Consider the following 144,179-nt stretch of genomic DNA (forward strand, 5'->3'; position numbering starts at 1 on the left):
TGGGGGAGTTTTCAAACTGAAAATGGTCACTAAGTAAACTGTCTGTTTATCAATACAATGGAGCCTTCAAGTAGTAGAACTCCAACTAAAATTTATGTCCCCTTAATTTTGAAGCGCACAATACATCTAGTTAGCTTAAAGTTAGCATTCAAAGATCTTAGCATTGCATTCTTAATTAATGGCATGAATGCCTAATGTCATGGCTTATCACTGAAAAGAATGGAGAAAGTGTGTTAAGAAAAATTTAAATATATGAGTAGAGTAGGGGAGGACGAATTTGGAAAGAATGGGGAGAACACTTTAATCAGTTGCCTAATTTAACCTCTCTATTTCGCTTGGATTCTCTTTGAATTTTGGGGCATTTTAGAATTTACATTTCTTAGATTTAATCCAAACAATTGGGGTTAAATTGATTTTAACTTCAAACCACAAAAGTTTGTCCTTTGTCTTCTCTAATCCATTTGCAATCTTGAGTTTATATTTCATAATATTTTTAATATGAAATGATTTTATGAATGATGGTCTTCAAGATGTAAATCCGCTGCCAGACCTGGTATGATATTCCAGCAGCTTCTTCCCAAAATCAAAAATTGAGTTTTTGAGAATCTGTACAAGTTTCTATAAGTATGAAATCGAGTAGAGTTAAGAACTGGGAGGTTTAGCGATCTTATCATCTCACCTAACATTTAGATTGTATTTTTGGTAGGCATTGGCCAACCAACTACCTTGTTAATTAGGTTTTAGTTTTTCCTCCAATTCTATTTTTAGTAAATAAGCCTCTTTGGAAAAGATCCAATGGATAATTCTGATTAAGCTAATGCTAAATAAGGAAATTATTTGTAATCAAATCCCTCAGAAATCATTGATTCTTATGATTGGCTAAAGATGCCATAGATCTTCAATATATAGCAAAGGATCAAGATTTATAACCATCGATTTTACTTTTATATGAATCCTTGAATGATTGTCTTTTGAAAATTCGTTTTAATGTCTTATGCAAATGAACATTAAGAATTTCAATTTTTTGTATCACATCAATTGCTTTAGTTTCTCCTCAACTAGGTAGGTTGTAAATTAGCCATATTAATTATTTTAGATTTTTTATAGACTTTTAGATGCAATAGGAAAAATTCCAACAAAGAAATGCTTTGGGCCTTGAATGCTACTTTCTTAGTCCTTCTTCCGAAGAAGGAAGAGGCTAATCAGCTGGACTTTTTTAGGCCCATTGCTCTTTGTAATGTGGTTTATAAAATCATTACTAAGATCCTAACAGAGAGGCTTAAAGTTTTCCTTCCTATGGTTATCTCTGAGGAACAAGGGGGTTTTGTGGCAGGAAATTTTTTTTTGGATGGGGTGGTTATTGCTTCTAAAACTATTCACTCTATGTGTACTTCCAGGGACTGTGCTATGTTTATTAAGCTTGATATGGCTAAGGCTTATGAAAGAGTCAATTGGGATTTCTTGTGGAAAGTTCTTCTAGCTTTTGGCTTCAGTCAATAATGGGTTAGATGGGTTCTTAGCGGTGTTACTACTCCTTCCTTCTCGGTCCTTCTTAATGGTGAACCGACAGAGCTTTTTGGGGCTTCTAGAGGTCTTCATCAGGGAGATCGGGCCATCTCTCCTTATTTGTTTATCATTATGGCTAAGGGACTTGGTAGACTTCTCAAGTTTCATGTTTCCCAAAATTTGATTCAAGGATGGCAATGGGGAAATGGTTTGCCCACTCTTTCTCACCTCCAGTTTGTTGATGATACTACCCTTGCTAGGAGAGCTCGAATTCCGGAAGCTAAAGCCTTTGGCTCACCTTGGATACTTATTTGGCTGTCTTTGGGCAGAAAATTAATGACCACTACTCCTGTATTTTTTTCTTCAACACTCCTGAGCTGATCCAACGGAGTATTGCTAATATCTTGAGATTTCAGATTGTGTCTCTCCCTCTGACTTACTTGGGGGTCCCTATTGTGGTGGGTAGACAACCTAGGCTTTTCTAGCAAAGCTTTCTTGACAAACTTCAACAAAGGGTCAATCATTGGACTCACAGGAGGCTCTCTACTGTTGGTAGGCTGACACTCCTTCAATCTATAATTCAGGCTCTTCCCATATACAGAAGCATGGTTCAGCTTGCTCCAGTGTATTTTTTTAAGGAATTTGATGCCCTCTCTCACCAATTTCTTTGGAGTGGTAATTTGCAACATACCAAATGGAGCCTCATCAATTGGGATACTGTTTGTAGGCCAAAAAAGGAAGGAGGCCTTGGCCTTCAGTCTGCTATCTTGTGCAGTCAAGCTTTTGTTGTCAAGCTCTATTGGCGTTGGTGTACTAGTTAGTCTCAGCTTTGGGCCCATATCCTGTCCCACAAGTATTTACCTAGTGTTGAACCTTCAGATATTTCTAGATTTTCTCATGAGGGAAGAGGCTCTATGGTGTGGAATACCCTCAAGATTGGTGTTCACTTGGTGAAGAGAAGTTTATTTTGGATCTGCAACATAGGCACTGAGGCTCTATTTTGGAGTGATCTTGGAATGGGCATCCTCCAATCCTATCCTCTCATCCTCACTTGCAGGCTCTTTCTGATTCTTTCCTTTCTACTGGATGGAATAATGTGGCTCATTATAAGGGGGCTTTTAACCTGGGCCTTGTTGTGGGTTATAGATGGAAGAATTCTTCTAATTGGTCACTGGGTGGCTCACTGGGAGATCTGTTTGAACTATCTCAGATATTGGCTTCTAGGGAGTGCAACTCGTTGCAGAAACTTGATGTTTTTGCTTGGGGAGGTGCTTCTTCTAGCAAGTATTATGTGTCTTCTAGGTACCTTGCGCTGACAAAGAAACTTTTTGGTGAGGTGGAGATCTCTTGGTGGAAGAAAGTTTGGAATAGTTTTTCTTGGCCTAAGTGTAACTTTTTCCTCTGGATTCTAGTTTACAATCATTGTCTTACTTGGGATAATCTCTACAAGCGAGGCTTCCAAGGGCCTTCCATCTATGTTCTCTACCGCAATAGTGAAGAGACTATATCTCACCTTTTTTTCTAGTGCCCCTTTGCCAAACAGATTTGGCACTTCTGGTGGAGTGTGTGGGGATGCACGTGCTAACATGTTTCCTCTTTGTCTGAATTCTGGGACTGTTTGGGCCATTCCCCTTCCAAGACTTCATTTCTTCAGGTTGCTTGGACTATCGGCCCTTCCCTTATTTTATGGCATGTTTGGCTTGAGAGGAATAGGAGGATCTTTCATGATTTGCAGCTTGAGATCAGGCATCTGTGGGGGAAAATTGTTAATTCTCTTCAGGAAAAACTCTTAGCTAAATGTGACATCGGTGGGGGTTTGGATCCTACTGATGTTGGTATTTACTCTCACCTATCCTTTCCTCTTTAGGGTTGCACTCCCTCAGTCCCCCACACCTTCTCTGGGAATAGAGCTAAGCAACACTCTCAATGTGTTAATCGTCAGGGACATTGGTCTCCTCCTGAGGCAGGCACTCTTAAAATCAACACTGATGGTTCTTCTCGGGGAAATCCTGGTCCATCTAGTATTGGGGGAGTTGGGCGTGATAGTTCTGGTGATATTCAATTTATGTTTTCTGTATACAAGGGTTACCATACTAATAACCTCATGGAAGCCCTAACTATCTTAGTTGCAGTGGAATAGTTTTTTCAATGTGGCTGGAAAAGAATCATCTGTGAGATTGACTCGCAGGTGGTTGTGAACTTATTGCATAATAGGAACCTTGTGCAAGTGGATTGGCATTTGGCTCTGGTTATTCAACAGATCATCCAGTTATGCAATTCTCTGGATTCTGTGTCTTTTATGCATATCCCTCGTGAGTGGAACGGTGTGGCTGATTGTCTAGCTAAATGGGCCTCTGAGCAGGGGCTGTCTTGGAATATTCTTGATCATAGGATGCTTCCCCTTGATTTATCTCAGATGTTGGTTCACCTTGTGGACCAAGATAAAGCTATGTAGTTCTCTCTGTTTCTTGTGTTGTTCAACTCTCTTTGATATTCAATAAAATTTTTACCCCTCTTTTAGAGTTGATGCAATATGAAATGCTTTGTCATTTATAGGTAACATATGGATTTGTTCAGTGCTATATATTTTTATATAAGAAGTTAATTTGGGGCAGGTTTCTTGAATACATTTTTTTCTTGAAAATAAGATACTTAATGCTGAAATATATTATGTTATTCTATAAGAAGGGTTTTTTTTTTTTTTTTGAAAATGTTTTATGGGGAAGTTATGTTTCCACATTTTGTTCTTGAATTCCATTTATTTTGTTTTTTAAATAGAGGAAAATAATGATTTAGAAATGGTTGTGTAATGTGGAGGATAGAGAAGGTTAAATTAGCTGGTTATTAAAAAGATGCTTTGACCAGAGCTTAGATAGCATATGTTGTTTCAATATTCTTGGTTTGATGTTTGTATTCTCTATGCTACCTTGTGTTTATGATTTATGTTTAGACTAAAGAGTGTTTATTAGATAGGTGACATAGTTTTGCCATATTCTTCCGACTCATAAATGTTGAGTTGCCATAGTTGTTGGGTCGGTGTGCTTTTCATTTTAGGAAGAGCCCTAGGGGAGCTAACAATTCCATGGTAGGGTGGTAAAAGCGCCTGTCCCACTCTCTCGTCTCAGGACTTGTAGGTGGGCATGATGTCTAGAGGCTTAGAAGATAGGGTTGAAGTTCCAGTGTGGTGCCGACCAAGATGGTCTTATTTGGATGTATTTTGATCATACATGAAATATTGAGTTCTTATTTATATATCATTGGATGTATCATATATTGGAGAAATAGTTGACAATTTTTTATTTTTAGATTTATCATTGTGAAAATTATGTTATTTGATTCATAGTCGCTTGTATATTTTGGCAAACTTGAAATGCAATATTGAAATGTTCTTTTCTACAATCTAAGGTCAAACTTTTGTACTTGACAGATTTTATGTGAAAATTTAATTTTGACTAGTCTTGGATCTTTCGACTATGTTTACATCTCTTTGACTTGCAATATTTTTGATATCTTGATGACACCGCAAGGGTTTTAGGAAAATCGACCTTTACACTTCTCCTCCAAATGCCAAAAAGATTATTGTCAGATTGATAATTAGACTATTTTGTGATTTCCACAATTTTTTTGGAATGTTGAATATTTCATCACTTCACAGGTTCATAACCCACCAGTTAGCACTACTCAACTATGGGTTAAATATTTAAGCCAACCTATTGTGACCCACTACCTCCTTGCTCAGTTCCAAGTGCATCTAGCATAGCCGATGACATCAATAATATGCCTGACTAGTAGTGTAGTAGTTGTAGTTGCCATAATCCATCTTGGACTAGTTGGATAATGCTCAGGCTCAAATCATGGACTGCTTCCTGCACAAAGCAAATGCAATAGCCACTAGACGTCTCTCATTAGGCCAGTCTTAAACATCACACACTAAAGAAGAAATTAAGCCTCGAAAAATAAGTCAACTTTGACTATTTAACACTTTTAGCCTAACGTTTCCATTATCATTGGTGACTCTAATAGAACTAATAATAAAAAATATGAGATATCAACACCAAGTTTATCACAAAATGGATAACCTTCTCCAAATTTTTATCTAACTCATATAGTGCCACCATGAAAAGAGCGATTTCATTTTAATCCTCCAATTATATACTTTCAAATTTATAAAATATCTTTCAATAACCAAATAGGATTGCTTATTTTCTTTGTGAAACTAATGTTTATATTCAATATATTGAAATAGAGGACAACAATGTTAAAAGCAATGTTTTATAAATAAAATTTCTATTTTTTAATAGTCATCATTAACAACTAACATTCAATATCCTTAAATTGTAATCTTTGAAAAGTTTATTAAGATAAGAGTTGGACCACGTAAAAATATAAATTAACTTTCAACTTTTACTTATATTTGAATTCCAACTCTTGAAGGAGTTAGTTTCAATTGAATGGTCTACTTAAACTTTTTTTTTTATGAGTATTAGACTAGGCCTCTTAGATAATAGGTTCATAATTTGTTGTTATGTTGTACACTTGATGATAAAAGAGGGGTTATTATTTATTCAAATCAATTGCATCAAACAATCATATTAAGATTCACCAAATGATCAATGATGAGAAAATCTTAAAGACAAATATCTCTTATCCACAATTATTCCAATTTTGCATGTGAAACACTTTATTTAATTGGTTAATTTTTTTGATTTGTTGTCTTACATTTGAATTTGAATTTATGTTTTGAATAAAATAATTTTAGAAATAAAATGTGTCAAGTTCCATGTTTTTTGGCCTTTTTCTCTGCGGGTATACTTATTTGAAAATTTATTTTGAAATAAATTCTGAAAAAGAGATGTGTTTCCAACGGCTCTTATCAGTGATCAGATTCACCGAGGTTCAAGATTCAGGGAAGTGGAGTTTTTTTTCAACGACCGTTGAAAGACCAAAGTTACCGTTCACAAATTTCTTCCATGACCGTTGAAAAAAAACAGCAAAGTAACCTTTACGTTTATCCTTCAGGACCAATGTCTAGAAATAACTCTAGCGCCTCTCAGATAATAAGGTAAAGGCTTTATGTTTTCTGCAAACCCCCTCCTTTCCCTAGAATGATAACGAACAGGTCTGTATAAATTTATGGGGATTATGAAACGGTCGAAGGATTGAAGCGCATTCTGGGTGCGGTGTTTATTCTATCTGTTCTGCTGTCTCTGTTCATATCTAGCTGTCTGCGGAATAATAATGTGACAGGGATACATGGAAGCAGCAGGAGAAATGTTATCCGTTCTGCTAACTCTTTACACTTAATTGCTTGGAGGGATTGAAGCTCATTGAAGGATCGCATTTGGAAGGGCAGATGGGAAAGTGGGATGACCAGGTATGCATTCCCTCATCAGATGACTCTTATCTTATCATTTCTATCTCTTGATATGACTAAAATTGGCTAAAATTTATATAGAATTTGTTAGGGCTTATTTCTTGAAGTAAATCCCCTGGATTTTTGTTTTGCTCTCATCTAAAATTAGTCAAGATAGATTCGAAAGTTATTTTTATTTGCTTCTCTCCCCAGTAGTTCAAGTGGATTCTCAACAACCAGCTTGATGGTATGAAAGGCCACTCTGATGAGATGGGACATTAATCCAGAAGCTCCCAAATCATTACTCTCATTACTAATACCCATCAAGGTAGGTGTGGAACTGGTTGTTATGTTTCGTGTTCCCTGCTATGCCTGCCTAGTGCAAGCCATCTCACATAGAGTGGCAGCAATAATATTGATTAAGAAAGATATGAAATTGGTTGTTCCTCCCTCCGTGCAATGCCTGTCTAACTCAAGCTGCCTCATCTCAACAGCCGACCGTTGTCATTGGTTCATTGTCAACTGCTGCTAGTGGTTTTGTTTCCACTGAAGTTGAAATTAGGATGTAACAACTGTAATTTCTTTCTGATCAAGTTACACTCTCTACTTAATATGTTGACATTGGGAGGAGAGTTTGGTTTGGGGTGGGGTGCTTGTGTTGATCCAGGGATAATAATTTCCTTTTCATATATTATTTACATTCATTGTTTTTCAGGGCAGCCAATTTTTGTTTCTGATATAGATTGCCTACAATCTACTCATTATCTTAGATAATTAAAGATCAGTAGAATATTCCCTATGAGTGATTGTTAGTTGTAATCCAGCATTAGGACTATCAAAGTACCTAAATGAATATGACATTAGGGAATCCTTGAATAGTACAGAATTTTATCTAAACCAGATTAAAAAATGGCATGTCATACTTTACTATGTGTATTCTATACCACTGATGTGTTCACTGTTGCCAGCTTATCCTTTTACGGCATGTAGTTGATGTCTTTTTCCTCCTTTAGCATTTTGGCAAGTTCTAGTAATTTGGAAAGATCTGAATTTTTATTTTTTTTTTGTTGTTGTCTCTCAGCAGTTATGTCTATTCAATTTTGCAAAGTTATTCTTGTCAATCTTCAAAAGGAATTGTGAGTTTTGTAAGTAGTGCACTGCCATTAATTATCATCATCTCCATCAGGTCATATACAACTCAATGGCCTAAGAGAAGCTTGAGGAACAGTGAAGATGTCTGTAGGATGACATATCATATTGAATCACATCATTATGGCTTCAAAATCCATAAGAATCTGTCAAGGATAATGAGCATTAATTCTGTACTTAGTTGTATACTTCAGGTATGTTCTCAACTCTATATACAGTAGTGTGTTCTCAACTTCTCGGAATGTTATGAAAAATAGTGTACCAAAAATTATTGAGTCAATAATTATAATGTATCTAAAATTATTGAATCAACAATTATCAAAGCCCACTCTGCTTGTACATGTGGTTGCAAGCAGAGTGGGTTTTACTATGGAGGAAACTCTATAGTTAAGTGTGTTTCAGGTGGAGTAGTGTACTACTGGGATGGGTGACCTACTGGGAAGTCTTGGTGCTTGACCTTTGTGAGCATCACCTAGATCCAATGAGTGCTAAGTGTTCCATTTGTTCTCACGAGAGATAGATTCATATGTAAATCACTACTCATGATACATGGGTCAATGAGTCTGACCCAAAAAACTACACAGTTAAATCCTGATAGCAATATCACAATTATTATTAGTTTTTAGTCCGGACTTCTCTCCCATTTCTTTATACACTTTATTTGTGCAACCACCATCAATGATTAACTTACAATATTTATCTCCACATTTGCTAATTGTCCTAAAGAGATTCTTTCTTTCCAATGCTTCATTTGTCTCCTTTGCTGGAAACCACCCTTCTCATCGAAAGGGCTTCTCTATGCTGGAAACAAAACTACTTACGTCTCCATCATTGATTTCTGTCCTCTACCACCAAAGTTTTGTTGGAATTTAATGTTCCAACATTTTAGAGGGTTAGAAAGGGAATCAAATAATATTGTAGATGTGTTTGAGTTAGTTGTCAATAAGCTCGAGGTAGTTGTCAGTCACATCTAGTTTGTTGTCACATGTATTAGCATAATTATAGGATCTTGGTGAAGTGATATGACTCTATATATTTGTAATTAGTATTACCAATGATGAATAACAATCTCCAAGATTAGTTTCTTTGTTTTTGAATCTGTTGTTTTATCTTTCTAATAAGTTTTGTCCCCTTCCTCTGGAAAACTCCCTCTCCCTCTTCCTCTAGAGTTCTTTTGTTGTTTATGCCTTCAATGCACAATGATAGGCTTCTTATGCAGTTTTTAAAGTTCAACAAAATATAAAACAAATGGTTGTGCCTTCCAATATGTAACCTACCACTTAATTATATTAAAAAAAATCTTCTATGCAAATCACACGCCAAAAAGAGAATTCAGAAAACTACTATTTCACTCATTTTTCTCTTAAAAAAGACAACACTAAAATTATAGTTGTCTTTTTTCTAGTATTGGTGTTTTACCCAGACTTGCTACTTTCTCTGTCTCTAGCAGTTTAGTTTCCCACTTCCAAATAGCAAGCTCTTAATTAAAACCAAAATGCTAGAACTGCCTAATAGGTAGTGGTAACAAAGTTTCCAAAATAAAAGAAAACAACTAAATTTGCTCATAACAAAAGAAAACAAATTCCTAAATTTGCTCAACTTGACAGCTGTGCACTACCTCAAACCTCCACATCTCTCATAAGTGTAATGTAGGCTTGAATTTGACAGTCAATTTATGAATAATTTAATATAATTTTTTAAAAAAAAATTATCAATATGTTTTTGTACTATATATAAAAAATATAAAAAATCAAGTCTTAATAAAGTGTTTTGATTATGTAAAAATAGGTTTTAAAGGACCTGAAACCTTACATCAGCAGAGTATTAAAAAAGTATCATGAAAAGAGAACAAACAAACAACATTAAACAAACCTCAAAAAATAAAAGAGGTCATAGACAACATTGCTGGAAAAGACAACAAAAGACCAGTAAAGGAACAACAACCGACCAGCTAAGGAGTATTAACCAGATGCACAACTTGGTCCACCAGAGAATGCATAGTCTCAGTAGTAGCATTCACCTCGTCCTTCTTAGTGGTTTCTTCCATCTTCTTTGAATTGGCCCAAGTATGCTTGCTAGGACCTTGAGAGTCTGCCCCCGAGGGAGAAACCTGACTTTTATCTGCCTCATTCTTTTTCAGGAAGCTGGTCATGTTATCCCCCAATTGTCTGAGTTGTTTATCCATGTTACCTAGCCTGGTTTCAAATTTAGACACCTTCCCCTGGATACTGCTAATGTCCTTGTCCATCAACTTCTACTTGGCTTCCAACGCAGGGATCTTATGCATGAGATTTTTCACTTCTTTCACATTACCTATGACCTTCGAGAGCTTGTCAATATGTTGAACTAATGTTCTTTCCCCTCTGGCCGTCTTGCTAAGATGCTCCATTTCTTTGTTCAACGACACCATTTTATGTTTAAGAATGTCAATGTCCTTCATTATAGAACCAGGGTTACCAAATAAGCCTTTAGAGGGCCCGATTCCACCACCAACACAATCACCTCTGTCAAATTTGGACCCCTGTTCACCATCATCAAAAAAGTTGGAAGCTTCAATCCTTGTTTTCACATTTTTGTTTTCTTGTCACCATAAAGACTTTCTTTTTCTTTCCAAATGTTTAGCAAGGGGCTCATCATTCGACAGAGGAGAAACCCTCTCGTCAATATGACCTTTGCCCTTCCCTTTGCTACATCCCCTATTTTTTGCATGTTCTCTAACAATTTCATCAACAAAATCACTTTCCCTTTCCTGATCAGAATCATCCTTCTCAACACTCTATTTTTTCTTTTTAGTGCTACCACCCGAACCTCTTTTAGGACTAACCAGACCCCCTTCCGCCTCATCCTATGTCTTAGAGTCATAGCCCTTTTCTTGAATACTTCCTTTAGTATCTTGATCTTCCCCTTTAAAATTTCTAGGTTTTGAGATTTTTTTAGATTTCAACACATTCATAATCAAAACCATTAATCCTTCATGACAAACATGTTCACCAGTTGGGTCACCTTGAATAGCTAGGGTAGAATTGGAGAGAGATTGCAACAGGTATGAAGGAAAATTTACCCTAATGTCATGATGAAAATGATTTGCCAACACAAAATGGTAACCATACAGTTTTGTATATCTTCCATCCAAAGTCAGATATTCCATAATAACATAGAACACAAACCGCCACGGATGAGACACAGAAGCCGGGTTAAAATAAGAAGTACCTATTTTAACCAGTCGATTTCTTTCCTGTTCGATCTCAGAAAAGTCATCAAATGGCTTATCCAAGATCTTCCTTTCCCTTTAGAAATTCATCCCATCCAACTCCAAACCCGTAGCCTCCACAATGATTTCTTCCGTAACCTCCAGCCTCTGGTTCCTGACCATGACAGAACCATCCTTCCAAGGTTTCACAAACTGGTGCGTAATAGTTGGGTTGTTGCCTTTGAGTCTCTCCATGTAACTAGTAAAATTGCGCTACTAAGGATATCCCACACCTCAGTTTTCTTCTTCCAATCCATGCAGCTAGGTGGTTCAAACCATTTCCTCTTACCTCCCATGATCTTTGCAACAAAAGCACCGGTTTGCATGCACTGAAAGCCCCCAAAAACTCTGTGAATACCACTACCTGAGCACGGATAGAAAGAGGCAACCCATAAACCGTGTGTTCTGCCCACATTTCTAAAAATAATTGCCCACCTCACTCCAAAGGAGTTAAAATCATAATTCTCTGACAACATCATAATTAAAGGATTTTTGCTGGGATTTCCATTTGTCCTGCTTAACATGCTCGTGACCATCAATAGGTAAAGTGTCATATGAATCCCATATGATTTTTGTTCATTACAACACACCACATTCGAAGCCCAATCAGCTTAACCATTAGCTTCCCTATAATTATGGGATATAATGCAATTTTGAAAGGAGTTAATAATATAACCAGCCTTAGACATAATATTACTAATGGTCCATGAAGGTGGATGAATTTTTTTTAAGCAATTTATAATATTGAGGGAATCAAATTCAATCCAAATGTTCTTCAAGTTTAGATCTTTAGCATAAATAAGACCATAAAGTCCGCAGAGGCTTCAGCAACATGATTGGTTTGACGACCCAAAGGTATTGTTGTACCACCAACGAAGTCCTCGTTAGAATTTCTAATCATCACTCCACAACTAGCAATGCCCGGGTTCCCTTTCGAGGCCCCATCAAAGTTAATTTTGAACCAATTAGTCAGAGGGCAATCCCATCTAGCACTTTCCCTAGGGTTGGGATCTTTAGTATTCAAAATCATATTCCAGTTATTCATCACCCCAGCATCCCATTCATTAAAAGGTTGTTGTCCCTTACCACAAATTTTGATATTTTCATGCAAAAGGACCTTAATTTTATGGAAAATCTGAGTAGGATTGGATTCCACCCCTCTAAAGATTCTGTCATTTCATTCCTTCCATATACCCCAGCAAAGATAAGGAAGACTAAGTTCCCACAATTTGATAATTAAAGTATTCTTGGAAGGAGCTCTCCAAGAAGAAAAGAACAACTAGATGGTAGCATGGGACACATCGATTGACAATGAAAAACCCCCTCTTCTTAAGATTGTCAAGAGTTAAAATTTTGTTTTGCAAAAGAATCCAAAAAAAAATATTAACTTTAGGGGTCATACCTTTCACCCAAGCCATAGCCCAACAAGGTACATCATGATCCTCAAAAGAATTTGTATAGGCAGATAAAATGGAGTATTCTCCACTAGGATCATCTTTATAAATCAGAACATCCTCTTCATGATTCAAACAACAAGCATTCAGGCATTTAGCAAGCTCCACTAGATTTAGGTCCACCCTAAGAAGATTGAGCCACATATCATTATTCTAGTAATCACTAACCAAAGTACCAAACTGATTCTTGCACTGCACCATAAACCCATTCCATCTAGGGTCATCACAAAGGGGGTGATCCAAATTTTCAATCCAAATGTCTTCCCAAAAAAGGACTTTCAATCCGTTACCAACCTTCCATTTAACTCCTTTCCTTAATATATGTTTAAATTTTTTAGCATTCTTCCATATTTGAGATCCCCCTTGATCAGCATCAGAGAAAAGAAAATGTTGAAAATCAAAGTTATCCGAATTGTATTTATCCGCCCAAATGTTCCTCCATTCCCCCTCTTCCTTAGGCCATCTCCAAAGAAGTTTAGCCAATAAAAGTTCATTCATAATAGAAATCCTTCGTAGCCCAAGCCCACCTTTCCCCTTAGGAATACAAACATTCTCCCAAGCAATAAGAGGGAGTCTCTTTTTAGACTCCATACCAGTCCACAAAAAGGTCTTTTGAATTTTCTCAATAGCAAGAGAAAACTTTCTTGGAATCTTAAAGACACTCAAGGCATAGAGTGGAGCACTTTGAAGAATAGATTTCAAAACAATCACCTTCCCAGCCTGACTGAGGAGAGAACCCTTCCAGCCAGCAAGTTTGACATGAATCTTATCAATCAAAGAATTCCACAAGCTGTTAGGAGGGGATTAACCCCATAGGTAACCCCAGATAAGTGCTTGGCAAAGAACCACTCTCACACCCAATAATCCTTTTAATCTTTAATTGTCTAACTTCACTAACATTGATAAAGTAAATCACACTATTGTTCCAATTAATGATCTGGCCAGTTGCATCTCCATAGTCAGTCAAAGCCCTCTTAATATTCTTTGCATTATGCATTGAGGCCTCCCCCATGACAATAGAATCATCCGCAAATTGCTGATGCGAGCAAACTAGAGGTGAGGAAGATGGACTAAGACCCACAAAGTCTCCTTTGACAACCATATTATTAACATATCTTCCCAAGCACTCAGCCAAGATAATAAAAAGAATAGGAGAAATAGGGTCTCCCTGTCAAAGGACCCTAGAAGCCTTAAAAAAGGGGGAAGGGGAGCCATTAACAAGCACAGAGAAGGAAGCCGAAGAAATTAACATAAAAATAAGATCCTTGAATCTCTTATTAAAGCCAAAAGCTTCCAACCCTCTTAGAAGGAAGTTCCAGTCAACTCTATCATACGCTTTAGAAAGGTCAAGCTTAAGAAGAAACCCTTCCTTCTTAGAAACCACAAGAGAATGAATGTTTTCATGAATGGATATAATGGAATCCAAAATCTATCTACCTGGAACAAAACCATTTTGTTGTCTAGAAATAATAACCGGAAGAATAGAGAGAATTCTAAGAGTCAAAACTTTGGAGATGATCTTATAAAAAGAATTACATAAACTGATAGGCCTAAACTGATCCATACAATCAGCACCCGGCTTCTTAGGAATAAGAGCAATAAAAGTGCCATTAAGCTCTCTAAGGAGGTTTCTTTAGCCAAAAAATTCCTTAACCCCATTACAAACATCAAAACCAATAATATGCCAAAATTTATGAAAAAATAGGAGAGGAAACCCATCAGGACCCGGGGCCTTATCACCTTCAAAAGAGAAAACAGCTTTAGAAATCTCTTCTATAGAAGGTATGGACGAAAGAAAAGAATTATGGGCTTCAGAGATGCATGAAGGAATATAGTCCAAGAACAAATTCTGCTTCTCAGCATTGAGGACAGGGTCACATTGTAGCAAGCTAGAAAAGAACAACATGGCCTCCCTTTTAATAACATCTTCATTATTAGTCATTCCATCATTTGTCTTAATTTTGGAAATTCTATTAGCCATCCTATGCTTGAGGGTAGTCATATGAAAAAACTTGGTATTCCTGTCACCTTCTTTAAGAAAAACCTTTCGGGATCGCTGTCTCCAGAACATTTCCTCCTTAGTAATAATATCATGAAGTTCAACCAACTTATCACTCTCCTCTTCCCTAGATACCAACTCATAACCATCAGCTTGAATCTTGTCTTGAATGTCTTTGAGTTCCTCCACAATCTTGTTTTTGTTCTCAAAAATGTTACCAAAGGTGGGTTTATTCCAGATTTTGATGTTTTTCTTAACATTTTTCAATTTAGCTGCCACTCTAAACAAAGCAGTACCCTCAACATTAATGTTCCACCACTTCTGATTGAGACTCTCCAAATTAGGATGTAGGGTCCACATTTTTTCAAATCTGAAGGGGAAATTCTTCTTGAAGAAGCATTGATCAGCAAAGAAGAAAATAGGATAGTGATGTGACCCAACCCTAACTTGGGCACTGAGGGAACATTTATAATTCAAAATCCACTCATTGCTAATAAGAGCCCGATCCAATCTGACCTGAATAAGATCCTTACCTATTCTCCTATGTGTCCAGGTATACTCAATCCCATGTAACTCAATGTCATGAAGCATATGAGAGTCAATAAAATGCATATGATCTAATCTATTATCCAAATTGGTCTGATTACCTCCCCATTTTTTAGAATCCTTTGAGGGGGTATTAAAATCTCCAATCAGCAGCCACTTATCCTTAGCAAAAAACTTTCTTTGATAAGAAATTTCTTCCCACAAAGCCTTCCTTCCCCATTTGATATTGGGGGTGTAAACTTTAGTTAGAACCCAACTAAAGTTGTCTTTTGTATTAACAAAACACACATTCATCATATTTCTACTATGATAGATGAGATCCCCCTGAATCCATTTATTAATCCAAAATATAGCCAAGCCTCCAAAAGCTCCATCAGAATCACTGCCAACAATCTTTCACCCCTTAAAAATAGAAAGACCTTCCACCTTCTCCTTTAGCATCTTAGTTTCCTGGATAACAAAAATGTCAGGTCTATTATCCCTAAACATGTTTCTTAAAACATCATGTTTGTGAGGATTATTTAACCCTCTTATATTCCATGAAATGACCTTCATAATTTAACAAAATGTTTGAAGTGAAGGATAGTTCTCTGACTACCATCTGCAATGTTCTTAATAGCCTCCACTGTTCTTATAATCTGATTCAAACGTCTACCAACAGGAGAAGGAGAAGACCCAACATCACCATTCTTGACAATGGCTCCACCTTTCTTAGACTGACCAGACTTACCCTTAATAGATTTCGAATCAACTTTGGAACCCTTCTTGTTGCTTTTCACTGGGGCAGTGTCCTCATCTTCTTTTTTATTATTTTTCTTCCTACCCTTAGAAAAAATTTCAACTATTGTCCGGTTGGCCTCAGAATTATCCTTTTCCAAAACTACTTCCTCAATATGGGAGATAGTGAGAATATCCTCAACGACTCCACTAACAAAGGAATTATTCTTTAGCACAGGAACCCGAGCAGAAGAATAGAAATTTGATTCTCAATAGAAAGACTATCCGAAGCTTCCTGATTCCTCTTCAAACAAACAATCTCAAGGATAACCAAGGGAACTTGAGAAGGGGAAGTCCCCTCATTCACCATCAATGGTGAGTCCTTATTAAGCTCCGTCAAGGGGAAAACCAGACCAATATTCTCCCCAATAGTCTTTCTCAGGTCTATAATCTTTCCAGCCTCCTTAGAAACATCTTTCTGTGCTGAAAGATCAAAGTGGGGGGCACCTTCCATTCCAGTCACAGAGCAACTATCCTTTGGGGAAAACCAGACCAATATTCTACCCAACAGTCTTTGTCAGGTCTATAATCTTTCCACCCTCCTTAGAGACATCTTTTTGTGTTGAAAGATCAAAGTGGGGGGCACCTTCCATTCCAGTCTTAATAAAGTGTTGCAAATGATCTAATTACTATTTTTTGAATCAAATATGTGATTTTTGTAAAAACAACTCAAAATAATACAACAAGATTTCTAAGAATCTAATTTATAAGTTTATTATATTCATTTGAAATTGTGATATAAAACATAAAATAATATAAACAAATGGCAACAAAGATCAAGATCTTTCCTTGATTATTTGTTCTTCCATTTCTATATACTTCATTTGAATTTTTATTATTTATTTCAAATCAATTTAAAATATATTCATTAATGCATCTAGTGTATCCAAACTTATCTTTGACTTTTTGACATCTTTGATGATAATTTATTTTTTAAAATTACTTCACAATCAACATTACTTGATGGAATGGTAAGAAAAACCTTCCATAACCTCATCATATGAGAATGACTTCTATGTTATTATTCTATATTACAAAAAATTGTGCATGCATCTTCAATTTTTGACTCCTTACATCTCTCCAATAGTTGTTTGTGTTATTCCATTTGAAGATTTGTTTTGAAATACCTGCAAATATCAATATAGTAATCATATGCAAAAAAAACTATTCTATAAAATCATTGGAGAAATACATAAAAAGTTTTATAATGTAATTGTATTATGAAGAAGTTATCATAAGTCTATTTCTATGATTCACTATGTTCTAAAGAAAAAAAAAGATTGAAGCTACTATAGAAGTGAGATGCAATCGTCTCTTCAAAAGAAATGATAGTTCTTGTTGGTATAATTTTTTGATATACATGTAAAGAATATAAAATTAGAAAATAAGTAAAAATTAGTATCACGAACAATACATTTTAAATTATAGAAGAACATTTCTAAACTTATAGATTTGATTTTTTAAAAATCTCATTAGAATATTTTTTTATATAAATTAGGAATATATTAAAAAATAAGAGTAATTATGTATGTTTCTAAATCAAAACATACACTAAATTTAAGAAGATTCTAAATTAATATTAGTATTTTAATCAAATAAATATATTGTTATAAATATATTTTATTTAGCATGCATGTCATATATATTATAAAATAATATATTTATATGACTAAATAAAATATTAAATTGTCTACATAACAAATTTTGACAGTTTATTATAAATTTTAAATGTAAAACTTAAAGTTTTATAATAATTTAGCTGTCAACATGTACAGTCTACTAATTTTCTAGCCTAGCAAATACAGTTCAAAAATGGGAAAATGGCCAATACGACCATCAAATTCCAAGTCTGGTGTAATGACATCAATGTATTCCCCTGAAGGTTTAAATATAGTAGATGCCTCTAGTTGCATGTTGTGACCTTGAATAGTTGTAAATTCCTCAAATTCTCTCTGATGATTGATCCCAAGAACTTGTGTGAATTTTATATGAATTCCACAATGTGGTAGCTTGCAGACTAGGTTTAGAAAGCTATACTAGCTATCCCACAGTGCTTGAAATTTCTTCTTTCTCTATATAAACTATCTCATATTGAAATAATTTGGTTATATCCTTTCATTATGCTTTACATTCGAGGTTACCATTATTTTAAAATATAATAAAATTAATGGTGCCACAACCCAAGTTAGAGAAAGCTTCAAATTATTTTCTTTGAAGATGACAATGTTGTCTGCATGCTTGAAGGGATAGCTTTAAAATTTTGAAAAAGTCTCTTGTCAATTAGATTAGAAAGCATAAACAAGATACAAAGTAAAGAGTTAAAATCCTAGATTGTCTAATTTTTTTTTCAACTTTGGATGAAGAGAGAGTTGGGAGCTGGGTCTAGGGAATAATTTTTTGTCTATTGTTTTTGTACAACTAGAAGGACAGTGAATCGAGGTACTTTCTAAATTAAGTTAAAATCACGATGACCCTTTAGAACTGTCTTGTTTTTTGCTTTCTAGCTAAGATAAGATAAGATAAGATAAAATTATTAATGTCCACGAAAAACCAAAATGGTTTATGGGACTGAGCATACAAACAGAAGAGCCAACCAAGAAAAGGCACCAAATGGTGACTGAAAATGAAACAAAACAACAACAAGAAAGAAAGACAAGGGTCCTTCAATGTCACAAAGAAATTCGTAATAGAGAGGTACATCCCTGGACAATCCATAGTCTTCGAATGTTGTGAAGAACCCCTATAGGACTGATGCTGCCTGTAGGGACTGGTACAATGTCTAGCAGATCTAGAATGTGAAGTAGTGGAAGGCCTTTTCAAACCCCGTGGAGGAGACAAGGGAGAGAAAAAGGTGGTAATGAGCTGATTAAAAGTTTGTCTCTGATGAAAGGACTACAGGGTATTCTCTCGAAGATGGGTGGCCTCTTGAAGATAAAGTGCTAAACTCCGCTGATCAATATAACTGAAGAACATCAAGAGAGAAGAACAGTCTCTAAAAAGCCAATAGAATCTCCCTCTGATCTCATAGTAATGAGGACAAAAAAATATGAAGTGAGTCTCGGTCTCAGCCTCCATCAGAGTGCATAACTGGCATAATTGATCAACCTGATCCATATGGTGATTAGTCTGAGCCTTGAGAGGATGAGAACCAACCCTAAAAGAGCCCAAAGAGAACCATAATGCATGATTCCAACGTCAGTAAAGATAGACAGGGCGAACAACAATACTATCCTGAATAACAAGAAAATGCTCAACATAGAAGGCCATCTTAGGTCGCAAACCACCCAGGGGATGACAATAAGTAGTGGTAATATACTGCCTATAGATATCCTATCTGACATGCTCATTCAACTCCTAATGAGAGGGAAGAAGATGACCCGAGGCATCCAACAAAAATTGATAGGGAGGAAGATGATCAATCTCAATCCCGATTGAACCCAACAAAGAGGTGGCTTGAGCGTACCAGCATCTTGATCTAGCAAAAGTGTCAAATCTCATAATCTCCATCGAAGAACAATATGCCAAAAAAGAGTATCTATGTCAGTCAACACTTGTCTCCATAAAACCATGAAGCCGATGAAGAAACAAACAAAAGAGACTTTGGGTGGATTAGGTTAGTGTCAAGTCTTGTGCATCCAGTAGTTACATAAATGTCATCTCCTTTCAGGCATGGTTTTGATCTAGGTTTTGATTGGCCATGTGTTGGATCTGACCTTGGCTTTCTTCTCTTTATGATGAAAACATGTTTGCCACTACTGTAGTGGTCAAATGACTTCTCCCAAATACAGATTCTTTGGTTCTAGAATTGTAAGCACCTAAAATGAATATGCATACATGGAAACTCTAATAATGACTTGATGGACCAATACATGACCTACACAGTATGAATAACTCTCTTAGGTAATCCAAACTTGATTGAAGTGTTAAGTTGGCCCATAGGACCCCCTTTGTCTTATTTGAGCTTATGATTATTTGTGAAACTCCCATGCTTCATTGCTTCTGATTTTTTTTTTACTGTGAAGTGATAGGGTCACCCCTTTTGAGTTGATCTTATATTGGTTGAACTTGTTGGGACTCAAAATTGCCTCCCTAATTTGAGTACCATTCCAAGCTTTTGAAGCCCTATAAGAACATTTAATGCATTTGTACCTGATGGTCCTTTTGAGGCCTAAGAGGTGTTTAATGTTTCTAACACCTTGCATTTAGTATGTTTATGCATCCCATGAAGATAAATTGTCATTCTGAGTCACTCTGTGAAGTTCCATTTTGAGTAATGTCCAAATCTGTATTTTTGTCTAAGTGTCAAAAATGACAAGAGGCCTAGTTTGCAATGGAATATCTTGCACTCAGTTATGTTTCATGACTCGTCGCTTTAGGATTATTTAGTATCCATATCAAAAAACCTATGTTTTAGATTTCAAGTTATTTCAATATATTTTGATTAGGTTTTGAATATTTCAAAATCTATTTTTTATTGTTGTCATGCTGATGCAAATTACTCAGAATTTTGGGAGGCCCTGTTTGACTTCTTATAACTTTGACCCAGTTGACCAAAATGAGATAATTCCTTTTGTGTTGCATTTTAGAGTTAGAAATTTTTTATGTTTCAAATTTGAGCTTATGATGAATTCATTTGATCAGTTTTCGAACGCAATTTCATATGCAATCAGTTTACTGGTGTCATAAAATGTAGATTGATCAATACCCTTGTTCGAGATGTCATATCTTTGAATCTTGATAGGTGAGATTAAATAGATTGTACCACTGCATTCTACTATGAAAATTCTTTAAGTGTGCCAGTTTACAAGTCTTGATGAATCTGTTTACACATTTTCTCAAATCCATTTATGTTTGCAAAAATCACTTTTCTGCCAGTGTTTCCCAGTGTTTCCAGTTCTGCAAATCCAAGTATCCCACTTTGAATGCTCGTCATTTTCGCCCTATTGTTCATCATGAGCCCAAATCCCAAATTTATACTCTCCTTGTGAAAATGAACCAATGCTCTAGTTTTCATGCCCCCGAGTATTAGTTTGACCCATTTTTGAAGCCAAAACCGAATGCGATTTATGATTTTCTGACACGTTTGCTTGCAGGCAGTTTTGAGAAGGCAACTTTGGTGGTCAATATCTTTTGACTGAATGATCATCATGACACGAGATTTGGTAGGGTACAAGAACACATAACAGAGAATCAACATGTCTGATTTTAGAGCCTTGTCAATTGTTTTTGCTAGTTTTTAAGGCCAGCCAGAGGACCTCTTGGCATGAAATTGGCAGTTTACAAAAAAGTGGTAAAATGAGTTTTAAGTGATTGTTTAGCGGTCGAATTTGGTTCCAATCGGTATGACATTGTTTAGTATGCCTATTTGAGAATCCAAGTGTTTGAGTTTGAAAAAAAATTTAGCCAAACCCACTTTGGGGTCTGACTATTTTCATTAAATTGATAAGATGCTGAGAAGGGTGCATTCAAGAATAATATGAATATATATGTGCTAGAATTTTAGACTTATTGAAAATCACTTTGAAAAGGAATCTCCTCTATTTGTGATAAGGTTTTCACCAGAAATAGGTAAAGGGAAACATAGTAATTAATCCCACTTGGAGGATTCTTCTAGATAAATAACATAATAATGAGAGGTTACATTCAAGTTAGGCTAAAGCCTTCTAATATTCTAAAAGAAAAGCAGAAACAAGAAATTATGCAACAACGGTGGGAGGTGGTTATAACTCCATGTTTTGGGCTTGACTTCAAGATAGAAGAAATTCCACAAAGGATAAGCTAGAAGGAAAATATAGTGAAGATTTCAAATGACTTGATTTTGTACAATATTGTTTCTAAACCCTTTGAGGAGCGACCAATTTGGCCAAAATGCATCTTGCAGGAACATTTAGCAGATGATGGACTAACGATTACATATGATCATTTGAAAAGGTTTCCTTTTAGAACAGCATATTACTTTGAATGTGGTCCATGTCGTACTCTTTAAATTAGAAATGGTTATGGTGCCAGAAAAGATTTCAAAATCACACATGTGATGAAATACGTAACAAAACTCCTATCGCCTATTTGGCAATGAGCATCGACAAATAAAATCACTTGCAGGAAGAGATCACGCTGGAGAAGACTGCAGTATGGAGGATGCTTGTGCTTGTGCTTTACCATTCTACACACATCTGTAATCTCAATATTAGAGAGTAGTGTAATGAGGAGGAAGAGCATCATTAACAATGGTTTTAAGGCCATATAATTTCTTCCACACATTGCCATTGCAAGAGATCGTAGCGAAAGTAGAATTAAATGAATCTGGTAAAGATAATGTTGAATATTTTATTGCATCTAAATAATATGCAACTTAAGAGAGCAAATGAGAAATAAATTCCAATTCGAGCAGTGAAGTTTTGTACAAAGAAACAAAGGCAACTGTATGTTCTTGTGGGTTGCGGTGGCCTTGTCAAGCTAAGTGATTTTGGATCTATGAGGAGAACAAGGGAAAAGGGGGTAATAAGTGGTTTGATATGTGTCTCCTAACAAATAAGACTTGACTTGAAAGGAAACTTTTTCTTGGGTACCATTCCTCCCTGTTTTAAGCAATGAGTCACCATGTGAAATGATTGGACTCTTTCTCCTTCTTGTCGGCAGAATTGTTAGAGGAAAACATTGTGGCATGGCCCTCTTTGAATGGGCGTATAAGATGGCATAAACAGGGAGGCACAATTGTCAACCTCTCTCGTTGACGAGTGACATTGGAGGAACTATGCAGCAAATGTAGCATCCACGACATTTGGAGATGGAAGCCATTAATGTTTGAAGGCTTGGAGAAACACTCCGCCGCCATGTCCTACTTTGAATTTTTCCACATTATGAAATTACGGAAAATGCGGAAGAGAACCAATCACAATATTGTGGAGTAGTCAAACTGCTTAATCTTTAACAATTAGTTTATGCACATAACAAAAACATAAAGATGTTGATCAACAATTCCACTTCTATGCGTATTTAGAAAGGTTCAATGTTACATCCATATTGGTGATGATTAATCACTCATCAAATCTCATTATTTTATCAAGTATCATTAACCAGATTGTTGATTCCAACATACAACAATTACAGTGATTGCATATAATTTACATTTTCTCATATACAAGGTACATAGTTCATCTCTTTAATGATAGTTACATTAGAATGAAGTTAACCTTTCTTGTTGTGTTCTTCAGCATAACCTATCTCCAAAGCCATAGGACATCATCCATCTACTATCCGAGATGGGAGTTTGGCCTAGGCGCTTTAACCTCGCCAACCACAGAGTGAAAACTCTCTCAGGATTCTCTCTGACATGAAGAATTCCCCGACCCTGGTACAAGAAGCCTAGCTTCCCAGAACAAGATGGATCGGATGGATCTGGTGCGGCCATGAAACACACTACATGCAACCATGTGCCTAGTAGCCTAATCACAGAATGTAACAAGGAATAAAAATAAACTACACATCTACACATATGTAGTAAACCAAATAAGCAGAGCCACATACACACATATACATTATCTAGAAAATCTGTTAGATTGTGGTGACTGATCAGGAAAGTACTGTACATACTTCATAAATAATGGGGTTCGGGGCATCGCCCCGAAATTAAATTTTTTTTTGGGAAGTAGCCGACATGGTAGCCGACATATTATGACCGACATATGGCCGACATGTTATAACCCTAAAGCGGTTTAATACTTGTATAAAAAGGGCTTAGGGTTGGGTATTTTTATGTGTGGTGATACGAAATTGGTTCTTGGCGGTATTGAGCTGTAAGGGATTACGGATTGTAATCAGGTTGTAATCACTGGATTGTAATAAGATCGGACTTGCTGTTTGGTGGACGTAGCCCAGGGATTGGGTGAACCACGTTAAATCTTGGTGCCTTGTGTTCATTTCTGTGTGTTCTATTATTTTCTGTTATTGGTTATATTTGCATGTAGTTTTTATTTCTGTCTGTGGTTTATCCTAACAAGTGGTATCAGAGCAAGGTTGTCTTTCAGTTATCCTCTGCAGGAAAGTCTCACGGTTAAGTGAGAGTCTCACAGTTGAGTGGGAGCAATGGCAGATGAGGGTAAGTTGAGGGTTAACAGGTTTAATGGGCAGAACTTCCAGTTATGGAAGATGCAAATGGAAGACTATTTATATCAGAAGGATTTATGGAAGCCGTTGGAAGGAAAAGCCAAGAATCAGAGAACTATGTCAGAGGCTGAATGGGATCTTTTGGACAGAAAGGCACTCGGAAGCATTCAGTTATGCTTGGCACCATTGGTGACATTTAATATTACAAAAGCAAAGACGACAGAAGATTTGATAAAAACCCTAGCGACACTGTATGAAAAGCCCTCCGCTTCAAATAAGGTATTTCTCATGAAGCATTTATTTAATATGAAAATGGCAGAAGGTGGATCTGTTGCAGATCATTTAAATGAGTTTAATACTATTACTAGTCAATTATCTTCTGTGGGTATCAATTTTGATGAAGAAATTAGGGCTCTCTTGATTTTGTGTTCTTTGCCTGAAAGTTGGAATGGCTTGGTAATGGCGGTGAGTAATTCTGTTCCTGGATCTAGTACCCTAAAATATGATGATGTGATCGGTGTTATTTTAAGTGAGAAAACTCGTAGAAAATCCTCAAGTGGATCTACATCAGGAAGTGCTTTAAATGCACAAAGCAGGGGCAGAACGACTGAAAGAGGAAGTAACTCTGGAAATCGTGGGAAATCAAGAGGAAAGTCAAAGGGGAGGAGGTCTCAATCGAAAGGACCAAATGATTGCTGGTACTGTGGGAAACCAGGGCACAAAAAGAAAGATTGCTGGACTCGAAAGAAAAATGAAGGAGATAAATCATATGGAGACAAAGAGGCAAATGTGGTAAGTAACAAATCCGAAGAGGATGCTTTGCTTCTGTCTTTAGAGAGTGTTGATGATTCATGGGTTTTAGATTCTGGTGCTTCTTTTCATGCTACACCTCATAGAGGTTATTTCATTGATTATGTCCAAGGGGATTTTGGGCTTGTTTATTTGGGGGATAATGAACCCTGTCAGATTGTTGGAAAGGAAAAAATTAAGATTAAGTTGCAGAATGGGAATCATTGGCTACTACATGAGGTAAGGCATGTTCCAAAGCTGAGTAGGAATTTAATTTCAGCAGGGCAACTCGGTGATGAGGGTTGTGTAGTTACTTTTAATGATAAAAATTGGAAGGTTTCAAAAGGTTCCCTTGTAGTAGCAAAAGGTGTGAAAGTAGGCACCTTATATCTTTGTACAGGTCATATTGTTCCTTCTACTTTGATTGTTTTAGAGAAAAATGAATATTCAGGAACAATTACTGCAGTTGAGCAGGGAGAACAAATAGCTGCTGTAGATTCTGATACAGCGCTGTGGCACAATAGACTTGGGCACATGAGTGAGGAAGGTATGAAAGTACTTCATTCAAGGAAAGTTTTACCAGGTCTAAAATGTGTGAATATGGATTTCTGTGAAAGTTGTGTGTATGGAAAACAAAAGAGATGAGTTTTGTAAAGACTGGGAAGGAAAACAAAAAGGAGAAATTAGAGCTTGTGCATACCGATGTATGGGGATCGGCTCAGGTATCTTCCCTTGGTGGCTCTCATTATTATGTTACATTTATTGATGATGCAACTAGAAAAGTATGGGTTTATTTTCTTAGACAGAAATCTGATGTATTTCAAACTTTTAAGAAATGGAAATGCTTGGTTGAAAATGAGACTGGTAAGAAATTAAAATGTCTCAGATCTGATAATGGTGGTGAGTATTGCAGTCATGAATTTGAAGATTATTACTCCACTAATGGTATTCGTAGACAAAAAACTGTTCCAAGGACTCCACAGGAAAATGGAGTGGCTGAACGCATGAACAGGACTATAATGGAGCATGCAAGGAGCATGAGGTTGCATGCTGGGTTGCCCTTACACATGTGGGCGGAGGCTATCAATACTGCAGTATATTTGATTAATAAAGGTCCCTCTACTCCTTTGGGCTGTGGTATTCCAGAGGAAGCATGGACTGGTAAGAAGGTGAGTTATTCTTTTCTCAAGACCTTCGGTTGTGAAGCTTTTGCTCAAATAGACTCTGAAAATAGAACCAAGCTAGAAGCTAAATCAAAGAAATGTGTCTTTGTTGGATATGGCATTAATGAATTTGGCTATAGGCTTTGGGATTTTGAAAATCATAAAATTATAAGAAGCTGGGATGTCATATTCAATGAAAAAGTGTTGTACAAAGATCTGTTGCAGCAACATGAGAAGAAAGAAGATGATTATGTAGTGCTGGATGATACTCCAAAAGCTGATGTTCCAGCCATTCTTCATGATGTGCAACGACTGCAAAAACAAATACCACACACAACAGTGAATGTTAGACGGTCAACAAGGCCAATTAGACCTCCAAAAAGGTTTTCTCCCTCTTTGTATTCTATTTTACTTACTGATGCTGGTGAACTTGAAAGTTATGATGAAGTTGTGCAAGTGGATATTAAGATTCAGTGGGAGTCTGCAATGAAAGATGAAATGGACTCTTTGCTGAAAAATAAGATATGGGATTTGTGCAAGTTGCCTGCAGGTAAAAAGGCTTTACAGAATAAACGGGTTTACAAGTTGAAAGAAGAGGAAGGAGGTAAGAAAAGATTTAAGGCCAAGTTAGTTGTAAAAGGATTTGCACAGAAAAAGGAAATTGATTTTGATGAGATATTTTCTCCTGTTGTTAAAATGACTTCTATTCGTACTGTTTTAAGTCTTGTGGCTACTGAAGATTTGCATTTAGAGCAGATGGATGTTAAAACAGCCTTTCTTCATGGTGATTTGGATGAAGAAATATATATGGCTCAGCCACAGGGTTTTGAGGTCAAAGGTAAGGAGAACTTAGTGTGCAAATTGAAGAAAAGTTTATATGGCTTGAAGCAAGCACCTCGGCAATGGTATCTAAAATTTGACAGTTTTATGCATGAGCATGGATATAATAGGTGTCATTTAGATTACTGTGTTTATTTTAAGAGGTTTGATGATGATAGCTACATTATTTTATGTTTATATGTTGATGATATGCTTATAGCTGGGTCTAACATGGATCATATTAAGGGGCTGAAACGCCAATTAGCACATGCATTTGCTATGAAGGATTTGGGGGCAGCAAAACGAATCCTTGGTATGAAGATTTGCAGAGATAGGAAGAACAGAACATTGATGCTATCTCAAGTTGATTATGTTGAGAAGGTGTTGCAACGTTTCTCTATGGAGAATGCTAAAGCTGTCAGCACACCTTTACCTGGTCATTTGAAATTGACTAAGGAGATGTGTCCCAAGACACAGGAAGAGGAGGATAAGATGTCCAAGGTACCCTATGCTTCAGCTGTAGGAAGTTTGATGTATGCTATGGTATGCACTAGGCCAGATATTGCACATGCAGTGGGAGTCGTTAGCAGGTATATGAGTCATCCAGGATTTGAGCATTGGAATGCTGTCAAGTGGATTCTCAGATATTTGAGAGGAACATCCAATAAGTGTTTACACTTTAGGGGCTCTACTATTGATTTACAGGGCTATGTTGACTCAGATTTGGTTGGGGATATTGATACCAGGTGGAGTACTACAGGTTATGTCTTTACTGTTGGTGGGGCAACCGTGAGCTGGGTTTCTAGGCTACAGAAGATTAATGCTCTCTCCACTACAGAGGCAGAGTATGTTGCTGCTATATAGGCAGCCAAAGAGATGATATGGCTTCAGTTCTTCTTGGAAGAATTGGGACATCCTCAGAAGGATAATAATTTGTTCATAGATAGTCAGAGTGTCATTCATCTTGCTAAGAATTGAGCTCTGCATTCTAAGACCAAACACATACAGTTGCGGTACCATTTCATTCGGTCAGTTTTGGAGGATGGACAGTTAAAGCTGGAGAAGATACATACCAATGAAAATCCAGCAGATATGTTGACAAAGGTTGTAACAAGGGAGAAGTTGAACTCCTCTTCAGCTTCAGTTGGTCTTTTAGACTAAATGTGAATAAAAGAACAGTAAAGTCCAGGGTGGTTTGATCCAGTGGCAGCCCCATGCAGTAGTTGTATTGCTACAGGATCAGTCTCCAAGTGGGAGATTGTTGTTTAGTGTGGAGCCTGATCAGTCCCCAAGTGGGAGATTGTTAGATTGTGGTGACTGATCAGGAAAGTACTATACATACTTCATAAATAGTGGGGTTCGGGGCATCGCCCCGAAATTTTTTTTTTTTGGGAAGTAGCCGACATGGTAGCCGACATATTATGGCCGACATATGGCTAACATGTTATAACCCTAAAGCGGTTTAATACTTGTATAAAAAGGGCTTAGGGTTGGGTATTTTTATGTGTGGTGATATGAAATTGGTTCTTGCGGCGGTATTGAGCTATAAGGGATTACAGATTGTAATCAGGTTGTAATCACTGGATTGTAATAAGATCGGACTTGTTGTTTGGTGGACGTAGCCCAAGGATTGGGTGAACCACGTTAAATCTTGGTGCCTTGTGTTCATTTTTGTGTGTTCTATTATTTTCTGTAATTGGTTATATTTGCATGTAGTTTTTATTTCTGTCTGTGGTTTATCCTAACAAAATCAAATGGCTTGGTCAAGCACTTTATAAAGCCAGATTTAACGATAGAAGAAACAAGAACAACATGTATCCATTCTACAGAACTAGTAGATAGAGAAACCAAACATGAAGTATCCATCTATCTTTTCCATAATTGCTACATTACACCCAACCATGAAGGAAATCACACATCTCAACGCTGCTTTACAACAAAATGTTCAAACAAAATTTTATTTACATCTAAGAAGAAAACACACAAATTATTTTACACATGAAAATACATAACACGTTTGTTCATTCTTTTCTATGGTTCACCCATTCATGTTTAAATTTGGAAACTAATGAAGAACACATAAGATTTCCATTTACATATGTAACGTATTCATGTTGTACTTAGGCTTCTCCAACAGCAATGTATTTACACTGATATGTAAAAACAAAGAAATGAACACTCTAAATTTTGCTTATCCTTAAGATATACTGAAATTCACTAGTGAAATCATACACCGACAATAATACATTTGAAGCTGAAATTCTTAAGACATCAACAATTTGCTAAGTATTATCTTATTGCTGGTTACTGTATATCAAACATTAACATAACTCTTATAGTCGCATGCCACAATTCATTTGTTTTACTCTAAGCTTTCGTGCACTTAAGAAGAGTTTTGTAATGATAGGAAGTTCAATTGTCTAGAAGATTTTTATTCGTGTTACATCACACATAGTTCAAACTATAGAAGAATCAGTAGATTTTTCCCCCTTGCAAATATTCTTCTCCATGATTCAAATATCTTTTATGCAATCTACAATTGATTTCAAAACAAAATCTTTGGAAATGATGATAAAAACCCAAAAAAAATAAAAAATAAAGTGTTCTTTCTATGGGAAGATACACCAACTATAAGTTCATTCTAATTGTATCTTAAACTGTAATCTTCAATGGCTTCGTTTGGGTAAACCCAACAAAAAGATTTGAGTATGTGACTTTTCAGATTGACTGGATTGAAACTCTTAAGATTTAAATAGCAATTTATAGCAAAAATGGGCCTTCATAAGGCTATGTGTCCTTCTATGATGGCATTCACACATGGACATATTAGTGTTTTGTTGTATGTTCCATGAGAGTCATAGATTTTCACCTCATTTTTCATCGATGTGTATAGATTTCATGAGCACATTTATGCTATGTCTTAATAGAGCTATCATTTCCAAGGTTACAATGTAATACCAATGCTCTTAAAACCTACTCAACAGTTGATAATGTTATGAAGTTTTAAAGAAGTTTCATATAACAGATACTTTGTTGTTTCGGGTTCACATGATAACTGTAGAGTTGTATGTACCATCAAGAGGGTACAAATTCAAGTTTAATAATGTATTCAAACCTATAACTGTGAGATTCATATTTGCTGCATTTACTATTCTACTCTTTCCCTTCCTACTCCTTTCCCAGTGTCTAATATCTTGGACTGAGTTTTCTTCTTAAAGGACTATAGTGGTCAGGGAATCCACAAATAGGGAAGATTGTCATGAAAGCAAGGAGATTTTTGCTAAAGATAAGGTGTCACACCATGAGATTTACCTCAAATAGAATATAATGATGTTTTGTTTTATGATATGTTGGTTTTGGAAAACACAGTGATTCAATGGAATATGTATGCAATATCACAAGGAAAACCATTCAATGCTTTTACTAACCCTAATTTGTTCAACCTAACTTTGCAAAACATTTAGGAGAAGACAAACCAATAGAGAGTTTTCAAGAACCTAATTCAATGCTAGTTGTTGATGCTAAGAATCCCTCCTCCCAGTTGTTGCCATCGTTCTCCTCCAAGTTCAGCCCTTCCTCCAGTCTATCGCCTCTCTCTCCAATCTATCATGTGTTGCCTTGTTTATCCAAATACCCTTCTTTTAAAACACCCCCCTCCCCCAACCCAATAACTGGCCTAATTTCTGCAGCTTCCCTTATGAAAAGATATGTTTTCATTTTGAGGTTTTTGGTATTGAAGAATAACATTGTTTTAAAATATGTTTTTATTAATTGGAATTTTTAAAAGCGATCAATGTTTTAATAAAAACACACACATAGATGTATAAAAGAGCATTATATGTCTAAAATCCTTGTTAAATCCAATTAAAACTTTTATATATGTATATATTAAAATCAAACAACAAAATTCTTCCATTAGCAAGTCATTTATATTCATATTCTATCTAAAATCTTAAATATACCATTTATAAATCAAATGAAACATCTAATTCATTTCAATCTTTCAAGGTTAGCTTTAGAAATGTAGCAAACAACATAGAATTCTATGTGATGTGTGTGGGTGGCAGCATGACATCTAATGCATCCCCTTCCGAGAGGCTAGTCCTCTCTACCTCAACCACACTCTCATCGTGATGATCCCTCCATCCACTCAAACACTCACAACAAAAAATGAGTCAGTATCCATCATAACCAATATATCACATCTTAATTATATCATCATTAAGAAATAAAACACTAGCATAATCACATTATGAAACCACGACATTTAAGAACACTTTAAATGACATCATCATCATAACGTAATATCTCATGTATTTCCATATTAAAATAACTCATTTCATTTTGGTAAATCTACAATGTTAACATTCATTATCTTAAATTACAATTAAACCATCTTTGACTAAGTCAACATTTGACTAATTGCCACATAAGCAAGAAAAGAAAAAGATCCTAGGGCAAGACATGACATCCTTCCCTACTAGGAAAAGGCATCCTGATGGCTTTCACAACAAAATTTAATATACATATACCAAAACTATTATCCAACTAAAATAAAATAGCTATACAAAAAGATGGGGAAAAGATTTCTATAAATCCTCCACATCATCCCAAGTGGCACTATCCACACCAAATTGGTCCCATTGGACCTTATACTAAAGAACATCCCTATCTCATGCCCTGAGGGTACATTGCTCAATGATTTGGGTAGGTTGAACTGCCATTACCCTTGGATCCTATACTTGCAATGCACACCAGTCAAGAATGTGAGATATCTCAGGATGATAGGGTTTAAGCAAAGACACATGGAAGATGTTATGAATTTAGGCCAAAGTAGGCGATAGAGCAAGCTGATAAGCAACGGGGTTGATGACTTCTAAGGCCTTGAATAGGCCAACAAATCTCAGAGCAAGCTTTAAACTCTTGCTAAACAAGATTGAACTCTTTTGCGACCTAACCCTTAGAAACACTTTATCCCTAGTTTGAAACTGGTAGAAAGTGTGTTTCTTATCCACATAACTCTTATGTAGATTTGTTGCCTCCTTCAGTCGACAACGAATTAAGATCACCTGCTCTTCCATCTCTTTTAGCATCTCGGGACCCACAATAACCCTTCCCTCAACCTTATCCCAGCTAATAGGAGTCTGACATTTCCATTTGTAGAGAGCCTCAAATAGAGCCATACCCAAGGATGAATGGTAGGAGTTATTATAAGCAAACTCCACCAATGGAAGATACTCCTCCCACTTGTACTGTTGATCCATGCAATACATACATAACAAATCTTCTAACACTTGATTCACTATATATGTCCATCAGTCTCAGGGTGGTATGTTGTACTAAAATTTAGGCGTGTACCCAAAACAGAGTTCAAGGTTGTCCAAAACCTTGAAGTCATTCGGGTGTCTAGGTGTCAGAAATAATGGTCTCTGGAATACCGTGCATTCAAAAAATTTCTAGAACAAATTTTCTTGCTAACACTGGAGATCCATCCTTCAGACTGCCAGGAATGAAATGGGAAAATTTGGTTAACTTGTCGATTACAACCAAGATGACATCATGCCTATGTCAAGTCATGGGTAAACCCTGTACAAAATCCATGCTAATAACCTGCCATTTATACTGCAGAATCTCATGGGGGTACATAAGACCTACCAGATGGGCATGCTCAGCCTTGGCATGCTGACATTCCAAACACTGGGCTACATATTCTATCACATCTCACTTGAGTCTTGGCCAAAAGTATAAAGGCCTCAAATTAGCCATCATTTTGTTCACCCCTGGATGCCCCAAAAATGGAGTGCAATGCATCTCCTCAAGTACAACTTTCTGCAAGCCTTCACAGTTGGGAACATAAATCTATTTCTAGTATTTAAGAAAACCATCCTCATCAAAAGAATAATCATCAAACCGTGAGTCAAAAGCATCAGTATCCAATACTGACTTCACCCATGATTCATAATGAACATCTCCAGGAAGGTACTGAAGGATATACTCTCTCATATGAGTTCAAGATGAAGAGATAGCATCAATATGTCTCGTGCAACTAAGTGCATCAGCTACCTTGTTCTCTTTACCTTTTATGTACTCTATGCCAAAATTATATTCACTAAGAAATTCGAGCCACTGTCTCTGTCGGACATTCAAATTAGGTTGAGTGAAAATGTACATCAACCCCATATGATCAGCCTTGAGCTCAAAAGGATTCCCTAATAAGTAATGCTGCCACATCTGCAAGGCATGTACTGTCACAACCAACTCTAAATCATTAGGAGCATAATTTACTTCATGCGATTTGATTTTCCTAGACTCGTAGGTGACAACCTTACCATCCTGCATTAATACACCCCCAAGCCCATCTTCGAAAGCATTTGTGGTGACAACAAAATGTCCATTTGGGTTTGTTATAATCAATATAGGAGTTGTAGTAAGTTTTTTCTTAAGTAACTGGAAGGCTTTCTCACATGCTTCTATCCACACAAACCTTTTACCCTTGCACTAAAGGGATGTAATCAGAGCTACTATATAGGAGAACCCCTCAAAAAATTTCCTATAATACTCGACAAGACCCAGAAAGCTCCTAACTTTGCTTACATTCTGTGGAGTTGACCATTGAAGGATGGCTTTGATCTTTGCAGGGTCCACTGCTATGCCTTTTGTTGACAAAATGTGTCCCAAGTAGTGGATCTCTATCTGATAAAAGGAGCACTTAGAGATTTTCCATTTAGTTTCATGTCTCTCAGATGTTGCAAAACTATGCATAAATGTTCTTCATGCGCTTCTAAATTCTTGGAGTATGTTAGTATTTCATCTATGAATATCTCCACAAATTTATTAAGAAAATCTCTGAAAACATTGTTCATTAGGTTCATGAAAGCAACAGGTGTGTTTGTCAGTCCAAAAGGTAAGACTACAAACTCATAATGGCCATATCTTGTTTTGAATGTTGTCTTAGTTATGTCTTCCTCTTGAATCTAAAGCTGGTGGTATCCAAATCTCAAATCAATTTTAGAGAATACAGTTGCTCCCTTTATTTGATTGAAAAATTCATCAATCCTTGGGAGAGGATACTGATTCTTTATGGTCACCTTATTCAACATGCAATAATCAATGCACAACCTTAAGGTACCATCCTTCTTCTTAACAAAGATTATAGGAGCTCCCCACGGTGACACACTCGGCCGAATGAAACCTTTATCCAGAGTTCTTGTAGTTGAGTATTCAACTCATACATTTTTGTAGAAGTCATGTGGTAGGGAACCTTTGATTGAGGTTCTGTTCCAGGCACAAGATCTATGGAGAAATTGAACTCCCTCTTTGGTGGTAGTTCAAGAAAATCATCTAGAAACACATCTTTGAACTCATGTAAAATAGGATGATCCTCCAATCGAGGTGGAGCCTTTTCCAGACTCTTAACATGGACAATGTATAACTAACATCCTTTCCTCTTGGCTTTCTTCAACTGCATTGCTGAAATTTGCCTCAACTCCAAAGGTTGTTTGACACCATTTAGTGTCACTGAATACCCTATGTCATCAAGACATTTAATCACCTTATCTCGATAGTCTACCAAAGCCTTATGCTCACTTAACTTGTTGATGCCTAGGATGACATCATATGAGCCCAAGGGTGCCACATACAAGTTGACCTCTATTTGAAAGCTAGGGAGTTCCAACTCACTACAAAATAGGCATTGCTCCACCCTGTGTTCAGCCCTGTTACCATACTCTACAGTTCAAGGTTTAGCCATAAACCCAGCCCTAACAAGTATCTTGGCTACTAGCTTAGGATCTACAAAAGATTTAGTAGCACAAGTATCTATAAGAATAGAAACAAAGTAACCAAAAAGTGTACCAGTCATATGTATAGGAGTGGCCTGATGATCTGCCTATCTATGATCAACTGCAGCATGAATATGGTGTTGTGGAGGAAAGTCCCTCTTATTAGCTCACTATGGGCATTTAGCAGCAAAATGGTAACCGCCACATATGTAACAACCTTCTCTAGGTGCTCTTCTATCCCCATTCTTGTTTTGATCCCTTCGCTTGTTTCCATTCCTTCTAGTTCCATTCCTAGGATTTTGGATTTTGTTGCTAGTCCAATTTTTCTTGTTCTTGTCAAAATTATCTTGTCCCTTATCCTTCATGTTTATGATTTGTTGCTCCTTTCCATTTCCCTTTGGCCTATCATCCTGATAACCCTTGTTATCCTAGTATGACCTATTATCCTAAAACTTCCTTTTTTGTTTTGGTTGATGAATTTATATAAAGAAGCATCCTTCAAACTTTGTTCCTGCTTAAGGGCCTTACATAGTGTGAAGTCCATGGTTTTAATTTCCTGCATCTCGATCTCATTATAGATCTTTGGCTACAAGCCCATTACAAATTTTTGAGTTCTAAATAACTCATCATGCTAATACTGAGGGACATACTTCACTAAATTACAAAATCATTCATGATACTACGTAACATTCATGTTCCCCTGAACTAGTTTGTAGAAATCTGTTGTTTTCTTGTCATAGTACAATTGAGGTAACCATTATTTGCAAAAAAGCTGCAAGAATTCTTCCTAGGTTACCTCCCCATGCCGAAGTTTCTTTTCAGCCATGACATTTTCCCACCAAGTAGCTGCTTCACCCATTAGCTGATAGGTGGCCCAAAGTGCTCTAGATTTCCCCATATAATTTTGCACCAAGAAGTACTTTTCCATGCTGGTAATCCATGCCTCTGCATCTTCCCTAGAAACTCTACCATGAAACGTGGGTGGGGTCACCTTCTTGAGATCTTTACTCAAGTTAGTTGCTATCTGAATCCTATCAAAATTAAGGAGAGCACTTCGACAATTAGCTTTCACCTTCTGCTCCATCTCAAACCTCCTCAAAGGATTAGCTAATTGCTCATCCTTGTGTTTCTTCCTTAATTCCTCTTCCTGCTTACATAGGGCTTTGGAGCTTTGATCTTCATCGCACTTCCTTGCCTCTTCTTTGGCGTGTCTACCTCAAGCCCCTTGCTCTAGGTTATCTATCCTCTGATCTTGTTGCTTTAACAAAGCCTCCAGTTGGGTCAACAGTACCATTATCAAATCTAACCTCTCGTTAGGTTCTTCAGCCTATGCACCACTGTTGGACCCACTTTTCTATTTATATCTTGTGGCCATTGTGATAACTCAAACACCTGACAAACATAGGCGCAAGTTAGCACAGTAGCCCAAGGCCCTATGTTTAAACCATTCTCTGATACCAGATGTAAGAACCATGTCCTACTTAAATTTTTTCACATCATCACATTACAAAAAATGTAGAAGAGAACCAATCACAACATTGTCGAATAGTCAAACTGCTTAATCTTTAACAATTAGTTTATGCACATAATAAAAACATTAAGATGTTGATCAACAATTCCAATTTATGCATGTTTAGAAAGGTTCAATATTACATCAATATTGATGATGACTAATCACTCATAAAATTTCATTATTTTATCAAGTATCATTAACTAGATTGTTGATTCCAACATACAACAATTACAGTGATTACACATAATTTATATTTTCTCATATACAATGTACATAGTTCATCTCTTGGATGATAGTTACATTAGAATGAAGTTAACCTTTCCTATTGTGTTCTTCAACGTAACCTATCTCTAAAGCTATAGGACATTATCCATCTGCTATCCAAGACAGGAGTGTGGCCTAGGTTCTTTAACCTCACCAACCATTGAGTGAAAACTCTCCTAGGATTCTTCCTAACACAAAGAATTCCCCAACCCTGGCATGAGAAGCCTAGCTTCCTGGAACAAGATGGATCAGATGGATCTGGTGCAGCCATGAAACACACTACATGCAACCATGTGCCTAGTAACCTAATCACAGAATGCAATAGGGAATAAAAATAAACTACACATCCACACATATGGAGTAAACCAAATAAGCATAGCCACATACACACATATGCATTATCTAGAAAATCAAATGGCTTGGCCAAGCACTTTATAAAGGCAGATTTAACGATAAAAGAAACAAGAACAACATGTATCCATTCTACAGAACTGGTAGATAGAGAAACTAAATCTGAAGTATCCATCTATCTTTCCCATAATTGCTACATTACACCCAACCATGAAAAAAATCACATGTCTCAATGCTGCTCTATAACAAGATGTTCAAACAAAATCTTATTTACATCTAAGAAAAAAAACACATAAATTCTTTTGTAGATGAAAACATGTAACACATTTGTTCATTCTTTTCTATGGTTCAGCCTTTCATGTTTAAATTTGGAAACTAATGAAGAACGTGAAAGATTTCGATTTATGTATGGTACATTCTAATGTATTCATGCTATACTTAGGCTTCATATATCCAACAACAATGTATTTATGCTGATATGTAAAAACAAAGAAATGAAAACTCTAAATTTTGCTTATCCTTAAGATATATTGAAATTCATTGGTGAAATCATACACCGAGAATAATACATTTGAAGCTGAAATTCTTCAGACATCAACAATTTGCCAAGTATTATCTTATTGCTAGTTATTGTATATAAAACATTAATAGAACTCTTACAGTCACATGCCACAATTCATTTGTTTTACTCTAAGCTTTCATGCATTTAAGAAGAGTTTTGTAATAATAGGAAGTTCAATTGTCTAGAAGAGTTTTATTCGTGTTACATCACACATAGTTCAAACTATAGAATGACCAATAGATTTTTCCCCCTTGCAAATATTCTTCTCAATGATTTAGATATCTTTTATGCAATTTGCAATTGATTTCAAAACCAAATCTTTGGAAATGATGATAAAAACCAAAAAAAAAAAATGTGTTCTTTCTGTGGGAAGATACACCAACTATAATAAGTTCATTCTAATTGTATCTTGGATTGTAATCTTCAATGGCTTTTTTTGGATAAACCCAACAAAAAGATTTGAGTATGTGACTTTTCAGATTGACTAGATCAAAAATCTAAGATTTAAATAGCAATTTATAGCACAATGGGCCTTCATAAGGCTTTGTGCCCTTCTATGATGGCATTCACACATGGATGTATTAGTGTTTTGTCGTATGTTCCATGAGGGTCACAAGTTTTCACCTCATTTTTCATCGAACGGTATAGATTTCATGAGCACATTTATGATGTGCCCTTCTATGATGGCATTCACACATGGATGTATTAGTGTTTTGTTGTATGTTCCATGAGGGTCACAAGTTTTCACCTCATTTTTCATCGATCTCTAAAAATTTCATGAGCACATTTATGATGTGTCCTAATAGAGCTATCATTTTCAAGGTTAAAACGTAATACCAAAGCTCTTAAAACCTACTGAACAGTTGATAATGTTCTAAAGTTTTAAAGAAGTTTCATATAATAGATGCTTTGTTGTTTTGAGTTCACATGATAACTATAGAGTTGTATGTACCATCAAAAGGGTGAAAATTCAAGTTTAATAACCTATTCGAATCTATAACTGTGAGATCTATATTTGTTGCATTTACTATTCTACTCTTTCCCTTCCTACTCCTTTCCCAGTGTCTAATATCTTGGACTGAGTTTTCTTCTTGGAGGACTACAGTGGTGAGGGAATCCACAAATAGGGAAGACTGTCGTGAAAGCAAGGAGATTTTATTGAAATGGGGAGATTTTTGCTGAAGATAAGGCATCACAACATGAGATTTACCTCAAATAGCATACGATGATGTTTTGTTTTATGATACGTTGGTTTTGGAAAACACAATGATTCAATGGAATATGTATGCAATATCACAAGGAAAACTATTCAATACTTTTACTAAACCTAATTTGTTCAACCCAACTTTGTAAGACATTTAGGAGAAGACAAACCCAACTTTGCAAGACATTTAGGAGAAGACAAACCAATAAAGAGTTTTCAAGAACTTGATTCAATGTTGGTTGTTGATGCTAAGAATCCCTCCTCCCAGCTGCTACCATCATTCTCCTCCAAGTTCAACCCTCTCTCTCCAATCTGTCATGTGCTACCCTATTTTTCCAAAAAACCGTTCTTTTAAAATAACACCCCCATCCCCCCCCCCCAACCTAATTTTTGAGGCTTCCCTTATGAAAAGATATGTTTTCATTTTGGGGTTTTTGGTATTGAAGAATAACATTATTTTGAAATATGTTTTTATTAATTGGAATTTTTAAAAGCGATCAATGTTTTAATAAAAATACACACATACATGTATAAAAGAACATTATATGTCTAAAATCCTTTTAAAATCCAATTAAAACTTTTATATATGTATATATTAAAATCAAACAACAAAGCTCTTTTATTAACAAGTCATTTATATTCATGTTCTATCTAACATCTTAAATATACCATTTATAAATTAAATGAAACATCTAATTCATTTTTATCTTTCAAGGTTAGCTCTAGAAATGTAACAAACAACAACATAGAATTGTACGTGATGTGTGTGGGTGGTAGCACGACATCGGATGCATCCCCTTCCGAGAGGCTAGCCCTCTCTACCTCAACACACTCCCATCGTCACAATCCCTGCATCCACTCAAACACTCACAACAAAAAATGAGTCAATATCCATCATAATCAATATATCACATCTTAATTATATCATCATTAAGAAATAAAACATTAGCATAATCACATTATGAAACGACGACATTTAAGAACACTTCAAATGACATCATCATCATAATGTAATATGTCATGTATTTCCATATTAAAATAACTCATTTCATTTTGGTAAGACTAAAATGTTAATGTTCATTATCTTAAATTATGATTAAGCCATCTTTGACCAAGTCAACATTTGACTAATCACCACATAAGCAAGAAAAAAAAAGATCCTAGGACAAGACATGACAACCCTAGATGGCCAATGTTTATCTTCTATAAATGATTGCAGAGAAGGGAGATAAAGCCTTAGTGGTTGTTGAGCTGGCTCCAGAAATGATAAAAGGCATTTTTTGTTCAAAATTCCTTGCAAACACCATAACATGTGCCACATTTTTTTAGAACACATGAAGCTTTTCACAAGGACTAGTTTTCCTTTTAAACCATACCAAATATCTCAGAATGTGGGTGACATTTGTTAGCAAAGTTTTAAATGAGTATCAATCTCCTAATATTAATCTATGTTTTGGGTTTCCCAATGGCCGTTAAGCTGTGGGATTGCACCATTTTAGAATGATCAAGCTTTCTTCCTTCCTGTTCATGTTATTTCCAGAGTTATGCATTGGAGGAATATATCCCACATTCACAATGAGAATTTTTTCTCATCAGTTTAAATACTTGAATCCACTTTAGCATAGTGTCTGAAGAGACACAATTTTTGTAAAGCCTAAGACTTCATGCATGGGGCCCATGGGTTCTATTAACTTGGTGACCATAACAACATTTTGAACCATGTGTGTAAATCCAAGTGATGATGTGGATTCAGTGACCAACCAAAAACTAACACATGGCAACCAAGAACCAATTGTAGAATGACACATAGTAGGGCTCTCCAGCTGTGGCACACAAATCAAGGTAGTGATGTGGTGAATAGTAACACATGGCACAAGATCTCTATGTCACAATGAAATGGTGTTGTGCTGAGGTGTCACGTGACATAGCAATTGGTCGACATGTGGCAGGGTCGGTGGGATGGTAGGATGATGAGGTCGGGGACATGGCACTAGTAACTGGGCGATGGTGTGGATTGAGGTGCCATGTGTCGTGATATCACTATGTTGCGATGATGTGGCACCATGCTAAGTAGGATGTTGACATGGCAACCAAATCAGAGGTTGCCATATGGAAGAATAGGGACCAATGGGACACTGACATGTGGCACCCAACTAGTGGGTGTTTGATGATTGTGCAGAGACAAGCCAATCTAGTGGTGACACGTGTCACAGGATGGTCAAACCTAGTTTACCCTGATGGAGAAATTCTAGAGGGAAAAAACCAAATTCATAAAATAATAATTTTTATTATTTTCTTATTTTGAACGTGCAGGTTTTTTAATTAAATTTTGATTTGATCTAAAGTTTTGACTTCAGGATTAATCAAATTTTGCATAAGATTTAAAATGCAAATGCAGATTAGAAAGCCATGACATGAGCTTGATTTTCAAAATGAAATTTTGGGCATTTTTTATGTGCCAATATAGCAATATTATATATCATCAAAACCAAGAGAATGAAATTTTCATTTTTGGAGTTTTTTTTTGCACAAGAAGTCACTGATTAAAGTTATTCTAGGTTTTGTCTCAAGTATCCCTTTTTTAGTTTCATTGAATTAGGATAGTTCAAATTTGACTTTTAGTGAAATGGTGAACTGAATGAGCATTAGAAGTAGTATGAATGTAGTTAGGGTTGGATTCTATCATCTCCAAGTTGGTTTAGTAGATGGATTATCAACATTTCAGATATTTTGGCAAAACAAGGGTTTTCATCATTTAGAAGAGATATTTCGAAGTTTGTTACAAACAATGAGGAGAATCATATCAGATTTTAGTTGTAGAAAGATGAGAGACATTTTGCAATAGCAGGGAATGAAGATTCAAGTGGACACATGTCACTTCAAGATCAAATATGGGATTTCATTGTTTTCCTATATCTCTCTCTTTCTCATTCATTTTAGAGGTTCCAATCTTGAGATTTTTCTCACTTTTGTGAGACCGGGGTTCCAGTTCTAGAGAAAATTTCTCATTTTTGTGATACCATGGGGGTTCCAATCTTGATTTTTCTCACTATTGTGAGACCAGGGTTCCAGTTCTGGAGAAAATTTCTCATTGTCGTGATACCATGGGGCTTCCAATCTTGAGTTTTCTCACTATTGTGAGACCAGGGTTCCAGTTCTTGATATGTTTTTCATGATTGTGATACCATTCTTCAGCATTTTTCTCTTGTATGAATAGCATTAGTTAAGCTAATATAGATAGTTATGATCTATTTAGTGGTTTTTATAAGTTATTTACATGCATCTTGAATGTATAGTTTCAAAGAAATGAATAGAAATGAGTAAGAATATTCTTAGTTTCATTATGATTCTCGTCTCCTATCTTTGTAATCTATAATGTTTTGAGGTTTAGGAATAAAGAACTTATACCCTTTTGCATCCCCTTAAGGTTGTATTTTTGGTATGTTTTGTTGTTGGAACAAAGAGCCAAGTAAATGCTTGATGTATTTAATAGGGTTGCTAGTTATTTGAGAAGGATAATTCATTAGAATGAGGTCTTTATGAACACTGATGTCTAATTCACAAAGTGATAAGATAGATCTGATATCTTGATGTGTGGAATTTGTCACTAGTATCATAGATGTATATGTGTAATTTGTGGAATTTCCCAATAGATAAGACATTGATCAGCTATAGGATCAACTTGTTCTTATTGTTGCATATTTGGGGATTTTCTGAAATCAACATTATAATTATCCATTTCACTTTCTGTTTAAGAGCTGAAAGGATGCCCTCACATAGCTTATCAATTTCATTAGTCATGCTATTAGCTATTTCATGTCTATGATCTTTGCATAAGTACAAAAGATATAAGAGCTTAATCTACTTTGTTTAGATTTAGTCTATGCTTTAAATATTGGTACCATATGAATAATCTATAGGTCCACCCACCTAGGTTTTGCAAAGCCTAAAGTAGAAGAAGGGTCTAGCCTTATAGTTGGCTCGATATCTAAAAGGATATGTTGTAGATGGGAAGTAGCTTCCCCTAGTTGTATTATGTTCTCGTCGAGGTAATTTGAAACCATGACATTTCAAAACACCAATAGAACCAGTGAAGTTGCACACAATTTTTGCTTGCATGACATTTTTTTGTGCACCCTTGAACTAAATTTGTCTTTGAAACTACATCTTTGAGTACACTCAGCCTAGTTAAATCTTAGTTACATTAGCTAACCATGTATTTAATCTTATTAATATATACAATAAAGGATTTATATAGGTGATTACTTTTTTTATAATGTCCTTGTTCTTTCCTGCTCATATGCAGATGTAACATGTCTAAGCAGCTAACAAAAAATAATTAAAATTGAAACTATTTGCATGGATTTCCCTACAATACACACCATTGACAGTCCATAAGTGTTACAATCCATTACTTGACAAGTTCAAAGCTCTACAACATGCTGGTATAATGACATGTTTTTCAATTTTGTTGTCCCATAGTTTTAGCTAGTTTCCTTGTCTTCCTACCATCAAAAGGAGTACTTAAGGTTGAGAGGAGAAAAAGGACTATCAAGCTGGGTTCTTGAGGATAATCATGCTAGCAAAAAGGAGTTCACTCCTAATTTTGAATATTTTTCTTAGGCTCATTCTCGAGTTCTTAAGCTATAACTTATTTTTCTTAGAATAATTTCTTTATATCAGTATTGTAGAATATAATATGTTTGTGAAGAATTGAGATAATCATCTCAGTGCTATTAGATTGCAACACTCTCATGCAAGATTTATAGTAGTCAAAAAAATTTAATTTTGATTAATTTTTGTTTAAGTAGTTTAGATTATATTAGTCTAGTTTAAATCATTTCAAATATAATTTTGTAACAATAATACAATATAAACTTCTTTTAGAGTGAAGTAATAAAAACACACTAGTCAACCCATCTTGCAACCAAACTATCAGTAGCAAGAAACAAAAAATATCTATCTTTTTCCAATACAAGCATTTAAAAATAAAAACTCCCATTCCTCACTTCAATTTGCAAAACAAAGAAATAAGAAAATAAAAATGTGTTGTTTTTTCATCAATTGCATTCATTTAGTGCGTATTTATTTGTCTAAAAGGAAATAAATTGCTTTGTTGATTTTTGCACTTAGAATTTGATAGTTTAAATTCATGCATGCACATCATTTTAATGTACAAGAAGACAAAATAATTTTTTTTCTTATTCCTCATGTCAATTTGCAAAACAAGGAAATAAGAAAATAAAAATGAATTGTTTTTTTGTCAATTACGTGCATTCAGTGCACATTTGTTTGTCTTCAAGGAAACCAATTTCTTTGTCGATTTTTGCACTTAGAATTTGATACATGCTAGTCATTTTAAAGTACAAAAAGACAAACATAGTATTTTTCTTATTTATTTGTCTTAGTAAATTGAATTCAATTGGTTTAATCCATTTTCATATCATAAGCATCTAATAAACATCAAAATAGCAGATTAGTTTCATCACTTGATCTTACATTATTCATTTCAGCATTTATATAGTTTACATTATTAGTTCCATCACTCAAACATTTTTAAATTTAATTATTTCAACATTTATAACTTGCATGGAAAGCAGAAAAGAAATAGTTCATTTAGATAATTAGTTCAACATTTAGCAAACATAAAGAAATTAAAAAACTTGGCACCTTTCCATTTGAGCTAAGTATTGAACAAGAAAACTATTAGAATTTGTGAAAAACAAATAAAAATCCAAAATGTTGAAAGAGTTGGATCATGTTGTTTAATCTAACTATTTACATCAAGCAGGGCCTACACCAAGCAGGGCCCACACCAAGAGGGGCCCACCTCTAGCTGGCCACATCAAGAAAGTCCCACCTCTAGCTAGCCTATATTAAGTGGGGCCCACTTCTTAGATTTGGTATCTAAGATATTAATGGATTGATATAGGACTTTAAGGATTTGGTTAGAGTTGGCCTAATTTGGCACTTGTACTCTATTAAATCCTTAAGTGATCTAATGTCTTAATTGTTAGAAATAGGGAATAGAATAGGGGATACTGGGGGGGGGGGGTGGTGAATTAGTATTCTACAAACTTTTGTTGCCAACTAGATATTATTAATTACTTTGAACCATGCATAAGAAAGTAAACAAGTAATGCTGAACATAAATAATAACCATGCATAAAGAGAACTCATAACATCATATTTTGTTAACTAGGGAAACCCTAGCCAAGGGAAAAATTTGATGGGGATGATACCCTATTAGGAGTTAATGAGAAAATTTAGTATAAAGAGTCCCTATTAGGAGACTTTGAATCCCCTTTAGGAGATTCCAACCATGTAAGGAGTTGAAGTACAATGGATGAAAGATGAGCTCGCTACCCAAACATGCACTCCCAATTACAAGAAGAGCTCACTACCCAAACAAGTAATTGAACTTTGAGTTTCTCAAATATAGATGTATAGATGCTATAACTTCTTCTAGATTGATCTTTGACCTTAGATCGATCTTAGATCACAAAATTAGGTTCTCAAAATCTTTGCATATATTGCTTCACAAAAAGTTCGCATATCACCTTTTATATCATAAAAGCATAACATACACTTCTATTTAATCTCACACGATGTCCTTCACATAAATACCATGCATTTTCACAAATTGCTACTGGTCAGCTAATACCATAATATACTTTTCCAACTTAGAGTAAACATCTAGGATGTCATCCCTAATTGGTCAAGTAATTATTTTGTAAACAAAATAATTCCTTTAACTTTAATTTTGTTGTCCCATTTCATTGGTAAATCGTGAATATCTCTTTTCCATACTATTTGTACTAATGTTTGAGGTTATACACATCATCATCAACATGTATACTATCTCCATCTAATTTTGCTAGTCATGATATGACGTCAGAAACATTTTACATATAAAACAATATACTATTGTAAACCAATTTCACACTTAGACAATTTTTTGAGTACCAAAAGCTAAGTATCTTTTTTTCTAAGGTTTACTACAAGTATATACATCGTATGTTTCCATTAATGATGATAATTACATCAATACATATAATCAATTATCAACAATATCCCCCTTTGGCATTGATGGCAACAAAGTAAGGAAAATTGGCTAAGTGACAAAACCTTAACAAAAAATTACAATACTTATCATCTAATACATTGCATATATTTCATAATACAAATGATCAATTTCTTAATTACTACCCTGTTAATAGATATGATTGTTATATCCATAACTTGCTACACAATTTTCTTCTACAACTTTTCCCCCTTTGACATCAATGACAAAGGTCAGAAAGTCCAAAAATTGTCAAAAAGTTTTCTATCTACTATCAAACACTGTTTTGCTACCTCAAGCTGCTAATATCTTCATGCAATCATCAAAATTTTCCTTCAAACTATGCATAACTTTCTCCCAAGTGTCCTTTGTTGCTTCAGTAGTGGTAAGCATTGTACATAAGGCATATGATGCAATCTCAACTACATTAAGGTCAGATTAGGTGAAGTTTGCATAAGTATCCTTTGCTTTGACACATTCTTTCAACTATCTCTCAACAACTGATATCTTTAGAGCAATAGATTCTTTGGATTCTAACAGTCTTCTCAAAATTGGGTCTTTTTCAAGTTTCAATTTCCCAATGTCTGTGTGAACACCATCAACTTGTCCTTCCAGATCATCAACTTTGGAAGAGGGTTGCTGTAACTATTTGGTTAGAGCTTCTAGCTCACTCAACTTCCCTTGAATCTTTTTATCCAAATCTTTGGTCAACATATGAGATAAAGTATATTTGATGTACAATACATTGCCAGTTTGTTGACATCTTCAGAGTTCCTTGATACAAGTATCAAGACTCAGCAAATCATTCTAAACATTCTAACAAATGGTGCTAAAAAGACTAGCATCATGTAAAATTTGAACCTTACACTCAGCAACATTCAACAAATTTGTAAATTCAACATCAAATGATTTTACAACTTCATTGTGTTGGGTTGTGAGGTTGTTGTGCAATCTATCAGTTACCTCCATTAATGCTCTTTGTAGATTTTTCACCCTTTTGTTCTTATCAAACAATTTTGTTAAGGATGAGATCAAGTTAGATTGATCATCATCATCACCTATAAGGTTAGCAAGAGATATAAGAGAGGATGAGCTAGATGCTTTCCCTCATCTTCCTTTTGTTTCTTCTTTGTTGCCTTCTTTGATTTTCTCTCTTCTTCTTCCTTCTCTTCTCTTTCTTTCTTTTCTCTTACTTCCTTTTCTTTTTCCTTCTTTTCTTTTTCCAATTTTTCCTCCTTTTCTTCTTCTCTCCTTATTCATCTTCTTTCTACTTCTTTTCTTCTTCAAGTAATTTCAACTTGGCTTCTTCAATCTTCTTCTAGTTGTCTTTCCTCTTCTTCAATCAATCTTAAATGATCCTGAATATCTAAACGAATCTTCATCAATGTTGACATTAACATTTGTTTGATCAATTTGCATAATATCACCACTTGCTAATACTTTTGATGTTTTCTTTGCAGTAGTAGGTTCTTCCTTTAACTCACTTATCATCTGATTGATGACTATTGCAATTTCACTTCTTATAACATTCTTTTCTCCTCCCATGAACAAAAATGGCCTCATCTTACTTCATAAGTAAGGTGCTAGTTTCTTCATCAATTTCTTGATTTCATCTTCATTATCTATCTTGCACATAGTTCTTAGCATTCACTTTCGAAGTTCTATGTCTTCTTCATGAACTGGTGCCTTCTTAGTTATAAGTCTATTATAAACCTTTTGATTCATCATGCTTTTAATACTCTCAAGTTTCAAGTTGTTAAGAATCATATATCTCACAGTAGATATATCTATTTGTTCATTCTCAATATCATTCTATAAATCATAGAACTTGTTCATTTGCACAAAGTTTCCTTCATTGAAAATGACTGTGTCGATTTTCTCTATCTTAGGTTTCCACAGTTTCCTTGTTTTACTTGTTGGTTGCTTGGAAACAATGACTTTCTCTAGCTATTTGTCTTCTAGTTCCTCTTCTTTTTCTTCATTATTGGAGTCCTCAATTGTCAACAATGTCTTCTTTCTTTTCTCTAGTCTGATAGCTTACTGCTTAACTCTTTTAGACTATCTTTTTGATCACTTGGTTGCTTGGATAATACAATAACAAATGGGATTCTTTGTTCTATAGGAGTTTCTACAATGGATACACCGGATGCTTGGCCAACTAACAAAGGTGTCACATACATTACACCTTGTTCACCAATTTGTTTCAGTCTGAAGATTGTTTGTCTAACTACTTGTGATTCTTCATCTAACATACCAGCCTCAAATAGTGTTTTGTTCATTAGAGATGAAATCTTCTAATGAGATGCCTTTTCTAATGATGCCTAGTAGGCTAACTAGGTTGTCTCCTCATACATTCCAAATCTGTATGATGCTTGATCTATATCAGATTTTAATAATAAATAAATATAACTAATAGCTATATCATCGCTCAATTCATAACCTAGGGGCTCAAGAAATGTTTTGTAAGGTTCTACTACTTCAATATATAGGTTAGGTCAGTGTCCACCATAAAACATATATCATTATTAAATCTATCAACAATTGTAGGGGCAATTTTGTATCTTTGTTTCATTTGATTCTGAAATGTCCTCATAATCAAGTTTTTGTTGTCCAAGATTTTCTCTATAGGATGTCTTTTGCACACATCTGTTATCTTGTCCATAGTGCATCTTTCACTGCTCATAATATTAGTAACTAATAAAAATGGAAATCTCTTAAGTACATGAAAGAAAATGTGATTAATCAGAGACTAGAATTTGAATACACCATTCTTAGTTCTCTTAATTTTCTCCAAATTCTTAATAATTTGTACTCTTATAATCTCACTTAAATTCACTTGTTCTCTCTCAAGAGGTATCTTATAAAGTGCATAAATGAAGCATGTGAACAACTCATCATTTTTAGAACTTGCACAAATAGAATATGGAATGATTCTACTCAAGAATCTTACATCATGTTGTCTGATGGTGTTGATCACCATTGCTTTACTATTTTAGACTGCCCTAGTATAACTTTCAACCTTTTTCTTAACTAGTTCTCACCAATAGGTGCACTACCTTGTTTGCTAAGACCAGTGACCTCATGAATAAGGTTGGTCGAGATGTCAACTACATTGTCTTCCATCCAAATCTTTCCATTATGAATTTTGCTTAATATGATATGTGTCCATTCTTCATTATCAAGTTCATGGTAGAAATGATATATGACTAAGTCTAAGTCTTTTAGATGCTCATATATGGGCTTAATAGCCATATCATGATTGAAAAAAATTTCCATATCTCTATTCATAAACTCACTTCCAATGGTTTCAAACTTACTACATAGGTAGCTTCCTACATCTTCCAAGAAAACTACATTGTTTGGAGTAATTGATAAGGCTGAATTAGGTTTTTCCTTTAGGGGTTTCATAGGAACAACCTTTAATTTGGGTCTCTCAATATTCTCAACATTCTAAACAACTAACATATCCATGATTACATTGAAAATAAATCTATCGAAGAATTTATGTGGAAAAATGATAGAATACTTTTTTGAAGTAGGGTTTTGCCATAAATCAATTTTCCAAACTACTTCTAGGTGCTCTAAGTTTCTGAGATGATCATAATGTAGAAATAATCAAGTTTGTACTCTATTTATTCAGCTAGAACTTGCATTAATTGCATACTTTGCCAAATTAAAAAAGTTGTGTATTTCGCCCTAAAATTGAATATCTGCTCAAGATCAATTGTCTAATCTTCTAATGCTATCTAAGGTTCATCATAGCTTTCTTTCATCATGATAATGCTCTACAAGACTTCACTCCACAAATTTTGTTGTAAAAACATGAATTTCATCTTATGTCATAGCGTAAACTTTTGCTATTCTAATAGTTCTCTTATTTCCTTCCTACTTGTTTCAATAAGCTCCAAATTGCAAGTGAGCTTAACTATAGTCGAAACATATTATAATACATCTTCTCTCGACCTCGCTACTCATAGCTCAATCTCTGAATGAAGTTTCTAATTCTAGTGTTGTGAACAAGCTTAATCCAACTTGGTTGAATCAAACTTGATTGCTGACTTCAATTTTCCTATCTCAACATCATCTAACTTTTCTTCTAAAATATCTAATCCCTTTACAAATGCCTCATTAAGTTCTTCTTAAATTTCACTAACTATATTTGTTTGTTCTTCATTGTCTTTCTTAGTTTCAAAGTTACTTTCATGATTCCTTTTGTCATTTTTGAAGTTCCTTCCATTACTACTTCTATTTCCAAAGTTTCTTCCATTTTTACTTCTATCCATTCTATAGTATTTTGTTGTATGTCTGAAGTTGTTGCATAACTGACATACTGGGATTCTTCTTCTAGGGTTCTATTTATCAATCAATAGGTGCTTGACAATTCCATGCTATGTGTTCAAAGTTGTTACACTTATTACACATGATCTATTTTCTTTCTCCATAAGTTCTACTTTCTCTTGATGTCCTTTCATTAGATCTTCTTCTATTTGCAAGGTTAGTGTTTCTAGACATTCTACTATTTCTTCTATCATTATCATATTTAGGTTTCCTACAATCAATTGCATTATGACTAATACCATGACAATTATGACAATAAAATTTCATAACATGATTAAATAATTTATTTATACAATCTCTTTTCATATGACCTATTTCATTACATGAAAAACATTTACCTCTAAATTCATACCTGGTTATCTTAGGAGATTCCACTTGCTTAGGTTCATCCAATTTCTTAGTTTCCTTATCTTGTCCAACTTCTTTGGATTTTTCAGAAGATTGACTAGATTCAATCTTATCATCAAATTTATCTTTCTCTTTCAGATATGATTTACTTTCAAGTTTCTTTGCAAACATGTTAAATAAATAACCAAGACCAATCTTATCATAAGTAGGTCTTTGTATTAAAATTAATTCATCAAGCTTTTCTCTACTAGTATAAAGTTTTTCAAGTCATTGCTTGCACTGAGTTAGTTCACCTTTCACAATAGTGTTGTACTTATGAACTTCTTCATGATCTTCTTTCAATGTTTCAAATTTAGATATCTTCTTTGCTAGACTCGGTCTAAGATCAAAATTTTTAGTCTTCAAATTAGATTCAACTTTACTAAGATCATTCTTCAAACTCAACTTTAGATTGGTAATCTTCAATTCATGCTTCTAGATCTTGTACTCTATTTTCAATTTTGAATATTCATCATCACTAGTTTCAAATTCAGTAGATTCATGCTTGGATTTGAGATGTTCAATCTTGTCCTTCAATTGTTCAGTGTATACTTAGGAGTCTTCATAACTATCTTTTAGCTTATCTCTTTCTTTAGTAAGGAAATCAATTTGTTCAAGTGCCTCTTCAAGGTTCTTCATCAATTGTTCCATATCCATAGGGATCTTACTCAAGCTGTTAAGCCTCTTCTGAGTAACTGTGCTCTGATACCAATTGTTAGAAATAGGGAATACTGGGGGGGGGGGGGGTGAATCAATATTCTGCAAAAAATTTCACCAACTGGTTATTAATTAATTTGAACCATGCATAAGAAAGTAAACAAGTAATGCTGAACAAAAATAATAACCATGCATAAAGAGAACTCAAAACACCATATTTTGTTAACTAGGGAAACCCTAGCCAAGGGAAAACCCCAATGGGGATGCTACCCACTACATGATATGCTAATGTATATGTTCCTTATTAGAGGATGGACCTTGTTAGGAGTCAATGAGAAAATTTAGGATAAAGAGTCCCTATTAGGAGAATTTGAATTCTAGTTAGGAGATTCCAACCCTGTTAGGAGTTGTGGTACAATGGATGAAAGATAAGCTCACCGCCCAAACATGCACTCTCAATTACAAGAAGAGCTCACTACCTAAACAAGTAACTAAACTTTAAGTTTCTCAAATATAGATGTATAGATGCTATAACTTCTTTTAGACTGATCTTTGACCTTAGCTCGATCTCGGATCACAAAATTAGGTTCTCAAAATTTTTGCATATATCGCTTCACAAAAAGTTCACATATCACGTTTAATATCACAAAAGCATAACATATACTTCTATTTAATCTTGCAAGATGCCCTTCACAAAATACCATGCCTTTTCACAAATTACCGCTAGGTCAGCTAAGACCATAATATACTTTTCTAGCTTCGAGTAAACATCTAGGGTGTCGGCCCTAATTGGTCAAGTAATTATTTTGTAAACAAAATAATTCCTTTACCTTTAATTATGTTGTTCTATTTCACTGGTAAATCATGAATATCTCTTTTTTGTACTATCTATACTAATGTATGACGTTATACTAATCATCATCAACATGTATACTATCTCCATCTAACTTTGCTCGTCATAATATGACGTCAAAAACATTTTACATATCAAACAATGTACTGTTGTAAACTAATTTCATACTTAGACAATTTTCTGAGTACCAAAAGCTAAGTATCTTTATTTTAGAGGTTTACTACAAGTATGTACATTGTGTGTTGCCATTAATGACAACAATTATATCACTACATATAACCAATTGTCAACACTAATTGTATGAGTCTCTTATTGCTTTATATTTGAAGTTGTAATTACAAAAATTAGAGGTCAAGTCGCAATTATACATACAATAAATTATAAAGTGCCAAATCATTTCTAATCTAGAAAATTGGTGTAGCCTAGGTAGTTATATAGCTATCTTCAATCCTATAAGATCAATAAGTTTTTAGAACCATAAAGAATTGATTCAACCATTTTGCTCTATTTTGATACCCAGCACTTGGTCTGGATCAAACAATTAATCTTATTGATGCCCTAAACCATATACACATGAACACTACTAGCAAGGGACGGGTGCTATTATTATTACTTTGACTAAGAGAGACTTTTGGATTTGGGTTGCTGGTCCTACTGCTATTGGTGGATATGATGGGTGTGGCTCTTGATCTAGATATGATGCAAAAGACTATGCCTATACTTTTGCCATTACTTGGCTTGCATGCACTGTATGAGTCTCTTATTGCTTCATATTTTGAGTTTTAATTATCAAAATTAGAGGTCCACTTCATTCCATTTTGACAAGTGGGAATTATACATGCACTAAATTATAAAGTACCAAATCATTGCATCTTGGGGGGTGATTTTTGAGCTAGTAAATTTGGGAGGGTGACCTAGTGTTGTTTTGATTTTATTAGTTCTTGCCTATAGTACAAATGGGAAAATCATAAATTGAACTCCTAACTCAATATAATTATGAATCTTGGAAAAAGTCAATATGGAATTATCTAAGGGAAAAATTTTGCACTTGATATGTATATGAAACTATTTTGCACCTACTAATGCTAAGTTCATCAAGCATGAGAGATCAATTGTGAGAAACCTCTCTTTTGATATACAATTTCATCTGGAATCATTCAAGACACCTAAAGAGGCTTGGGATGCTCTTGAAATGTTGTTTGGTAAAACTGACAAGATTAAGGGTTACCAAATCGATAATGATTTGATGAATCTTGATCCAAAAAGTTTCAACAACATCCAAGACTACATCTCCAAGATTAAACAACTAAGAACACAACTAAAGGCTTGCAAGATTATTAAGGAAGATATACGATTTATTCTTACTATGTTATTCAAGCTTGGTCCTTAATATTCTATATTTGTTTCTACCTTTCATACCAATCAAGTTTCATTTGGAGCTACATATGTTGATCCTACTTTTGATGCATTTTCAAATCTTCTAATCCAAGAGGAAGTAAAGCTAATTCAAATGGGTATCATCAAGACATCCAAGTCACAAGCATTAATTTCTAGTGAGCCTAAGGTACAGAAAGAAGTAGGGAATCCTAAAGAGAAATGAAAGAATAAATAGAACAAGTCATTAAGCAAAATTGAATTTACTTCCTCAAATAAGGAATCATCTAAAAAGGAAAAGACTACTTGTGCATATTGCAAGAAGAATGAACATGAAGAACATAATTGCTACAAGAGTGGTTGATCATCCATCTTGAATATACTACTTTATGGACTTTGCTCCTGATGATGATAATGATTCTTCAACATATTTAGATCACACTTCTAGTGTTGATTCACATATTGAGGAAAACTTTGGATACCTGAAGTTGGCTATTCTCACATGGGATCAAGTTCTTGAGCCATCCATTCCCTCTCCCTCCCTTGATATTGCATCTATTAGTAGTCATGATGATGCTTTCATTCATATAGCTATGGGTTCACATGAATTAGTACAACAATTGGAGGAGATCATTTTATCTGTAGAGAATACTTTTAATTCTTTACAATATATTCTAAATTCATCCTTAGTTGATCCTAATTTGTCTTTTTTGGTAAAGTGTCCAAGTACACATTTTCACATGGATCAGTTATCATTGGCTCCTTGTTTGTCACCTCCTTCTATTGGGCTTGATCCTGATTGGTTCATGACATCTTCATTCAGCCTTGACATGGGCACACTTGAGCACATTCCAGTGATTCCATGCTTTCTAAGGTTTCTTCCTTTAGATTGGGGAGGCTTCATTGATTCATCTTTCATTTTCTTTCTTCCTAAAGGGAGGAATGTTATTAGTTAGCCATAGCATAGTTTTTACCTTGAACCTAGATCATCTACCATAAGTTGACATTCCACATTAAGGAAGGTCTACCATGTCTCTCTTCTTCTCATACTTGTTGATAGTATATGAATGATGTATGACATAATGAAGGGGTCTTGATTATACTTTCCATTCATGCATCTTATTTTTATCAATTCTCTCTATTTGGGGCAGGGTTTTTCCCATGTGGTTTTCCCTCTTTCTTCTTTTTTCTAAGAAATTACATTTTATTAGTTGTACATGGGTTTGTACATGGGTACCTAACATGGATTTTTTTTTGGGACCCATAAACTATATATTGTATCATAGTACCTAACATGGCTTTGTTGTCAAGACCCATAAATTATAGATTGTGTTATAGTACTCCCTAAGTTGCACTTAAGGGGGGGGGTGTTAGAGTAAATGGTTATTTTCCATTTCACTCTTCTATTAAGTTTACTTAGGTGAACTCATAAATTAGGAGAAATTATATATTTTAGATATTATTATTAGGAGGATGTTGTTGAGTCATCATTTTTACTCCAACTACTCTTAAATTGTCACATGTGCTTAATTCCAATTTGGACAGCACCATTCGAGATTGTAAGTGGATAGTAGTGTTGGAAGCATGAATGTTGAGATATTCATATGGGGGAGTATTGTAGAAACATGATTAGATCATTATCATGATGATATGTTACATTCAAGATTGCATTCAAATCTCACCACATGGTGAGATCTGAAGTGTCAAATTCAAACCTGCATTGTCAACATTCTTGAAATTTGATGTCAACATAACAGTTTTATGTGGTATCTGACAGAAGAATAGTAGTAAAGATCAAGTTGGTACAGACATATCGTTGAGTACTTTTAGTAGTAAGGTCAAAGGAAGATCATAATATGTGTCTAGTATACGCAACTAACCTCAAAAGCATAAGATATTAAGTTTGGAAGAATTTATGCAAGTTTCAGTGAAGATTATTCTAAGATAGAGTTTATAGAGGCATGTTCTAGAAAACTTGCTATATCTCTTAGCAAATTTGTTATTCTGAGAAGCCAAAGGTAAAGATGTAATGAAGACATGTTGATGATGACTTAGCTAAGGTCGCTTATCATAATGTTACGTGTACAAAAAGTTATTCAAGTTGCAAGGCAAAAGATTAATGTTATTGCTAAGTGTAACATGTTCTTAATGTGGTCCTTTAATAATTAATTGAGAAGGTGTAACAACCAACTTAGGAAATTGTTTTATGGATTTGGTATAAAGGAATGACATTTTCCTTTATCATGTATGAAGGAATTCAAATGATTATAAGTAGCACAAAGAGTGGAGTGTGAAGATAAGTAGAGCAGAGCGAAAGTGAAGGAAACTTCATTGCAGATGTTTTATTATGTGATCCAAAGTTTGATACTTGGATCCAAGGTTTGTGACCTAGTCTACAAGGTCTGATAGTGTTTGTTCTGGTTGATAGGATAGAGGAAAGGAGTTAAAGTATAGTACACACAATTATTCTTCAAGAAATAGTTGAGAGATTAGTTAGATAGTGAGTTTAGTGGTCTTTCCCTAGAAGCTATTTGGACAGTGGGTCCTTTTGTCTTCTACAACTCCTAACAGGGTTGGCACAACTCCTAATAGGGTTGGAATCTTCTAACAAGAATTCAAAGTCTCCTAATACGGACTCATATGTACTAAATGTTGTAATAGACTCCTAATAGAGTCCATCCTCTAACAAGGCATATTTGTATTAGTACATCATCTTATGGACATCATTCCCAATAGGGTTTTCCCTTAATCAAGAGTTTCCCTAGTTAACATATCTAGTGTAATTGTCTATGTGCATCTTGTTATGGTTGCTATTTACTTTGGTTAAATGGATAAGATTTTTTAACGTTGATGAATATTTTAATTATTAGATAACTGATTCTCCCTCCCCCCCCTTTTAGTTATCTTGGTGGACTATTGTTTCTAACAATTAGTTTTAGAGCATCAGGTCCTTGAAGATAAAGTTTAACAACTTTGGGAAATAGCTAGGAGGAAAAGATGAAGACACATCTATTGTGTATGGATCTAGGAATCAGCAAAGATAATCATAGTTGAAAGTGATTTGGAAACTTGTACTAAGGATGAAAGAGATTTTTTCATGTGTGACATGAGAGCTAGAGAAGTACAATTGTCTGCACTTCCTGAAATTGAATACAACTAGGTAAAATCACTTCATTTGATTTGGAAAGCTTTAGAAAATAGTTTTGAAGGAGATGGACATTCTAAGAATTGAGGCTAGGAAGTTGAATTTGTGCATTTCAAGATGCTAAAATGATGGAAGATGAATCTATAAGAACATATGTAGGTAGAATATGAGAAATTATTGTAGGTATCAAATCTCAAGGAGGAACCAAAGAAGATGATGAGGTAATATGGAAGATATTGAAGAGCTTAACACCACCATTTAAGTTAGTAGTTCAAATGATATAGTTGTTGATATCTTGTACAAAAGATTTCACAAAGGAGACATTGGTTGGGAGACTTAAAGTAGTTGAGAATGATCTGAGATAGTCTGAAGAATTGATTATAACATAAATAGCTTTTAGTGGCTTGAATATTTGACCTAGGTTATCAAGGAGCACAAGTGTTAAAGGAGATTTACTAGTAGTAGTAGATTTGATGAGGACAAAAAGATTGAAAAAGGAGTAGCCCTTCAAGTAAGAAGAGAAAAAAATTGTAAGAAAATCTTTAAATGTTGGACTTCCAATGAATTTGGTCATTATGCATCTAAATGTCCTAAAGAGAGAAAAAGTATAAAAGAACTTACAAACCTAGAAGAGATAGAGAGTGTTTGTATGCAAATGAAGAAGATGATTCTAATGAACAAGCAGTAAGTGCTAGTGATGATGAAATAAGATTTGTAGTAATTAAAGAAGAAAGTCTAGATAACATAGCTTTGGTATCACAAGTCAAAAAGAAATCTGAATGGATAATTGACAGTGGTTGTTCACATCATATGACTAATGATATGAACAAATTTTTTGACTTCAAAAGTCATGATGGAGGCATTGTCAAAGTTGGAAACAATGCAACATGCCATGTTAAAGGTATTGGATCTATATTTCTTGATAGTAAAACTAACACTGAGGATGTATATTTTGTTGATGGTTTGAAGCACAATCTTTTGAGTGTTGGAAAACTAGTGGATAAAGTCTATCAGTTGTAGTTCACAGAAAAGACATCCATGATCAAAGACAAAGATGGAAAGGTAATTAGAATAGGAACTAGATCTAGAGGTAATGTATTTTAGTTGAATCCTACTAAAATGACATGTTTGGTGTTAAAGGTAGATGATAGTTGGTTATGGCATAAAAGATTTTGTCATATAAACTTTGACAACATTGTAAAGACCAATAGTATGTTTTCAGTTAGAGATTTTCCTAAGATTATAAAGCCTACTAACATAATTTGCAAGGAGTATTTTAGCAAAGCATAACAAAGCTTCTTTTCCCAACAAGAAGTTTACTACTACAGAAAAAATGGAGATTGTACATATAGATCTTAGTTGTCCTACGAAGACTAAAGGATTTTATGGTGAAAGGTACTTCATGATTTTAGTTGATGACTTTTCTAGAATGATGCAGGTTGCATTTCTTAAAGAAAAATCTAAGGCATTTGATAAGTTTAAGATATTCAAGAATAGAGTTGAGAATAAATTAGGTATGAAGATTAAATGTTTAAGATTAGATAGAGGAGGAGAGTTAACTTCAAATGAGTTTAACATATTTTGTGAAGCTAATGGAATCAAAAGATAGTTATCAGCTCTAAGAACCCCCAAACAGAATTGTATAGCAGAGAGGAGAAACAAGTTAGTAACGAAAGCAGCAAGACCTATGTTAGCTAAGAATGATGTATCCAAGATGTTTTGGAGAGAAGTTGTGAATACAACAGTCTATACTATGAACAAAGTACAAGTCAGGAAAGACACAAACAAGACCCTTATGAATTGTGGTTTGGTCACTCACCTAAAATCAAGTATTTCTTTATTTTTGGTAGTAAATGATATATCAAAAGAGATGATGATATTGGCAAGTTTTATGCTAGAAGTAATGAAGGTATGTTTTTTGGCTATTCTTTGAAAAGAAAGGCTTATAGATGTTATAATCTGAGAACTAAGACTATTATGGAAAGTGCAAATGTAAGAGTTGATGAGAAATTTAGGATATAAGAAAGAGTAGTTGATTACAATTGAGATGATGATGTTATTACTAAAATAGGGAATGATGAAGTATTCCTTGAAACTAACAATGATTTTCAGAATGAAGGAGAGCTAAGGTAGTAACAAAGCTTAGAACCTTCAAGAGAGCTAAGAGTTGAGATAACAATTCCTACTTTAGGTAAGAATATGACAAAAAATCATCCATTCGAGTAGATCATTGGAAGCAAAGATAAAGGTGTGATGAAAAGAAGCAGAATCAATGAAGAACTGTGTTTGATATCTCAAGTTGAGGCTAAGAATGCAGATGAAGCATGTAAAGATGACTATTGGAAGGAAGCTATGAAAGAGGAATTGGATCAGATAGTAAAGAATGAGACATGGAAATTGGTCTCCAGACTAATAGACAAGAATGTGATAGGAACTAAATGGGTATTTAGGAACAAGATGAATGAACAATGTGAAGTTGTAAAGAACAAGGCAAGATTGGTATGTAAAGGTTACTCACAGCAAGAAGGAATAGACTATGATGAAACCTATGCTCCTGTGGCAAGAATAGAAGTAGTAAGGTTATTCTTAGCATATGCAACATATAAAAAATTCAAAGTATATCATATGGATGTCAAGTTAGCATTTCTAAATGGAGAACTTAAATAAGAGGTATATATAGAATAGCCTAAAGGTTGTCCTTTAATAGATGACAAGAACATAGTATGCAGATTAAAGAAAGCATTGCACGGCTTGAAACAAGCACCTAGAACCTAGTATGCAAGGTTGGACAAGCATTTGACAAAGCTTGGATATAGCAAAGGTATGGCAGATAGTAATCTATACTAAAAATAAATTGATGATGGATTAATGGTTTTGGTAAAAAAAATTTATGATAGGAGAAATGAAGGAATTTGAAATGAGCATAATAGGAGAAATGAAATATCTTCTAGGATTATAGATCATACAGGACAAAGAATAAATCTTTATTTCTCAGACTAAGTATTTGTATTATTTTCTAAAAAGGTTTGGTTTGGAAACATGTAAATGCATTGGAACACCTATGGCAACTGGATACAAAGGTAAAAGTACAAAGTTGTGTCACCTTTCAGGCTGACTTATTCGGCTAGAGGAGAGGGAAGATCTATCCTCCACCCTCGGTAGGGACTAAGAAAATATGTTAGGATGAAATGACCAAGCTAATGGGAACAAAGCCTAAATAGGGTAGAACTAACTTGGGGTCCTTCCTCCCTTTCCTCTCCACCCACGGTTGAGTGAGCTATATGGGGTCCAGATGGATTTTTGGCATTATAGAACTGGGTAACTATCCTACAACTGATTGGTCCAAGCATCAATCTAACCTTCCTTTGCACATGCATCAATCCCCTATGAATAGTAAGGGAGTTGCCCCCCCCCTACTATTCTAATGGACAACTATTTATTGGGGGGGTAAAGGGGGAGCCACATAGAATTGTAGGGGTCCTTTTTCCAATTGGAAATGTCTATTAAATGCATGTTTTATACTAGTTTATATCAAATTACTAAATAAATACAATTATTTCATAAAAGTGGCATTTCAATAACTCTTACTATTTTTTATGCTATTTTTTTAATAACATATAAATGATGTTTTATAGAGCTCAAAGTCAAGAATATTCTCATATAGAGTTTATAATTTTTAATTAGCTATAGTATATTGTAATTACAAAATTCTACAAGCATGTATTTTAACACTTGAAAAGATGTCAAAATATTAAATCATATCAAAAAAAAATTTAAAATTATATGACATTCTAGAGGAGAGAGTCCTCTTTTATAATATATATTTTTTCTCCTAGTTAGAATAGATTTATTTTGAAAAATGTGATGGGAGATGAAAACTACCGATTTCAGGTGAGTTGAAATTTGAATCATTATAAAAGAGAAAATATAAGTCTAAAGCTAATTTTTATTTGTTATTGTTCTAGCTATATATGTTATCTATAACATAGTCTAAGATCAAAGGGAAATAAATTTATTTCCATCTAGTTTTGTGGTGGGAACTAGACCCTTAATTTTTAGCATTTTTTAGCAACTAAAAAATTATCTATAAAAATAAGGAAAATATATCAATTCTTATTCCAAATAATTATTAAAAATTATAATCCTAAACTTCATCCATTTTAACACATTTCATTAGTTTATTTCATTTTCAAATTTAAAATAATAATATCAATTTTATGTCATTGAAGGTGAACAATTATACTTTGGTTAGCCTTTTCCTTTACAAAAGGGTGATACAGGTTTGTACTTTTACCCACAAGTTATCTACAAAGGATGAGAAACCTACTGTTGAGCAAAAGATGTACAGATCTATGATTGGAGGATTGCAATATCTAACTCATACAAGGCTAGATATAAAAAATGCAGTTGGAATTGTTGCAACATTCCAAGTTGATCCCAAAGAAGCACATTATGCAACACTCAAAAGGATATTTAGATACCTAAAATGAACACCTGAATTCGGATTGTGGTATGATAGATCTAATTCTTTTATTCTATATGCTTATACTAATGCTTATTGGGCAAGCAGTATGGATGACAAAAAAATACTAGTGGTGGAGCCTTCTTTCTTGGAGGAAGATTTGTTTCTTGGCTAAGCAAGAAGCAAAACTGTATCTCACAAAGTACAACAGAAGCAAAATATGTTGCAGTAGCAAACAATTGTAATCAAGTTGTTTGGATGAAGCAAATGCTAAAGAGTATAAGGATAGAATTTAGTCAACCTATTGTCATACATTGTGACAACACAAGCATAGTAAATATGTCTAAGAATCCAATGTTGCATTCAAAGACCAAGCACATTTCTATTAAGTGTCACATCTTGAGAGAGAAAGGTATAGAAAAAAAATTATGTTGGAGTACATAAACACCAAAGAGAAAATTGCAAATATTTTCACTAAGCCTCTTCCCAAAGAGACTTTTGAGTATTAACAAGGTATGCTAGGGGTTATGCCCCTTCCTACATCAAAGCAGATGATGCAAGAGTGCATTAGTCCAATGTAATAGAGCACTATTGTTTGTCTGGACTAAATGTTGATGCTTCCTTTATGGGGGAGTATCTGTGATGGACAGAGTCATCTAGGACTCTTGTTGGATGTTTTTTTTGAGCAATGTCTTTGGACACTTGAGCTAGTTAGAAACAGTTGTTGCAAAGTTTAATGGTTACTGAAATCTTTGACATTGATGTCAATGGGGAAGAAGTATAGCATGAAAAACCAATACAACATGCTTAGAAGAAGTACAATAGAAGAAGTACAACATGGCATATCAATGGGAGAATTATTGATGAAGAGGATCTGAAGAGAAAGGTTAACAATCTTTTTTAGTTGGTATCTTGGAACTAGATGTTTTTCATCTATGTTGCCATCAATGTCAAAGGGGGATATTGTCAGAAGCATGAATGTTGATGATATTCCTATGGGGGAGTATTGTAGAAACATGATTTGACCATTATCATGATGATATGTTACATTCATAACTATGTTTGTCATTGATGTCAACATAGTAGTTTTTTATTGTATCAATAGAAGAACAGTAGTAAAGATCAAGTTGGTACAAATAGATCATTGAGTACTTTCAATAGTGAGGTTAAAGGGAGATTATACTTTGTGTCTAGTATAAATAGCTAACCTCAGAAGCATAATATATTAAGTTTGGAAGAAGTATGCAAGTTTTGGTGAAGACTGTTATGAGATAGAGGTTATAGAGGCATGTTTTGGTAAACCATTTATATCTCTTAGTAGAGTTGTTATTCTAAGAAGCCAAAGTTAAAGATGTAAATTAAGACATGTTGGTGATGATGTAGCTAAGCTTTCTCATCATAATGTTATGTGTATGGAAAGTTATTCAAGTTGCAAGGCAAAAGATTAATGTTATCACTAAGTGTAACGTGTTCTTAATGAGGTCCTTTAATAATTAATTGAATAGGTGTAACAATCGACTTAGGAAACTATTTTATCGATTTGTTATAAAGGAAGGACATTTTATTTTATCATGTATGAAGGAATGCCAATGATTTTAAGTAGCATAAAAAGTGGAATGCGAAGATAAGCAAAGTAGAGTAGAAGTGAAGGAAAATTCATTACCAAGGTTTTATTGTGTGATCTGAAGTTTGATACTTGGATCTAAGGTTCGTGACCTGGTCTACAAGGTTTGACAGTTATTGGTCTAGTTGATAGGATAGAGAAAAGAATTTAAAGTATATTACATACAATTATTCTACAAAGAATAGTTGAGAGATCAATTAGACAATGAGTTTAGTTGTCTTGTCCCATAAGCTATTTGGATAGTGGGTCCTTCCGTCTTTTACAACTCCTAATAGGGTTGGCACAACTCCTAACAGGGTTGGAATCTTCTAACAAGGACTCAAAAGTCTCCTAATAGGTACTCATATGTACTAAATATTGTAATAGACTCCTAGTAGGGTCCATCCTCTAACAAGGTGTTAGAAATAGATAATACTAAGAGGGGGGTGAATCAATATTTTGAAACTTTTTGCCCACAATTGGATATTGTTAATTACTTTACCACATGCATAAGAAAGTAAACCAATAATGTTGAACAATATAAACAACCATACACAAAGAGAGATCATAACACCAAATTTTGTTAACTAGGGAAACCTTGGCCAAGGGAAAACCCCAATGGGAATGAAACCCACTAGATGGTTCACTATATAAAGGATCTAGTTAAGGATATTGACCCTGTTAGGAGTTTATGAGGAATGAATAGTGTCTCGAGTCCCTATTATGAGACTAGGTCTCAAGTCCCTATTAGGAGACTAAGCCTTGTTAGAAGCCTCAACCGTGTTCAGAGTTGTTTCAACCCTTTTAGGAGTTGGTGGATCATATACAAATGTTTGCAAGAAGATCCCACTCTCCTAACATGCAACTATACAATAAGATCTTCAAGAAATAAGTATACATACAATACTGAGATACTTGCTATGCTATGCAAATATTTTGACTGACAATTCTTTATACAATAGTGAATATACACATATCAATCTACATCATATCTTGCATAACAATGCTTCACATCATATAAAATATCTCATTCACTTGCTAGTCTCATTTCACAAGATCATATCAAGTTCATAATCACTGATTATTCCTTTCTCAAACTTCACTTTAACTTCGCAAATGAAGTTATTTACTTATACCAAACATATTAGTAAGTTCTTCCTTAGTCGGCTCACATAACATCATTAGAGTTGGCTTATTAAGAAATTGCAATTCAAAATAATAAATCAAGTTGTTTAACACATTTTGTTAATATGCTCTGTTCTGCATTGTATCATTACAACATTAGTAATTCCTTCATAACTTAGATTTGGTTGATCATACAGACATGCACACTAGTATACATCATCAGTATGATGTCATGCATCCTTGGTTAATTGCATAAGAGAATATTTCAAGGTAATATTCTGCTATCATCAAATATGTCATGTTGTTGTGATGTTGTTTGATACTTAGATAATTTTCCTTCACAAATGAACATGACTAATCTGCAAAAAAAATATGTTGCCATAAATGACAACCATGATTGGACATATTGCCAACACAAGGAATATTTATATTAGTACATCATCTTGTGGGCATCATTCCCGTTAGAGTTTTCCCTCTGATCAAGGGTTTCCCTAGTTAACATATCTGGTGTAATTGTCTATGTGCATCTTGTTATGGTTGTTGTTTACTTTTGTTGAATGGATAAGATTGTTTAAGGTTGATAAATGTTTTAATTATTGGATAATTGATTCAGTCCCCCCCCCCCCCCGTCCTTCTCAATTATCTTGGTAGACTATTATTTCTAATAGGTAGGTGGTTGAGTCTATGAGGACTCTACTTCCTCCAAGTCGAGACACTTGTTTCAATCTTGTCCAAGTCTTCTACTAGCTCTTGCCTATATAAACAAGCTAGCTCTATGTATTTCATATCTCAGATGTATATCAAATATATCATATAACACATTAGGAAATATTGATGCTAATATGTCCCTTAGCATTTACATCATAAATTGGTCTCATATAACAATGATGTCAATTTCATGTCATGATGTTTAATCTAACTCTTTCAATAGATTCTAGATTTATATTTGTTTTCACAAATTCTAACATGGCATAACATATAATAGTAATATGAGACCAATTTCTAATGCCCTACTTGGTGTGGGCCCTACTTGATGTAGACATTGAAAGAGATTGATATTTTCACAATAGGAAATGAAATTGACATAATAGTAATATGAGACCAATTTCATATGTAAATGCTCATAGACATAATAACATCAATATTTCTTAATGTGTTGTATGATATATTTGATATATATTTGAGATATGAAATACAAAGGACTAGCTTGTTTATATAGGCAAGAGCTAGGATGAGACTTGCACATGATTGAGACAAGAGTCTCAACTTAGAGGAAGTAGAGTCCTTATGGAATCAACCACCTATCATCCACCTACAATCTAGAAAGGTGGTGTCTAAATTAAATTGAACCATATCTTAGAAGTAGTTGAGTCAAAAGGATGACTTAGCAATATCCTCCTAATAATAATATTCAAAATAAACAATTCCTCCTAATTTATGAATTTTTTTAAGTAATTTAATAAAAGAGTGAAATAAAAAATAATCATTTCCTCTAACATCCCCCCTTAAGTGCAACTTAAGGAGTACTATGATGCAATATACAGCTAATAGGTCTTGACAAAAAAGCCATCTTAGGTACCCTTGTACAACTAAAAACATGCAATCTCTCAAAAAGGGGGAAAAATCAAATAGGAAAAACCCTCCCCAAAAAGAGAGAACTGAAAAAATAATATGCATAAATGGAAAGTACAATTAGAATCCTCCCATTATGACACACATCATGCATATACAATCAAGTATCCCTCCATAAGAAGGAAACAAGGAGTGATGTAGGAGCATCCTAGGTGTAAGTGCAATCTTGCATAACCCAAAAAAAATTTCCTTTTTGTTTCTTGAATAAGGGTTGTTTTAGTGCAGAGTTGTTGTTTCTAGAAGCTTTCTACGTAGTAAGTTAGTCATACAAGGTCAAAATTTCCTAATTTCAAAGGTGACTATTCCTCTTGGATATATCAGCCTACCAATTGAGGCCCAATGTCATATCATGAGTATTCATGGATTTATTGTGGATTTTTGTTATAAAAACTTCAGGCTCACTATTGAAGATCTTAGAGGCCCTAGATGAGCTCCAACATGGGGTTGATTGGAGTTTGTGTGAGTTGGGCCCTCTAGATTAGAAGCTAAGAATTCTAAAAATTGGCTATAATTGCCAATGAGAGCAATGGTTTGAAAGTTAATGGGCTTTGAAATGGGGTCAATTGGAGCTTGCATGAGTTGAGCCCTCTAGACCAAAAGTTAAGGATTTTGAAAAGTCATTATAATAGCCAATTGAAGCAACAATTTGAAAGTTATGGCCTTCCAAAGTTGGGATTGGAAGCTACAGATTCTAAAAGGTGGTTATAATAGCCAATCAAAGCAATAGTTTGAAAGTTATGGCCTTTTGAAGTTGGGCCGACCAAATTTTTCTAAATAAGTGTCAAAGGTGTATTGCACCAACTCTATATCTAATTTTAGAGGTATTCAGTCTCAAGAGTTAGGGTTTCATGTTTAGAAACTTCTTGGACTGTGTAAAATGCCTGACCATTTGAAGTTGGGCTGACCAATATTTTGATAAGTGTCAAAGGTGTATCGAGCCGACTCTATATGTAATTTTAGAGTTAGTTGGTCTCAAGGGTTAGGGTTTAATGTTTAGAAACTTATTGGGTAGTGTAAAATGTCTATTTAAGAAATGCTTGTACATTGTCTAAGACAACTTTGGGTGATAGTTCATAGCTATGTGTTGCAAAATATTGTAAGGAAGGCGCCCATGTAGGTTTGCATATTGTAGTTCCAAATTTTGTAATTTCACATTTGTAGGGATAATAAGAAGCACACATTTTATTCTTGTCAATTACTATTATTTCTTTGTTTCTATTATGTGTTTCTAGTATTAAGGGGAGCACCCTTTATCAAGTGGTATCAAAGCATATTTTTGTGAGTGTTTAAAAAGATCACCGACTAGAAGATATTTTACACTAGGACTGTGGTTTGGATTGAGCATGGACATATCATCGACTATGAGGTTGCATGCACTAGGGTTTTAATGGAAGTGTGAAAATGCCTCTATGAAGAGAGCATGGTGGAAGAGTCATAGGAGTTATGCCTGAGGGATTTAGAGCCCTCCAAAAATAGATGCAAACATTAAAAGAACAAATACATAGATAAATAAATCTTGGCATAAGGGATAAAAGTGAGGATGAAAGCAAAGAAGCAAAAAATGTTGAAATAGAGGTAGTTCTAAACCCAAAGGAAGAAAGACTTTTTAAGGCTAGCTCCAAGATTTAAAAAGACCTAAGTTTAAGGTTCCCATGTAACCCAGAGGAATTGATCGATTGGATCAATGAATTAGTGGAATATTTTGAGTATGAAGATATTGAGGATCCTAATAGGGTCAAGTTTCTAAAGGAAAAATTGAAGGGACATGCAAAGATCTAGTGGCAAGAGTTTCAATTGGAGTGAAATAGAAGAGGGGAGGACAAAATCACTAGATAGGACTAGATGATAGCTAAATTTTAGTGACAATTCATTCCCATGGGTTATGAGCTTGATTTATAAAAGAAAATGCAAGGGTTAAAGCAAGCATACAATCTATTCAAGAGGTATAACGAAGAGTTCTAGCGAGTTCTCATTAGAACCATTCATGTAGAAGCTGATAAGGAGAAAGTTGCTTGTTATCTTAATAGGTTAATGCCAAGCATTTAGGAGGAGCTAAATGTGGTTCAAATGACTAGTATTGAGGAGGCATACCAATTTTCCCTAAGAGTTGAGGAGAAGTTGACCAAAAAGTTCGATAACAAAAATAGTGTTAGAGGTCATGGTGGAAGATCGTGTAGATGATCTTACGAAGGTCAAAGTGATGATCATAAGAACAAGGATAAGGTCAACAATAGTAGTTATAACCAAATGGAAATAATTTCAATCATTTCCATGATCAAAATAGTACAGATTAGAGAGGAAGAGGTAGAGGGCAAGGATTTAGAAGAGGAGGTTACCATGGAAAATGGTTTCACTACAGAGAAGAAGAGCATAAAGCACTTGAATGTTCCCATCACCAAGGTAAGATAGATCATAGAAGAGAACGCTAGGCCAAAGTTGTGCATCTTGATGAAGATGCCAAATCATCCCATTCTGAAGATGCTAAAAGAGGAGAAGTTCTAGTTTATAGGAGAGTCTTACTGAGTGGTGAAAATGAATCTGATCAAAGGAGGAATTTGTTTTGGACAAGGTGCAAATGTGAAGATAAGTGTTGTGATGTGATCATTTATGGAGGAAGCATTGATAATCTAGTTGTAGAAAAATGGCCATGAAGTTAAATCTCAAGAGGCAGAAACACCTATGTCCATACCATATTGCTTGGGTTTAGGATGACTACAAGGTCATGGTCAATGAGTAGTGCCTAGTGAAGTTCAAGATTGGAAGCTACAAGGATGAGGTGCTTTGTGATATCATACCTACTGATATACGTCATATTTTGTTAGTTAAGTTATGGCAATTTGATAGGCATGTTGTACATGATGGGTGAACAAGTACTTACACTCTGACAAAGGATGGAGTGAAACACAAGTTGAAGTCATTAAAGGAGAAAGAAGAAAAGGTATGTACTACTACTAGAATATGTTTGTTGATGGAAAGAAGTTTCTCGAAGGTATGAAGCATGATGATATGTATTTTTCTATAAGCCCAAAAAATGATAAAGAAGAAGTAGAGGAGGTACCTACAGAAGTTGCAGATTTTTTGGGAGAGTTTCTTGATATTATGTTAGATAATATACATGATGGATTATCCCCAATGAGGAAGATCAGTCCCCAGATGGACTTGAATCTAGGAGCTTGTTTTCAAAACAAGGCAACACACAAAATGATGCCAATAGAAAATGAAAAGTTGAATAGACATGCATGAGTTGTTGTAGAAGGGATTGATTCAGGAGCCTCTGAGTATATGTGTTGTACCTACAGTATTAGTACCAAAGAAGTATGGAGAATGGAGGATGGGTATAGATTCTCAAGTTATCAATAAGATCACAATCAAGTACATGTTTCCATTGCTACAAATGGATGATATTATAGACTGCTTAAGTGAAGTTGTATATTTCACAAAGATATATTTGAAGAGTAGGTACCATCAGATTCACATCATAGAAGGATATGAGTGGAAGACTACCTTCAAGAAAAGGGAAGGATTGTATGAATGGTTAGTCATGCTTTTTGGGCTAACCAATGCACCGAGCACTTTCATGAGGCTCATGAATGAGGCACTGAAGGAGTTTTTGGGTAAGTTTGGCATTGTTTGCCGAGATGATATTTTGATCTTTAGCAAGACATAGGAAGGAGCATTTGATGTATATTCATACAATGTTTGATAAGTTGAGGGAAGAAAAGTTGTTGATAAATCTAAAGAAGTGTAGTTTGTGAAGGAAAAATTGGTGTACCTAGGATTTGTAGTTTCAACAAAAGGTCTAAAAATGGACCCTGAGAAAGTGAAGACTATACATGAGTGGCATACTCCAAAGAGTGCAACAGAGGAAAGATCTTTTCATTGATTTGCTAGTTTTTACAAAAAATTTATAAGAGGTTTTAGCAATATTTGCAAACCCTTGACTGAAAAAATGAGAGGATATAAGAAATAATTTAAGTGGATTGTTGGTGCAAATAAGGGTTTTAATCTATTGAAACAAAAAGATACAAAGAAACCTAATTTAGCACTTCTAGATTTCAATAAGGTGTTTCAAGTAGACTATGATGCTAGTGGTATTGCAATAGGAGTTGTTTTGAGCCAAGAAGGTAGACTTGTTGCTTATTTTAGTGAGAAATTGAATGATGCGAAAGGAAAATATTATGTTTATGATCAAGAATTTTATGCTATAGCTCAAGCATTGAAGAAGTGGAGATACTATCTTCTCCCTAAGAAGTTTGTTTTGTATACTTATCATCAAGCTTTGCAATAGTTGAATAGTCAAACAAAATTGAACCAAAGGCATTCAAAGTGGGTTGAATTTTCGCAAAGTTATACTTTTGTTTTGAAACATAAGAGTGGGAAGTCTAACAGAGCTATAGATGATCTTAGTAGAAGATAAATTTTGCTGACAGAGATGTAGATTAAGGTGTTTGGGTTCAAGAAACTCAAGAATTTGTATCCAAAGGATTCTAATTTTGTTGAAGCTTGGAGGGCTTGTACAAAACCTATTACACTTGACATGAAAAAGTGGTTGGATTTCATAATCCAATATGGTATGTTGTTCAAAGGATGTCAATTGTGCATTCCCAGAAATTATATGAGAGATTCTCACCAAGGAGGAGCATAGTAGAGGATTGGTTGGACACTTTGGTAGAGATAAGACAATTGCTTTAGTTATTGAGAAGTTAGTACAAGCCATTGTTGCAGCAAGATGTGAAGAAGTAGGCTTGTACACAACCTATTACACTTGACATGACAAAGTGGTTGGATTTCATAACCTAAGATGGTATGTTGTAGGAATTTTTTTAGTGGCAATTATTCACCAATTAGCGAATATGTCTTGATCAACGTATATAAATTAGCAAAAACAACCTTAGTATACTAGTTGACTAGTTTGCCTAGATTTTATAAATAACATGTTTAGTGTTCAGATTGTTCGCTATTAGAATCTGAAAAGATTAACAACCTAGAAAACTAGTGTAGAGAATAGATATCTAAACTATGAATGGAAATGATACAAAATCAAAATAGCAACATAGAGTTAGTCTCAAAGAGAGTAATGCAAATGCTAGAAGCAAAATAGCATTAAGAGGATGCAAAAACAAGAGATGCAAATACAAACTAGGTAGTGTGCTTATATAGGCTAGGAAGAGGGAGGAGGTGGCAACACCGACCAATGAGGAGCAACCATCTATCAAACTAAAGATAACAAAGTATCTTCCCAAGATAGCTAATGGATGCTCACATGTAGGAAGGTGAAAAATCACAACCATCCACCTAATAAGACATGCTTTATTAACTTAAGTGAGATTATTAAAAGTGTAGGAAAAACCTAGCAATATAGGAAAAATAAATAACCTACTTGGAAATAGAAAACTACACTAATGCCCCCCCATAAGTGAAGCTTAGGTGAATGTAGAAATGGGTCCTGGCAAGTCAAGCCTGATGAGGTACCCATGTACATAAAATTCCCCCAAAAGAGAGAGAAAAGAGATCCCCCCCAAAAAAAGTCAAGACTCCAAGTGAGAGGAAGAAGCCCCCCCAAAAGATGAAGCATCCTACACCCCTAGTAGAGCTCACAAATGAAGGAACTTGCTCTCAGTGAAGGGTTTGGCAAAGATATCAGCAACCTACTTGGAACTCAAAAAATACTGAAGGTCAATGACATGACCATGGATGAGCTCCCAGATGTAGTGCAGATGGACCCCTATGTGTTTGATCTGTTAATGATGGACTGGATTCCATGAGATCTAAATGGCACTTTGGTTGTCACAAAATATGACTAATGGCCATCTAATCTGGATACCAAACTCAGTGAGAAGATGTTGAAGCCAAATGGCCTTAGTGTTGGCATTTAAAGCCCCCTGATACTCAGCTTTAGTAGAAGATAGAGCAATGGTAGACTACTTTTTTCTTGACCACCAAACAAGACCTAAACTAAGTGAGAAGCTATAACCTGAAGTAGACTTGTGATCCTAAGAATCACCTGCCCAATCTAAATCTGTGTAGCCCACCAAATCAAGCTCAATACCTACTACATAGTGAATCCCACAACTGTGAGAACCCTGAATGTAGTGAAGAATCTTCTTGGTTGTTTTCTAGTGTAGCTCATGAGGCTCTTATATGAATTGAGAGACCATGCCTATAGCATATGAGATGTCGGGTCTCATATGAGTCAGATAAATGAGACTCCCAACAAGTTGGTGATACAATGTGCCATCAACAAGAAGAGAAGAACACTCAGCCTCAAGTTTGACTCCAAAAAGGAAGGGAGTCAGAGCAACTTATAGTCAGCCATATGAAACCTCGAGAGTAAATCTAGAGCATACTTGGATTGTGTGATGGTGACGATGGAAGGAGACTAAAATATCTCAATCTCGAGAAAGTAATGCAACAAGCCCAATTTAGTAATCAAAAAATTGTCTTGAAGGGCAACTTTAATAGCCTTAATGCTAGGTGAAGAACTTCCTGTGATCAACAAGTCATCAACATACAAAACCAAAAATAGAAGTGAATCGCCCTATTGCAGAATGTAGACATTAGGATCAGAATGGCATTGAGTAAACCCAATTAATAGAAGGAAGGAGTCCATCTTGGCATACCAGACTCAAGGAGCCTATTTGAAGCCATAGAGAGACTTATGAAGATGACACACATGTGAAGAATCTTGAAGGAAGCCCTATGGCTACTCCATGTAGATCTCCTCGTGAAGGTCACCATGAAGAAAAGCACTCTTCACATCCATCTAATGTACTTCCCAACAATTAGCTGCAGCAATGGCAAGAACAAGTCGAATGGAATTCATTTGGGCAACTGGCACAAAAGTATTAGAGTAGTCAATCCTCAGAACCTGGGAGAATCCTTTGGCAACCAAGTAAGCCTTATGTTTGTCAACTAACCCATCTGCTGCAAATTTTGTTTGATAGATCTACTTACATCGAACAAGTTTTCTTCCCTTAGGAAGAGGGACAAGATCCCAAGTGTGGTTCCTAATCAAGGAACTATACTCTTCGTGCATAGCTATATCCCACTTAGGAATACCAGAAGCTTCATGAAAGGATTGTGGATCTAGGGCAGTAGCGATGAAGACATGTAGAGCATCTTAGAATTGTGAATGAGTCCACCCAGTGTCTAATGGATCCCCAACCCAATCACCTATAGACTGCAAGGTTTGTCTAGCCCAAAATGGACTAGAAGTTGGAGAATTTGGAGGGGAATCATTAACCTTTGAATGATGTCTAGGAGAGGAAGGAGGTGAGTTCTTTGAATCACTCTTTACATCAGGATTGGAGATAGAAGATTGCTCAGGTAAATCTGACTCATCAGAAGATCTGTTATGTGTTCCAAGTGACTCCAATGTCAAAGTAGGAGTTGGAGAAGTGATAGAAAGTGAGCTTGAAGATCCCTCCTCAAACTGAACACTCCTCTCAATGAATAACTCATGTGTAGTAGGGTGGAGCAACCAATAACCCTTCACACCACCAGGATAACCTACAAATATGCAAGGTTTTCTCTACGGATCCAAGGCCTTGCATTTCTCTGCAGGAATGTGGGCCCATGTAGGAGAGCCAAAAACTCAAAAGTGCTAAACTAATGGTTTCTGATAGCTCCAAGCTTCAAAAGGAGTAACTCCCTTCAAGGCTTGGTGAGGAACACAATTCTAGATATAACAAGCATAGTTAATGGCCTATGCCCATTACTGTGGTGCAAGAGATCTAGAGTGAATCATATAGTTTTCCATTTCCTTCAACAATCTATTCTTCCATTCTACAACACTATTCTGCTGAGGATTGTATGGAACTAAATGTTGTAAATCAATCCCCTCTGAAGTGCAAAATCTTTCAAATTGATGGTTGACATACTCACCACCATTGTATATGCACAAAACTTTGATGGCTTTCCCCAATTACTTTTCTACAAAAAATTTGAAGTCCTGAAAATGATCAAATAGCTCTAATTTTTGATTGAGAAAGTACACACAAGTATATGGAGAAAAGTCATCAATGAATGTGAGGACATATCAGGCCCTGCTGAAAGAAGGATGTTGAAATGGACCAGCCAAATCACTATAAACTAACTCTAGTATATGTGAATCTCTCCATGCCTTACTTTTGTCAAAATTTTCCTTAGGATGCTTACCAAGAATGGAACCTTGGCAAACACCACATGAGAACTGAACCAAAGGCAACCCTTTGACCATGCTCTATTGGTTGAGATGATGAAAATAGAAAAAGTTAAGATGGCCAAACCACTCATGCCATAATTTACTCACATCATTAAAGTGAGTGAGCAAAATAGTCAAAGGAGGATTAGAAACAAAGTGAGAAAATAGATAGAGTCATGACCGATGATCTTCTCTCCCAACTACAACTGTAGAATCACTATGCAACTCATGTATCTCCACAAAATCAAGAGTGAACTCAACCAACTTACTTGAACCTATGTGAGTGATCTAGTATACCAATAGGAGAATAGTTGATAATGAGGGTACACAAAGAACATCACAAAATTTTCCATCCCCCACATCAACAGACCCTCTCCACACACCTCAACAAGAGTGTCATCAACCATCAAAATAGAAGGCATAGTACATGGCTCCAAGGATGATAGTTCTTCCTTAGATGAAGCCATGTGGTGTGAAGCACCCAAATGAAGAACCCAAGTGGATGATGAGGAAGCAACTGCAACAAGGGCCTTGCCCTTTCCTTTCCCTTTGTTGTTTTCTTTTGCCTTGTTAGACCCTTCATTAGATCTTTGATTGATAGACTCGAGAACACTGATGTTATTCTTCTCAAGAATGTGTGTCGAGTGATAAATTTATTTATTCAAAAATTTATGTTCATCATGATTAGATCTTTTGCAATAGGCACATTGGACTTTTTCTTTCTTAGGATTATCGCCCTTGGAAGATAGGGTATCAATAGTTGCTTTTGAAGCAACTAGTATCTAATCCTTCTTCTCCTTGCTATTATTTTGTTTTTCATCCTTACTATTGTTGTTATTACTTTGTCCTTTTTATTATTTTGTACCTTAGTTGGCAGCCAAGGCATGTGACTTAGAGGATTTAAGAGTGCCCATCTGGATTAGCGTGTCCTATTCTTGAGTGAGATTGATAGCAAAATTGTCTAAAGATGGCATGGTGAATTGAGTACCAAATGCACCCTTAGTAGCATAGAAGGTTTAGACAAACACAAAATATTCTGAACTTAGCTTAGAGAGAATACTAAGAATCAATTGTTCATCTTTCTTTTCAATTCCACATTGTTTTAACTGTAGCCTTAGTGATTCCAATTTAATGAAGAAATCCTAGATTGTGTTGAAATTTTCTAGACTTAAACTAATTAGTTCATTTTCCAACATATGACAATCTTGTATGCCAAATAGTGTTTCTAGCTCTATCCATATATCATTTGGTGTATCCAAAGACTCAATGTGAAATAGAAACTTAGGAGAAATAGACAAACACAATGTTCCATATGCCTCACCACATTTGTTAAACCACTTAGGCTTATCTTCATCTTTATCAAGTTCAGTTTCAAGTCCCATAGTTATCCTATTTAATCTAGCTTTCCTTAAGTGAATTGGCATGCATGATTTCCACTCAAAGTAATTGTATGGAGTTAGGATAGGCATATTTGTTTGATCCATGATGAAAAAATGTAGAGAAGAAATGCTAAAAAGAAGAGAACCCAGCCATGACAATGCCCCCACTTTTTATGCAATGAAAGAACACCCCGCACCCCCCCCCCCCCCTCTCACAAAGAAATATGATTTGGCACTTTATTTTAGTGCATTTACAACTACCACGAGCAAGAAATACTAAGTGGTCTTGATTTCAATGCATTACAAAAACCCTCATGAAGAGCATATGTTGAAAGTGAAACTTGGGCACAATACTCAAAGAAACAAATAACACCACTACGATCTACTCAAAAAATATGCAATTTCAAAAAAATAATCACCTCGATATGAGGTCGTATGAGAAAGTTATGATCCTCCGAAGTTTCCAAAATGATAATTGTGCATAGCCAAGAATCTACAATTTCTAAAAAATTTATGAATGAAAATAAAAAATAACTGCACTAGTGGATAGAGCACAAAAAATAGACAAGATCATAATAAGAATCGTCAAAATTAGAGTTTGTATGAGCAAGAATGAGGCATTTAAAAATTGCATTCAAATTTGTGATTGCCAACAGAGAGGGATATGGTTGTAGCCTTTCATGTTCAATTCTGCAAAATATATAGATTCATGCAAAAACTAAAAGATACACAAATGGTTTTTTGGGGCTATGAACAAAACCCAAAAAACATTTTTCTTGCTGATGTACAAAAGATGTAGTTGTAATGTAAATCATTTGCCTTTAACAACAAAAAATGACCCTAGCAACCAAAAAATGACCCTAGCAACCAAAAGACGTCATGAAAAGGTTGAATTAGCTACCTAAGTCAATCAATGACATGCTAAAACCTACAATATTGATTGAAAATATCAAAATGCAAGTTGGTTGTTAGATTTGAGATTGAAACCCCAGTTTCACAACTTGTATGATGATCTTCGATCTCAGTGAAATGTAAGCCAAAATATTACTTTCTCAAGCCTCCTGGATGCATTGGGACAACCATAAATGTTGCCAGTATAACCAAAAATGTTGCAATCACCTAGATTTCATAAAACACGTGTAAACCCTAGATATTAAAAACATTTTTGTTAAACTTTTTTGATTCTCAAAATCATCCGAAGATGCGAGAGAAGAGCATACTGGGTTTTTCAAAAACCTACAATAAGATTTATTAGTCCTCTCCAAATCTCTCAAATAAGGAAACTAAAATCTATTCTTGCACATAGAATGGCTCTGATACCATGTTAGAATCTAAAAGGATTAACAACCTAGAAAAGTAGTTCAAAGAATAGATATATAAACTATGAATGCAAATGATACAAAATCAAAATAGCAACATAGAGATAGTCTCCAAGAGAGTAATGCAAATGCTAGAAGCAAAATAGCATTAAGAGGATGCAAAAATAAGAGATGCAAATACAAGCAAAGTAGCATGCTTATATAGGCTAGGAAGAGGGAGGAGGTGGCAACACCGACCAATGAGGAGCAACCATCTATCAGACTAAAGATAGCAATATATCTTCCCAAGATAGCTAATGAATGCTCACATGTAGGAAGGTGACACCTCACAATGATCCACCTAATAAGGCATGCTTTATTAACCTAAGTGAGATTATTAGAAGTGTAGGAAAAACTTAGCAATATAGGGAAAAATAAATAACCTACTAGGAAATAAAAAAAACAACACTAACATTCGCCACTATTTTTATGTAGATTCACTATAGTAGTCAAGTTCTTCACCATATTTCTATTTTATTTTACTCTTATTCATCATAGATTAATTTGGGTGTATTTATCAAGGATCACCATTCGCTAAAGGCCCATTATCCCAAGTAAAAAAAATTATTTTCACTAGGACCCAATTTACCATGCATCATACATAATCATGTCCCAAATTCTTGCCCTATTTGCCCAGTCAATTTTTTAAAATTACACAGGGTTTGCCAAATATTAGTTGTTATTATAAGCAATTGTCAACCCCTTTGCCAAAATGGACGATGGAGATTATGAGGAAAAATTTGATGGCTGATATGAAAATGATTTACTTGTCTATTTAAGAGATATGAGTTTCAATACTAAAACATGTCGAAGAGAAGGAGACTTAAAGAGATTTAGTAGTACAAGAATTTAATTGATTTTGAGCTCATAATTGTGATTAGCAGCGAACTAGAATGACTACGAGTCTGTAGTGTCTTATTCAAGTGAAATTTTATTTTAGCCTTAATTTGTTGGAGATGTCACAGTCAAACTTAAACAAGAAGAGGACTATTGAAAATGGAGATGTCCAAGAGAGGCCAACAAAATGTAGAAATATATCTTCATACTTTGGCAAGGGTAGACATAATAGTATTGGTCAAAGTGAGGAAGCTACATCATTAGAGGAACCTATACAATTTCAAGGTTCTCAACCTACACAAGAGTCTAATCAACAAATTGGGAAGCCTAATAAATTTGGTGATGAAGTTGTGGAACCTAATATCTCTGATGAAGATCACCCTGAAGAAGAATTTTAAGTAAATAATCATTACCAGGATGAATCGATCAACTTCAATGATGATGATGGTTCAATTAACAGTAACACTAAAGGGAGAGGAAAATCAAAAGAAAAAATTGATCATCAATGGGACATGTCAAGGAGATTTAAATTTGATTGGGCAACAAATTATTCATTCATTGAACCCATGGACAATCCAATTGTAGGTGACTTGCCAGTAGAATGTAGATGTATGATTTGTAGTTGGAAGTATAAAAAGGAAAAGCGGTTGTAGCTTAAACTAAACACCATAGAGAAACATGTTGGTAAGGTTTATGAAACCTCAACTATAGATGGAAAGGAAATAAATGTCATGCCCAAAATATAGGGCAAAACACATGCAATTTTTTTTTAAATTAATAATTAAAATTAAATTCACTAAGTTTGATAAGTTTAAAGCAAAGGACTAAGGTACATTGCAAGACGGATACAAAAATCTCCTAACAAAACTTTCAAGACTACAACTCAGTTTGAGGCATCATAAAGTGATAGATTGTTATCATAAACATTTGTTGTTAAATTAATTAATTAAATTAACCAACTAATTTTAATTAATTAAAGACCAGACACTTTAACTTTGATAAATACTCTTACAATCTTACATCTTTAGAACAATAGTATAACATGATTTCAATAATTTTAGATCCTATTAACTTTGATCAATAATAATTCTATTAAACAAAATATCAATTAATACTACAACTAATTGGTTCAGATGTCAAAACTAAATAATATAATTCAAATTATGCAAGACTTTAAATAAAGCACCTACTAACTAAAATAATGTCTTACATACAATTAAATAAACTTTATTCCAATAATGATTGTTCAATCTACAAAACTTTCAACAATAGAATATTTCTAATAAAATAATGATACCACTAAAAAATTGAGTAAAAACTAAATAACTGCATAAGATATTCACATTTTAATGTATAAAATACTCTACCATAATTAACAACTCATACTTCCAAAACTTATGCTAATCTAAAAATTTAACATTACAACACACAAATTTCAAAAGAGATACTTAAAGAAAATAATGCTAATTTAATAAACTAATAAATTACTAACATAATGAAAACTAACTATTATTAAAAACTAACACTAAACTAAGTAACTTACATAGCATTTAAAACTAACTAATAAAAAAAACTAATTATTATTATAACTAATTTAATTATAACTAATTTTTTTTAACAATAAATTTCTTATCTTAAAACATTAATTATTAACACTAACTACATTCAATTAATAATTAAATAAAAATCTAATTTTAACATAACTAACACACTTTATTAATTACTAAATCCAATTGAAACTTAAACTAACTAAAACTAACACTAAACTAACATTAAACTACTCTAATAAAATAAAATACAAAACAACTAATAAAATAAAATACAAACCAACTAATAAAATAAAATACAAACCTAAATTTAAAGCTAAACTCACAACTAACTTACTTTTTCCTTTAACTAATTTAAAACCTCATTTAAACTACAAACATATTAACACCCCTCACGTCACCTTCCTTCCAAGACTCAGTAGTAAAAAGAAAAGATGAGCGCATTCGGCAAGGAGAAGGGCCAAAAAAATAAAAAAATAAAGGTAACTTGTAATTAATTTCAAATTTGCCCCCCCACAATTCTCATTTACTCCACCCAAGGTACGTCCATCAAGGATGGGAAAGGAGTTGGCCAGCAAAGAAAAAGGTGGAAAGAAGTTTATTTAAAAAGGAAAAGGTCTCCCAAGCACATTTATTACGTGACATGACTCCTGCCATAATTTCAAATCAAATCATTTTTATACAAAACCCAAGTCAACAAGTCTACACCAAGGGAGGGGAATAGGGATGAGCATTAAAGTGTATAAAGTTTTGTAGTTGGCTTCTTTTTTTTTTTTTTTTTTAAATTTCATTTTTTTTTTTTCTCCTCTTTTGGATATGAAAGGATATTTTGAAAACATATCATTCTGATTTAAAATTTTATATAAAGAATGTGTAGAGAACATTCTCTGTTACTCTAAGGGAATTAATTTGTCTTCCCATACAAAATCCAGTGAGAAATTTTGCTCCTAGGAGTGTATTTTTCTTTTAAGCCCCCCTTTTTTTTCTAAGTGTGGAAGTTTTCTAACTTGAATCATTTTTCTAAAAGGCATTTTTTTTTTTGTCTTATATATTTTTTATAACAAGGAGGTTTATATAATCTTACTCCTTTCCAATTGAATTTGTTAAATACCTAGTTAAACCAAGGGATTGAATAATGTGTTTTAACAACAATGTAAGATTATTTAGTTTTCCAATCATCACGAAAATAAATTATAATTCCAAGCACAACAAAATTTCTATCGTAACATATTCAAACTTAAAATTTATATAATTGAACATCACCATTTACTCTATTTTTCTACAGACATATGCATAAATTGAAACAACATAAGATACAATGCAAAGAGGTTTTCTCAATATTTTCTCTCTATTAATCAACTTGGTTCAAGGCTCCATCAGGAAAGAATCAGCAAGAAAACCCGACATCCTTGTCATTACATCAAATTTAAATACATTTTAACATAATGTTACAATTCAAATGAATTCTCTTCTAGGTCTTTCACAAGAGATCCTTTCCAATATCTCCAATGCATCAAGGGAAACATGGAAAAGATGAGAACTAACTCGAAAGTAAAATAACATAATATGATGAGCAATTCAAGCATGCATCCCCAACCCAGTTTTGCACAATAGATTCAACATTGAACCAGACTAGGGGGGAGGTGGATTTTCTCAATAGGAGACATCAATCACCATACCATAACATATTCTTTTTGGGGCTAAAAATTAAGAACTTCCGTTCTTCTACAAATGCCCTTTTGAGGCCAATACAACAAAGATTTTCATTCCTTCCCTTTTTCAAGAATTCAAATTTTTAAACATAGTATGTGATGACAAGTAGGGGCCCATAACACCTTACCCTCTTTTCCTCTTCTCACCATGAGGAGACTCTACACTATTGAGGTCCAACTAAGGCCCTTCTCCCGTACATGGCCACTTTTTCCCTATCCAAGGATGAGTAATGCCAAAACAATCCCCATGAAATCCCCTCAAATTTTTCAAGCAAAGCATAAGTATGACATCCAAGAACAAGTTAAGATCCCTCCCAAACACCCTCAACACACACATACAAGCAATACAAAGAACAACACAATGCTTTATGCATGAATCAAAACATGAACAATATGAAGAACATGATCAAAAGAGTGAAGAACACTACCTTCACAAAAAGTTATGGTAAAATGACAAGTTGAGAAGAGCTTTTCCTTCCTTTCCTTAAATCTTGAAACTTCTCTCTAAAACTAGAGATTGGGTAACAACCCTAAAACTTCTCCAAAATGCATCTAAATATGATCCTAACTCAACCAGGCTTTAGGTAACCCCAAAGTGGAGTTTGAGCCACCAACTCATGAAGGAGACAAATCAATTTTTGCAATCAACCAAAAGTAGGATTTTTGAGTGACCCTAAAAGTCAACCAAAGAGGCTAGGGGAGTGGAAAGTACTCCCAACCCATACCCTTACCCCTATGATACTTAAATTTAATATTTTTAAGCCTTCAAGACTTAATAGGAACCAAACAAAAGCTAGAAGAATAGTAAGACCAATTAACAACCTTCAAAGAAAGACAATGCAAAATAGCACAAATTAGCAAGGGGTACAGTTCCATCTTTCCATTAGGTTTCTTGACTAACTATCCTACACACTCATTGCACATCAGTAGTTCAAGAATCACATGCATATATGTAAAATACGTATCAGAACAATCATGTAAATTAAAAACATCCATCTTTCTAATAATCAATTGTTTATCTCATTCTACTCATATTTTTTATCATTAAAATTGCATAATCAAAGTGTTAGTTCTGCATTCATTTACTTCATCATTATACATGTTCATAAAATATTAAATGATGAAATAGATATCTGAAAGTAAAGCATCACACATCAAATAAAAATAGCATAATAATGTTCGGTGCATCAAATAATGTCCCGACTTATCGAGTCATGAGCATCAAAATAATAATGTATCAACTATGCTACAATGGGTCAGGGTGAGGCCTCACATCTTCCCCCACTAGGCATGAAATTCCTCCTAGAGTTCATCAAAAAGATATGGGTATTGAGATCGCATCTGTGCCACATCCTCCCATGAACCCGTAACCTCATCATAGCAATCCCACTGGACCCTAACCTGGTCCATCTCTCGACCTCAAAGTACTATGGTCTATCAGGCAATAATATGGATAGGCTCTAGCGCTATTTGGCTATCCAACTCCACCTACAAAGCATCCCAATCTATAATATGAGACTCATCATAAATATATCCTCTAAGTATTGAAATATGAAGCACATCGTGGATGCGTGATAGGCTAGGTGGCAAGGCTAAATGGTAGGCAACTGGTCCTATCCTCTCTAGGATCTCAAATGGTCCAACAAATCAGGGTGCCAACTTAGAGCCCTTTTTTAATCTAATCAAACTCTTATGCAGCCGCACCCTGAAGAACACTCTATCTCCAACTTGATACTCTTGATCTATCCTCTTTGCATCAACATACTTCTTTTGTCGATCTTGTAGCTCTCTTAGGTATTGTCTAATCAGGGTCACCTGCTGCTCCATCTCCTTAACTAACTGAGGACTAATAGATACTCGATCCTTGATCCTATCCCAACTCAAGGGCATCCTGCAAGGTCTTCCATACAAGGCCTCATATGGTGGCATACCTATGGAGGAATGGTACCCATTGTTATAAGCAAACTCAACAAGATGTGGGTATTCATCCCACTTAACCTGATGGTCCATCACGTACATACGTAACATATCTTCCAAAACTTGATTCACTCGCTCAGTCTGAGTGTTGGTCTGAGAATGGTATGCTATACTAAAATTGAGCCTAGTGCCCACTACTGCCTACAACTCTCTCAAAAAGGATGAAGTGAACAATGAGTCCCTATAAAATATGATCTTATGGGGAATGCCATGGAGTCTGACAATATCTTGCAAAAATGCCTGAGCTATGTTATGTGCCATGTATGTAGTATGCACGGGAGAGAAATGGGCAACCTTGGTCAACGTGTCAACTGTCACCAAAATGGCATCATGGCAATAAGATGACAAAGGGAGACCAACAATAAAATCCATAGATATAACATCCCACTTCCACTTTGCAATCTCATGAGGCTGAAGGAGCCCACTGGGATGACGATGCTCTACCTTTAGCCTCTGACACTCAAGGCATCTCGCAACTATGTTAGCAATTTGAACTCTCATGCTTGGCCAATGATACAACTATCTCAAATCTACATGTAACTTCTTAACATCGGGGAGCGCTGCATAAGGTGCTATGTGAGCCTCAAGTATAATGAGCTCGCACAAACCCCCAATGGAAGGTACATACATACGTTCTCTATGATGCAAGGTCCATCAGACTCAAAATAATACTCTGAATACTTCCCTTCCAAGGGTCTCTGAGCATGCACCCCCTGACTAACCTCTACATAAAGCTCATCTTTTGGCAAGTGCTGTAGAATCCACTCTCTCAAATCAGTGCTGATAGTCATAGATGAAAGCTCATGGCACCTTCTACTTAAGGCATCTAAAACTACATTCTCCTTTTCCTTGATGTAATGAACATCAAAATTGTATTCACAAAGGAACTCCATTCACCTTCTCTATCTAGCATTAAGGTTCAGCTGCATAAATATGTACTACAAGCTCTAGTGATTGGAATGAAGCTCTAATCTATGACCTAGAAGGAAATGTCACCACCTCACTAAAGCATGAACCACTATTGCAAGCTCTAGGTCATGAGTAGGGTAATTGAGTTCATGAGTCTTCAACTTCCCAGCCTCGAAAGAAATAGGTCAGCCATCCTGCATAAGCACTGCCCCTATACCATCCAAAGATGCATTGATGCATACCACAAAATCAACAGATGGATCTAGTACTACAAGAATCAGTGCAATCGTGAAGGCTCTCTTGAGCTCTTGAAAAGCCCTATCACACTTCTCTGTCCACTCATACTTCTTTCCCTTCTTCTGAAGACATGTGATGGGGTGTGCCAATCTAGAGAATCCTGTAATGAAGCGTTGATAACAACTTGCTAATCCCATAAAGCTCCTCACTTCAATGACACTGGTGGGTGCTGGCTAATCCATGATGGCCCTAATCTTTGATGGGTCTACTGAGACACCATCACTTGATATAGCATGACCCAAATAATGTATCTCAGGCCTATAGAATGCACACTTTGATAGGCTGCCATACAACTGATTCTCTCTCAATTTCTATAATACCTATCTCAGGTGCTCTTCATGCTCCTTCTCATCATGAGAATATATTAGGATGTCATCAAGGAAAACAACCACAAACTTATCCAAAAAGGTACAAAATACTCCATTCATGAGGCTCATGAACATAGCTGGAGCATTCATGAGGCCAAATGGTACCACGGTGAACTCGTAGTGACCATACCTAGTATGAAATACAATCTTAGGGATATCACTATCCACAATTCTCAACTGATGATAACTCAACTTAAGATCAATCTTGGAAAATACTCAGGCACCTTGCAATTGATCGAAGAGTTTGTCAATCCTAGGAAGGGGATATTGGTTCTTGATGGTTACTTTGTTCAATTGTCGATAATCAATACACAACCTAAGTGATCCATCCTTCTTCTTAATGAAGATCACTGGTGCACCCCAAGGTGACACACTAGGTCAAATATGCCCCTTCTCTAAGAGTTCCTCCAACTAAATTTTTAGTTCGCTAAGTTCATGAGTAGTCATCCTGTATGGTGCTCTCAATATTGGCTTCGCTCAAGGCACAAGATCAATATGAAAATCCACTACTCTAGGTGGAGGTCTACCAGGGAGCTCTGAAGGAAAAACATCTACAAACTCTTACAATATTAGAAAATCATCAAGGGATGGCTCCCCCCCCCCCCCAAATCTTTCTCCCTATCATTGATGGTGATAGCGAATAACTGACATCCCTTTCACATGCACCGCTTAAGCTGCATAGCAGAAATCATACAAAGAGATATGGATCTCCTTACCCCAAGGATCAATCTAGAGATATCATCTTCATCCACACATTCCACCCTCTTTTGTCAACATTTGGACCTTGAATAACTGATTCACCACCCCCCTCAATTATTCTAAAGCATTTCTAACACAAAGAGTATTATAACTATAGAGTATAGTTTGTATTGTATCATCAATAATCATTCATATTTGAATTTGAAATTTTTGAATGAAATTTTGTATTCCAATAGCATATAATAGAGTAAATCAACTAAGAATAACCAAATAAAATAGAGTAACTTAACATACATTGAATTGGAAAATATGAAAACTAGATAAAGCACATTTTTTTTTGTATTCATACATTAATTAGAAAATTTAGGAAATTTCTACTAAATTAGTAGTAGCAATCAATAGGTTTTTTTTTAACTTATTAACTACTACATCATATCATTCAATGTTCATTTTAGAGAAGAAAGAAAGTATTATGTTTCATCATTAAAATTTGAGAACAAAGAGTATTATTACTGTAGAATGTAGTTTGTATCATATCATCAATGATCATTCATATTTTAATTTGAAATTTTTGAATGAAATTTGTATTCCAATAGCATATAATAGAGAAAATCAACTAAGAATAACTGAATAAAATAGAGTAACTCAACATACATTGAATTGGAAAACGTGAAAATTAGATAAAGCACAATTTTTTTTGTATTCATTTGCAATATATTACAACTTATAGTAATTCAAAATTTAGAGAAATCTTTGTAGGCCAATCTAAACATCCTTTGATGGTAGAACAATTTGGTTCATATTATAGTCACACTCCTACAACTTTGTTAGCAATTCATATTTGGAAGTGTTACTTGATAGAATTGATTCAAAGGTCTCACTGGTTTGATAAAATCCATGAATGTATCAGGAGATATATCTATAGGAAGAAAGTCTAAATCAATATTTATTTTTTCCTACAACCTTATTTTGTAATTTTCTCTTCCAATGAACTTATTTGTGTCAGATCCATTAGAAAAACCAAGACTTTCCATATTCTCTTTCCTTTGTTCTATCTTTGTGATCTTATGCTTAGCTTTTTCATCCAACTCCTATGCTTTCAGTATCTTCTCACATTTTTGAATGATACTTGATGCCTTCACTAAGGCATCAAGGTGGTTGCTAATTCCCTTGTTCGATAGATAACTATCACTCTTACTATAGAGTTATTGCATAATATCTTTTTCTTTCTTTTCTTTCTTGACAACATCCATGTTTTGTTCAATGTTCTTATGGAGCTTCAAATAACATCCTCTCAAAACTACTCATACAAGCTATTAGACATCACCAATATTTGGCCCCAAATGTGTTCTTTGGCCAAATATTGGTGATGTCTAATAGCTTGTATGAGTGGTTTGAAATGCTTCAAAGTATGAGAATATGTTATTTGAAGCTCCATAAGAACATTGAACAAAACATGGATGTTGTCAAGAAAGAAAAGAAAGAAAAAGATATTATGCAACTCTACAATAAGAGTGGTAGTTATCTATCAAACAAGGGAATTAGAAACTACCTTGATGCCTCAGTAAAGGTATCAAGTATTATTCAAAAATGTGAGAAGCTATGGGAAGCACAAGAATTGGATGAAAAAACTAAGCAGAAGATCACAAAGATGGAACAAAGGAAAGCGAGTATGGAAAGTCTTGGTTTGCCCGAGGGATTTGATGCAAATAAGTACATTAGAAGATAAAATTAAAAAATAAGGTTGCAAGACAAAATAAATTTTGACTTATGTTTTCTTCCGACAGACATATCTCCTAATACATTCATGGATTTCATCAAACTAGTGAGAACTTTGAATGGAATTTTAGAAGCAAAAATGCTATCAAGTCACACTTTCAAATATGAATTGCTAACGAAGTTGTAGGAGTGTGACTATACTATGAGCCAAATTTTTTTGCCATCAGAGGATGTTTGGACTGGCCTACAAAGATTACTCTAAATTTTGAACTATTGTAAATTGTAATATATTGCAAATGAATACAAAAAAAATTGTGCTCTATCTAATTTTCATGTTTTCTAATTCAATGTATATTGAATTACTCTATTTTATTCAATTATTCTTAGTTGATTTACTCTATTATATGCTATTGGAATACAAAATTTCATTCAAGAATTTCAAATTCAAATATGAATGATCATTGATGATACGATACAAACTGCACTCTACATTAATAATACATTCTTTCTTTTCTAAAATGAACATTGAATGGTAGGATATAGTGGTTAATAAGTTGAAAAAATACCTATTGATTGCTACTACTAATTTAGCAAAAATTTCCTAAACTTGCAAATTTGTCTCTGCATCATCAATGTCATCATCATCCAATTCTAGTATTCCAGTTCCTTCACTGTTCTCTTCATTTTTGTTTGTGTCTTCTTCACTCTGACCTCTGCTTCCATGACTCTCATGCCACCTCTACTTGTCCCACTCAGAGTCATTGTCAAAGATTGGTTAATCATCTTGCCCAACCCTCTTCTTTTGCATCATTTCTTCTAGATTTCCATTATTTTTTATAAGGAAAAGTATTGACATCATACCTAGATGTGTAGACCCTCAAGCATGGTTCCAAATTCTTGTCTAGTTTGTCTCTTAGCTTTGATTTTAAGAAGTTTAAAGCACTGAAAACTCTCTCATCTTCAGTAGTGCCTCTCGTGTTTGTAGTCTATATTTTGTTATAGTTTGATCTAAGAGATACGTGTTACTCATGTTACTTTTACATTTGAGATGACTTGATGGTCACATATTGTACTTTGATTTGATGGCATTATGTTTTATGATGGTATCCTATTTTTGAGTATTTGGACATATCTCTAATTATCTCATATGGTGGATTTAATGTTATGGCTATTTATTGCATTCTTTCTTTGTTATTCTTTATGCGAACATGAGTGATGTAAATGGATTATTTTGGTATAATTGAATAATTGGTTAATTGGGTTATTTATTGTATTTATTTCTTTAGTTATGTTATTATGTGCAATTGCACTTGATCATATGTTTTAGTGCACAGGATTCATATCCTTGGTAGTGGTACATGTAGTTAGTGATTCAGTTGTTCATATTTTACCAATGTTGTCCATGTATGGTCAATGTACCTTATTAAATTATTTAAATTAAACCTTCTGGTGATTATTAAATCCAGACTCATTCGCATTATGTGATTAGATTTGTGAGTGTGTCTGTACATTTTTAGAGGTTCACAATTGTCGTGAAAGTATTAAGGTTTTCTGTGATTTTAGTTTGTGGGTTTTTGGACTTTACTTGTATTGATTTTAATTTTTGGCAACTTTGGCATAAATGAATTCCAATTACTTGGAATAACCTATTTTCATTTGGGTTGATTTGGGGTTCAACTAGTTTTCGTAGTTAATTACCCTAATTGATTATTCACTTGAAAAGTGAATAAGTATACAAAGAGTAAATTAATTCCTCACATCTCACTTTTAAAAATTAGAAATTTGATAGTTTTTTTCCAAATCCTCTTTAGGATGATTGTGTTTTTGTTCATTTTCAGAGCTACAGGCATGGGATCCTTGCGAGATCAGTCTCGTTGGATCCAACTTGGTGACACCTTGGTTTGCCATGACTTTCGACAACTTTTGCAAGATATTTATTTTATCTGGTTGATTATACTTATAAAGTATCGCACGCCCAAAGTAGAAATACATGCAATACTAGATATTATCACACACATTAAGGAAAAATGTCATGTGACATTGGAAAGTATCACACAACCTTTGAAGAAATGTCATATGATACTAGAAAGTATCACCTAGGCTATATGAAAGTATCACCTCAGTCTGTGAGAAAACCTACTCGGGTGACTAGTGAACACTTTTTGACTTGACTGAAAGGTTTTGAGAGGTGTCTGGGATACCTATTGTGGATTTCTTGAATCCAATTGTATGACCATTCAAATTTGGGTTATTTTAGATTCAAATGTGTTTTGTGACTTTCATAGGTTTTCATTTTAGGTCAGTAGTGGCGTTTGGAGATTCATTGGTGTTTGGATGTTTTTTTAGTCTTCCATTATGATCTTTGTGATCCTTGTATGTTGATTGTCATGTGCATCCATACTTTTAAAAAAAAAAATTACCTTGGCTTTTATGTATCCTTATTCCAAGGATCTCTGAGCAGGGCTTTAGATCTAGTATCAAAGCCCATGTTGCAACATTGGGATCTTTGTGTTATGCTTCCACTATGTTATTGTTTTCAGCGTGTATGTTGTTACCTTATGTTTTTTATTTTGATATCTCATTGTGGGTTATGTTTGTGATGTATGATTCTAACCTTATCTTGTTGCTTCTATAGTGATGTCTCTTACACGTAGCCCTGGTGGTAGGGCTAGTAACTAATGAAATAACCATGAAGAATAACACTAAGATGAAGAATGTGAACAAGGCAAGGGAGAACAAGGTAACAATGATCAAGGTAGAAAAGGGGCATTGATGCCTTTATTACAGGAGATCATAGCTTGGTTGGGACCTTATGTAGAAGAAAACCAACGGAGCCAGGGTTGGGAAGAGGAATCTCATCATGGAGATTCTAACATGTCTGAGCATAGAGAGGAGGAGTGTGAACAATCTCATACACCACTAGGTGGTAGAAGGCACCATCAAGGTGGTAGGAATAGAAATGATGAGGATTCCATCCATTTGGATATTATGAAATCTCTTCAATAGTCCAAACTACCATTCTATGAGGGCAAAGGAGGTGGCCTTAGGGCAGAGACTTGGTTATTGGACATGGAGCATTGCTTTTCCATGTATCCATATGCAACTAATCTAAGTGCCCATTGTGCAGTTATGTAGTTAAGGGATCACACATCCATTTGTAGGAGTATAGAGGGGCAAAAGCTCTAGATCAACATTACAAATCTCACCGAGGAGATCTTTGAGGAGAGATGCAGAGAAATATTTTTGTCTCCTCAATTCATAGAGGCTCATGTTGATGAGTTCCACAAGATTAAACAAGGGAATATGTTAGTGGACTAGTACAAGATTAGATTCTTTGAGCTTAGGTGATACTCATTCTATGATGAGATACTCCTTACTTAGTATTTTATCTGAGGGCTTAAGGATGCCCTTGTTGGAGAGGTTAAGATGCATCAACCTAGGACTCTTATCCTAGTAGTGGAGGAGGCATGAATTTTAGAGAGTAATTTTGCAAGAGGGTTCAATAGAAAATTAGGTTCGCAAAACTATAGTGCATGGACTTCAAGGCAGGGTGCATAGTTTACTCAATCCTCAAGAAAGGGCCAAACCCAGTCAGCACCCTCTCAAGATGGACATCATCACATGAATAAAAAAGGGTTTTGGTCAAAGGGTGGATAGAATTTAGGTGCCTTGGGGAAGAAAGGAGATGACTAGAGCTGTGGCTAGAAGTCCCAACAAAATCATCCCCCTTAGAGTAATCTACAAAACTCTAGCAAGGGAACTGCTCCATATTCTAGTGTTGTTCATGATGGGCATGAACCCAGTTCCATCTTTGCAAGAGAGTGTTACTCTTATGGCTAGTCCTGCCATAAAGTAGCAAATTGTTTTATTAAACCTTCTTTGGGACCTAGTAGAGGTGCAACTAGATTAGAAACCACTGTGGGAGATGTAGGTAGAAGCCATCGAGTCTTTGTTGTGATGGATAACTATCAAGCTGAGCATCAAGGTACCATAGTCAAGGCTATAGTTATTTTGCATAGTATTTCATCATTAGTATTATTTGACTCAGGTGCTTCATATTCTATTATTTCCCAATCTCTTGTTTAGCAATGTGGGCTAGTGGTAGCATGTCAGGTCAATAGGTGGCAAGTTGAGTTAGCCACAGGTTCCAAAGTGGATCTAAACTCCTCGATCAATAGTTGTAGATTGAACTTAGGTACCTTCACCACCACGGTGGATCTTTGTATCCTACCTTTAGGATTGTATGATATTTTGTTGGGCATGGATTGGTTAGCCTCCCATAATGTGAATATAGATTGTCTCCATAAGTTAGTGCTTTGTGTTGATGACATAGGTGGGCAGGTGGAACTTTTAGGGGTCCAGAGACCAGTCTCACTTTGGATGATCTCAGCTAATTAGATGAAGCAAAGTGTGTGGAAGGGATGTTAGATGTTTATAGTTTCTATCAGTGATCTTGAGGAGGCCAAGAGTCATACAATGACACTTGATGATCACGCACTCCTTCATGAGCATGCAAATGTGTTTCCTAATGAGGTACCAAGTATACCACCACAATGTGACATTGATTTTCAGATCGATCTCATACTAAGAGTGGAGCTGATTTCATGAGCTCCTTACTGTATGACTACTCAAGAGTTGAGTAAGCTCAGATTATTATTCAAGGAATTTTTGGCCAAGGGCCATATTCATCATATCCCCATGGGGTGCACCAGTCATCTTTGTGAAGAAGAAAGATGGATCTTTGCACTTATGCATTGATTACCAACAATTGAATAAGGTGATGGTGAAGAACCAGTATCCTTTGTCAAGGACAAATGAATTGTTCAATCAAATGAAGGGAGCATGAGTGTTCTCAAAGATTGATCTTAAGTCACAATACCATCAACTTTGTATTTATGAGGCTGACATTCATCAAACAACTTTTTGTACATGATATGAGCATTATGATTTCATGGTTATACCCTTTGTGTTAACTAATGCACCATCAGTGTTCATGTGTTTGATGAATGGAGTATTTTACATGTACCTAGATCGATGTGTCATTGTATTCTTGGATGACATATATTGATCTATTCGAAGACTATTGAAGAACATGAGGTCCATTTATGCTAGGTGTTGCAATGCTTTTGAGACCATCAGTTGTACAAAAACTTGGGAAAATGTGAATTCTTCCAATTGGAGGTAAATTATTTGGGGCATATCATCACTAGTGATGGTATTGCAATGGATCTAGAGAAAATCTAAGTGATCATGGATTTGCCAGTACCGACTACTATTTCTAAGGTTTGTAATTTCATGGGATTGGTAGGTTATTATTGTCACTTCATGAAGGATTTTTCACATGTAGCTCATCCCATCACTTCTCCTTAGTGGAAAGGGAATAAGTATGTTTGGTTAGACCAGTGTGAGGCAACATTCATTGCTCTTAAGGAGTGTTTGACTAATGCACCAGCCCTTGCAGTGCCTAATCCTATAGGCAATTTTATGGTTTACACAAATGCTTTGTTAGAAGGTGTGGGTATAGTTTTGATGCAGGATGGTCGAGTGATTGCATATTAGTCTAGAAAATTCAAAGACCACAAGCTCAACTACCCCACTCATGATTTAGAACTTGTGGCCATGGTGCATGCTCTTGTTCGTTGGAGGCTTTTCCTTGTGGGACACAGTTTTGAGTTGCATAGCAATCATAGGAGCTTGCAGTATATCTTTACTTAGCCAAACTCAAATGCATGATAGTGTCACTAGATGGAGTTCCTATATTAATATGACTTTGATGTTTATTACATTAAAGGGAAAGAAAATGTTGTCGTAGATGCCTTGACTAGGAGGGAGCATGAGATATTAGTCTTGTCATTACAAGTGGATTTGTGAGGCCATATCTTAGAGGCTTTTCCTAATGACAAATGGCATTAGGAGGTAAGGGCAGAGATTGAGTATGGGCATACCCTTGAGGGGAGGTCTTCAGGTTATTTGCTTGAGCTCAATAGACTACTGCGATACTTAGGGCATATCTATGTATTGGTGTCTGGTGATCTTCATACCTTGGTTTTGTTAGAGGCACATTGTGCACCATATTTTGCACATTCCAATGTCAAGAAGATGAATGCCAATCTTAAATAGTTGTACTTTTAGGCAAGGATGAGGTGTGATGTTGTTGACTTTGTTGCTTGATGTCTTGAGTGCTAGAGAGTGAAGGTAGAGCATCAATATTTGACGGGTCTTTTGCAGCCTCGTGTCATTCCAGAGTGGAAATGAGATACAATTTCTATTGATTTCATCATAGGATTCCCTATTACATCATGGTGACATGATTGTATTATGGTGACAATGGACAAGTTGTCTAATGCAACACATTTGTCACCCATGAGGACATCCTTCACAACTTCTTCTATAGAACATGTTTTCTTGGAAGATATTATTCGATTGCATGGGATCCCTCATTGGATTATTTTGCATAAAGATCCAATGTTTACTTTATCATTGTGGATGTCTCTCCAGCATGCTTTGGGTGTGCAGCTCAATTTTAATTTGGCTTATCACCTAGAGACTAATGGTCAGACAAAGAGGGTGAACTAGGTTCTAGAAGATATGCTTTGCATATATGTGATGGACTGGTAGGTGAAGTGGGAGGATTATTTATACCTTTTTGAATTTTCTTATGGCAATGGGTATCATATTTCTCTTGGCATGTCACCTTTTCAGGCCTTATATGGTAGACTGTGACGTACCCCTTTAAGTTAGGATCATTTGGAAGACCGATTACTTCTAGGTCCATAGATGCTTCTACATATGGAGCAGCAAGTTGTTCATATTAGAGAGCATTTGGTTACTGCTCATGATAGGTAGAAGAAGTATGCAGATGCCAATAGGTTGGGTCATCACTTTTATGTGGGTGACAAGGTGTTTTTTAGAGTGTGTCTGAGGAAGAGCCCCATTTGTTATGGAAAAGGCTCTAAGTTGGCACCACATTTTGTCAGACTATTTGAGATCCTCGAGAGGATTGGTCTTGTTTCTTATCGACTAGCATTGCCACCTAACCTATCACACATCCATGATGCTTTTCATGTTTTTTTTTGAGACAATATATTCCTAATGTGACCCATGTTCTTGATTGGGATGCTTTGCAGGTGGAGGACAAACAACTTTCATTGGAGCCCATTCGTATCCTTCAACATCGAAGACTAACTTTGAGAGGTTGGGACATAGAGTAGATAAGGATCTAGTGGGACCTGAGTAATGAGACCTCTAATACTTGGAAGGACGCTACATGTTTGACCCCTATCTTTTTGTAGGCTCTTAGGAGTAAGCCTATGCCTAGTGGGGGAGGATGTAGTGCCTCTCATGTTTGCAATTTGTACCTTGTTATATTTTGATCCAAGAGATACTTGTTACTCATGTTACTTTTAAATTTGAGATGACTTGATGGTTAGATGTTATACTTTGATTTCTAATATAAGAGATGTTAGATTTCTATGATGTTCAGTTGATCATATTTGTATGATGATGCCATTTAAGATGATAGTATGTTTTATGATGGTATCTAGTTTTTTGTTATTTAGACATATCTCTGATTATCTTGTATGTTTGATTTAATGTTGTGGTTATTTATTTCATTCTTTCTTTGTTATGCTTTATGCAAACGTGAGTGATGTAAATGGATTATTTCACTATAATTGAATAAATGGTTACATTGGTTTATTTAATGTATTTATTGCTTTGACTATGTTATTATATATAATTACACTTGATCATGTGTTTTAGTATACATTATTTATATCCTAGCAATGGCATGTGGAGTTAGTGATTCAATTGTTCATATTTTACCAATGTCATCCCTGTATGGTCGACATGCCTTATTTAATTGTTTAAATTAAACCTTCCAATGATTATTAAATCTAGACTCATTTGCATTATGTGATTAGACATGTGAGCATGTCTGTGCATTTAGAGATTCACAACCATCACAAAACTATTAAGGTTTTCTATGATTTTAGTTTGTGGGTTTTCGAGCTTTATTTGTATTGATTTTAATTTTTGGCAGCTTTGCCATAGATGAATTGCAATTTCTTGGGATAGCCTATTTTCATTTGGGTTGATTTAGGGTTTAATTAGTTTTTCTCTTTATTTACCTTATTCAATTATTCACTCGAAAAGTGAATAAGTATCCAAAGAGGAAATTGATTCCTCACTTCTCACTTTTTCAAATTTGAAATTTGAAATCCTCTTCAGGAGGATTGTGTTTCTATTTGTTGTGGGAGCTATGGGTGTGGGACCTTTTTGAAAGTGGTCTCGTTGGATCCAGCTTAGGGAGACCTCGATTTTCTACGACTTTTGGTAGCTTCTACAAGATATTTATTTGATTCCCATTTTAGCCCTTTCGGCTATCAGATAGGGCTCTCCTATTTTTATGTTTCAGCTTCATTTCTATTTTTCATTTCTGGTAGTTGTATGTTAGGAGGCTGGGAACTAGTATTCCCCTCCATTTATGATTGCTAGTTCTGCCCAATTGGTCAGGCATGAACATTTTCCTAATTTTTAGGATGAGGGTTTGGGGTTTCGCACCATTATGCTAGATGTTTTTTCATGTAGTGTCTGAACCTAAATTTTGTTGAATTTTTGTGGCTTTTGTGCCCTAAGACCAAATAGATTTTAAAGCTCAATTTTTTTGAGTTTTGAGGTTTTTACCTCAATTTGTGTGTCGCCTAGTTTTTTTGAGTTTTCTTGGCATAATGTTCCAGTCGTGGACTTAGATTATCTATAGGATGTCAATTAGACCATTGTTGCACTTTTATGTTGTATTGGGATGTGTTTCCCATCCATCTTCCTAAGCTTGTATTTGATTGAGTGTCATTTTGCTTGTGTTTGTATCTAGCCCTTCATTTTATGATCTTTGCAATGGTGGTGCACCACACATGAGCACGCACACATGCATTTGTCGGGTGACTTATGAGGCCTAAACTCCCAATTGTATTTCAGTGAGTATGCTCATTTGGGGTTGGGTTGGGAATATTCACGCCTATGGGAACTCATCATTGGATGAGTGTGGGTATGGTAGGGTAGCATGGTGGGGGCTTCTATCTCACAACCTAGTGATTATTGTGTCTGGAGGGTTGGTGTAAAGAAGTTCTAAACAAGTGATAACTAAATAAATTAATAGGGTAATAAATTTAAGATAATAAAATGTTTTGAGCACCTAGTTAAATTTGAAGACACGAGATTGTGCTCCTCCTGAGGGAGTGTGAGCTATTATTACTAGCTTGGGCTACACAATGCCAAGCTATTTTCCCTCCAAGAGAGTCCCTACATAGTTACTCATTGAGTGTCTAACTAGGACCTATTGTACTTGCATTGTCTCATGATCAGGTTTCAATCATCATTACTATCTAGCATGGGTGTTAGGCATGGATGTTTTCTTTATGTGTGTTGTGGTTGGATCATTATCTCTATCAGCACAATGAGAATGGACCTATGGTTTTCACATGGTTTTGGAGGCATAGCTACCTATACCACTACTAGGCACCAATGTACAAAGATGGTCTATTATTCTAGTACGACCGGTGTTGGATGTTTTGCTTGGTATTTTGGGTTTTTGGAGTATGTTTCCTTGTGATTTATGCTTTACTTGGAATGCTTGGATATCATGTTTAGGTGATGTTAGTTATTTTATGCATTCTTATATTTTGATGTTTAGCATATGATTACATGATGGGTTTTACCTAGTTGAAGTATATATTGTTTTACTAGATTAGCATGTTACATTTCCTTGTTCTTATGATGTTATTACATTTTAGTAGTGACACCCTCATATGAAAACTCTGACTATCTGGTTGACAGTTTGGAATGTTACATGTGGGGGATGGCTAGGACCTTCAAGGTCTCATGATGCTATTATGGTTGGGAGGAACCACACGAGTTTAGTTGTTTTTGTACATTGTGACATTGCTTTCAGTATGTTTTCTTATACTACTATGGTTTATATGGTTAGATGTTTATCCGTCTTGTTGCTCTTGTGTTTGAGTGTCCAAGCCTTGATTTGTGGATTTGGTACTCCATGGTGTGAAGGTTTTAACTTTTAATTACCCCTCTAAATGTTCATTGGAGTGTTCTTGCATTTTTTGGGTGACAATGTTCTAGTATTAGGTGATACTTGTAAAGTATCACACGCCCAAAGTAGCAATATCATGCAATACTGGAAAGTATCACATGCCTTTTGGTGAACTATCATATGATTGATAGGCCAACACTTGGGCAAATAATAATAAAAGAATTAATGATTTATGATGACGTTCGGCTAGTCTATACGTGTCAATCCAAGAGCATAAGCTTGCGAAAGGCATGTGAGCAATATGCTATCAAGGGATGTAGGTTGTGAGCTGAGTCATTATGAATGCAACTAGACCACATGAAAGAAAACCTACAACAAAGAAAAATAAAGTTGGTGACAGGAACTATCGCTTCCTAGCAACAAGATCTTCTTTTTTATGTTCAAGCGACAAGAACTATAAAGAAATTGCAGCAAACTCTAAAACAACAAGTTTAACACAAATAATAAAGCCAAATCTAAAACATGGAATCTAATTTAAAATAAATAAAAGATTTATAAATTCTCAAACAATAAATCTTATAGTGAAAACCTTAATACAACTAATATAATTCTCAATGATCAAGAATGAAACATAGGGATGAATTATAGATACAAATACTATATGAAATACTAATTTGAAATGAGACAACATAAATAATTAAGAAAGTAAAATACTTAAATGAAATTATATAGAACATAAAAAATTAAGACATACAACTTACAAAAATATATATAATATATTTATATACATTCGACAGTCGAGAGTGGGTGCCCTTCCTCCCAACAAACTGATTGAAAAAAATGCTCAAATAAATCTTAAATCAGCTTAGTACAATAATATATTTCTAATATTATGATTCATACATTCTTCTCCTCCTCTCTTGAATATGTGATGGCTTATATAGCCTTTTACATATAAAACAAACAATTCCATTTTTATCATGGAAGTTCAATCTTTATGGCTGAAACTTATTGTTTTATTTTTAATAAAGAGTGTAAAATATATGACCACTCTTTCTATAACACAATAAACTAATTTCTTAACAATATGCTAATTATTTGCAAACTAGTTTTCTAATAATATAACAGATAAACAATATGAAAATCTGGCCAAAATGGTAAATCTGAAATTTTGGCCTTAAGAAAACCACTCATAACTCTTTTATCATTCACTTTCTAAAGATTTTGCCGAATGAGAATTGAATTGGCTCTATTCTAGACAAAAACACATACCTCAAATTTTTCAAATTCTTCTTCATTTTCTCAGAAACTGGCATGCAATATTGATTATAGAAAATGTTTGAATTGTGATTTCTTGCAAAATTCTAATAAATATAATAATATCATTAAATTTTCTTCAACCTTTTCCTTAGTCAATATTGTTGGAATAGAAAATACTCCAAATAAATACCAATAAGAGTCTTGCATAGAAGGTGATAGAATGCATGTTGCAAATATATATTTCAATGCAAAAAGAATAAGGCTTATTAGTAAAGATAATCAATAATTACTTTCCATAATCTAATCTCAAAAATAAATTAAATATAACTTATATATTAAATCATTTGCAACATAAAATGGTGAAATGATATGAAAATAGAATGGAATTGGAATGCAAAAATATGATGAAATGTGATAGAAAATGGGACATTATTTGCTCTCATCATTCCCCCCAACTTAACATATGCATGTCCTCATGCAATCATTATGATTAAGAGGTCTTAGGTTTGAACTTGTAACCTTTATCTTTTCTTTCTTTTTCTCCTTTCATTTTTTTTTTCTTTTCTACCTTTTTGTGTTCATGACATTAAAAAAATTAGTTTTCATGCTTAGCCAAATGAAATAGGTGATAGGAAAAAAGAAATATATGGGAGACTGATTAATGAAATCAAATTATTATGCGAGTTGAAATAATGATATTTATGGTGAAATGATAAGGAAAAGGATAAATAATGGGTGATAATGGGCGAATGGATAAGTAATTAGATGATACACCCCCCCCCCCCCCAACTAAAAAGGTTGACTGTCCTAAGAAACAAGGAGGGGCTAAGTATGAGTGTTACAAAATGATCAATATATGAAACAATATTAATAAAGGTAAGAGATAAAATAATGAAAAATAAAATTGACTATTTTACCCACTCACATGTCGAGGGAAGCCAAGGCATCTCAACAATATTGATAATAAAGCTACAACAAGGAACCAAGGAGTATATCAAGAGCTGCAACACCACAAAAGAGCACCATCAGACTGAAAGTAGTAGACAAAACTCTTTTGGAAGGAACCAAAATAGTCAAGAAGTCTTGTAACTTGAGGAGCCACCAACATCTGATTGAAGCAATGTAGATCACACTGAAGGGAGAAGAATTCATTGTTCATAACACCTCAATTGAATGTGTAGTGTGTACCCAAGGTGATCAATGGGGATCACCATAATGGAAGCACAACCACAAAACTAAGTAATAGGAGATATTAGAGAAACTACGAGAGATAAAGACCTATAGAAGTAGAGAAGTATCCCTAAAAAATAGCCACCTCAAACCAATTATTGCATTTGTTTCTTTTTCTTTCTTTTTTCTTTTTTTTTTGAAATAAATTTTGATAACGACAAGTGACCACTGGCAAGCCAATTTTCAATCACTCACTATTTAATGGCACTATAAAAACAATTTTCACCACTAAGATGTAATTTTATAGTTAACATTTGCCAAAAATCAGCTTTCAGATATTAACTAGCCAACAACACCTAAAGGTTTTCATTGTTGGATCTTTTATTGCTTTTTTTTTCCTATTTTCTCTTTTATTTCCTATATTTTTTCTTCTTCTTTTTCATTTTCACTAACTGCATACAATGACCAAAGAAATGAAATCCTAACATGGATGATGAAAAATGATAACATCCAAAACTTGAGTTTTTGTCCATGACCATGCAGAAGGTACTATTGAAACTTGATTGCATAAGGAACATGAAATAATGACCAAGAATAATCTCCACAAAGTTGGGAACACTACACCAATCAACCTTGATCTATGTGTCTCATGCCACTAAATTTGAAAGCTTCTTGGAGAACTTTAGAACACACTAGCACACTTGGATGAAAGAAGTACTCACAAGGATGATGATACTTATATGACATAGTGCTCTGATGATAATAAAATTGGATCACCTGGCATGAAGTTGTGCTACATATCCAATCCTTGTAAAGAATGAGAGATATCCATTTTCTAAAATAAAACACACCTTCATTATCAAGGACAAGGTCATAGCATGAAATACCAATGGTACTCTCCAATGTATCCATATAATTTTAGAGAGGAGGCAACACAGCTTGAGGAAGGAGTATGATGATCTGCAATATCTTCAAAGTTTTTCTAGATGTCTAGCTCAAAAAAATTATGAATCTCATAGACCAAGTTGCATATTTTCCTCCATGTGAGAAATCACCAAAGAAAATAAATCTTATCTGAAGGTGATGAACACCTTACACCACAATCTTCTTGTGATCTCCAATAGCAAAGCACAAGTGCAACAAAGATGCACCGGATAGGTAGCAAGCCCACACAATGTTAACAAGCCAACACAGTGTGTTAGACAATGCTTGTATAGAAAAACAACATCAACTAATAGTGGTGCTAAGATTGTTTCACCACAACAAGGAACCTACAACCATATTCTCAAAACCAAGCATATCAAGTGTAGTAAAGCAATTTTATCAAATTAATAACCCTACCATTAAGTGAATAACGCATTTATACAAATGGTAGGTAGAGTCATTAATATAAATAAACACTTGATAAAAATAAAATAATGTGATTACAATGATTATATCAATGTTAATCAACATAAGAATACATACCTTGAATTGTTTAGATGTCACATGGTGAAGTTTTCTAAAAAGGACCAACAAAACAATTAATGAATCTTGATTAGAGCACCACAAAATTGGTGGAATTCCTCCCAACTTAACTTCATGTGACAAGGTCATGAAATTATTAGGATCACCAAAGAAATTAGGTAACCCAAGAGAGAGTAACACATCTTTAGAATTTTATGAGTCTTATTGAATGATAGATAAATCAAATATTTCAGTAATTCAATTAACGTAATCCCAAATTAACTATAGGTTATAAATACATAGGGAATTTGAAGTATCCAAGAAATCAAGAAAAGGATTTAGTACTTGTTATCAATGAATGATCATCGTAAGGTACAAGAATCAATAATGAAGAATATATGGATATTAATACTTTGATCCTTGTTAAATAAATGAATCATCCATAGTTTATTTGGTCATCTTCAAACAATGGAAAGAATCAACGATGACGAATAGCAATCATCCAATTTTAACATTTTGGCCATTAATGCATAGAATCTCATATGATTGTGCTTAATCAATTATTGGTCGCAAATCAAAAAGTATGTGAGGGATGCACATTTTAACCATAGGCCTCCAAATATTAGTATTTATAAGCACAAAATTAATAAAATATAGATATTGGAGGATTTGGTAGCATGTGTGTGGAATATGGAATGCATATGGCTTAAAATTACTTAGTGCATGATTGATATTAACACATATTCATGAGTCCATTAATTAAAATTGATGTAGATTGAAGTATGGGCTCATTTGTGTGTATTTGGAATTCACTAAGTGGAAAAGAAGAACAAAGGTGATTATAATTCAATAAATAATATTGTTCTTCTAACTTAATCAAACCAAAATCACATTCATTATATGCATCAATACATTCCAATGTTGATTTATCAATTTTAAGCACATCATTAAATTGTACAGTGATCCTTGAAAGCTTGATATTATATGTATTTCCAACCACTTTATTATGAAGTTTTGTATGAGGCAATATAGTTTCCTTTGGTGGATATGGTGGAGTGGGTAGAATATGATGTGAATGGGATAATGAATATGGTAAGAAGTGTGAATGAAATAAAGTAGATGAGAATAAGTAGGGTGGGTGGAATGAGGATGGTAAAGATGGGTATAGTGGTTGTTGTGAGTGTTCTTGATTCCATTTATCATGCATATCATGTAAAGAAGTGTGCTTTGAAGAAACATGTTGGATTTGTAATGAAATAGAGTGATAATACATGTTACCAACATAATGCATACCATGATCTTCTTGAGTTGGTGCTTGAGATTGTTCATCCATTATAAGGAATACTTGCTCACTTCCACCCTTATCATGGTAAGGATCATAAACAGCTTGCACCTCATTCACCATGTTCTCATGGTTGTTCAAGCATATGCATTGGTCATCTTTCCTATAGCAATTAGAACAACAAATAGTTAAATTTTCATCCTCAAAATTAAATTGCTCTAAGAATTCATCAATGATTTTCTCATGTTCAAACATAGAGATAGAGTTCTTGCATACCTATGATAATGGAAGATTGAAATCATTTAAGTTGCATTCATTAGGTAGAGAGGGTATTAAAATCTCACCTTTGGTCAATGTGATTTCCCCACCAATTTCTTCTTTTGTTTTTTTATTTGAAAGTGTGGGTCTGGAGGCAGCAACCAATAGGGTCAAGGGGCAACGCCCCTTGCAAGATCCTGGGGCAACACCCAAGCACATTTTTCCTCTTGTGTTCCCTTCAAATTTTTCATTTTTGAAACAATTTTCACCCAAAATTGATGCACTTGAACAACCTTGGAAATGCATCATTTATAAAAAAAAAATCTTCAAAATAGCTTATTTTCTTTACCAATAACTCACAACTAGTGATAATGTAAAATTTAATTTAATTTCTAAAGAAACTAATGAATCTAATTTCTAAGGCCTACTTGCAAACTCCAAAACAAAACTCTTAAACCAATGCATCTATATGATTTAAGCAATACAAATTGAGATTAATGACTTAAGCAAGGCTAGCAATTGCAAAAGCTTTCATCCTAATGCACTATTCCTAACTCAACTCATCAAGCTAACATGCATTTGACACCTTTCCTCAACAACGGTGCCAAAATGATAGGCCAACACTGGGGCAAATAATAATAAAAGAATTAATGATTTATGATGATGTTCGGCTGGTCTATACATGTCAATTTGAGAGCATAAGCTTGTGAAAGGCATCCGAGTAATATGCTATCAAGGGATGTAGGTTGTGAGCTGAGTGATTATGAATGCAACTAGAACACATGGAAGAAAACCTACAACAAAGAAAAATAAAATTATCAACAGGAACTGTCACTTCCTGGTGACAAGATCTTCTCTTTTATGTTCAAGCAACATGAACTATAAAGAAATTGCAAAAAACTCTAAAACAACAACTTTCACACAAATAATAAAGCCAAATTTAAAACATGGAATATAATTTAAAATAAATAAAAGATTCATAAATTCTCAAATAATAAAGTATATAGTGAAAACCTTAATACAACTAATATAATTCTCAATGATCAAGCATGAAACGTAGGGATGAATTATAGATATAAATACTCTATGAAATACTAATTTGAAATGAGACAACATAAATAATTAAGACAGTAAAATACTTATATGAAATTATATAGAACATAAACAATTAAGACATACAACTTACAAAAATATATAAAATATATTTATATACATTCGATAGCCGAGAGTGGGCATCCTTCCTCCCAACAAACCGATTGAAGAAAATGCTCAAAGAACTCTTAAATCAGCTCAGTACAATAATATATTTCTGATATTACGATTCATACATTCTTCTCCTCCTCTCTTGAATATGTGATGGCTTATATAGCCTTTTACATTTAAAACAAACAATTCCATTTTTATCATGAAGTTCAGTCTTTATGGCTGAAACTTATTGTTTTATTTTTAATAAAGAGTGTAAAATATATGACCACTCTTTCTATAACACAATAAACTAATTTATTAACAATATACTAATTATTTGCAAACTAATTTTCTAATAATATAACAAATAAACAATATGAAAATCTAGCCGAAATGGTAAATCTGAAATTTTGGCCTTTAAAAAACCACTCATAACTCTTTTATCATTCACTTTCTGAAGATTTTGCTACACAAGAACTGAATTGCCTCTATTCTGGACAAAACCCATATCTCATATTTTTCAGATTTTTCTTAGAAACTGCCACGCAATATTGACTATAGAAAATGTTTGAATTGTGATTTCTTGCAAAATTCTAATAAATATAATAATATCATTATATTTTCTTCAACATATTCCTTAGTCAATATTGTTGGAATAGAAAATACTCCAAATAAATACCAATAAGAGTCATGCATAGAAGGTGATAGAATGCATGTTGCAAACATATATTTCAACGTAAAAAGAATAAGGCTTATTACTAAAGATAATCAATAATTAATTTTCATAATCTAATCTCAAAACTAAATTAAATATAACTTATATATTAAATCATTTGCAACATAAAATGGTGAAACGATATGAAAATAGAATGGAATTGGAATGCAAGAATATGATGAAATGTGATAGAAAATGGGACATTATTTGCTCTCATCAACGACACTGGAAGAGTGTCACACGACTTTAGATGAAGTGTCACCTTGAAAGTATCATATGACCTTTGAAGAAATGTCATATGATATTGGAAAGTATCGCCAGGCTATATGAAAGTATCGCCTAGGTCTATGAGAAAACCTGCTTAGGCGACCAGTGGGCACTATTTAACTTAACTGAAAGGTTTTAAGAAGTGTTTGGGATACCCATTGTGGAATTCTTGAATCCTAGTGTATGACCATTCAAATTTGGGTTGTTTCAAATTTGAATGCATTTTGTGACTTTCGTAGTTTGTTTTTTTTTGTTAGTAGTGGCCTTTGGAGATCAGTTGGTGTTTGGATGTTTTTCTAGTCTTCAATTGTGATCATTGTGATCCTTGTATTTTGATTATCGTGTGTGTCCATACTTGTTTTAAAAAAAACTATCTTGGCTTTTACTTATCCTTGTTCCAAGGATCTCTAGGTAGGGCATTACATCCTCCACTAAACTCTAAAATTTCTTCATGCAACATTGTGCTCTATTTTAGTTCTATCCAAAGCCTTATTGTTGAGCCCTCTTCATGTGGATTATGTATTAATTGATATTGATGCTTCATAGTCTTTGCAAAAGTGCCTGATTATTGTATAAGAAAACCCTCATCTAAACTTCCATTGATAGTCACTTGATTGAATTTTATAGATTTGAAAAATTCCTTTATCAAAGTCAATAGCCTATTATGATAATCTTCCTTAGAGTTTAAGGATGAATATTGAGGAAACATAATTGTCATGGCCTCAAGAAGTTGTTCGTATGGGAATTAGGATCTTATTTTAGAGGATACTTTATAGGCTATGTCCCTTGCATTACCTGTTATAGACTCGACAATCTTAGTAAACTCTTCCCTTGTAACTCTTGTAGCTTGCTTCTTTGGGGCACTGTAGTACATTGGTATCTAAAATCCCCTTACACAAACACATAAATCCCCATCTTCCATGATCTTTAAATAATTATCAAGATTGTCCAAATCTATTAGTTTCTACCAGTGATTAAATCTTTCATTAGATCAATTATAGGTCATTTCGATAGAGACTATCAAGGGCTTGGCATGACATTTTACACAAGTAAGCATATTCTGCAATATACATGGCTCTTTGCTAGGCTTTTTTCATAATGATTGTCATTTCATCTAGCATGGTAAGAAGAGATGCTAAAGTCAAAAGTGTCTCTATATTGTCTCAAAAGTATTCGAAGCAGGTCACCACATCTCTAATTTTCTACATTGTCTCAAATTTTATACATTAGTCCAATTAAAGACTGATATTCATAAAAAACTTGATGCACTAGTCCATACAAAGAGATCCATCTGGTATCAACATCTTTAAGAAACTTGTTTCCATTTGTAATTCCATCAACAAAGTGTTAAAATTCCCTAAAACATTTGGGACTTCATCAAAAATATGAGTATAACTCTCTTACTAAATCTTCAAGCTTGTTTACTAAAGGAAACTTCTTCACAACTCTAAAAACAATATTCATCATGTGGGTCGTATAGTGAATGCCAACAACATATGGTGAATAAAAAACCTCCATCTTTGTGCAAAGACCATTCCTTTGACCTTACATTATTGAAGTTCCATCCACTCCAACACAGATCAACTTCTTCGCTATTGTCAATTCATCCATAGCTTCATATTCAATTAAATGACTCATTACTAATTGAAATAAAGTTTCCAATGTGGCATTGTCCCTCAATTTTACAATAGTTAGTAGATGTAGTTGGCATATGCCCATGACATATTATCTATTTCCATAACTTTGTCTAAGGATAGTACAATAAAAGTTGACTCATTTATTTTTCTATGTACATCCTCTATTTCAACCTAGGTAATACAACTTGCTAATTCTCATCCATTGTTTATTGACCAATGAGTGATAGGATAGTTAGGAGTTTTTAGAAAGGGTAAAAAACCACTCACTTCTAGATAGTCTTTCATTGGATGCCCTCTGCTCAAAATATGGAAAATATTACTTAATTGAATAGCTTTTCCTTGTGCTTCTACTTCACTTGCTTTTGCAAAAACAAGATTAATAGAACCTTGAATTTCATTAGGCTTCGTCTTAAGTTTTTGAATCAAATAATATTCTTTAGCATTCCTTTTATGTTGAAATTCCTCCTTTCTTTTATATCTTACCACTTTTATTTCCTTTCCATGTATAGTTGAGGTTTCATAAACCTTACCAACATGTTTCTCTATGGTGTCTAGTTTAAGTTGCAACTGCTTTTTCCTTTTTATACTTCTAACTACAAATCATGCATCTACATTCTATTGGTGGCTCACCTACAATTGGATTGTCCATGGGTTAAATGAATGGTTACTTTTTTGCCCAATCAAATTGAAATCTTCTTGACAAATCCCATTGACGATCAGTTTTTTCTTTTGATTTTCCTCTCCCTTTAGTGTTACTATTAATTGAACCATCATCACCACTGAAGTCAATCAATTCATCGTAGTATTGGTTATTTACCTGAAATTATTCTTCAAGGTCATCTTCATCAGAGATGTCAAGTTTTGCAACTTTGTCACCAAATTTATTAGGCTCCCCAATTTGTTGATTAGACTCCTATGTAGGTTGAGAACTTTGAAATTGTATGGGTTCATCTAATGCTGTACCTTCCTCACTTTGGCCAATACTATTGCACCTACCCCCACATAAGTATGAAGATATATTTTTGCATTTTGTTGGCCTCTCTTCGACATCTCCACCTTCAATAGTCCTCTTCCTATTTAACTTTGACTGTGACATCTCCAACAAATTAAGGTTGAAATAAAATTTCACTTGAATAAGATAATATAGACTTGTAGTCATTCTGGTTCACTACCGATTGTAATTGTGATCTTATGAGCTCTGAATCAACTGAAACTACTAAATCCCTCTAAGTCTCCTTCTCTCTAGCATGTTTCAATATTGAAACTCATATCTCTTAAATAGAAAAGTAAACCATTTTCATATTAACCATCAGATTTGTCCTCATAATCTCCATCGTCCATTTTGGCAAAGGGGTTGACAATTTCTTATGATAACATCTAATATTCGGTGAATCCTGCATAATTTCAAATAATTGACTGGCTGAATAGGGTAGAAATTTGGGACACTATTATGTATGATGCATGGAAAATTGGGTCCTAACGCAAATAAAAATTTTCACATGGGACAATGGGCCTTTGACGAATGGTGATCCTTGATAAATACACTCAATTTAATCCATCGATTAAGAGTAAATACAATAGAAATATGGGTAGAACCCGACTACCATAGTGAAATTACATAAAGATAGTGGCGAACAATTTAACCAATAAATGTGTCTTCTATACGTCGATCGAGACATATTCACCAATTGGTGAATAATCACCACTAAAAAAATCCCTTCCTTGGAGGGTTTTTAGGTAACCAAATATATTGTGTCACATGCTAAATTTATTTTATGCTATATTATGAGATGGATGTGTGGTGAGTGTTTCATGGTTAAAGTTTTGAAGTACTGATTCACACCCCCCGCCACCCCCCCCAAAAAAAAAAACTTACTTTCCCACTATTATTACCAACAATTAGTATCAGAGATTTTCTCTCTTGAAGGAAAGTTTGACAAATTTGGAAGCAAGATCTTGAAGATGGAAGTATACTAATTGGGAAAGACTATTAAGAACTAGAAGATTGAAATACATTTTTCCCTACATCAACTCAAAGAGGCAAGAGATTAATTGTGACGCTCATTAAAGAGAAGAAAGGAACTAGATATTCAACAACATGAAACACAATACAAAGAGATAGATACTACTGGACTATTTGAGAATGAAAACTTAGAAGAGTTTGATGCAGTAGTTGCAAATCTGATGGAAAAAAATAATGCCCTAACTTAAGAAGTCAAAAATCTTAAAACAAAACAAGAATTCCAATCAGTATTGTTATGTAAGGTGACTGAACAAAAAAAGAAAGCTAAGGAAGACAAAGTCATGATTGAAGAAGACAAAATAATATTGGCTAACTTGTAAAGAAGACATCAAATGTACAAAATCTTGCAAACATGCAACTTGATATAATAAATAAATTGATGATTGTAAATCAAGAAGTGAATAGGAAAGAAATTGAAATTACAACTTTGGAGATAGAATGTCCTACCGCAAAATAAATTGAAGACTAAAAAAGAAAAGCTCAATAAGCCTAGTGAAGCAATCAAGTATTTTGAAAAATTGATGGAATCTCCAAGACCTAATAATGATACAACTAGATTGGGATATACTACTACTAAGAAAGGAGAATCATCTAAAAGTTGTGAGCAAATGAACAAAAAAGGTAAGAACTACAAACCCACTTCTCATAATTGTGGAAAGCTAGGTTATACAACAAATGTTTGTAGGAGAAACAATAGAAATTAGAATCCTAGGCATAAATTCAGGGGATATTGTCATAAATGCAATAAGAAAGGACATTAGGCACATGAATGTAGAACCAAGATCATAAACACTTAGAGATTTGAAGGATACTGCCACAATTGTCAGAAGTATGGACACAAAGCATATGAATGCAGATCCAAGACCAAGTGGACATCAAACAAGAAAACAAAGGTGAATTACAATGCAAATTCATATGGTTGAAATTATAACACAAGGTACAACTGTCACTATTGTCAAGAATGTGGACATGTGATGCAGGAACATCCTGGGTGTAAGAGCAATCTTGCATCACCGAAAAATATTTTCTTTTTAGTCTTTTCTATTTTAATAAGGACTAGTAGACAAGGTGGTTACTATTTATAGGAACTTGCTAACTTCAATAAGTTTCTCATATGAGCTCAGAATGTTCTCATTTTCTATAGGAAGGTTCATTTTAGAGTTAGAAGCCTACCATAAAAATCTCATTGCTCTAGCTTAAGTATCAGAGAACAAATTTTTGGTGGAAAATTTTGCAGAAAAATCTTCAGGCTCACTATTGGAGGCATTAGAGTGCCTAGATGAGGTCTGAAAACTTGACAAAAGGGCACTTGCATTGTTTTGAGCCTATAGATTAGGAGAAAAATAGAAAGGGAAAGGAAAAAATCACCATATGGGATTAATGATAGCTAAACTAAAGAGAGAATTCATTCCTATGGATTATGAGCTTGATCTGTTGAAGAAAATGTGAGGGTTGAAGCAAGTAGGAAAATCATTTCAAGAGTATATTGAGGAGTTCTACTAAGTTCTCATTAGAACTAGCCATGTAGAAGTTGAAAAGGAGAAAGTGGTCTATTATCTTAATAGATTAAGGCCAAGCATTCAAGATGAGTTGAGTCTAGTTCAAATGAACAGTATTGAGGAGGTATACCAATTTTCCCTAAGAGTTGAGGAGAAACTAAGCAAGAAGTTTGACAACAAGAATAGTGGAAAAGGGCATGGTGGAAGATTTGACGAATGATCTTATGGAGGTCGTAATGATGACCAAAAGAACAAGGATGAGACTAGAAGTAGTGATCCAGAGCTTGCAGCCAAAAGCACCTATGCACTCTCCAAATCCCAAACAAAACTTCAACTTTTCTTAAAATTTGTAGACTAATCAAAAAAAGGCTTCTAACAAAGGTATCTTCTACCTTGAAAGTGGACTCCACTCTTCATGCCTAACCCTCACACCTAGGGTACTAGACCAACTTAGATCAACCACAACTATTAGGGACTCCCTTTCTCCAACAGGCCTAATAAGGAAAACTCTTCCTAGATGGGTTTAGAACTCAACTCTCCTAATAGAAAAGAGTTATATGGACCTAATCCATCAATAAACTCCCAACTATGGAGTTCTCAAACACCCAACAAATGATTTGCACGATTGTTACCAACATTCCTAATAGGGAAAATTCTTGCTTTCTTAGTCAAACTCCCAAACTTCCAAAAGGATGAAACTATATTCTCACCTTTTTGGACACCCTTTAACCTCTTCTTAAATATTCCAAAAGATCATACTCTGACTCTACTCCAACATAAACTAACACTCACATTGAGTCACAAACCTAATTGGCCAGATTAGGTTGGGTTAACAAAGGAAGTGTAAGAAAATGGGCTCACATACCTAACTCCACCCCTTGGAACTCTTCTTCACATCCAAAAAATCTTCCTACACCCTTCACCTAGGTCAAATCAATTGGTTTGGAAGTCTAAACCTTCTTTCTTCTTCAAATCTAGACTAGACATATGGCAATGTTCAGTCTAGGGCTTGTTGGTAAAAATAAGAAACTTGCACCTATAGCTCTAAGCCTCTACCATCATGAAGTAACCTCTCCTAACTTGCATTCCCCCAAGGGGCATTAAAATCCCATTATGGAATTCAAGTTAGGAAGACATCTTTGTGAAACCCTTAGATTTAGGGCAAATCAGACCTACTCCTACAAAAATTGGTATAACTTTTGTTGCAAGTTAGATAAAGACTTCAAACAAAATTAAATAGAACACTAATTCACTAACCTATCCAGCCATGCCAAACTTTCACTCTCACCAATTTGTACAAGCCATATAGAAATGAAAAAATAGGGAAAATAGCAGAAATTTTGAGTTTTTATTAGTGCTTGTTGTTCATTCGTCCGTACAATGGGTTTCTCCTCATGTGGAAAGCTTAAATAGATGTCCTCCAATATTCACAAACACTTTTTGAATGGTTATGAGGACTGTACAACCTCCTTGCAGTTAAAACAACCTTTTTTGCAAAAGTTGTTGTTTAGCAACTTTTTTGCATTTTTTGCAAATTTTTTTCTTTTGACAATTTTTGTCCTAATTGCCCACCTAAGCTTCTAAATCATGTCAAATGACTATTAAGGCACCTAAAACCTACTAGGAAACTACAATTCCTTATTCCCTCTTAAATTGACTAAAAATTGACCTTTGGTCCAAATGGCATCCTAGTTTATATTGGTACCAAGGATCCATTTGACCTTACATGTGGTCTTGACTCTAAAAGTCCTTCAAGATTACATTACCTAACCTATTACCATGCAACTTTTTCTTGGTGCTATGTACCAAGTACTAGTTAGAACTAGAGGGGAAACAATTCTAGTCATTTCCATAATCAAAACAATAGAGATTAGAGAGGAAGACACAGAGGACAAGGATCTAGAAGAGGAGGCTTCCATGGGAAATGTTTTCACTATGGAGAAGAAGGGCATAGAGCATTTCAATGTTCACAATGCCAAGGAAGGGAAGATCAAAGAAGAAAAGGCTAGGCTAGAGTTGTACATGTTAATGAAGATGCCAAATCATCACATTCTAAAGATGTTGAAAGAGGAGAAACCCTAGTTAATAGAAGAGTCCTACTGAATGGTGAGAATGAACCGGATAAAAGAAGGAGCTTGTTTTGCACAAGGTGCGGATGTAATCATTGATGGTGGAAGTACTAAAAATTTGGTGTCAGAAATTATGGTCACCAAGTTGAAGCTCAAGAGGCAGAAACACCTGTGTCCATACTATATTGCTTGTGTGCAAGATGACCACAAGGTCATGGTCAATGAGCAGCGCTCAATGAAGTTCAAGATTGAAAGCTACTAGGATAAGGTACTATGTGATATTGTACCTATCAACATATGTCATATGTTGCTAGGTAGGCCATGGAAGATTGATAGGCATGCTATACACAATGGGCGAGCAAATACCTACACTTTGACTAAGGATGGAGTGAAACATAAGTTGAAGCCATTGAAGGAGAAAGAAGAAAAGGTATGTAGTGCTGCTAGAATATATTTTGTTGATGGAAAAGAGTTCCTCAAAGGTATGAAGCATGAGCATATGTGTTTTGCAATAATTCCAAAAGATAGTAAAAAAGAAGTAGAGGAGGTACTTATAGAAGTTGCAAATATTTTGGCAGAGTTTTATGATATTGTATCAGATAATGTACATGATGGATTTCCCCCAATGTGGAAGATTAGTCACCAGATGAATTTGGTCACAAATTCTTGTGTAATCAACAAGATCACAATCAAGTATAGATTTCCATTTGCAAGGATGGGTGATATTATGGACTATTTGAGTGGGGGTGAGTATTTCACAAAGATAGATCTAAAGAGGGGGTACCATCAGATTCGCACCAAAGAACGAGATGAATGAAAGACTACTTTCAAGACCAAAGAAGGATTGTACGAGTGGTTAGTCATGCATTTTGGGCTAACCAATGCACTAAGCATTTTCATGGAGCTCATGAATGAGGTACTGAAGGAATTTCTAGGTAAGTTTTCCATTGTTTACCTAGATAAAATTTTGATCTTTAGTAAGATAATGGAGAAGTATTTGATTCATATTCAAAAGGTGTTTGATAAGTTGGGGGAAGAAAATTTACTAATAAACCTGAAGAAGTGAAGTTTTGTAAAGAAGGAGTTGGTGTACATGGGATTTGTAGTCTTAGTAGAAGATTTGAAAATGGACCCAGAGAAAGTGAAGGCTATCCTTGAATGGCCTACTCCAAAGAGTGTAACAAAGGTAAGATCTTTTCATGGACTGGCTTGTTTTTATAGAAAGTTCATAAGAGGTTTTAGCAATATTTGTTGACCCCTAACTAAAACAATGAGAGGGGATAGGAAAGAATTTAAGTGGACTATAGGAGCATATAAGAGTTTTAATTTGTTGAAACAGAAGGTTACTGAGTAGCCTATTTCAACACTTCCTAATTTTAACAAGGTGTTTCAAGTAGACTGTGATGCTAGTGGTACCGCAATAAGAACTGTTATGAGACAAGAAGGTAGACATGTTGCTTATTTTAGTAAGAAGTTGAATGATGCAAAAAGAAAATATTTTGTTTATGATCAATAATTTTATGTTATAGTTCAAGCATTGAATAAGTGGGGACACTATCTTCTTCCTAAGGAGTTTGTTTTGTATACTGATCATCAAGCTTTGCAATATTTGAATAGTCAAGGAAAATTTAACCAAAGGCATTTGAAGTGGGTTGAGTTTTTGTTGAGTTATACATTCATTTTGAAATATAGGAGTGGGAAGTCTAACAAAGTTGTAGATGCTCTTAGTAGAAGACAACTTTTTCTAAAAGAAATGCAGATTGAGGTGGTTGGGTTCAGGGAACTCAGTACTTTGTATCTAGATGATCTTGATTTTGGTAAAGCATGGAAAGCTTGTATAGAACTTGTTACAGTTGATAGGACAAAGTGGTTGAATTTTATGATCTAGAACAGTATGTTGTTCAAAAGAAGCCAGTTGTGCATTCCCAGAAGTTCAATGAGGGAGAATCTCGTTAAGGAGAAGCATAGTGGAGGATTCGCTGGAAATTTTGGTAGAGATAAAACCATAGCTTTGGTTGCTGAGAATTATTACTAGCTATAGTTACAACAAGATGTGAAGGAGCTTGTACAAAGTTGTAGAGTCTGTCAGATGGCAAAAGGAGTGAAGCAGAATACATGGCTGTATTAGCCATTACCTATACCAGAGATGTCATGGGAGGATGTTAGCATGGATTTTGTTCTTGGATTACCAAGGATGCAATGAGGGCATGATTCTATTTTTAGGGTGATTAACAATTTTTTAAAGATGGCATATTTTATTCCTTGCAAGAAAACTAGTGATGTTATTCATGTGATAGAGTTATTTTTTAGAAAAGTGGTGAGACTACATGGTCTGCAAAAAGTATAGTTTTAGATCGAGATACCAAATTTTTTGGGTATTTTTGGCATACACTATGGAAGAAATTGAAGACAGAGCTGAAGTTCAGTTCATCAGATCTTTTATAGACTAATGGATAGATAGAAGTTGTGAATCATAGTTTGGGAAACTTGCTGAGATATTTGGTTAGAGACAAGCCCAAAGGATGGGATATGATTTTACCATAGGTAGAATTTTCATATAATAATTCTTTCAACTAGAGTACTAGTAAATCACCATTCTAGATTGTATATGGGAGTAGTCCCAAAGATGCTTCTAAATTGAGGCAGTTGGATAAAGGAGAGATAAGTAGTGTTGAAGCAAAAGATTTTGTTGAACATTTAAAGAATATCCATGAGGAGGTAAAGAAGCACATCATAAAGATGTAGACATAGTATAAGGCTAAGGAAGATGTGAAAAGGAGGTATAAGGAATTTTAGATTGGAGATTAAGTCATCGTTCATTTGAGAAAGGAGCATTTTCTAGTGGGTAGGTATAATAAGCTAAAGATGAAGAAGTTTGGATCGTGTAAGTTAGTGAAAAGGCATGATTCTGGAAATGCATATGAAGTGGAGTTTCTTGCTGAATTGAATATTTCACTAGTATTTAACATTTCAAAATTGATAGAGAATTATGAAGGAGGTGATGGAGATGAAGTTGCACAAGTGTAGTGGATTATTTCAGCAGCTAGTTTAGCTACAAAGGAGATTGTGGAGATACTAGACAGTCTTGTTGGTAAAAGTACCAAGAATAGAACTTATGAGGAATACCTGGTCAAATGAAAAGGGAGGCTAGTAAAGGATTCATCATGGTTAGCAAGGGAGGAGGTTAACCGTCATGGTTTTCCTTTGAACACTTGAGACATGACAGAGTCACTTCTCAAATTACCCTGGGTGTCTAATGCAGGAGCATTATGGGTGTAAGAACAATTTGACATCAGCCAAAAATGATTACTTTTCAGTCTTTTCTATTTTAATAAGGACTAGTAGATAGGGTGGTTACTATTAATGGGAACTTGCTATTTTTAGTAAGTTTCTCATATGAGCTTGGAATATTCTCATTTTTTATAGGAAGGTTGATTTTAGAGTTATAGGCCTACCATAAAAATCTCATTGCTCCAGCTTAATTATCAAAGAAGTTATTATAGATTATTGGTGGAAAAATTTGTAGAAAAATTGTTAGGCTCGCCATTGGAGGCCTTAGAGTGTTTGAATGAGGTCAAAAAACTTAACAAAAGGGTGTTTGCATGGTTTTTAAGTTGTAGATCAGGAGCTGGCATTTTCAAAAAGTGGTTATAATAGCCAATCAAAGAAATGGTTCGTGAGTTATGCCCTTTCAAAAATGGGCTACTTGAAATATCTAAAATAATTGTCAAAGATGTATTTGGCCAACTCTATATGTATTGTTAGGGTTTTTCAGCCCTAGGTATTAAGTTTCAATATCTAGAACCTTCCCAAGCCACATAAAATTGCTTATTAAGGAAAGGCCTAAACATTGTCTAGAACAGCTCTAGGTGGTAGTTCGCAACTTTGTCTTACAAATTACTATAATGAAGGTGCCCATGTGGGTTAGCATATTGTACTTGTGAATTCTATAATTCTACATTTGCGGTGCAAATAAGAAGTCCACATTTTGTTATGACATTTGTTGTTGTTTCTTTGTCTTTGTGATGTGTTTATGGTTTTAAGGGGAGCACCCTTCATTAACATGTTTCTGAGAATTGCATTAGAACACATATCAAAGGCAACTACAATAGATGGTTGAATGAGATTACATGTTTTAGTTGTGTCAAAACTAGTCATGTCGGTAGAAACTGTCCAACAAGGTCACTAGCGCCACACAATGATTTAACAAAGGTAAAGAAAAGATTGATGTAGAGAAGGTAAAAGTGTAGATGAACATGACATAGAAGAAGAAGGAAGATTGCAACACATCAAGTCAAAATAAGGTCACTTCATCCATTGGATCAAGTGATCACATCACCCCCAAGTAGGCAATCACAGGTATGTGTGGGACTGATATTTTAAAATTTATATTATACATTAGTTCTAATAATGTAAGTGCTGAAAAGATTATATATGCATGAATTGAGATGCAATAGAGTGATTAGAGTCTAGAGAAAATCTATAATTTTGTTGTTTTCTATGATTGTTGCTGTCAAGCATGGAATGTTTCATAGTTGTTGTTGAGCATGAATGATATTATAGTTATAGCCGATCATATTGAAAATCATGTGTTAGCCGAGTGAGTTGCAAATCCTATGATAGTCAAGCTTATAGTTGTGTAAGCACTAAACATTTATTGTTGAATATGAAGGGTTATATAGTCAATTTTTTACTCATTTTCACTTATCAAAGATCATTTAGTACATGAAGAGCACAAAGGAAAATTACAAAAAAGGATTCAAATGTTTGTGAATTGGATTTAGCTGCTACTCGATATCATTCATTAGCTTTGAAAGGTATTTACCTATTGCCAAGTTACATTGTTTGATTTTTTCACAAACCCTAAGTATTCAAAATGGTAGCTAGCTCTTCTACAAGCATTAGGAAAGAGGAAAATGAAGTTTTTAGTGTTCAATTGATTAGTAATGATTTTAGGTAGCCCCCTTTCCAAGCTATTCCTGAGAGAGCATATAAAGGAGACCCATCTGGTGCATTATCTATGATACCACCAAAAGTATTAATTATCCAATATGTAAGATGTTATACTACAAAGATTGGAGAAGTAGGAGACATGGATATAAGAGATATCTACAACATGTTATGTTATAATGGAGTTTTGAGGGAAGAGAATAAAATAATTGAGAAGAAAGGGTTAACTTGTGCCCTAGATTCCCCAAGTGTTCAAGACTAAATGGATTTGAATTGTCTTAAGTGACATATGTAACAACTATATTTGTTTGGAGAATGGAGCAATTAAGATCACAAAGAGGATCATGCATAGGGTATCAAGGTATCCTACCCTTGATAGACCTAAGAATATGCGAAGTGATAAAAAGGAAACTATAGAAAAGAATATAGGTGCGATGTGGAACAAAAGACGGATGTCTATTAATACAATTTTAGATCTCCTAATTGTCATTGCAGTGAGAGTGATACCTCACAAATTCTTTCATTCTAGCTAACTAAATAGTTTTTCATGTATGGGAGTTGATTTGGGTTACAAGATAGTAAAGAGAGATCATTCCTATGACCTTATCAAGTTACAACTACAACAACTATTAGAAAACTTGGAGGCCATCAGGAAAGAAAAGAGTGCATCATGAAACTTTGGTTCTTTACTAGTTTGCATATTCTTTTATGTGCAAAACACATTCCCCACCTTCGGAAAAGTTTCTTGGAAGACCAACAGGTCAGTTAATTAACATATTTCAGAGTTCATTGTGCAAATTGGAGATAACTTTGAGTCAATAATGACTAGTTACTTTGAGGACTTTAAGAAATCCATGAAGCAAAGAATGAGGATACCTGTATCATTGGTGGAGCAACATTATAATGATGTTTTTTTCCTAGTGGATGTAGACTATACATATGTACAAGCAACAATACTAAGAGTTAGATGGCTCAAGCCCTTGCCATATGAGATTAATGTAGATGAGACCTCTGCAACTATTGTAGCTCTACTAGTAGAAGATATTGACAAGAGTGCCACCTCACTTGGTAATTATAAGGAAGCCAAATCAAGGATCACAATTGACCTAAAGACAACTATAGTTCTTAGAAAGAAGAAAAAACTAGTGAAAAAGATGAAGGAGATATTTGGTGGGGGTGAAGAAGAAGAAGGAGAAGAAGATGATGAAGAGGAAGAACAAGGCTAGGCCTAACTAGAATTAATTGAAGGCCTAGGTGAGGATCAAGAAGGAGAAGCAGAAGGTGTTGAGGGAGAAGAAGTTGAGGAAGCACCCAAGGATACTAAGGCCAAGAAGAGGAAAGATAAGGAACAAACTATGGAGAAAATAGAGAAGCATGTGAAGAAACCACAATAGAAGCCATTTGTACCTACTACTAGGTCAAGCACAAGGGCAACCACAATTTAGGCTATAGAAGTTGTGAAGCCTAAGGGCAAGAGGACAATTGACACAATCGAGTCGAGTGAGCTTGCTAAGAAGACATACAAAAGATTGAAAAAGAAGTTAGTGCCTCAACTAGGTTTAGATGAGGAGAAGATAGATTTTGATGATCTCAATCAATTCAAGGTGGTAAGCCACAATCCCTCTTTTGACATAGATAATTTGTGTAAAAATATTGTTACAAATGCAAATTTATCTGGGTTCACACATGTTGATTTTGATAAGTTAGGAAAAGTAGATAAGAATATGGTAGAGGAGGTCATATAAAAAATGATGGCTACATTTAAGAACACTCCTCTAGAGATTGTCAACTTATTACCTAAGAGTTTATATGATCAAGTTGAGTAAAAGTGGTAATTCAGTTTGACCACAAAAGACAAATAAGGGAGGCTACTTTAGCCCAAGTAATGTCTATTTTAGACAAGCAGATTATAAAAAAAGCTATGAATAGCTATAAAGGTAAATTTTCCCCTAAACACAGAGCTTTTAAGGTTTTGAAGAAACAAGTGGAAGACGTGGTAGCAAAGAGTACTAAAATCTGAAAAAATTAACTATGGGCTATCCACTCAAGAACTTGACAAACATGATGAATCAACTAAGAAAGAGCAAGAAAAGAATGAGGAAGGTGAGAAGGAAAAGGATGAAATCCCAATCAAAGAAGCTAATGTGGAAGGGACTAAGGGAACTGTAGAAGAAGCCATACCTAAAGATGAGCAGCAAGATGCACAAGATGTACAAGTGTCGAGTGTCGGTCCACCACATGCAGAATAGGAGAATCAACAGGACTCAGTGGTTATTATCAAGGATGTTCTTGATAATTTAGCATAGAACATAAATCCTTTGACTAAGGAAGATCTCAAGAAAGTCCTTAAGGACTCTACCAATACAGCCCTACTATACACAAATCCCATATTGGTTAGAGTGGATGAGATCTAGAAGGAAAAACTTGCATCTTTAGGGGAGCAACCAAAAGAAACATCTAATGTGTCCCCACAACCTACAAAGGAGAAATCACAAGATCTGCAAGTAGATCAAAGTGTAAACCAAGGAAAATAGGATGCCACACAATAGATAACATCTATTATACCCATTGTTGTATTTTAGATGAAAGAGGCATAAGCACAAAATGTCACCACATCAGTGCCAAGTCTTAATAGTTCTGGTTTACTAGCTTTAGTAATCATTGAAAATGGTGGAACTGAAGTGAAAATAGGTCAAGAAGCAAGTCATGTACCTAACACACCATCTCAAGGTGAAACTTAGAAAGAGGAGGACAAGACTAAAGAGTCAAGGTTGGCTACTAAGCCAAAGGAGTAGATAGCAATACAAACACTAGTCACACTGCTAGTATCTACATCTCCTATTACTAGCCAAACTCTTCAAAGGCTGAATATTCAAGATACCCCACTATAGATATCAAAGTCAAGCTCTAGCACACCACTTAGTGTTGATACTACATCATATGGTGATATAAGTCTTGATGAAGTGATTGAACTACCTAAGTTTGATCTTAACACAATCACTATAGAAGAGATGAGTATACTGCAAGAAGCTCTATAAAGAAAGAAGAGGAAGGAAATTTTGAGGAGGGAACACAAGAAAAAGAAAGTGTTACATGATATCAATGATATATTCATTGATGCTTTTAGCCTCTCAGAACCAAATGACAACAAGCCTATCATAGAGAAACTTGTCACCATTGTGGGCAAGATCAAAGATGAAGACCTAGACTCAAATGTTAAATTACTTCAATGGTCTAAAAGGAAGTTCCATACAAAGGTATTGGAAAAGACATCAAGTGCTATTACACTTAGCCAGGTTGACTGAGCAACCAAAATGGAGAGTGTCAAGACAGTGTTAGAGAATATCTTCTCTCTATAAACCAAACTATGCAATGTGGAGAATTTCACATGCGAGACACAAAGGGCTATCGACCAACTACAAGGAGATGTATAGCACATAGGTAACACTTTAAAGTTATCTCTTGGTCAAATTCAAGTGCATTTATAGAGGCTATTGTCCACTCAAGGTAGGCTTGTTGAGCTGCAAGCACAAGATGCTAATATTTGGTCTACCTTGACTAGTATCCAATCCATGCTAACTCCTCACATGGAGGTGTTACATAAGGAACTAGCCTATGCAAAGACATTAATGAAGAAAGATTCACATCTTTCAACTCATGATGGCTTAGTTGACCTTGCTACCTAGCTAGACATTCATTATCAATCACTAGAGGTAACTTGCAACAACTAGGATGCAGTGCTAAAGATGATTATGGAGTTACACAAGCCATTTTTGGATAAATATATAGTCAGTGTACCACCCAAATGGCATAAGTGTCAAAAAAAGGGGATATATAATTTTGAGAGAAAAAATTTATCAAGGAAGATATCTTCTCAACATGAGTATGAGAACATAATAGAATAGAAGCATTTACTCAAGGGGAGTAATAAGGTATGTAGAGATCAACAAATTTTGCAATTTTTGAAATTTTAAAGTTTTGTATATGAGCCAAGTAACAAAGTATATATTGTCTGACTTATGCATAAATAAGAGTATATATGCCATGACAAAGTGTTTATGCCACTCAAGTCAAAGGGGGAGATTATTAATCTTAGATTGGTTTTTACAAGGTAGTGATAATACACTTAATCATTCTCTAGTAGTACTACAATGTATGTCGAGCATAAGTTGCCAAACAATACATGTTGAGCAATATGACTAGTTAGTGTCAAGTAGTCTATACATGTGTCGAGTAAATAGTGTGTGTCAAGTTGTTTAGAAGTTGAGTTACAACAATATGAACACAGTGAAGGCTGAGCATCAAAGTCTTTTGATGTCAAGTAAATAGTTTTTGACATAATTGTTTGTAATGGCACAAACTACTATGTAAACCATTTTTTTGGTCTAACATAATGATTTTTTTATGATTCTAAGAGATAGGTATGGAGTTATATTGTAAATACCTGTATAGTGCATGCAACCAATCAAATTAAGGGATGAATTAAGTGGCAATATGGATCAACCACAGATGTTGATTCTTACCTAATCCATCTTCACCTATGATTATTTAAGAAGGAAAACCCTAAAGAGTTCATATGTGTGTAAGGAGATGAATGCTAAGAGGTTAGAGAGCATTCATGGTGGCTACAAAGGAAATGATAGAGCTATGCAATGCAGAATAAGTCTAAGAGGAATAGAGACAAGCACTAGGAGGTTGATGAATGATAGATATGATCAAAAGGATCAAGGTACAGCTAGCAAAGACAAGATCTAACATCTAGCAGTAGTGTGCTAACCAAAGGATCATGGTGTTGAATCATTTTAACATGTGATATAGAGAAAATCTCATAACAGACTAGCCTTAATAGGTTTTGTAGTCTTAACAGAATTTTGTAAATCTCTTAACCGAGTGCTTACTTTATTATGAGTTAAAATCCTTTAGTAGGATGAGACCTAATAGTCTCTATAAGCCTTTAACAAGGAAAACCTTTCACAAGGTAGATCATAGTTTATGATTAAACATTTTGTAACCATTATTGGCTACACTTTACAACTGTCGCAGTGAAGATTTTTTGTTGTCATCCCCACCCCAATTTTACCTTCTCCTTGGAGAGTCTTTGGGTAACAAAATTTATTGTGTCATGTGTCAAAAAAAATTATGCTATATTATGAGATGAATGTGTGGTGAATATTTTATGGTTAAAGTTTTGATGTATTGATTCACTCCCCCCCCCACCAAGAACTTACTTTCCTATTGGTATTTCCAACACAACTCACACTGCAAAATCTTGAAAAGGAAAGACAAGGTCTAAAGTAGTCCTTAAAAAGGAGAAAGGAGATTTCCATCAAGATAAAGCAATACTCTTATGAAGAAGTTGAAACTAAAAGACTATTTGAATTAATCAATCCTAATGATAAAGCATCTATTGAATTACTTGAAAGGTAGAAACTCCTTAATGAAGAGATAAAGGCACTAAAAATAGAACATGAAATCCAATCAATAAGACTATGTGAAGTGATTGAACAAAGGAAGAAAGTTGAATAAGACAAGACTATGGCAGAAGAAGACAAAAGGGTAATGGCTACCTCACTTGAAGAAAGGATATCAAATGTAAAGAAGCTCACAAGTACACAAATGGATCCTATGAATCAACTAATGACTACAAATTAGAAACTGGATCACATGGATGTAGATATAGCAAACTTGAAATCACACAATGAGTTACTGAAGAATGAACTGAAAAATGATAAGGAATCTATGGATAAATTCAACAAACTAAAGGAAGCAATGAAATATTTTAAAGAACTAATGAATTCATCAAGTTGTTCTAATGGGTTAGGACATTTATGCACTAAGAAATGAGAATCATCTAGGAATGGAAAAATGGGAAATACAAAGCCAAAAGACAAACCAACATGTTATCACTAGGGAAAAACTGGTCATACTGCAAATATCTATCAAAGAAAACATGGTATGCAAAATTCTAAACCTAAGTTTATTGGCTAATATTTTTACTACAAGAAAAAATAACATCAAATACATGATTGTAGGTCAAGACTGAGGAATACTCCTACTACACCTAGATTTGAAGGATATTGTTATAACTATCAAAAATATGGGTATAGAGCATTTGAATGCGGATAAAAAAAACACTACTAGCCAAATCAAAGAAAGAGGAATTATGCATCTAACAATACATGTTCTAAATTTTACAAGTTTGGACATCAAAGTAAGAATTTTAGAACTCAAGTACATTCATGAAATCAAACAAAGGACAAAGGAAAAGGAAAAGTGGACATTGCACAAGTGAGGAATGAAATGAATGAGAAATGGAAAAAGAAAATAAAAGATGGAAATAGTGGAGCTAATGGAGCTAAGGTCACCCAATCGAATGGAGAAGGTGATCATGTAATCTCTAAATGAGAAAAAGAGGTATGTAAAGAACTATATACTTATATGATTTATCATACATCAGTTCCTTACATAAATATGTACAAAATCTCATATCATCATTTATAAGATGCAAGACAAAAAAGTTTGTGAAAGGTTGTCAAGTATTAGTAAAATCTATGTGTTGACTAAGCATTGAAACATAGACCAAGAATTCCAATAGAGACCGAGTTGTTATGCTAATTGGATTCTACTCAACTAAATACACAATATTAATGGTGAACCTAATAGATCAAAAGATGAGGTATATAATTTTTTTGATACATTAATTCATACCTTGCATCTAGATTTCAAAGAGCTCAGAGCAATTAAGTAATTTCAAGCGACTATCAAAGATTTCAAGGAGCAATTTGATCAAGAAGTTTGAATGAGGAAAAGCATGAATGAGTACCAAGTATCTAGAGAAAGAAGATCATAAAATCCTAACTATGATCATGGCATCTTCATCAACTACTAGAACAAGTCGAACAGTTAGTAAAAGTTAATTGGTGAAGAGTTATGCTTGTCCTCCACCTAAATTTTGTGCTATTATAGAGATTATTGTAAAAGGAGACTCAATGGGTGTGTTATCCTCGATACTACCTAATGTCATCATGATTCACAATGTCAGAAGTTGTTACATGTGCAAAATTGGAGAAATCAAAAATTATGAAATCAAGGAAGCTTATGAGAAGTTGTGTTATGAAAGAATTTTGAAGCATGACTTTTAAATTGTTGAGAGGAAAAGGTTAACTCGAGCCCTAGAATTTTTGAGAAACTACAGTATGGAATGGATCAAAGTTATTTTAAGAAGAGTTCATGATATGAAATATTGGTCACAGAAGGGACCAGTAGAGATCACAAAGATGATGATGCATAGGGTTGCAAGATATCCAACCTGAGATAGGAAGAAAACCATGTGATGCTTGAGCCAAGGAGAAGTTGAGGTTAATACACAAGCCGAGTGGAATGGACGAGGTCTATCCATTACAAGTATTTTTGATCCACTCATAGAATTTTCAATGAGAGCCATTGCTCACAAATTCTACCAATCGAGGAGCTTGAATAATGTGATGTGTATCATGGAAGATTGTGATGAAAGATCATGAGTATGATCTTACAAAGATGCAAATGTTACAACTAGAAGAAAACCTATCAAATAAGAAAGGCAAAGAATTCAATGTGTAATTTTGGTTCCCCAATTGTTTGTACATTCTTTTATATCTAGAAGTATGGGAACAAGATAAACTAGTAACAAGGTAAATCAATGAGTTTATTACTCAATTGGGAGATAATTTTTTATAATGCAATGAATACATATTTTGATGAATTCAAGTTGAGAATGAAAAGGAGAATGAGAATTCCAGAGGAATTGGTCACAAAATATTTTAGGGACAATTATTTCCTTGTTGATATGGACAACACATTTGTGCAAGCAGTTAAGCCAAGGAATGTGTGGTTAAAAAGTTTTGAATATGAAATAGATAGTGATGTTGTGAGTGAAAATATTGGTGCACTGTTAAAAGAAGAGATAGATGTTGAGGCAAAACCATTTGGAAGAAATGAAGAAGCCAAAGAAAAGATAATAGTGAACATCAAGATAGCTTCTAAGGAGAAGAAAAGAAAGAAGATGATTGAAGACCTAGAAGCTAAACAAAGCACCCTAGGCAAGGGAAAGAACCATTACAAATAACTCAAGGTATTGGTGAAGATGAAGAACAAGATAGTGGTGATGAGGAAGATGAAGAAGAATAAGCTAACAAGGGTAAAGCCCCAGTTGTTTTCATACCATTGAGAAAGAAGACTCAAAGAATAGAGGAAAAGAAGACAATGACAAATCCACCACGAAATAAGCCAAGCACTAGGGTAGCTACTATTGTTAAGTAGTCTGTGAAGCTAAAAGTAGCAAGGAATATTAAGTCAAGTGAACCTCAAATCAGAAGAAGGAAATGGTCAGAGGACCACCTATCAGACAAATCAAGACTATTGAAGAATATGTGACAGCCTAAGAAGATATGTGGGTTTATCTAGTTTCAGATATGTAAGATATGATACACTAATTAATGATGATAGAAATAAAGTTGAGGAAGCTATGGTAGAAATGATTACATAGCAAAAGCTATCTCCTAGTGTAATAGAGAAGAAGATACCCAAGGATCTATATGATAGATTAGAGAGGAGGTGGCAATAGGTAGAGGAAGTAGAAAATTAGATAAGAACTAATGCACTAGTAAGAGTTATGTCGATTTGTCACAAGAACTATAAGACACATTTTTGAAACAACATAGAGAAGATTTATTTCAAAACATTGAATTCTCTTGATACTACAAAATAAAGATGAAGTTCTATGATAGAAAAGCGATTTGTAATGGAAAAACATTTTTGGGCTAACTACAAAAGAGGTAGAGATTGTGAATGTTGATGATGAACACAATGGTGGAGAAATCTCTAGTGTGCTAAGTATACAAGGAAACATGTCTCCTATACATGCCAACACTCCTGACACTCCAGAAGCTGAGAAGTCAAGGCTTACAATTGTAGAAGATGGTAAAGATGGTGAAACTAATGAAAATGATAAGATTTTTTTAGTACCTCATACTAAGAAAAAAAAATTTAAATAAGGTTGAACCAAGAATTATTTCTATCTTGAGCACAGATGCACAAGCAAGACTGAGTAGTGATACATTGTCACCTACTTCTAAGGCAATGTTGAGCAATAGCACCCCTTCATTGAAAAGGAAGAGGAAAGAAATAAGGGTCAATTCACCAGATATTGAGGTTAGTCTAGATGAAAATATTGAGATGCCACAATTTGATCTGGCAAATCTCATCTTGCAAAAAAAAATTCTCTACAAGATAAGATAAGATAAATTTATTAATGTCCAATAGAAGACCACAACTTGGGTCTATGGGATTGGAAGCCTACAACTAATAAGATAGTGGACAAATGGAGCACCAAATGGTGTCCACAAAAGAACAAGCACAAAAAATGAAGAAGAAAGTAGGAGACATCACAGAAAAGATTAGGTATCTATCTTTAAAGGGAAAAAATCCAACAATGACTGATATGTCTAGTGGCTTTAGGAACCCTATGGTGTAGTTGAGTGCTACGAGAGGAGTGTCACTGGAGAATTCCACTATGGGGTCTCATTGATCTAGAATGGACCATGTTAGGGAAACAACATAGTCGTTTCACACCCCAATTCAGAGCTAAGGGTGAGAAGAAGGTCATGAAAAGTTGTGCTTGGGTTTGACTCATGGGGAATGATAGTTGTAAAGTATGGTTGTGAAGTTGTGAGGACTCATAGAGATAGAGCAAAATGCAATGTTGATTTGTGTACCTGAAGAACTCCAAAAGGGATCCACAATCTCTAAATAAACAATAAAATCTCCCTCTAATCTTGTAGTAAATGGAGCATTTGAAAAGGAAATGGGTCTCAGTTTTTGCCTCTACTAAGGTACAAAGTCTACAAACCCGATCCTCTCTACCAATATGGTGATCAACCTAGATCCAGATATAGTGTGAGCCCACCTTGAAGGAACTGAGGAGATATATAGGGCATGTATCCAATTTTTGTGTAAGTATTTAGCGTGTATAATAATCCCATCTCAAATATCTAAGTGCTTAGTGTAGAATGCCATCCTCAGACGTAGACCCTCTAAAGAATCAACCTAGGTTTGTATAATATACTACCTATAGATTTCAAGTCTAACATGCCCATTCAACTTCTAGCAAGAGGGGAGGAGATGAGGAGCATCCAATGAGAATTGGTAGGGAGGGAGACAGTCAATGTCGATCCCAACCAATCTCAGTAGGATGGTCACTTGAGCATGCCAACAACAAGCTCTAGTGGCTAGATCAGAGTCTACAATAGTAACTAAAGAGTAGTAGGTTAAGTAAGGGTATCTAAGTTGTCCTTTAGCCAAGTCTGCAAATCCACAAAGATGGTGGAGAAACCAAATCAGGTCAAAAATGGTAGCAAGCCTAAAATTTTAAAGAAAAAGAGACAAGAAGAGCTAAGAAGAGAGATAAAGTAGCAATAGACATTACAAGATGTCAAGCATATTTTTGTTGATGCTTTTGAGATATAGAACTTAGATGAAGAGACATCTATCACTGATCAACTTGTAAATATCATTGATCAAGTAAATGCCGAGAATTTTGAATCCAATGACAAGTTAATGGAATGGTTAGCAAGACGAGTTGGGACCAAGGTTATGGACAAAGTCTTTATAACTATAGCTGAGAAGAAGGTGTTATTGGAAGAGAAAGAATAAATTATGATGGATATTATACAGAGAGTACAACATGTGTACACAATTTTGTCAGATGTGCCAAGATTGAAAAATAATATTTAAGCATAGGTAAATAAGATTAAAATTGAGGTGAAAGCATCCAATAGTGTTATCTTAGAGTCAATATGACCTAGCACTAATCACTACAAAATTCTACTGAATGCTCAAAGCACATTGGTTGAGGTTTAGGCAGCTGACAACACCATGAGATCCAAATTGATCTCAATTCATGCAATAATGATACCTCATTTGGAGGTCATGGAGAGAGAATTGAAAATAGCTTAGGATCTTATCATAGAAGATTATAACTTATTAGTAGTTGAAAGTTTGATTGATTTAGCTACAAAACTACAACTACAAAATCAAATTTTGGAGGTAGTACAAACCACATGGAATCATGCACTATACAAGATTACTAGATTTCATAAGGAAATCATTGAAATGCATGGATTATGTCAACTCTTTTGATCCCAACAACAGTGACATAAAGTGTTCAAAAATAAGGGGGAAATGTATGCAAGCAATAAATGCATAAGGAAGAGGTAGTGTAGTGTAGAAAGAAAGTAGATATGTATACAGGTAATATGGAAGAGGGAGTGCAATGCATAATGGAAGTAGATATGTATATAGGTATAGTATAAAGGATGTAATGAATTTACTATTCATTATCCATAAGTCATAAGACTTAGTGGGGGAGCTCATTTTTGTATTGATATGCGAAAGCGATGTAAAAATGATAGAGTATTTTTTCCATTAATGTCAAAGGGGGAGATTGTTGGTATCTCTAACTACACCACTTAGTCATTTATAAGGTAAAGTCAGATGATCATCACTATGACTGAGCTACTCTACATAGGATGAGTCATGTACATTAAATAGTATGTATTGAGAGAAAGTATAGAAGCCAAGTAGTTTGTGATTACGAAGTAATCTTTCTATACGTATTGAGCTCATCATGGACCAAGCAAGTCATCAACAACTGAATGACAATTCCAAGTATATAAGGATCAAGTAATATAGTATGTGTCAAGCACAATATTTTTCAAGCATCAAAAGGTTAACAAAGGTCAAGCAACAATAATGTCGAGCATCAGAATCAGTAAAGACTAAGCAATGCACAGTTTACATAAAAGTCAAAAATGGAACAAAGTTTTAGGTAAAACATTTATCAAGCCAACTTGGAAGGTTTATTAAGTTTTGAAGAGGTTGTTAAGAATATTTACATGATGTGGATCACATATCCTTACATGTATGTCCAATGATCAAGATGAAGAGGCAAAACATAGAACCATCTAGAAGACTTTTTCATGAAATGTTTAAATAGTGATGATCTTAACCTAGATCGTAACATGGTTAGAGTAAGAAAGGTAGAAAGAGGATTGTGTAGAATAGAATAAGATCAAAAGCCTTTCAAGGGTTTTGTTATAATCTAACAGAGCAAGTGACATATTCATAAGTAGTGAATGTGAAAGGGAAAGAAAAGTGTTATCAGATCAAAGGAGAGGATCAGTTAGTAAGGAGAAGACTCAAAATTAGCTTATAGAGAAAATTGAGAGTCAAGTACTAAGTTAGTTTTAATAGACTTGAATCAAGGTAAATCTCTTAACAGAGTGGTCTTAATAGATCTTTGTAAATCTTCTGATAGAGTCCTTACTTAGTTGTAAGTGTAAAATCCTTTAACAAGGTGAAACCTAACATTTTATTAAGTCTTTAATAGGATAGACTCCTCACAAGGTAGATCGTACTTTATGGTCAAACATCGTAACCTTAAATGGAGAAATTTATTACTATGGTAGTGAAGATTTGTGGGTGCTCCACCCCAATTTTACCTTCACCTTGGAGGGTTTTTGGGTAACAAATATTGTGTTATGTGTTATTACTTTCATGCATGTAATTGAAATTTTTTACATGTTACAACAAAGTTTACATTTATAGTTTTGTATGCATAAGTTATTATTGGATGTGGATGAATCTAAGAAAAGTATGAAATGTTATAGATTTTGATTCACCCTCCTCCCCTCCTAGTATCTAGTTTACAACTCCATAAATCAACATTGATCAAAATACTCAATGTCAAATTCAAAGAGAATTGTTGTCCATTTTTCAAGCTATCTAGTTAAGCTTGATTTGTTGAGAAAATATTTCAGAGGACCAATCTTAACCAGTAGTTGTGTAGTGTGCACAAGCATCTATTGTTTCAAATTTAGGGAGGAAAATTTGACTGCTAGGCAATCCTTCTTTATGTTTCTATTGTTTACCTCAAAAGAAACCAATGTTCTATTGATGTAGTAGATGGTGCACTCTTTATTATTCTCATCTTGCTTTTCCAATAATGCCCCCAATGATGTAGTTGTAACTGACATATAAAATATGAGTGGTTTTCCTTAGATAGGTGGCATCAGTATTAGGAGATTAGCCAAGTACTCTTTGATCTAATTCAAACTTTTTGCACACTCCTCTTTCTAGATGCACTTGACTCTCTTGTAGAGTGTCTTTAGAATGGTTGAGCTCTATTGGCTAGTTAAGAGATGAAGCATTGAATAGACTATAGTCATCCATGTAGTCTCCTAATTTGTCTTATATTGTGTGCATGTGGCATCTTCGTTAGGGCTTGAACCTTTTTAAGATTTGCCTCAATAGCCTTATCTAAAATAACATATACAAGAAATTTCCCTAAGGTGACTCCAAACATGAATTTCATAGGATTGAGATGTATTTTGAAATACTCCATGTGATCCAAGATCAAACCCAAGTCTATGAGACGTGTCATCATTTTATTTGATTTAGCCAGTGCATCATTGACACAATCTTCAATATTTTTATACATCAAAAACTTATCATCATGGATCTCTAATAAGTTGACCAAATATTTTTAAACAAAATGACATTGCATTCTAATAAAATTACCCCAAGAATAAGATAATTTTTCCTTCTCTTGGTTTACAAGAGAAATTTTTATTTGTTTATACTTAGAGAACTCATTCATCAGGGCATACATTTCATAACCCATGATCATATCCACTACCATGTTAGTGTCTTGTAGTGGAAAGTCATCATTTAAGAAAGCTTTCTTTAGGTGTTAGAAATTAGTATAGACTCTTATGAACTTATCATGCTTAAAAATAAGAACTATATTGGATATCCACTTTGTGTAGTCAATTGCTCTGATAAATCCCACTTGTAGGAGTTTCCATAGTTTGGGATTCACCAATAGAGAGACATGAAAGTGCATTTTTATGAGCATCTATTTGACAAGCTTGACACCTAGTGATATTCAAATATGGTGCATGATCACATCTACATCTAGGCTTGACATGTTAGAATAATTCCAAACAAACTTTATCTTCTTCTATGAAGAAGTTAGTAAATTATTTCTTCTCTTCTTCAGATAAGGATTCAACTAGATGGATAAAATGAGGAGCTTCTTCTATGACAATGTTCACTTATTTTGTGGGCTCAATGAAAATTGATGATCTATCCTAAAAATGACTAGGCAGGGTACCAATTATATCATCCTCAAGAATCTTAGGGAGGTTTTCACCTTTGGAAATGCCTTTTATTTTTACCATTTTCAGCTTTGATACCACCACTAGGTATTTTTCACCAACAAAGCACTTTTTTCTTGCTATTTTTCTATTATGGATAAGATACTTGATATTTATCTCAATCATATTGGTAGTTGATTCATTGGTGGAAGAGACTACATCCTTAACAATATTGAGGTAGAAGGCTAAAGTGTAGTCATTTTGAAAGATAGGAAGGTCAACTGGTTGATATTATTGGGACCAATAAATAATTTCATGGTGTACAAGGGATATGGAAGTGGAGGGATCAAGAGATTTGATGATATTTTCATCATACCTCGTAATGGGTAAATCAAGATATATAATGCCCTCTAACGAATAGCTACCTATTCTAATAAGGATCCTAACATTTTCATCTTAGTTTGCAAAGGAGATGTTCAAAAACAAATCATTCAACCTAATATTTGACATGTTAACTACGTCAAGTTAATCAACATACTTATGTACAACATTAATGTCCAACTCAATTGAAGCAACTAAAGTTGACAAACATTCTCGTTCTACTAACTTTGATATATTACCTTTATTTATTTCTAAGAACTAGGAGATGACCATGTTGATGTGTTCCACCCAAGGATCATCACTTTTGGAGTGAGATGGTGGTCGAGAAGAAGATATCTCTTCTTGATAGTTTGGAACATCCACTAAGGATTTTGTTGATTTTGTTGTTTCAATGCCCTAAAATTCCCCAAAGACCTCTAAAAATGAAAAATACTAAAACATAAAAAATACCATAAGTTATATTTTGATATTTTTTAGTGGAGAAAATGGGATTACTAATACATTTTATAATATTAGGTATGTGAGGTTAATTCATTTACTAGTCACTTCTACACTAAAATTTTATACAACAGAAAAAGGGGGTTCAAAACATAACTCTTAATATAACTCAAGTTAGATTAGAAAAATCCAAGGAGATAAAGGTATGCCAATGTTAAACCAAAATTATATCAACAAAGTATATAGGCAATTCCACTTTCATTCAATGAAAAGCTTGATTAAAGATGTGTAAATAAAAATGTGCAATTGGGCTAATTGATTAAATGGGAAGAGTAAGATAAATCTAGGTGCTAGATATATGCAATCAACCCACTTAAAATATGAAAATAGTTCTAGACTAAAAATTTAAATCAATGATAAGTTACTAACTTTCAAATGTGTAGAGTAATTCCTTTTCACTCTAAAAATCACAAATTTGAATCTAGAACAAACTTATGACGTTAGATTCACAATCATAATAGAAAATCTAGAAAATATTATTTTTTTCAAGGCTTTGAGAAGATGCTAGCCCAATGTTTATGTGCTTCGATTATTTATGATGAATTCACCATGTTTTAGGGACACAATAGAAAAGTTGACCAGACTTATTTGAAAATAATTTGGCAAGTGATTTTCAAATTGGTAGTTGCAACTTGGCTATGCTACTCCTACACATAAAAAAATGTGTTTTCTATTTTGGGTTGATGAGGACTTCCATTAGTCAAGACCTCGATTGAGGAATAAACCTTGAAATTGAATTGTAAAAATATGTTAGGAAAGAAAGACAAATATAAGTATTCACCTTTCTTGTAGAAACCCTCATCAACAAGGATTTGTAATTCTTGTATATTTTAGAGGTTGAATTTACAATGAAGGATGTAGGCAATCTCCACAAATGCAATGGATATATGAAAACCATATCATGAAGACATGGATCAAAATATGTAATAATAAAGAAGATTATGAATGCCTCAATGTGATCTCCTCCCTTGATGGCCAATAATACACTTGATGGCAAAGATGAAATTCTTACAAAGGATCCTTAAATCTTTGAATGTCATGAGTGCTTGATGAAAATATACTTGCTTCAATCCTTGAAATTTATTATATGTCTTGATAGCTTTTGGATTTCTCATTATATCTTATAGATGTTTCATGATATGAAAATGAAGTGCCCAAGATTCCTTTAATACTAGTTTTTGGGTGCAAAAACAAAGCAAGCTAACAAGGTCACTCGAATTTACAACTTATAGCTCCAAGAAAAAACTTTCCCTCGAGTATTTAAAATCCCCAAGGAATATATTGACTTGGGTTTACCTATTCTAGGGTTGACTCAAAGGGATCTAATCCTAAGGTCTCAGACACTACATTGATGAAAGTGGAAGATACCAGGAGAAAGAGATGATTGAGCACAATTCCATTTATGGCCCATAAGGTCACTAAAGGATGAGTGCTAAAAGGTCTTAAAATATGGGTGCTTTAATTTTAAGCCAATACAAGTTATTTTTCATTTCTTCTCAATTTTAGATAGTACAAGTATTTTTCCATTTCTTCCTATGCAAACACCTTTCATATCATTCTAATTATGTTATGATCAAGAAGTTTCCTCTCTCAGGATGGGATCCTACCTTGGGTCCTATGTAGAATCATTAAATGAAGAATCTAAGGGAGATCCAATCTAGTAGAAATCCATTCCAAAAGAAATATAATCTAGAATAAATTCTCAGAAAAGTAATCAATCTTTCACTTTCAAAATCAAAGTGCTCTTGTTGGGCCCAAAAGATAGAAATTGCAATTGCAATGAGGGGTTGAATTAATTATGTTCATATAATTAAAATATAATTGAAACTTTAATTAACCAAGATAAGATATCAAAGATAAATATTAAATAAAGATCCACATCACATAACACTAGATATATTCTCAAGGAAGCCCTCTTAAAATAAAACCCTGATGGGATTCAAACCCACAAGATGAAATTTACTTTTTTAACATTCTACTTAGTTAAGAGAAAATGGAGAACAAAATGATACACTTCAAAGCACAAGATTATAACCAAATCTACAAGCTTACTGCCAAGATCTCATTGCCTAAAATACAATTATAGAGTTGGCCCTCAATCAAGTTCACTAATCTAATATTTGATTATGAAAGAGTGGATATATTGTCCATTATGAAAGAACCAATAATAACATCTCTAATGTCAATATAGTTCCAAAGGATTATAACTTTTGCCTCAAATCTAGAACATGTTAAATATATTTCTTCACCTTCCTTCATACACATCACATAGTCTCTCATCATCTCTCAAAAACAAAAATTGATCTCTCATTTATCTATATTGCATCAACTAGATGTAGGAGTCAACCAAATACAATAAAATATATAAACATTATACTTTATCTCCAATTCAATCTAAATCAAGTTGATTGGGACTTAGATAGGACCTAAATCATCAACCACAGACACCTATAGCCAAAGCACCATAAGGAATCACAAAATATTACTCCATCAAGTTAGCTACGACCCAAATGAATAAACATCAACAAACTACCAAAACAAAACAAAAAAATCCAATTTATTCAATCAATGTAGACCAATAGCACAATCATCACACAATAAAAGAAACAACTATCATGATTACTATTCATAACCTTTCAACCACCATCAACTAAAAATTTCAAACACTTCTTTGTATTGAGAAATAGAAACACTAAAATACAAAATTCTATTATACCAAAATGATATCATGTTGCATTCTTAATCATGAATAACACTAGATGAGGGTACAATGATAAGTCCCAATAAAAACACCATCTTCACAACCTATAAAACATCAAATCCAATCCATACTAAAGAAAATACTCATCCCTTGAACATAAGAACACTATAACACCAATAACAAAAATGTTCATCATAGCTCACTCAAAAAGTCAAGAGAACCTTTGTAAGTTGACCAAAATCAACTATTGTATACATATTAGAAACTCCAAAAAGAATTGTATCATAAGATCTTAAATAATTCATTTGATTATTAGAAATTATTTGAACTAAATGATCAAACTCATTATCGCTAACAACAAAAGAATGTTGGCATCAATGATAAAACATGAATATCAACACATACCCATCACTCTTCCAATAATATACTCAATTAGACATCCAAAAGTCTCCCACTTTGACATTAATGGAAACATATGGAGTCAAAAAATAGTCAATCCATAAAGTCTCACTATATCCATTTGATCGCTCTAAATATCCATCTTACTAACCTCAAAAATATGTTGTCCTCATAAATATAATATGTATTGATTTTTTTTTCACTCACACATCTCTCCCTATTCCACATCAATGGAAAATGACCAGAGATATCAAAGTATAAACTCACCTCAAAAGGTTGATTATGAATTTGCAATACCTAACCAAACAAGACTTCTCTTCATTAGAAAAATTCTCTACCACATCAATCAAGAATAAGATATTTTAAAAATGTACTGAGTTGATGTCATCCTTAACATCTTTAGCTTTAATATGTTGGGGAAATAACCCCAAGTTTTCCTTAGATATAAGTTCAATTGCATTGGGTTCATAAAGGATATTTTAAAATAGTAGTAATCTCTTTCTTAGTCAATACATTATCTAATATAACTTCATTATCAATGGCTTTCCCCCTCAAAAAATGTCACTTAAAAGAAATATGATTTGCTCTTGAGTGTTGCATAGGATCCTCTGAAATATTTATAACATTTGAGTTATCACAATGAATAACAATAGGTTTGTCAATGTTTATCCTCAAATATTTCAAAATTTTCTTCATCCAAAACACTTGAGTGGATTTATTAATAGAAACAACATATTCAGCTTTAGTAGTAGATTGAGAAACACTTTCTTTTTTTTACTTGACATCCAAGAGGTTATTCTCTTACACAAAAATAATGCACAACTACTAGCATTTTTTCTATCATCCAAATTACATGTCCAATCAACATTAGTATATGACCAAAGTGTGAAATCATTGTCCTTACCAAAACATGATCCATAACCAAATTCTCTCTTCAAATATTTGTGTACTCTTTTAATAGAAACAACATGTGATTCCTTTAGACTGGCTTAAAGTCCAACCATAACACCAACAAAATTTACAATATCATGCCTATCTGAGTCAAGCAAAGTAATCCTTTGATCATTTATTTCTATCTAGTTTGATTTGCATGAGAGCATTAAACATCTTTAGTCAATTCACAACTAATTATCCTAGGAGTGCTAATAGGTTTTGAATCTTCCATGCCAAATTTCTTCAGCAATTTTCTAACATACTTGGACTATGTAAAAAAAAATCATTTTTTTGATTGTATAATTTGGATTCCAAGAAATATCTTTCTCACCTATCATAGAAATCTCAAATTCTTTTTTCATTTCATTATAAAAAAAAATTACTTATATTGTCATACCACCAAATGTGATATCATTAACAAAAATGTCAACAAACAAGTTATTATCATCAACCACTTTCAAATGTAAATTACTATCAACAACATCTTTATTCAATCCAATATGTTTTATGTACCTATCAAATTTGTCATATCGGGCTCTAGGAACTAATTTAATCCATACATGGCTTTCTACAATAAATAAACCATATCTGGACTGTATTCATTAATAAAAATTCATCGAGTTGTTCAATATAATCATCTGCCTCTAATTTACCATTCAAAAATGCAGACTTAACATCCATATTAAAGTTTTTGTAAGTTACATAAAAAAGAAGTAATCTAATAATGACTAGAATTTTTTCTTGACATTGACTATGTTGAATTGAAGGTGGTGGATTTTTTGCCTTGCTAACTTTGTTATACTTTAATCTTTTAATTATCTAGTGCTAGTAACCTTTTTGTTTGTGGAATTGATGCTTCTTGGGTTTATTGTTAAGTATTAGAATTCGCACCCAGTATTGAACTGAAAAAGTTTAGTAATCCTGACTTAACATGGGAATCCCTTCACTTCATGGGACATGCAAATGAAATGAGGCCTCCAGATTCTAGGCCAGCTCCTATTAGATATTCAGTGATATTTCCAAGATCCTAACTTAAACTCAAGGAAAAGGGAAGAAATTACTAAAAATGAACCTAAACCTATAGCCTAAACTAAGAGATGGTGATACACCAAAATGATATGGAAAACTTAAACACACTTAATAGAGAAGGATTAGACAGCTACTTGGAGTTCATGCAAAAAACACATCTTTCTGTAAAGACCTGCATAAATAATTTGTAATAAGGTTTTAAAACACAAACTACAACCTGCAAGTAGACTTACTTTCCTACACCCAAGTGCTGAAATGAGACAAACTAATAAGGAACAATAAAAGCTCACAAATTACTTCATCAGATCATTTTGATACACACACAGAACTATAGGAAGAAAGAAGACTTAACAAGTAACACCAAAATAACATGAACACAATTATGTCACCTGTATTGAATTTTCCAAGATGAATTACAAATTCTACAAAAAGGAATAAGGACTCAAAATAGAAGTAACATCCACTTCTCTGCATAATCAAAACTCCTTAAAAATGAGTTGCAAAACTCATTAAGTACAACCTCAACCCCTTGGGTCGAATGTAGAGAGATAGCCTCAAAAAGAGGACTTAGAAACTTCTAAAATTAAGTCCTAACCCTAAGAAAATCCCACTAAGTCATTAAGAACCCTATGAATCACTCAAAACTGCCCATGAAATGCTCCAACAGCCAAGAAAGACCCCCAAACTGACTTGATAAAGACAAATCCAACCCAAAAATCCTATATTCCCTCCTAGAAGAATTCCTAATGTTTGCATAATGACTTCTTCTTCAAAGGAATGAAATACATAAGGTCAAAGCATAAACTTTCTTTTTTGCATTTTTAAATAGGAATTAACATTTAATGATTTATAATTTATCATTAAATATTAATCCTTTGCAATATTGGATTATTGCAAAAAAGAAAATAAAATCCCCTTATTTACATTTTAAAATAAGAAATAATAATAATAAATGATTTATATGTATCATTTAATAATATCTCCTTACAATATTTACACTTATCCAAAAAGAATATTCCTAACACAAAAACCCCCTAAGGTATAATATAAACTAACCCCTACCTCAATAAGCATATAAAACTTCAAAAGGGATTAAAATCCCATAATGTAACCTGCGAACTTCAAAAATTATGAAAAATGAAAAGGGCATGAGGAAAGCTCAAATACCCTAAAAATATTTTCATTTTGGCATTTTGCATTTTCACTTGGAAAGAATTAGAAAAGTCAAGAGGACCTATGAGGGTTTTTCGGTTTGTAATGGTTGCTACTGTGAATCTTGCTACTTGTGGAGGGTTTCACTGCCACCATGCATGAAAACACTATTTTTAAATGCCACCATGAAAGGGATTTGCTGGAGACGTTTATTGATGACCATCTATTGGGTAAGAATGATTTATATCATTCCTTGTTCATTCTTTGATCACAAATGTTGTTTGAATGTTCTATGCCGCCATGAGAGATTTATTGTTGTCCTTGTCATTTTCAAATTTGTTGTTCTAGTTTTCTTCTCTCCATTTGAGCTTGCTGGTCAGAAGCCGCCATTGTTCTTTTTTGCCAGAATTGAAATGATAGAGCCTTTATTATTTTTCCAATACCTTCTTCATGACTTTTAATTGCAAAAAACCCCATCATAAATGGTGAGGAATCAAACTTCAAGATTAAAGCCAAAAGTATAAAGCCCAATACAATACGTATTGTGATTGACATGGCATATATGGTATAATTTTTAATATTCTCTAAAAGATTGCATGATTGAGACTTGGCTCTATGAGAACTATGTCGGAAGCACTTCTTGTTGTTGTAGCACTTCTATATCTACCTTTTTGAATGCGGGTGCATCATTAACACCATCACCAATGTTTCCACATATATGATTTCTTTTGTTACTGTTGTATCTTTTTTGTAGAAGATCTATGTTTTCCACGATTGGAATTTGAAATTTTTTGAGTATCCTTTCTGAATTAGATGCATGACACCTTCTGCATCCCAAACCATATCATAATCATAATTTGCATCCTCGTCATTTTATTTTATGCCACCTTTTGATGGGGTTGCAATTGTTGTTTCTACAAGTTCTATCAATTTTAGATAACAACATGAATGATGGGTACAAGTTACCCTACTACCAACTGAAGGTCTCAACTATATGCTCTAGAATAGGCCTGCTTGGTGTTGGATGAGATACTGTACATTGATTGTGATCATGGCCTGAAAGGACAAGGATAGGCTTGATAAGATCTAGAAGGTGAGCTGATGTATCCTCACTCAAATACTTTTGATAATTATTTCTTAAATACTAAATCTTCCATTTGAAATTATCTAGTTTAAAACTGGTGAGGAACAGTATGCACCACAAGGTGTGTCATTTGGTTTCTAAAGTGGAATGTGAGTCAAGAGAATTCTTGGGAGTGGATTTCCATCTGCTAATATGTTTTGAATGAAGTTCCATGAACTAGAGGTATAATTTTCATTCATAGATCCATCAAGAGTCTGAGCATTGATGACAATGAATTCCATGCTCCCAATCTTCAAGTGGTAATTAGTCTCCCCATACACTCTCTCAAATCATTCAATAACTCTGGTTTGTGGGAATGAAACCTTGCATAACCAATATCATGGTTCCCTGAGAGACAGTGAACTGGAATACCAGAAAATCTTGATTTTGAGCCTCTTTGAGTTTGATCAAACACATGTTTAAAATGTTCTGCTGATTCTTTGAGTTTCTTATTCCCAATTTTTCTATTTTCCTGATACTTTTTTGCATGGCTTTTGCATAGAAACCTCTTAACTTTTAGCATTGCTTGAGGTATTTCATGTTAGTTATCTATCATGCTTTTCTGCAGTAAGTTATATATTTCAATGGTATCAATCATTATTTCTTTGCTATAATCTTTTGTATCTTGTAGCATATTATTTATGAGGTTCAAGCACACGCTCATGACACCCATAAATAACTTTTATTTCTATTTCTTTGGAAGGCTTACTACAAAATATCTTTCAGCATTGCATTAAATATAGCTTACTTTCTTTTTGTAATGAAATGCATTAACTAGATAGAATATGTGTAGAAGTATAGATATTCAGTCATTGCTTGGATCCTTCGGGATCTAATATCATTTCCCTTCATTTTTTGTAGCTGCTGAAGAACACAAAGCTTGGAGCTGGATGACAAACATGTAAGGGAATTCATAACCAGTCAAAGCAAAAGGCAATGACTGGTTATTTCTATCCTCACTTCTTTCTTTTGAACATATTTATTTGTTTGTGTATTCCTTTATGAAAGAAAGTTAGTATAGTGAGCTATACTCACAGCTTCTGTGAGATCTTTTCCTTTCAGCATATCAATTCATTTCACTCTTCTGTAAAAATTAGTTGTATATTTGAAAATGAATAATACAAGGACATTTCTATTTTTTGTAAAGTGAGTGGCACTTATGTACTTTTCTTGTCTAAATACTTAAATCTTACACGTGAAAAATTTTAGTAATATTTTTGGTGACTTTTGTTGTATGTCTACCTACTAGACATTTGACCAGTTTGCTCTTATTCATTAGGCATGGAGTCTAAATTATGCATTCCTAGCACCTAGACCTAATAGAAAGAAATTTCTAAAGTTACTGGTTTAGTTTTGGATGCATTTACGTGAGCTTAGTCAGACCTAAACTCTTATTAGATTGATGGGTATGCAAGGTCAAAACTTAAGTATCAACTTTAGAAGTTGAAACCATCATAGTTGACCATTTGGTTTATGTGTGGATGAATATATGGGCTGAATGGATGCATGTATGTAGTCGATGCATGGATATGCATGTATGTATGGCTGGTAGCTAGACATATTTATTTGTAGTGATATGTATATGTGTATGTATGTGTGTACTGGATATGAGTATGCATTCAATCAATGGGTGGAAATGACTACTTAACAACATAAACTAGCAACTTGATTAACCTAGACTACCAAACAAGTAGAAAACTAGCCTAGAATAGAAAATGAAAACTAACATGTGCTTGGATAACACTTAGGGAAAATGAAACAAACACCTAACCTACCCTAAATTAATCAGTACAAAATTGATCAAACAAATCCATTTATAGATTGTGAAAAATAGCTTCCGTTTCTCCTTAGGATACAATAGTTTACATGCGTAAGGATAGCTAATAAGAAATGAAGTACACACAATTTTGTAAAGAACTGATGCACTACCAAGACATGAATAAATTGACTCACCTCCACCAATAGATTCTTCTTTTTATTATCCAAGGGCAGATAAGTGAGTTGGGCCTCAGCTTCAACTTCATTCGAATATTCATGTTTGAACACAAACATGACTGGTTTTTCTTGGCTAGACTCCATTCTTACTAAGTGCCTAATGGGACAACCTCTGGAGATTAAAAACTTTGAACTCATCTTGTAAGCTCCTTGTTATGGTTCATCATGACTCTCCTACATAATTGCTTTCCATTTCATCTCCTCCTCCTGATTTAGAGGCTCACCATCTAAAATTTCAGCACCAAGATTTTCACAGAAATCTTTGATAATGCTATCAAAACATTCCTCTCCCAGAACCTCGTCATCTTTCATATCTTGAGTGGATACTTTGTCAAGCGTAACTTCATCATTTATGTCCTTTTATTGCAAAGCTTGGATGGATATGTTTTGAACATGAATAATTCCCTCCTACTCTATAAATAGGGGTAATTCATCAGAGGAACACATAATGGTTTCCTCTTTACCCACGTCTTTTGTTGCAACTAATAGAGCTTCTTCATCATGTTGTTCAAAAACTTGTTATTCCAACTAGGCTTGCATAGCTACTTCTTCATTCTGTAATTCTAAATGAGATAAAGTGACCTCATTTTCAATCTCTTGACTTTGGATTGGCTCACATGGGGCATCTTTGACAAGATTTGGCATTTCATAACTAGGATACCTGGTCCATGAAAACTGACATGTCTGCTGAACATCTTGATTACTAAAAGGTTCTTGATATGACTGAATGGGGGAACTAAAAAGATGGTTTGGCTATCTATTCTCATTCAAGGGTTCTTTTAGGGGATGATGTATTGGATTGGTTGAACTATGAGCCTTGAAAAATGGAACCTTTAGCTTCAAAAATTGAGTTGGGGATTGAGAATAAGTTTCTACCTTAAAACTTGGAATCACAGGGTTTGAAACTTCTTCACTCACAAAATGAATAGGAAAATGGACTACTAATTGAGCCTCTAACTCTTGTACTTGTGCAAGTAGCAATCTCATTTGCTCCTCCTTCTCTTGAATTTACTGAGCAAGTAATTCTTCATGATGAGCCTAAGCCTCCTTGCTCTTCCTGAATTCATTCACTAGGACTTCCATTTTCTCACTATACTCCTTTAGTTTTTTATCATGAACTCTTAATGCTTGGTGAACATTCTTTTCATTCTTCAACTTTTGTTCTTCTAACTCTTTTGCATGAAACTCTTCATTAGTTGTTAATGTTATTTGAGAATCTTCTTCTTTTGCAACTACAACAATAGTAACCTTTATCATTTCTTCTTCATAAACTTTTTGCAATGTTGTGATATTGCTTGTAATGGTGGCTTGACTTTTTTGTTGTCCTATAATGACTTCATCATACTGCTTCCATCTGGCATCAAATTGCTCCTTTGCTTATGTTTGCATCTACTTTTTTTGTGTCTCCAACAGCTTTTCATAGTATTTTCTTTGCTCGTCCACCTCTCTATGATGTTTCTCCTAAACAATCAACATCTCTTGTTATTGGGTATGAGCTCAAAAACCAGGCACTTATTGCTGCATATCAAATCTATTTTACTCTTCAAAGTGATGCATCTCTTCATGAGGCTACTACTACACATGTTGATGCTTCCAAAATCCTTCAGCAAGGGTGGTCGGGCGGTCAACATAAGATGAATGTTGTTTTTTGAATTCTGGCATGAAACTAGCAATAAACCCATTTTGAGATGACTAAAATTTAGAGAATGAAGGAAGAATTTCATGAAATGGAGGATGGTAATCCATTTCAAGTGCTAAATCTACTTAAAACAAGTAGATATGATCTTTGAGTCTCCAGATATGCAAAATAATGATCTCTCAAAGGTTTATAACCTACTGGATGCATATCAAACCAACAAGAACTATGAGAAATATGACCTTCATGTCCCACCGGGTGTGCCAAAACTATTAAGTATCAGAATTTGTACCTAGTACTAAACTAAAAAAGTTTAGTAATCTTGACTTAACATGGGAATCACTTCACTTCATGGGACATGCAAATAAAATGAGACCTCTGGATTCTAGGATGGATCCTATTAGATATTCAATGATATTTCCAAGATCCTAACTTAAACTCAGGGAAAAGGGAAGAAATTGTTGAAAATGAACCTAAACCTATAGCCTAAACTAGGAGATGGTGATACACCAAAATGATATGGAAAACTTAAACACACTTAACAGAGAAGGATCAGACAGCTACTTGGAGTTCATGCACAAAACACATCTTTCTGTAAAGACCTGCATAAATAATTTGTAATAAGGTTTTAAAACACAAACTACAACCTGTAGGTAGACTTACTTTCCTACACCTAGGTGCTGAAATGAGACAAACTAATAAGGAACAATAAAAGCTCACAAATTACTTCATCAAATCATTTTGATACACACACAGAACTGCAGGAAGAAAGAAGGCTTAACAAGCAACACCAAAATAACATGAACACAATGAGTTCACCTATATTGAATTTCCTAAGATGAATTACAAATTTTACAAAAAATAATAAGGACTCAAAACAGAAGTCACATCCTTTTCTCTGCATAATCAAAACTCCTAAAAAATGAGTTGCAAAATTCATTAAGTACAACCTCAACCCCTTGGGTCGAATGCAAAAAGATAGCCCCAAAAAGAGGACTTAGAAACTTCTGAAATTAAGTCCTTACCCTGAGAAAATACCACTAAGTCATTAAGAACCCTATGACTCACTCAAAACTACCCATGAAATGCTCCAACAGCCAAGAAAGACCCCCAAACTGACTTGATAAAGATAAATCCGACCCAAAAAGCCTATATTCCCTCCTAAAAGAATTCCTAATGTTTGCATAATGACTTCTTCTTCAAAGGAATGAAATACATAAAGTCAAGGCATAAACTTTCTTTTTTGCATTTTAAAATAGGAATTAACATTTAATGATTTATAATTTATCATTAAATATTAATCCTTTATAATATTGGATTATTGCAAAAAAGATAATAAAATCCCCTTATTTGAATTTTAAAATAAGAAAATAATAATAATAAATGATTTATATGTATCATTTAATATTATTTCCTTACAATATTTACACTTATGCAAAAAGAACATTCCTAACACAAAAACCCCCTAAGGCATAATATAAACTAACCCCTTCCTCAACAAGCATATAAAACTTCGAAACGGATTAAAATCCCATAATGTAACCCACAGACTTCAAAAATTATGAAAAATGAAAAGGGCATGAGGAAAGCTCAAATACCCTAAAATAGTTTTCATTTTGGCATTTTGCATTTTCACTTGGAAAGAATTAGAAGGGTTGGGAGGAACTATGAGGGTCTTTTGGTTTGTAATGGCCGCTACTGTGAACCTTGCTGGTTGTGGAGGGTTTCACTGCCACCATGCATGAAAACATTGTTTTCAAATGCTGCCATGAAAAGGATTTGTTGGATACATTTATTGATGACCATCTAATAGGTAAGAATGATTTATATCATTCCTTGTTCATTCTTTGATCACAACTGTTGTTTGAATGATGTATGCCACCATTGGAGATTTATTGTTGTTCTTGTCATTTTTGAATTTTTTGTTCTAGTTTTCTTCTCTCCATTTGAGCTTGCTGGTCTGAAGCCGCCATTTTTCTTTTTTGCCAGAACCAAAATGATAGAGTTTTTATTGTTTTTCCAATATCTTCTTCATGACTTTTAATTGCAACAAACCCCATCATAAATGGTGAGGAATCAAACTTTGAGGTTAAAGCCAAAAGCATAAAGCCCAATACAATACATA

The 144,179-nt window shown here is 34.4% G+C and overlaps 1 long non-coding RNA gene across 1 annotated transcript; it reads left to right on the forward strand.

The window, feature by feature from the left end:
* The first annotated feature begins 6,325 nt into the window (after nt 1-6,325).
* On the forward strand, nt 6,326-93,685 carry LOC149556262 (uncharacterized). The gene is made up of 3 exons (XR_016352343.1): nt 6,326-6,880; nt 8,046-8,202; nt 93,337-93,685. It is a non-coding gene; the product is annotated as an uncharacterized LOC149556262 (long non-coding RNA).
* The last annotated feature ends 50,494 nt before the right edge of the window (nt 93,686-144,179 follow it).

The sequence above is a fragment of the Cupressus sempervirens genome, chromosome 5, assembly GCF_028749045.1.
Source record: "Cupressus sempervirens isolate cs-2001-9-10 chromosome 5, ASM2874904v1, whole genome shotgun sequence".
Taxonomy (NCBI): Eukaryota; Viridiplantae; Streptophyta; class Pinopsida; order Cupressales; family Cupressaceae; genus Cupressus; species Cupressus sempervirens.